The sequence below is a fragment of the Pogona vitticeps genome, chromosome 4, assembly GCF_051106095.1.
Source record: "Pogona vitticeps strain Pit_001003342236 chromosome 4, PviZW2.1, whole genome shotgun sequence".
Classification (NCBI taxonomy): Eukaryota; Metazoa; Chordata; class Lepidosauria; order Squamata; family Agamidae; genus Pogona; species Pogona vitticeps.
In genome coordinates, this window is record NC_135786.1 from 4,603,955 (window position 1) to 4,747,215 (window position 143,261).

Sequence of the window (143,261 nt, forward strand, 5' to 3'; positions counted from 1 at the left end):
TAAAGTAGCTTGATGGTTCATTAGTCAGACTCCTATTGGACAGTGCCCAAGCCATCCCTAACTACACACCCCACAGTGCCATGGCTCAACGCATCCCCTTGGCACTTCCTTCTAAAAAGGTCTCATCGTGTTTTTCTAAGGGAAGACAGCTATTGATGTATATTTTGAAAAATCTTAAGAAGAAAGCTGCTTGGAAGACTTCTCTGTGTACGAGACAGCAAGCCAGGAAATACTATACTGTGAAATAAGGCACACTGAGTTCCTGAAGAACAGGGATAAGATCCCTGGAAGCCGTGTGTCTTGCTTGGAAGAGATTGGCAAAAGGACCGCAGGCTGCCCATGGATAGGCGTTCATCAGGAATAAAGGCAGCGTCAGAAAGGAAGGAAGAAAGTCCGTCCGTCCATCACTCTCTGAGCGCTAGAGGTACCTGTAGGGTCTGAAGGGAAGGGAAGTGGCCAGTGCTGGTGAAGGACAAAAGCTCAGGGCTGGGACAGAAGAGAGGTCTGGAGGCACCCTCGGAAAGGGCGGCCCCATCCAACCTGCCTGGGGCCAGGCTCCTCCGATCCTCTGATTCGCGGCTGCCTTCTCCTTGGAGGGGAGAAGGGACCACCTGGGAGCCTTTCCGCTGAGCGCAGGTCCCTCTTCCTTCCCAGATGTTGGTCCAGTGCTCGAAAAAGTTAGGTTCTTTTTGGGAACTCCAGTTCCCAGAATTCCACAGTCCACAGGGCCCCGGGGAGCAATGCCGAGTTTGGTCTCGGGAGGGGAAGGTCTCTGTCCTTCCACCAAGGACCTCGTTTTCTCTGAAGCAGAAGAACCTGGCTGGTCCTTTAGCCCCTGAAGCCCAAGCCGCTGACCGTTCGGAAGCTCACCGGCGCGTTGTCGCTTTTCGTTGAGAATGACCAAAACGCCTCTGTCCAGACATGTTCTGAACTTCTGGACTCCAGTGGACTCTGAGGTTTGCACTCTGTACATGCTCCAGAAAAGAGAGACACCCCCCCCCCCGAAAGCCACACAGATCTGCATCTTCATGAATATAGATCACAACAAAGGTTTTTATTGAAATACATCAGTGGTTAACATGTGATTACTGTTGGAAAGCAATCTCTTATCCAGTAATAATAATAATAATAATAATAATAATAATAATAATAATAATAATAATAATAATAATAATAATAATAATAATAATAATAATAATAATAATAATAATAATAATAATAATAATAATAATAATAATACGATATGGATTTGGCTCAATCTTCGGAGTCATGTTTGTCCCCCCCTGCAAGGGAACCTCAGGGTGCAGAGGTGAGAGGCGATGGAGAGATTTCCTGATTCCTCTCTCAGTCTCTGAATGCCGACCCCACAGCAGCATCTCTGTCGTATTGTGTGCTTGGATTACAGGGGATTGACTGTCCGAATCCTGGATGTCTCGGACAACCCAGATAATGTGGTTGCTGACCTTGAGCCAGACATCCTGGAGAGTGAAGTCAAGTGGGCCTTAGAAAGCATGGCTAACAACAAGGCCAGCGGAGGTGATGGCATTCCAGTTGTGCTATTTAAAATCTTAAAAGATGCTGCTGCGAAGGTGGTACACTTAATATGCCAGGAAGTTTGGAAAAATCAGCAGTGGCCAGAGGATTGGAAAAGATCAGTCTACATCCCAGTCTCAAAGAAGGGTAGGGCCAAAGAATGCTCCAACTACTGTACAATTGCACTCATTTCACACGCTAGCAAGGTTATGCTCAAAATCTTACAAGATAGGCTTCAGCAGTATGTAAACCGAGAACTCCCACACGTACAAGCTGGATTTCGAAGGGGCAGAGGAACTAGAGACCAAATTGCTAACATGCATTGGATTATGGAGAAAGCCAGAGAGTACCAGAAAAAATCCACTTCTGCTTCATGGAGTATGCAAAAGCTTTTGACTGTGTGGATCACAGCAAACTATGGCTTGTCATTAAAGAAATGGGAGTGTCTGATCACCTTATCCATCTCCTGAGAAACCTATACGTTGGACATGAAGCAACAGTTAGAACTGGATATGGAACAACTGATTGGTTAAAAATTGGGAAAGGAGTATGACAAGGCTGTATATTGTCTCCCTGGTTATTTAACTTATATGCACAATACATCATGCGAAAGGCTGGACTGGATGAATCCCAAGACGGAGTTAAGATTGCCGGAAGAAATATCAACAATTTCAGATATGCAGATGATTCCACTCTGATGGCAGAAAGTGAGGAGAAGTGCCAAAAATGGTCTGAAACTCAACATAAAAAACAAAAACAAAAACAAAACAAAAAACAAAACAAAACTAAGATCATGGCCACTGGTCCCATCACCTCCTGGCAAACAGAAGGGGAAGAAATGGAGGCAGTGACAGATTTTACAGTGGTACACCGACTTAGAAAATTAATCCATATTGGAACAGTGGCCATAAGTCAAAATTTTCGTAAGTCGAAGCACCAGTTCCCTTACGAATGCATTGAAAAGCAATTAATCTGTTCCTGCCTCCCCCCAAATACCCCTCAAAAAGTAGAAATAAAACACTGCAGGCCCCTGGGCCTCCAAAAACAAGAAAATAATAATCCAAAAATAAACATTGGAACAACTCCCACGCTGGAACTGCAAAAAACAAAAAACAAAAAATTAAGCACCACACAAACACACACCCCCAGCGAAAACCTCCCAGCCAAAACCCACCCAGAACAACTTTTTTAAAAGAAAAAAAGCAGCAACTAACTGGTCCGAAGCCTCCCGGGGGGTCCCCCACCGCCACGATCAGCGCCTTCGGAGACCTCCCGGGGCTTCCCCACCGCCATCGGAGGCCTGGCGGGGGTCCCCCGCTGTGGACAATGGTCCCTTTGGAGGCCTCAGGAGGCTTCCGAAGGCGCCTATCGCAGTGGCGGGTGACTCCTGCCAGGCCTCCGATGGCGGTGGGGAAGCCCTGGGAGGCCTCCCTACCACCATCGGAATCCTACCCGTGGTCCCCGCCGCCGCGATCGGCGCCTTCAGAGGCCTCAGGAGGCCTCCAAAGGCGGCAATCAAGGCGGTGGGGGACCCCCGGGAGGCTGAGCTCTTTGCCACCAATGGTTTGAATTTCACGCCCTCGACCTACGAACGCCCCTACTTACGGACATTTCGACCTACGGACAGCTCCGGCCACAGAATTTGCATCGACTTACAGCCGGAGCTGTCCGTAGGTCGAAATGTCTGTAAGTAAGGACGTTTGTAGGTCGAGGTATCACTGTACTTTCTTGGGCTCCATGATCACTGCACATGGTGACAGGAGCCATGAAAATTAAAGACTCCTGCTTCTTGGGAGGAAAGTGGTGACAAACATTGACAGCATCTTAAAAACCAGAGACATCACCTTGCCGACAAAAGTCAGCACCACAATTCAAAAGCATCAATTCTTTGACGGCCAGCCTTCTTTATGGTCCAGCTCTCACTTCCACACATCGCTACTGGAAAACCATAGCTTTGACTATGCAGACTTTTGTTGGCAAGGTGGTGTCTCTGCTTTTTAAGGTACCGTCTTGGTTTGTCACCGCTTTCCTCCCAAGAAGCAGGAGTCTTTTAATTTCATGACTCCTGCCACCATGTGCAGTGATCACGGAGCCCAAGACAGTAAAATCTGTCACTGCCTCCATATCTTCCCCTTCAATTTCCCAGGAGGTGATGGGACCAGTGGCCATGATCTTAGTTTTTTTGATGTTGAGCTTCAGACCGTTTTTGCACTCTCCTCTTTCGCCCTCATTAAGACGTTCTTTAATTCTTCCTCACTTTCTTCCATCAGAGTGGTATCATCTGCATATCCAAAGTTTTTGATATTTCTTCTGGCAAACTTCATTCCGGCTTGGAATTCCTCCAGTCCTGCCTTTTGCATGATGTATTATGGAAATAAGTTAAATAACCAGGGGGACAATATACAGCCTTGTCGTACTCCTTTCCCAATTTTGAACCAATCAATTGTTCCATATCCAGTTCTAACTGTTGCTTCCTGTCCAACGTATAGGTTTCTCAGGAGATAGATAAGGTGGTCAGACACTCCCATTTCTTTAAGGACAAGCCATAGTTTGCTGTGGTCCACACAGTCAAAGGCTTTTGCATAGTCAATGAAGCAGAAGTAGATGTTTTTCTGGAACTCTCTGGCCTTCTCGGTCATCCAGCGCATGTTAGCAATTTGGTCTCTAGTTCCTCTGCCCCTTCGAAATCCAGCTTGTATGTGTGGGAGTTCTCGGTTTACATACTGCTGAAGCCTATCTTGTAAGATTTTGAGCATAATCTTGCTAGCGTGTGAAATGAGTGCAATTGTAGGGTAGTTGGAGCATTCTTTGGCACTCTCCTTCTTTGGGATTGGGACGTAGACCGATCTGTTCCAATCCCCTGGCCACCACTGAATTTTCCAAACTTGCTGGTGTATTGAGTGTAGCACCTTAACAGCATCATCTTTTAAGATTTTAAATACAGTAGTTCAACTGAAATGACATCACCTCCACTGGTCTTGTGATTAGCCATGCTTTCTAAAGCCCAGTTGACTTCACTCTCCAGGATGTCTGGCTCAAGGTAAGCAACCACACTATCTGGGTTGTCCGAGACATCCAGACAATTCTGATATAATTCCTCTGTGTATTCTTGCCGCCTCTTCTGGATGTCTTCTGTTTCTGTGAGGTCCCATTTTTGTCCTTTACTCTCTCCATCTTTGCACAAAATGTTCTATCTCCAATTTTCTTCAACAGATCTCTGCTTTTTCCCTTTCTCTTATTTTCCTCCATATCTTTGCACTGTTCGTTTAAGAAGGCCCTCTTGTCTGATAATCCTAATGATAATGATGATACTACTACTAATAATAATAAGATGATATGGGTTTGGCCCAATCTTTTGGGTCATTTCTGTCCCCAGGGCAAGGGAACCTCATCCTGTGTGTACGCAGGGAAACTCGCCCCGTGTGCCTCTCCAACAGGAACTGAATGGGCACCAGGAGATGTGCCGGCCTGATGGAGAGGCTTGCTCTTCCAGGGACTAGCAGCAGATGACAGAGGGAGTTTGCTCTTCTGTTACATACACAGTCCCTGTTGGGGTCTGCCTTGTGGTTCTGTCTGACCTTCTCCTCCTCCAGGGCATCTGAAAGATCCCCTTCCTTCTGGGACTTCTCCTCTCCTGATGTGAAAGTTGAGGTTCCTCGTTCGCCTGCTGCACGGAGGCAGAACTGCAGCAGGGAAAGCGGGCGATGAATCCCCTTTTCTTTTCTTTTCCAGCCGCCCTCCCTGCGTCCGGGGCTTCATGGCATCCCGCTGGAGTCTCCCGTCTGCGTCTCCAACAGGATCTGAATGGGCACCAGGAGTGCGCCCTGATGTGCCGGCCTGCTGGAGATGTTTGCGCTTCCAGGGACTTGCAGCAGAGACAGCAGGTGATGGATGGGGTTTCCTCTCCTGTTCCATCCGCAGTTCCTCTTGGAGTCTCCCTTGTGGAGGGCTCCCCATCCATGGGTCTCCCAGACCCTTTCTTCCTCCAGGGCAGCTGAAACCCCCGTTTCCTTCTGCCACTTCCCATCTTCCTCTCCTGATGTGAAGGGTGAGCTTCCTCGTTCGCCTGCTGCTCAGGCGCAGAACTGCAGCACAGAAAGCGGGCGATGAATCCCCTTTTCTTTTCTTTTCCGCTCACCCTCCCTGCGTCCGGGGGTTGATGGCATCCCGCTGGAGTCTCCTGTGTGGAGGGCTCTCCGACCACGGTTTCCTCCAACCCTTTCTTCCTCCAGGGCAGCTGAAACCCCCGTTTCCCTCTGCCACTTCCCATCTTCCTCTCCTCAAGCGAATGCTGAGATTCCTGCTTTACCCCTCCACTCTTGAATAGGCCTTTGACCCGCTTGCCTCTCTCGTTTTTCCTCACGGGCTCCATGAGTTGGCGTCCCTCAGAGGTAGTGATGTCTCCCCCTCTAGCTTCCCCAAATGATGGGCAGCGATCCTTTTTGATCCAGGGACCTTGGCAGGTAGCATTTCCTTCCGGGGATTCCTGTGTTTCCCCCAGAGGAGATTTCTGATGCTTCGGAGGAACACTCTCCCGATGGACTTCCTCCTCTTCACTTCGCCTCTTCTGTTTTTCAATCTCAGCAGTCAGGGCCTGTGGGGACCTCGGAAGCCACATTCTGTGTCCCAAATCCGCTTCGGAAGGAGCTGCGGGAGGCAGAAAGGGTCTCAAGGACTGAAGAACCCGGCTTGTCTCAATCCTTGTTCCCTCAGGCACTTGCCCCTTTGCTGGTCTTTGCTGATTGACCTGCCAGAAAGAGAAAACAAAAAGAAAATGAGAGTTTAAAAAAACCCAGTTTTCCCATTTTCTTTTTCTGGAGAACGGACACCAGATCCGTTTCCTGTCTCTATGCATGAGTAATGCAACAACCTACCTCAATGGGGGTGGAGAGGCTTGCCCTCTGTTCTTTTCTCCCCATCCTTGTTCCCTCAGGCATTTGCCCCTTTGCTGGTCTTCGCTGATAGACCTACCAGAAAGAGCAAGATGTAGAGAAAGACCCAGCATGAATGAGAGGAAAGAAAAAATAGCTTTCCCATTTTCTTCTTCTGCAGAACAGACACCCGATCCGCTTCCTGTCTCTATGCATTTTGCTTACTTATGGAAAGCAAGCCCATAGCAGCAATGCCACAACCTACCTTCGCCTGGGCGCTGGAAAGCTGGGGTGGCCTTTCACGGGCAGCAAAGAGGCGCCTGAAACATCTCTTGATGGAGTCACAGAGGTTTTGAAGGAATTCAGAGAGGATGAAAAACTGGTAGCAAAATGTTATGAACAAAATGATAAGAATGAAGAGGAGGTATCGGAGGAGGGTTGCAAGGGCTTCCTTGAGAGTAACCGGATGCCTGCGCTGGGTCTGCTCCATCCTTGGATCAACACCCCTGCCGGAGCGCGGGTGACCCACCAAATAGATAGCAAAGAACCTCCTCATGGATCGAAAGGTGTTCTCAAACAAAGGAAAACTCTCCAGGAATTTCCAAAGGAGAACAAAGTGAGAACATAATCTCATGAAAGCAATGACAAGAAGAACGATGACATATCTGATCAGGGCTGTCAACGTTTTCCTGAGAGCTACCAGGAACTTGCGCCAGGTCTTGGCCATCACTGGATCAAGACAGCTGACTGAGCGCCTGTCACTCACCAGATGGAGGGTGGCTGTCCTGGACCAGAGGTTTAATTAAGGTGATGAACTGCATCACAACGTGACATCACAAAGAGTGGTCAGGATCCTATTGCCCCTGTACCCCAAATATGGCAGGGCCTGTTGCCTCTGCGCCCCAAAAATGGCATAAAGAAAGAAAGAAAGACCAGAAGTTTATTAAGGTGATGAACTGCATCACAACGTGACATCACAAAGAGTTGCCCCTTCACCCAAAAAATGGCAGGGCCTATTGCCTCTGTACCCCAAAAATGCCAAGACAGGGCCTGCCTTGTTTTCCTGACTGGTCCCAAGTTGGAAACAAGGACACAAGTAGAGAGAAAGCCCTTGTCTCTGCTTTGGAACCATCGTTTCTCAAAATTCTTTGGACTCTTGCAATGGAAGCCTGCCTGGGTCAGGCCAGGTTGTGAGAGACCCCGGTCAGGTGGTCTCCGAAAGAGGAGTCCAGGAAATGTTTGTAACCAAAATCACAGTAGAGACATATCTTTGTTTTTGTTTGTTTAAGTTATTTTAAATATTGCTACTTTGCCTTCGTTCTGAAAAGGCCTGTTGGTGGCTTACAAAATCAAACAACTGCATATTTTTGCTTGTGTTGTGTTTGTGTGCATGTGGACCCACTGAGGTTCACATAGATTTTTAGGAAGTTCTTTTGCTATCAATAAAAATGAATACTAAAAACCACCATCCATACTATGGGATCCCTACAAAGCTTTTTGACTTTGCAGGGATCTCAAACGGTCTCCTCCTCTTCCGAATCTAATATTCAAACAATTATACTCTACCCTAGCTCAGTCAGAATTTACATATGATTCTATACCCGGAACACCTTGGCGCGTATCCTGTTGCAAAGCTATCTGGAGAACGCCGGAAGCACATTGACAGCGCTGGTAGACGGCCACTGAAAAAAAGTCCCTGCTTCCGTTTCGAGGTACCTCATTGCACACCCCCTGTGCCCATCGTAAAACCCGAGGAGCGACTCTTTCATAAATAGCCAATGAGTCAGAAGTTGGGAGCCTGGCTCTCCACTGGGCAGGGACTGGGAGGCTACCACAAGGAGGCTTTGATGGGGTGGAAGACCAGAGAGTTGTGCCATGAAAGGTTTGATGCAAGGACAGCAGCTGCTCACGAGCATTGAAGCGGCACCTCTCCCGCATCGTTCCTGTTGCCCAACACGGGCTACGCAAGGGGAACAAAACAAAATCCCCAATCCACAAGGGCTCCCCACGGTTCTCGTTACGGCAAAATTATCATTCTATGAAACAGCGCACTAATGTTTTGTGTTCCTTAGATCTACACTGATGGAGAAATCTGAAAAATTTGAAAGCTGAGACATTGCTGTGGAATGGTTGTTGCGATGTGTTGTCAAGTGACACCTCCAACTCATGGCCATCCCTCCGAATGAGCGATCTCTAGCATGTCCTCTCTTCAACAGCCCTGCTCTGCGCTTCTAGACGCAAGCCTGTGGCTTCCTTTGGGGCGTCGGTCCATCTCGTATGGGGTCTTCCTCTTTTCCTGCTGCCTTCAACTTTTTCCAGCATGAGGGTCTTTTTCTGGCTTCTCATGATGTGCCCAAAGTAGGACTGCATCTTCAGTTTTGTCCTGTTTGCTTCCAGACCAACTTTTTAATCTTTCTGGCACTCCAGGGCAGCAACAAAGCTCTCTTCTGGGAGGACATTTCAAACAAATCTGTTTTTTTTTTTCCTGTCAGCTTTTTTTCCTTTCCAACTTTCACAGAAATACAACAGTTTGGCCTTGGTCTCCAGTGACACCTCCTTGCACTTGAGGATCATATCTCATGTCTTCATGGCTGCCCTTCCGAGTCTCATCCTTCTTCTGCTCTCTTGGCTGCCCTCTCCCTTTGGGTGGATGATTAAACCATAGATTGCCGGAAGGAATATCAACAACCTCAGGTATGCAGATGGTACTACTCTGATGACAGAAAGTGAGGAGGAATTAAAGAACCTCTTAATGAGGGTGAAAGAGGAGAGCACCAAAAATGGTCTGAAGCTCAACATCAAAACAACTAAGATCATGGCCACTGGTCCCATCACCTCCTGGGAAATTGAAGGGGAAGATATGGAGGCAGTGACAGATTTTATTTTCCTGGGCTCCATGATCACTGCAGATGGGGACAGCAGCCACAAAATTAAAAGTCGCCTGCTTCTTGGGAGGAAAGCAATGACAAACCTCGACAGCATCTTAAAAAGAAGAGACATCACCTTGCCAACAACAGTCCGCATAGTCAAAGCTATGGTTTTTCCAGTAGCGATGCATGGAAGTGAGAGCTGGACCATAAAGAAAGCTGACTGCCAAAGAATTGATGCTTTCGAATTGTGGTGCTGGAGGAGACTCTTGGAGTCCCCTGGACTGCAAGGAAATCAAACCTATCAATTCTGAAGGAAATCAACCCTGAGTGCTCACTGGAAGGACAGATCCTGAAGCTGAGGCTCCAATCCTTTGACCCTCTCATGAGAAGAGAAGACTCCCTGGAAAAGATCCTGATGCTGGGAAAGTGTGAAGGCAAGAGGAGAAGGGGGACGACAGAGGACGAGATGGTTGGACAGTGTTATCAAAGCGACCAACATGAATTTGACCCAACTCCGGAAGGCAGTGGAAGACAGGAGGGCCTGGTGTGCTCTTGTCCATGGGGTCACGAAGAGTCGGACATGACTTAACGACTAAACAAGAACAAAATCAAAGATTCAAACTTGGGACTCTGGCCCAAACAAAGACTTGCCAATATCCCTGATTATAACTTGTCTTTGCTCTGCTGTTTCAGCACCTCCTCGGAGTCCCCGGCTGTGCTTTTATCTGGAAAGTAGGTCTGCAGGGTTGCTGGGTGTCTCATAGGGCTCATGAAAGCTCAGGGAGATACCTTTGGGGGAGAACCCATCATTAGGGACGGAGAGAGTTTGATGATGGCGTCTGAGGTAGCTTGAAGCTCTGGGCCATCCTCTCTGGTCATCCCCAGTTAGGGCCAACGGCACAGCCCAAGGGTGGATTTAGGTACGCTGGGCAAGGCTGAACCTTGTACTCTTAACGGTATTTAATGTGGGTGACCCAGCACCCTCCATTGATCCATTTTGTTCAGTTTATTGATATTAGTACATTCCCGATCTTCTTACAACCATAAGCTTCTACAGACAGAGAGCAACCACATTCTTCTTTCATTTGTTTGATTAAGTACTGTTTATGCAAATCGGCACATGCCAATGTTTCATCTTTTGTGGTAGGGATAATTCATGCATGCCAAATGTGCATCGAAATTGTGAAATCTGTGACGGATGCTTTTTTTTTTTAAATAAAGGATGGAACGCTTAGTGGAAGGAAGGAAGAACTGAAGAGGCCTCTTCCGTGGGTTGCCATTTCATCTAGTGCTGGCGCTAAATCCTGGCTACGCAGACAGAGTCTATCCAGAATCACAGTGTGGATTTCGAGCTAATAGATCCACCACTGACATGGTATTCTCCCTCCGGCAGTTGCAGGAGAAATGCAGGGAACAACAACAGCCACTCTTAGTGGCCTTCATAGACCTTACAAAAGCATTTGACTTGGTTAGCAGGGATGGCCTTTTTAAAATACTTCCCAAGATTGGATGTCCACCTCGTCTCCTTAACATCATCAGGTCCTTCCATGATGGAATGAAAGGCACTGTAGTTTTTGATGGCTCAACATCAGATCCCTTTGACATCCGAAGCAGAGTGAAACAGGGCTGTGTCCTCGCACCAACCCTTTTTGGGATCTTCTTTGCTGTTATGCTGAAGCACGCCTTTGGAACTGCGACAGAACGTGTCTATCTCCGGACTAGATCAGACGGAAAGCTCTTTAATCTCTCCAGATTGAGAGCAAAGACCAAAGTCCAACTGAAATGCATGCGGGACTTCCTCTTCGCAGATGATGCAGCCATTGTTGCCCACTCTGCTGAAGACCTCCAACAACTCATGAATCATTTCAGCAAGGCCTGCCAAGACTTTGGACTAACTATCAGCCTGAAGAAAACACAAGTCATGGGCCAGGGCGTGGACTCACCTCCCTCTATTACCATCTCCACAAAAGAATCGGACGTTGTTCATGACTTTGTGTACCTAAGCTGAATGATCTCTGACACTCTCTCCCTAGATGTTGAGCTGGATAAACTGATTGGCAAAGCAGCTACCATGTTCTCTAGACTCACAAAGAGAGTATGGCTTAATAAGAAGCTGACGGCATACACCAAGATCCAGGTCTATAGAGCCTGTGTCCTGATCACACTCCTGTACTGCAGTGAGTCCTAGACCCTTTGTGCACAGCAGGAGAGGAAGCTGAATGCGTTCCATATGCTTTGTCTCTGACACATTTTTGGAATCACCTGGCAGGACAAAGTTCCAAATAGAGTAGTCCTAGAATGAGCTTGAATTTTTAGCATGTATACAATATTGAAATAGCACCGTCTACGTTGCTTTGGGCATGTCGTGAGAATGGCTGATGGTCGGATTCCGAAAGATCTCCTGTATGGAGAATTAGTGCAGGGAAATCGCCCCAGAGGGAGAACACAGCTGCGATACAAGAAGACCTGGAAGCGGGACCTGAAGGCCTTAGGAACGGACCTCAACAGATAGGAAACCTTGGCCTCTGAGCGTTCAGCCGGGAGGCAGGCGTTGCATCACGGCCTCTCCCAGTTTGAAGAGACCCTTGTCCAGCAGGCTGAGGCAAAGAGGCAGTCCCGAAACCAGCAAAATCAGGGAGCTGGACGGGGACAGACTGTATTTGTCTTCAGTGTGCAAGGGATGGTCCCTCTCGAATTGGCCTTCTCAGCCACAGTAGACGCTGTTTCAAGTCCTCCATACAGGGCACGATACCATAGTCTCTCGAGACTGAAGGATGCCTACAAAATAAATTAAGATAATAATTAGTATTTATTATGTTGGTCTGTTGCCGCAAAAACAGTAAAAGTTTTTGTAGCACATTTGAGATTAATGCCTGTAGCCTTCAAGGGCTGGTGTCCTGTAGCCTTTCCGAACCAGATGCTCTGGCTGGTGCAACAGCCAGATCATTTTCTTTCCCCTCCTTAGATTATGTTCTGCTGAGGCCTGTAGGATCAACATTTTGATTCAGTATTCCATGTTTACTCAGAAATACTTTTAAAGTTACTCTTCCCTTCTTCATAAGCCGGAATCTGACTCTGCAACATTTACAGAGCTAAGACGTACAGTATTTTAAAATTTAAATACCTCGTACAGAAGTGAACTGAGATTTGCAGGCCGGAAAGCTGCTTCATCCGACCTGTTCTTCGGTTGATGTGTATAGCACTGAGTTGCGCTTTGTATACATGGTGGGAAAAATGTCCAGATGGGTAAAAGTGATATCCATCTCTATGGGTTCAGATTTAGACCCAGCTTTCAAATTAAAACTTGGGTCCCGGGCTAAAAAAAAGTTTTAAAAATGGCAATAAAAATAATCCCCTGACCTGGTTGGAAAGAGAAGCAGCAGAGTGCAGCACCTGAGCGGTAAAACTCTGCATCTTAAAAAATGGGATATTTGCCCAAAGCGCCTCCATTTATGGCATCAACAGGAAAAGCTCTTCCAAGTGAAGCCTTAAATGGTGCCGTCACTCTGCTCCGCTGACAGCATTTGACTACAGGGGTCTAGACAAATAGGTGGAAGAAACATCCATAATTTAAGAGATGCAAATGATGCCCTCTTACCAGCAGAACACAGCAGGGACTTGAAATGATCATTCATGGAAGAGAAAGAAGAAAGTGCCAAAGCAAAGGTGCCATTGAACCTTGAGAAGATAAAAATCACGACTGCAGAAGAACTGCACAACTTTAATACTGGCCATGAAGAAATTGAAATAGTCAAGGATTTTGTATGCCTTGTCTCACTCCTCAGTCCAAAGTGAACAAAAAGATTGATTAGAAATGTGGTGCTGGAGGAGAGCTTTGCAGGTACCCTGGACAGCCAGAAGGACAAACAAGTGGGTTCTAGAACCATTCAAGCCTGAACTCTCTTTGGAGGCAAAAAGGTTGAAACTGAGGCTGTCCTACTTTGAACACATCATGAGAAGAAAAGATTTTCTGGGGGGAAAAACCCAATAATGCTGAGGAAGGTGGAAGGCAGCAAGAAAAGAGGAAGACCCAATACAAGATGGATTGAATCCCTAAAGGAAGCCACAGGCTTGAGTTCTGAGCAGGGCAGTGGAGGACAGGACGTTACGGAGATTGGTCATTCATAGGGTGGCCATGGGTCGGAGGAGACGTGACAACACATAACAACAACAATAACTCACAGAATCTCTCAGCCAGCATACAGTACTTGAAGTGAGACTGGTTGGGTATTATAGCAAGTATAGTATAAAACAGTGGTTCTTAACGTGGGCGATAATGCCCCCCAGGGGGCGATTTCATTTTTCAGGGGGGCAGTAAAATGAAAAGGGGCGGCGTGGGGGCGCTGGAGCTGAAGGGGGGCGCTGGAGCAAGCCAAACCTGGGAAGATGGCTGCAGCCTTTTTACAGTGTGCATGAATATATATTTTCCTGCAATCTTAATTTAGTTTCAGAGTTTTCGTCTTGAAATTTTTAGTTCCTGCATTGCAGTTTGTTTTTATGCCCTTTTTATATTTCTTTTTGTGTCTTAAAATTCACTTGCAACTAAATCATTAAATGTTACTTTTTTGGGGCATTTCATTTTCTTGGAATTGAATTTTGTTTTCAGGGGTCATTGGATTTAAGTGTCTTAAATAAATAAATAAATAAATAAATAAATAAATAAATAAATAAATAAATAAATAAATAAATAAATAAATAAATAAATAAATAAATAAATAAATGTGTTTAGTCGTTTAGTCGTGTCCGACTCTTCGTGACCCCATGGACCAGAGCACGCCAGGCCCTCCTGTCCTCCACCGCCTCCCGGAGTTGTGTCAGGTTCATGTTGGTTGCTTCGCAGACACTGTCCAGCCATCTCATCCTCGGTCGTCCCCTTCTCCTCTTGCCATCACACCTTCCTAACATCAAGGTTTTTTCCAAGGACTCTTTTCTTCTCATGAGATGGCCAAAGTACTGGAGCCTCAGCTTCAGGATCTGTCCTTCAAGTGAGCATTCAGGGTTGATTTCCTTTAGAACTGATAGGTTTGTTCTCCTTGCAGTCCAGGGGATTCTCAAGAGCCTCCTCCAGCACCACAATTCAAAGGCATCAATTCTTCGGCGGTCTGCTTTCTTTATGGTCCAGCTCTCACTTCCATACATCATGACAGGAAAAACCATAGCTTTGACTATTCGGACTTTTGTTGGCAAGGTGATGTCTCTGCTTTTCAAGATGCTGTCAAGATTTGTCATCGCTTTCCTCCCAAGAAGAAGGCGCCTTTTAATTTCAGGGCTGCTGTCTCCATCTGCAGTGATCATGGAGCCCAGGAAGATAAAATTTGACACTGCCTCCATATCTTCCCCTTCTATTTCCCAGGAGGTGATGGGACCAGTGGCCATGATCTTAGTTTTTTTGATGTTGAGTTTCAGACCGTTTTTTGCACTCTCCTCTTTCACTCTCATTACAAGGTTCTTTAATTCCTCCTCACTTTCTGCCATCAGAGTGGTATCATCTGCATATCGGAGGTTGTTGATATTTCTTCCGGCAATCTTAATTCCGGCTTGGGTTTCTTCCAGTCCAGCCTTCCGCATGATGTATTCTGCATATAAGTTAAATAAGCTGGGGGACAATATACAGCCTTGCCGTACTCCTTTCCCAATTTTGAACCACTCAGTTGTTCCATGACCAGTTCTAACTGTTGCTTCCTGTCCCACATATAGGTTTCTCAGGAGACAGATAAAGTGGTCAGGCACTCCCATTTCTTTAAGAACTTGCCATAGTTTGCTGTGGTCCACACAGTCAAAGGCTTTCGCATAGTCAATGAAGCAGAAGTAGATATTTTTCTGGAACTCTCTGGCTTTCTCCATAATCCAGCGCAAGTTAGCAATTTGGTCTCGAGTTCCTCTGCCTCTTCGGAATCCAGCTTGTACTTCTGGGAGTTCTCGGTCCACATACTGCTGAAGCCTACCTTGTAGGATTTTGAGCATAACCTTGCTAGCGTGTGAAATGAGTGCAATTGTACGGTAGTTGGAGCATTCTTTGGCACTGCCTTTCTTTGGGATTGGGATGTAGACTGATCTTTTCCAATCCTCTGGCCACTGTTGAGTTTTCCAAACTTGGTGGCATATTGAATGTAGCACCTTAACAGCATCATCTTTCAAGGTTTTAAATAGTTCAACTGGAATGCCATCACCTCCACTGGCCTTGTTGTTAGCCAGGCTTTCTAAGGCCCACTTGACTTCGCTCTCCAGGATGTCTGGCTCAAGGTCAGCAACTACATTGTCTAGGTTGTCCGGGATATCCAAATCTTTCTGATATAATTCCTCTGTGTATTCTTGCCACCTCTTCTTGACGTCTTCTGCTTCTGTTAGGTCCCTCCCATTTTTGTCTTTTATCATGTTCATCTTTGCGCAAAATGTTCCTCTAATATGTCCAATTTTCCTGAACAGATCTCTGGTCTTTCCTTTTCTGTTATTTTCCTCTATTTCTTTGCATTGTTCATTTAAGAAGGCCCTCTTGTCTCTCCTTGCTATTCTTTGGAAGTCTGCATTCAAGTTTCTGTAACTTTCCCTATCTCCCTTGCATTTTGCTTCCCTTCTCCTCTCTGCTATTTCTAAGGCCTCGTTGGACAGCCACTTTGCTTTCTTGCATTTCCTTTTCTTTGGGATGGTTTTCGTTGCTGCCTCCTGGACAATGTTACGAGCCTCTATCCAAAGTTCTTCAGGCACTCTGTCCACCAAATCTAGTTCCTTAAATCTGTTCTTTACTTCCACTGTGTATTCATAAGGGATTTGGTTTAGATTATACCTGAGTGGCCCAGTGGTTTTTCCTAATCTCTTCAGTCTAAGCTTGAATTTTGCTATGAGAAGCTGATAATCAGAACCGCAGTCAGCTCCAGGTCTTGTTTTTGCTGACTGTATAGAGCTTCTCCATCTTTGGCTGCAGAGAATATAATCAATCTGATTTCGATATTGCCCATCTGGTGATTTCCATGTATAGAGTCGCCTCTTGTGTTGTTGGAAAAGAGTGTTTGTGATGACCAGCTTATTCTCTTGACAAAACTCTATTAGCCTTTGTCCTGCTTCGTTCTGAACTCCAAGGCCAAACTTCCCTGTTGTTCCTTTTATCTCTTGGCTCCCTACTTTAGCATTCTAGTCCCCTAGAATGAGAAGAACATCTTTCTTTGGTGTCAGTTCTAGAAGGTGTTGTAAATCTTCATAGAATTGTTCAATTTCAGTCTCCTCAGCAATGCTGGTTGGTGCATAAACTTGGATTATTGTGATGTTGAATGGTCTGCCTTGGATTCGTATTGACATCATTCTATCATTTTTGAGATTGTATCCCATTACAGCTTTTCCCACTCTTTTGTTGACTATGAGGGCTACTCCATTCCTTCTACGGGATTCTTGCCCACAATAGTAGATATGATAATCATCTGAGCTGAATTCGCCCATTCCTGTCCATTTTAGTTCACTGATGCCCAGGATGTCGATGTTTATTCTTGCCATCTCCTGTTTGACCACCTCCAGCTTCCCAACGTTCATAGATCTTACATTCCAGGTTCCTATGCAGTATTTTTCTTTGCAGCATTGGACTTTCCTTTCACTTCCAGGCACGTCCACAGCTGAGCGTCCTTTCGGCTTTGGCCCAACCACTTCATTAGCTCTGGAGCTACTTGTACTTGTCCTCCACTCTTCCTCAGTAGCATGTTGGACGCCTTCCGACCTGAGGGGCCCATCTTCCAGCGTCATATCTTTTAGCCTTTTGTTTCTGATCATGGGGCGTTCTTGGCAAAGATACTGGAGTGGCTTGCCATTTCCTACTCCAGGTGGATTGCGTTTAGTCGGAACTCTCCACTATGTCCTGTCTGTCTTGGGTGTCCCTGCACGGCATAGCCCATAGCTTCTCTGAGTTACTCAAGCCCCTTCGCCACGACAAGGCAGCAATCCATGAAGGAGAATAAATAAATAAATAAATAAATAAATAAATAAATAAATAAATAAATAAAGAAGATATCAGTGCGAGGAGGGGGGCGATGACAACTTCCTTAGTGGCTCAAGGGGGCGTTTCTTTCAAAAAGGTTAAGAACCACTGGTATAAAAAAGACCCCCCACACCCACACCCTAAAAATCACACCGTTTAAAGTTTTTCCTCTAGAATAACTGATGGAGGAGGATTTGAACCCATATCTCAAATCAAGCCTGAACTATCAGCAGGAAAAGAGGAAGGCCAAATGCGAGATGGACCGACTCCCTAAAGGAAGCCACAGGCTCGAGTCTGCAGGAACTGAGCAGGGCTGTTGAGAGCAAAGCATTCTTTCTGGACATGGCTCATTCATAGGGTCGCCCCAACTCAGAAGCAACGTCATCAGTTTTGAACGCTCCCCCCCCCCGAATATAGAAAACTAGCTCCTAAAGACCACCGTGCTTAGCCTCAGAGAGAGAGAAGCCTCCGCCTGCCCTCAGAACCCCCGCCACGGAAAGAACTACAACTCCCAGAAGGCCACGACGCGGCGCATGCGCTCACGCCGCCGGAGCCCGCGACCCGAGGCTCCGTAAGGCTCCTCCCAGCGCCGGCGAGCGCAGTCGAGAGGCGACGTGTGGCGGGGATAGAGCGGCCCGAGAAGGTGTCGCGCGGCGAGGGAGGCGCTTCCGTTTCCGGGCAGCCTCGCTCTCTAGGCCCTGCGGCTGGCGGCCGAGCCTTGTGCCTCCGCCATATTGTCTGTGTGAGGCCGGTGCGGGAGGCGAGCGGGCGCGGAGGAAGGGAGGCGGGCGCGGTTGGGGCGGTTTCTGCCTCCTCCTCCTTCTCCACCCTCCCCTCAGGTAATTGTGGAAATGGGTCTTGTGTGTGTGTGTGTGGGGGGGGACGGTATGGGTCGGGGGGGGAAGGGGGCGAGCAATAGGAGCTTCCTCCCTTTTGCCAAATGAATTGTGGGGGGGGGGGAGAAGAAGAGAGGATGTGGGGGAGGGGCTTCCTCGCCACCCCCCCTTCCAAATGTCGCCTCAGGAAAGAGCAGAGCAGTTGAATGGGGGTGGGTGGGAGAGAGAGAGAGATGTGGAGGGGGGGTTCTCCACAATGTATCTGCCCCCTCCCCCCGTATTGGAATAGACCCTTGTGTGGGGGAGGGGTGCCCCCTCTTCGGATGCCTGAGAATGGTTTAGGTCCGGTTTTTTTTCCAGATACAGGGACCCCTCCCCCCCCCCCATGCAAGAAGAAAGCCTCTTTCCTTCTTCTCCCCCCCCCCCCACACATTGCCTCTCTTCTTGGAAGGTGCTGCAGTGAGTTGCCCCTACCCGCCTGCCCCCCCCCCCCCCAGTTAAAATGGCAGTGGGGCATTAATGGCTCCGGGTACAGAAAGGCCGGTTCTTAAACCCCATCCCACTTTCAATCCCTTTTCCTGTCCTTAGGAAGGGTCTCTGTGTTTTTCTCCAAGCTGGGTCTATCTAGCATCTTCTTCTATGGGCAGCGGAGAGGCGAGGGATGGCGATTCTGACTCCTGATGTTGGCAGGCAAGGTGGAGAAGCTGTTCTCGTCCTGGGGTCTGCATTGCATTTGGGAAGGGGGCGCATGGGCTAATCTCCTTTCCAGACGGAGTTTCCTCAGGCGGGTCAGGTGTTGAGGTGGGAAGAAGGAATGCTTCTCTACCTGCATCGACCCCTCAGGTTACATGTTGCGATTTCTCTTTCTTGACTGTCAAGGGAAAGACCTCTTACTCTTGAGGTTTACTGAGACTTGGTGTAAATGTCTTCCATTGGGCCATAGGACATATTTCACAGCTACAAAACCAGATCCACAGTTACAAGGTAGGGGATCCTGGGCTCAGTACAGTGGACACTTGACTTATAGACGGCTTGTCTTACAGACTTTTTGAGTTACAGACTTCTCTGGCCGCAAAATTTAGGTTTGACTTGCAGACTGAGATTTGACTTACAGACCAGAAAAAAACCAAAATGGAACAAAAACGGCCTGTTACGGGATTAATCGGTTTTCAATGCACTGTAGGTCAATGGAGACTTGACTTACAGACTTTTTGACTTGAGAACCGCCTTCCAGTATGGATTAAGTTCTCAAGTCAAGACCCCACTGTAATACTACAAGTGAAAAGGACCTTGCTGAGCCCACAGTGCGATGTGGCTGCAAAAAAAGGTAAATGTGATTTTAGGGTGCATTAGCAGAAGTCTCGTCTGCAAATCTCATGAGGCACTGTTCCTCTCTCAATTCAGCACTGGTTAGGCCTCATCTGGTGAGTACTGTGTCCAGTTCTGGATACCATACTTGAAGAAGGATGCCAAAAACCTGGAGCAAGTTCAGAGAAGGGCAACAGGGATGATCAGAGGACTAGAAATGAAGCCCTGTGAGGAAAGACTGAAAAAACTGGGCATGTTTAGCCTTGAGAGAAGAAGGCTGAGGGGAAATACAATAGCACTTTTCAAATATTTGAAAGTTTGTCATGCAGAGGAGGGACAGAAGCTGTTCTTGATCATCCCAGAGAGCAGGACATGCAACAATGGCCTCAAGTTACAGGTAGCCAGATTTCAGGGGAATATCAGGAAAAATGTCTTAATTGTTAGAAAAGTACAACAATGGAACCGATGACCTCAGGTGGTGGGTGGTGAGTGTTCCAACACAGGAGGCCTTCAAGAGAAAATAGGACAACCGTCTGCCAGATCTGCTTTGATTTGAATTCCTGCCTTGAGCAGGGGATTGGAGTCAATGGCCTTATAGACTCAATTATTCTTTGATTTTTACTCAGTCCTTTGTGCAGTTTACTCAAGGTGCTGTATGTGGATGTGTTCCCACAACAGCACCATAGACAGATTGTCAGTCTGGGCAGTAGGAACTTTCTCTTTATGTGCTTCAGCTGTTTACTGAATACTAGAGTCACCTTTAGTGACTCACCTTTTTCACCTCTCTTTTTCATGTCACTCCAGTGCTGTGCTGGTTCATCCCAAAGGCCTGTAGTTCACCATTCTGTTTCCACAGGGGGCAAGTAGATGCCTTTATGGACAAGTATAGGAGAGATGGGATATTCGTATTCGTATCCCTGGGGATACAAATACCGTGGACACAGGTGGCAGGAAGTCAAGTCCCTCCCATCGAACCGGCCCGTCTACTTATGGGTCGCTGTGTGGTCCATGCAGCCAGCAGCATTCCCATCATGCTAATTGCAGAACTAGCCTCTCTGGCGCTTCCCCACCTCTCTGTGCTGCTGACTACTCAGCAGCTGATTGGTGAAACTCAATCCTGCCTCCTCACTAGATTGGTCAGCAGCGCAGGGAGGTGGGGAAGCCATCTGGGCTACTTCCACATTTGACACAATGTGGATGCTGCTGGCCATGCGCACTGCGCAGTGACCCATAAATGGACAGGCTGGTTCAGTGAGGGGACGGGACTGGACCTCCCTGCCACCTGTGTCCACAGTATTTTTATTTGTATCCCCGGGGATACTTTCCCCCCAAATTTTCCAGGTTTTTCCCAGGCGGTCCCATCTCTAGGAGAGGCATTCAGTCTCTGAGACAGGAAGTACTAATCTATAGCCGTGTGGGTTTGTCTAATCAACTTCTAGAGCCATCCAAATGATCATCAATATATCATGTGATAGAGCAAATTCCATAGTTTGTACTGTAGTTGAAAGCAGTTTTTCTTTGTTCTGTCTCAACTCTCCCATCTTTCAGTGTCATTGGTTATGCCTGGCCTCCACTGTTTATGAGAGAGCCAGAAAAACTTTACCCTGTCCACTTCCTTCCGAGCAGGCATAATTGTTTATCTCTTTTAGCATGTTTCTAAGCTAGAGACCATGAAACAGAATCTGATGGCACAAGGGAGTTAATTGCTGGAACCTTTTGATTATTTTGCACACTATTTCTCATCAAAAAACTTTCTACTATATCCTTTTTGAAGTGTGGTGCTTCAGACTACACTGTATATATCCTTGGTGTGGTTGCACATGAATTCATGTGAAAGAATTAAGGCATTGGAGATCTTCTGTTTGGATTCCTCAAGTACAACTTTGTAGACTGATCATGAAAGTGTTGATTGTTACAAGTTTTATATAATAGCTAAGCTGGTATGGGAAATGCCTCCCCATGGTGTGTTTTGTTTAGTTTTGTTTTGTTTGTTTGTCTGTGTTACTGATTTGTAGGTATTTCTGGTTTGTCTTTTGTTTCCTGCTTTGTATTTTGTCTTTGTAGGTATATATGTTATAAAAAATAATAAAATATATATTTTTTAAAAAGTGTTGATTGTTGGTGAGGGCAGCTCTGAATCTGAAGTTGAGAATTCAGGGGATGTTTGATGAGGTCGGTTTGTAAGCTGCTTGGTTCTTTTATGTCATTGTAATAAAAGATGTGGAGGAAACTGCTTTCTTTTTGCTCACAGTATATAAATGTGTGCATCTTTTTATTTTAGTGTCTTAAAAGGGGAAGTATAGTTAGGATGTGTTTTGTACAAATAGGACCCCCATATCTGCGGAGGATCGGTTACATGATCTGCTGTGGATAGCTGAAACCATGGATATATGAAATCTATGTAGGGCAGTAGTAAAATTGCAAGAAAGCGAAGCTGCAGATGCCAGTCCCGCAGATAATGGGGGTCCCCACTGTATGTATTGATATTTGTACATATAAAATTCATTAAAAAAACACATGGATCCATTTTTTATCCGGTGATTTTGTTATAGTTGATAAGACCCCATTGTGAGCCACTGTGCAAGAGGGAGTTTCTTCTTCCTTCCTTCCACTATAATTCAACAGAACAGAGAGAAACTACACACTGATTGTGAGCCTTGACTAGATATAGGTAGAAATGTAGAAGAGGGAGTTGTCTTTCAGCCTGAATGCCTTCTCTGGGATGTAGAGAGGGCACGGGAGCAAAAGGGGGGGGGGGGGGAAATCTTGTCACAAATCTTTGTTTATCTGCTGTGAATCCAATAGTCTAAACCTACCATTCTTTTTCTGTGTTCCAACTGACTCATCCTTGAACATCTTTCAGCAAAGGCATTTTTAGGTTTCTGGGCCACCTTAGAAACCTTCCTGTTAAACTTGCAGGGTTTTTAGTAGAAAATTGGGAAGCTTTGTGGGGTTTAGAAAACAAAAAATAACCCCTGATTAAATGTTTCTCTTGGAATGAGTCAAATGCTTCTCAGAAACAAGGCTGCCCCTACTTGAAGGGCCATGACAGTTTTTTCTGCAAAACAGTCTGCAGAACTAGAGAATAACTGCTGTTTGTACTCAGATCCAGGGTGCATTTCTGTACCTAGTGAGTGCCACTATCTTTGTCAGAGCAGCGAAAGGGTGGGGGCTGAGTTGCTCTTCCTAGATAGCACAGAACGCAACAGATTGTTTTCTCTTTTTACAGATAGCTATGCAGTTTTGCTTGTTTGAAACAAAAACTTCCATTTTTTCACACTTCATAAACACGCCAAATAGTACAGTTTTCTGTGCAAACAAAATTGTGAATGAAATGTTATATTGGTGAAGCAGTAAAGTAAGTTTAGTTTTGCTATCAAATAACTTTTTGTTTCTTACTGGGAACTGGGTAACCCTGGCTTATTCTAAGTTTGGGTGCAGCAACTCTAAATAGTGGGGTTGTGTGCCATCCAAAACTGTCTCTCAAGATTTTTCCAGCCAACACTTTTTTTTCTGCTTTCTAGCTTGCACTCAGGACCTGAATTTGATCCTGACGGATTCAGGTCGCTGGCTCAAGGTTGACTCTGCCTCCATCCTTCTGAGGTTGGTAAAGTGAATACCCAGCTTGCTGAGATGGGGAAATGTGTTGTTTGCATAACTATGTTGTAGACAACTCAGAGTGCTTTAAGCACAATGGGGCAGTATATAACCCGAAAACAACAACTTGAAAATAAAAATAAGTATTCTATAAATTTCAACGCCCTGCAAATTTTATGGTTTTTGTCTCTCTCTCTCTGTATGTGTGTGTGTGTGTGTGTGTGTGTGTGTGTGTTTGTGTTCCCCCCCCCCACCCCTTTAAATACACTCTCTTGCCTAGGAGGATGGAATTTTTTTCGCTTCCCATGTCTGCAGTTTTACATATCCACATCTTGCCAGTCAAGGTTTCTGTTTGGACTGGAACCTTGGCCTTCTTTGTTTCATTAAAAGATGTGGTGTCAAGGCTGCCAATGCCATGGTTAAGTGCGAAAAACAACATAGGAAGGTATGTGAAAATGCACTTGTGATCTGCCCATTTCCTACTAAGAAACTGTGAGAATGAAAGATTTTTCATTCTTGCAATCCAGTTGGGGTCCTTGTGATGGGTACTGGTGACGTTTATAAAGCACTAGTTCTGTTCCTTCCTTCAAACTAGGAAACTGTGGTCTCGCTGAATGCATTTCAAAGTAAGAGGGCACCTTTGGCCGGTGCAGCCAAGCAAGGGAAAGCTGATTGCCCTGGGAATATTAGGAGTTCAGCGTCTTAAGTTATTTGTGCATGAGAGGTTTATGCCCTGAGGAGTACTTTCTTCCTTGCTGCTGATGGAAGTTAGCTTTAAAATTCTTGATTAGAATCATTTGTTGCCGCCAGAATGGAGTTTCACAAAACAATTCCAGCTTTTAAAGCCCTTCCGAACAGTCTGGGCTGCTCATGGAGTGTGTTGTGTGCTGTGCCTGGCATGCAACAGAGATTGTCCACTAATAAGCATGGGAAACTGTGTTCTGAACAAGTGTTAACGAAGAGATTGAATAACACGTTTGTGGCAGAGAATCCAGAATGTGGGCCACCAGGATCTGAGATGATGGACCACCAGGATTTAGAGATAAGAACTGTGACAAACCCAGACCTACTGGGATCTATCACACAGTTACTAAGCTGCCACCAACCATTCCCTATAATAAGTCACACAGACCAGGGATGGATTTTTAAACAACAAAAGAATAAGGTTTATTTTAAATACAAACAGGGTAAATAAAACAATCAGGTGAATAAAATAAAGTAACGTGGCTTATTCTCACACACACAAGCATACAGTTTGGTTCACCTAGAACCTTTAACTTAAAGCACAGACCCTGAACCCATCAGTTCTGGCTAACCCACAGACACCTGAACTTATCAGGTTGGTACTCTGACACACAGTAGTACCCTGTCAGACACCCAGACTCCCACAACAGCTTCTTCTTCCCCAGCTGCTGCTTCGTCCCAACCCAGTGTCTCACAGTCTGTCTCAGCATCTCCCTTCACCACACAGGCATCACATATTTATACAGTACAGCCCCTCCTCCTGATGTCCCGCCTTCCACTCCCCATAGGATGGAACTTTCCCTCCAAACCCATGACAGACAGGTAACATCAGTGCTGTTATGTAACACCTCCCCTCTTTATAAGTTGTTTTGTAGGGGGAAAGCTAAGGTGCTTTTTCCCAAAAAACAACCTGTATAAAACACACAACACCAATTATACCTACCATATTATACTTACTTACATTCTAAGTTAAACATTTCAAATAGGCATTTAAACATTTACCATATACATTACATCAATTTACCTTTATTAATACAAACCAATTTAAAACCAGGTACATTTTAACTTTTTGTTTTCATTATATACATATAGTCCATGTTCTTTCGCCGTCTTCAGTCTTCAGGTCTTCTTGATAAGGCGTCAGCAACACAGTTCACTGACCCTCTGACCACCTTCACTTCAAAGTCATAGTCCTGTAAGTTCAAAGCCCACCTCATAAGTTTGCTATTGTGGGTTTTCATTGTCTTTAACCATTGCAATGGTGAATGGTCAGTACACAGAACAAAATGTCTTCCCCAGATGTAAGCCTTGGCCTTCTGGATCGCGTAGACTATGGCCAAACACTCCTTCTCCACGGTTGCCAAATGTCTCTCACCTTTTTGAAGTTTCCTACTCAGGTAGGACACTGGATGCTGGTCACCATTCTCATCCTCCTGGCACAGAACTGCTCCTACCCCGCTGTTAGACGCATCGGTGTAGATGATGAACTCCCGGTCGAAGTCTGGAGCACGCAGGACAGGATAGTTGATTAACGCCTCCTTCAACCTCTGGAACGCCGCCTCACAGTCGCTGGTCCACGGGATGCGGTCATCAGCCTTCTTCCTCGTCAGATCGGTCAGCGGAGCCGCAATCTCGCTAAACCTCGGGATGAACTTTCTGTAGTAGCCCACCAACCCAAGAAATGATTTGACTTTTTTCTTGGTGGTGGGTCTAGGCCAATCTCGAACAGCTTCTATTTTGGCCTCCAGGGGTTTTATCATTCCTCCCCCTACCATGTGACCTAAGTATTTTATTTCTGGGCTACCCAGCTGACACTTGCTGGCCTTTACTGTTAGCCCTGCTGCACTTAACCTCTGCAGCACTAACTCCAGGTGTATCAGGTGATCTTCCCAGGTATTACTGAAGATCCCTATGTCGTCAATGTAGGCCACTGTAAAGTCACTGAGCCCTGCCAAGGTCTGGTCCATCAGCCTTTGGAATGTGGCTGGTGCATTTCTGAGACCAAAGCTCAGGACTCGAAACTCATAGAGACCAAAAGGGCTGCAAAAGGCAGTCTTTTCTTGATCCCTGGGATCAATTCTTAATTGCCAATATCCCTTTACCAGGTCCAATGATGAGATGAACCGACAACCCCCTATGGTTTCAATCAGGTTGTCTAGCCTGGGCATTGGGTAGGCATCAGGAGTGGTTACACGGTTTAATTTCCTGTAATCGACACAAAACCTAATGCTCCCATCAGGCTTGTCCACAAGGACTATCGGAGAGGACCAAGGACTAGAAGAGGGGACGATTATGTTCTCCCTAAGCATCTCGTCCAGCTCCTTCCGCACCTTGTCCCTATAGGGTCCCGTTACTCGGTATGGGGATACTGCCTGCGGGGGTGCATCCCCGGTGTGGATCCGATGCATCACTCCCTTCACTATCCCCGGCTTGTTGGAAAACACCTGTTGATATTTACTAAGCAGCATTCTTAGTTCTTGCTGCTGGTCTTGGGTGAGTGCAGGACTGATCTTTACCTCCTCTGGGTTGTATTTTACTTCCCCTCTACCCTCCCAGAAGGGTAATTCCGCTTCCTCACTCTCAGCTGCTTTTATCGCGAATAAAACCCTCTGTTCCCCTCTGTAGTAGGGTTTTAGGGCATTCACATGAACCACCCTCCTTGCTTGGTTCTCCTCCTGCTCTATTAGGTAGTTCAGGTCTGACATCTTGGAAATGACCCTATATGGTCCTGCCCATTTGAGCTGCAGTTTATTCTCTCTGCAGGGCCTAAGCCAAAGCACTTCCTCCCCTGGGTCAAAGTGCCTCTCTCTAGCTTTGTGGTCATACCCTGTTTTCTGTCTGACCTTCTGAGCTTGCAGGTTTTCTGCTGCCAGCTCTAGATTTCTTTTTAGGTCATTCATCAAGGTGTCTAGGTATGTCACAACGTCTTGTGGGTCATCCTGGGTGAACTGCTCCCAAATTTGTTTGATCAAATCAAGGGGCCCTTTCACCCCTAAGTGTGCAGCAAACATGTCAGAGTGACCCCTTTGTAAGATCATGGGGCGATACTTTTCAGGTACCACCAGCTGACTTGTGATCCCATCTCCCCCTTTTGAGATATCCCTCAGGGTTTCTCTATATAAAACCCCCTTTTGCTCCAGAAATCTCACTGGGGTTTCAGGTGTTAGCTGGGCGCCAGTCACCTGTTCAACACACTTTTGGAGAGTGGCGTCTGCCTTTTGCTCCTGTCCAAATCTGCTGTCTGTGGTTAAGGTTTCCACCACAGCTTCTGAACTCCCCTCTGCTTCCGCCTCTGGCTCATCATTACCCCCCTGAACTGTCCCTGTGGTGGCTTGTGAGCGTGTAATCACTAGCACCCGTTTCACATGTTCAGCCAGGTCATTTCCCACGAGCACAGCTGCTGGCAGAGTCGATGAAATCGCTATCCGCCAATCTCCCCTCCAGCCTTGAAAGTTGACAGGTACCTCTGCTACTGGCAGAGAGATTATCTGCCCCTCAATCCCTGCCACCTTCATGCTCTCATTTGGGATTATAAACTCCCTAGGAATAATATCTGGATGGCACAGGGTTACCTGGGAACAAGTGTCCCGCAGCCCCCTATACTGCCGGTCAAGTATTCCTACGTCCACCCCTGCTGTCTCAAACAACTGAGAATCTGTTTTTATCAGCAAGCAGCGCTTTACCTCCACAAGAGGACCATTTTCCTCAGCCTGATCAGCATAGGTAGCTGTTCCAGACTGGGTAGCCATGGCAACAGGCTCCCTCTGTGACACTGAGCCTTGCTCTTTCTGGACACAGAACACAGCTTTTGGCTTGGTCCCACTAGAATTCTGAGGCACCATCCCTTTTAGCTGCTTCAATTTCTCACACTCTGAGATCAGATGACCCTTTCCCTGACAGAAATAGCATTTTCTGGTGTATTTGGATTCTCTCTCCTCTTGTTTCGGTTTTCCCTCCAAATTCTGAGGGCTTGGTTTCATGCCTGAGGGCTTCCCTTCACCATGGGCCCCTCCCCCTTGCTGGCTTTTCCCTGGTCCCTGAGAGTACTTGCTGTAGGTTTCTTTGGGTTTACCTACAGATTTCCCCTCACCCAAGGGCTTTCTTATTTGGGAGATAAAATCCGCGATTTCTGCGGCTGCTGCCACAGATTTCGGTTTCCTTTCCCTCACCTGGAATTTCAATTCCCCATGCAGAACTGAATAGAACTGTTCCAGGGCTATCAAGTCTTTAAGCTGTTCATAGGTCTCTGTCCCCTCCTGCGACAGCCATTTCTCAAGCAGCCTCACCAATTGGGCCCCCACTTGGGTAAAAGTCTGTTCTGGCTTCTTGGTGAGGGACCTGAACCTTTGTCTCAGCTGCTCTGCATTTATCCCATGTCTTGCGAACACCAGTTTTTTAAACTCTGCAAAATCTTTCATCCGTTCCTCAGGCATCTCGGCATAAACCTCAGCCAGGCTACCACTAATTAAAGAACGCATGATGGTCATCTTCTCAGTTTCCCTCACTGAGAAGTCCACAAACGCTCTTTCCACTAAGGAAAAGAACACCTCAGGACAATCTCCCTTGTGGTACACAGGGAATTTCTTCAGGTCAGCCTTAGACAGTTGGCCTCCCTCAGAATCCCTATTATTATTATTGTTCTGGTTCATCATTTCCAGTTTTCTTAATTCAAACGCCATTCTTTCTTTTTCCAGAGCAATTCTCTCTCTCTCCCTCTCCATTTCCATTCTTTCTCTCTCTCTCTCTAATTCAAATTGCCGCTGTTTCTCTCTTTCCCTTTCCTCCATTTCCCTCACCCTCAGTTCATGCTGTTGGGCTATGAGTATTTTTCTGAGTTCTGGGTCTTGCTCTCCTGTGCTGTCACCTTGCACTGAGCCAAATTCATCCTCAGAACCTTGGTCAATCTGGGGGTCTTTCACTTCACTCATGTCTGCTATCTTGACTTCGAGTCAAGGGCATAATCCCCCCTCAGAACAGGCTGCTTTAAAAAGTCAAGCCTCAAAATAAAACGACCACTTTTTTCCTTCTTGCCTCAGAACCAGCTCTCCTAGAGATTGCTGCTGTTCTTCAGCACTAAATTTGCAACAGTATCGAGTCAGAGCCTACCCCCCTCTGCTGGGCCTCTCAGCTGGCAAGCTAGCTCACTGTTGCTACGCAGTTTTGCCTCAGCGTTTTCCCGCCAAAATCAGGCTGCCTCAGAGCACCTTAATCTAAGTCTCCCCAGTTGGCACGTTCTTCTACTAGTGCACCTCCCCGTGAGGTACACCTAGAAGATTACCTACGCGCCTCAGACTGTCCCTGACTAGACCCCCCTTGCTCTGGGCACACTTGCCAAGGCTTTGCTGGACCGCTGGACAACTGGACCAGTCGTATCCCACACGCTGGACACCAATCAATGTGACAAACCCAGACCTACTGGGATCTATCACACAGTTACTAAGCTGCCACCAACCATTCCCTATAATAAGTCACACAGACCAGGGATGGATTTTTAAACAACAAAAGAATAAGGTTTATTTTAAATACAAACAGGGTAAATAAAACAATCAGGTGAATAAAATAAAGTAACGTGGCTTATTCTCACACACACAAGCATACAGTTTGGTTCACCTAGAACCTTTAACTTAAAGCACAGACCCTGAACCCATCAGTTCTGGCTAACCCACAGACACCTGAACTTATCAGGTTGGTACTCTGACACACAGTAGTACCCTGTCAGACACCCAGACTCCCACAACAGCTTCTTCTTCCCCAGCTGCTGCTTCGTCCCAACCCAGTGTCTCACAGTCTGTCTCAGCATCTCCTCTTCACCACACAGGCATCACATATTTATACAGTACAGCCCCTCCTCCTGATGTCCCGCCTTCCACTCCCCATAGGATGGAACTTTCCCTCCAAACCCATGACAGACAGGTAACATCAGTGCTGTTATGTAACAAGAACTATCTTATCTTTCTTTTAACTTCACCCACTTTTCAAAAAAGATCTGCCCACTAGAACACCAACCCAATTAAGACTTTTTTTTTGCTGTACTGAGCAGTGTGTGCAGTTCCTTTTAATCTTTACATGGGTATGGTTTTATTTTTTTTAAAAATGCCAGGAAGCATTACTCTGTTTGAGGCATTGCATAGAGATGGGGCTAACCTTGTAACTGTTACCGTATTTTTCTGTGTATAAGACTATACTTTTGTCTAAAATCTTTAGACTAAAAATTGAGGGTTGTCTTATACACGGAAGTAAGCTGAGGAGAGAACAAAAAGACATGGAGGGAAAAGCAGGGATCAAAGTGATCCTGCAGGGCTTTGATCCCTGCTTTCCCTTCCACTTGCTAAACCCCACTTAGATTTCTTAATTCTGGGTTAGAAAAGTAGGGGGGGGGCATCTTATCCACGGAAAAATGCGGTAATTGGGTGCCTAAATATTGCATGTGACTTCTAGGAGTCCCAGCCAATAAGGTCAGTGATTCAGTGACTTGTAGTCAAACAACATATAGGGATCCATGCTTAAAAACCACTGGCATAGCTTAGTTCATTGTACTTGCTTACCCTTTTGATGAGCCAAGGTGTCTCTTTTTCTTTATTTTTTAAATTTTCGATATAAACATTTTCAGAGCAGCTTGTCAGATTGAAAGAAGGAAATTAAAATTTTGGAATTCACTGGATAAAACATCTACAAAAGTCACAGCAGGAGTTGAAAGGTTCGATACAGAAGTTAGCTTAGTTGACTGGAAGGAATTAGCACTCAGCTCTGTAGATAACTGCACATTTGGTCTAGGCTCTTTTATCACCTTTGCTGTCAGATCCAAAGTTTAGTACCTTGGAACACCACATTCTGTCAATAAATGCAGGTTAATCAGTAGGCAGTATGGATTAATTTTGCATGGGTTCACTTAGTTTTGGTGTCTTAAGATCTAGTGTTTGGGGTGGATTAAGGCAGGCCGTTACTGGGCTTGCTAGATAGGCAGACACAGAGATAAATGAGATTAGTAGAAAAGCCATTGGAAATCCACAGCGAAGCCGTTCATCTCACTTCAAGTCCAGGCAATCCCAAATGAAAGCATTGCTATCATATTTCTGAGCTCTCTTCTGGAGCCACGTAGTCCCTTCAAATACGGAGAACCCCAGAAATGGAGTCTCAGAAGAGGAGAGATGAGATAACTTGAGGCACATGCTTGCTTAGGTTTAGAAACTGCCCCCTGTTTGTGTCTCTTCTACTTTGTTCTATTTAAGTGGTGTTCTTTGCTGTTCTGTTTAATTATAACAGTGTCATGCTGGGCTCTCAGCAAGGATGCCTAAATTATTTGCCACAGTGGATTATAAATTGTGAGAAATAGGATGAGTGAGAAATGTCCCATCGAGATGAGTCAAGACATTTTTTTCTTCCTGCCTAAGCTGTGTTCGCACTATCTGGGGAGGTGAAACAGCATCATTTTTGCATCTTCTTATTATAGTGCATATTCAGAAAGAAGCTGTTGGAGCTATAATGGTTCGAAGTGTACATTCTAATTTTTTTTATAAAAAAAAATAAATCACAGTTTAAGGGCTTTAATACTTAGCTAGGCTTCTCGCTGCTTCTGTTCCAACTATGGGTAGTTGTACGTTAAATCATAAAAAATTCAAATTGGACATTTCAGTAGTTATTTACAGTTCCTGGAACCGTTTATGGAAGCCGATAAGGAAACTCATGTTTCTCTAGTTCTGTCGTCTTAAGGGAGAATTATTTTCAGTCAGTCTAATTATTGACTTTTGGAGGTGAGTCAGGGCCTACAAGTGGGTGACTCTCTGACCTATGCAGTGTGAATAACACATGAGTAGCACCGTGAACAGGGCCACCACTATTCCAAAGCCAGCTTTTGTCAGAAGGAAGAGAAATGAACCAAAAGGCAGATCAGCTGTCTCAAAATCAAGAGTTATGAGGAAGAGGATAAAAGGATGCCTAACCCTTCTGATGAGATGCCCCACGTAAAATGCTATCACTTGCAGAACAGTTGAAAGTATTGTTCACTTGTTCTTTCTGTTTGGTCACCTAGGCTCGTAAGGATGGAGTCATGGAAAATTAAAAGAGAGGTTAATATTGAAGATGGATGTTGTATCTCTTTCTGAAGGAACTGAAGACTAGAAATCTAGATGGTATCTTACTCTGGTAGTCAAGAAAGACTGTGTATATCTCAGAGTAGCTGCTGGAAAGGTTTTGGACTGAGTTATGTTTAGCTTAGACAGTCAGCCTTGCAGATCAAAACTTACTGTCATATATTTGTAATATCATATATGTGTAATATCAAGAAAGGTTGAAGATACTGTAGAGAGCAGAAATGCTGTTGACATTGAGAATCCCTTCAGAAAAGGACTCTTGTCACTGCTCTTGTGTTGTTGGGCAGTGTGGAAATTGGCAGCTGCCCCAGATGCTGTTCTTTGCCAGGGGAAATGGGGCATGGTACTTTGTAGTAATGGAGAAAATAAACTATTGTTTATTGGATAAGAGAGAGAAGATTATGTTGTTTGGAATGCGTACTGTAGGAGGTGCCTATTTATTATCTCTGTGAAACATTCAAGACATAAATGTGGGCTTCCAAATATAGCCTATGTGAGGAAAAAGCTATTACTGGTACTGTACGTATTTGATTTTCTGAATTTGGAGGTGGGTTGAGATCTGCTGATAGTTCATTATTCACTTCGGTGTATTTGCACTGCCATTATTATTGGTTCTACCAAATTTTGGGATACATTTATCAATTGAAGTCTCAAAAGAGATTAACTTATCAGTCCGTCTTAGCTTTGGGGTGAACAAGTGTTCATTAGTAAAATAAGATTTAGTTGTTGGGGGGGGAAATAAGGTAAAGAATGTGGTTTCTTTTCTGTTCAGTTCTAACTGTTAAAAAGCAGCCCAAGTAAGTATGCCAGGCAGATGTCTCTGGAAAATAGCTGAGCCTCCATCCTGACATTCTGGGTACTTGGGACTCAATGTCTGTGGCTACTGTTGTTTGACATAAACAGTTCCTCCTTTTCTTACAGCTTTTCTTCTCACTTTGGTTTGAAGTCAGGGCAGGATGGAGATGTTCAGCTTCTAAGAAAGAGTTCTATATATTCTTTGATTCTCACCCTCACATGATATATCTCATATTCTGCCTTCTATGCTCATAGCAGCAAGATGGGAGATAGGCACTAAAGAGCAGAATAAGCTCAGACTGGGAGCTACAAGTAAAGCAGAAGCAAAGTGTGCTGCTTATAGAGCGCACCATAGCGCTTAAAGCATTTTCTAGGTGGTTTACAATTTAATTCTGCAAGCTACACATTGCTCCCCCACCCCACCCCAGCAAGCTGACTTTTACTGACCTTGGGAAGGGTGGAAGGCTGAGTGAGAATCTCCAGCTGACTGCCTGGGATTGAACTGGGTTGTGAGCAGAGTTTTGGCTTGCAGTTCTGCAGTGTAACCATCGCTCCATGAGGCTTCTAGCAGTGGACAGGCTGGTACTTTGGAGTTGTGAGCTGGAGAAATGAGGGACAGTTGTGTGGGCTCCACAAGGTGTGTACTGAACTTGTCACTGCCCTTGGGAGCAGGCTGGTACTCTCCAGTTCTACCTCCTTAAGCTCAAAGTTCAAAGAGGCAGGCTGTGGCTCAGCTCTGAGCCCAGCTGGTGGTCTGAGCTCCTGGATGCAGAAGCAGAACAAGCCCACCTGCCATACTTCTCAGCTCTGAGTTCTTCCCTTCCTTTCTTCCTTCCTGTTCCCTTTCTTTTTAGGGTAAGAAACAGCAGATTTTCCCCTGGCCTCGAGTTGCAGTTGGCCATGAAGTAAGGGGACAAGTTCTGGTCCGGGGAGAGGATCACCTGGTGAAAACAAGCTCTGAGCTGGGCAATAAATCCCGTCCAAGCTTGGTCTCAAATGTCAGCATAAAGCTCCCCTGTGGAACAACTCTACGAAGCCTTGAGACCCAGGTGGCAGCTCCCACATACAAGTGGTGCCTCGCATAACGATGTTAATTGGTTCCATTAAAAACATCGTTATGTGAAAACATCGTTAAGCAAAACACCATTTCCCATAGAAATGCATTGAAAACCGGTTAATCAGTTCCAATAGGAGCCTATTCAATACATTTCAATGGTGAAAAAAAAAATCACCAAAAATTCAAAAAGACTCCGAACGAAACCAAATTACTTTAACAAAGGTTTTATTAGGTGCACTAACGATTCCAAGCATTTTAAACATTTTTAAAACATTTTAGAATATTTTTAAAATAGCGAAAACAGGGCTGTCAAAATGTTAAGCGAAACAGGGGACCTAAAACTGTCATCGTTAAGTGAAGCAAGGTCCCAAACATCGTTATGCGAAAATCCCCCATAGGAAACATCGTTAGGTGAGGCGGCAAAATTTCCAGCAAAGGCTATTGTTATGCGAATTCATCGTTGAGCGAGGCACTCGTTAAGCGAGGCACCATTGTACTTCAGAGGTTCCTGAGAACTCTACCTGACTGAGATGACAACAGGGGACAGCCTCTGTGGGAAAACCTTGACCTGGAAATATTCTTTAGGTCTGCCCACTAACTTGTGTTATCCTTTATTAGTTGGTATGTTACAGGCTTTCCCTTGCATTTCCTCTCTGGTTTTTAGTACTTCATAGATTTCCTTCTGCTGCTCTAGGACTTACTGCTTTGGGCTCTTGAGGCCTAAATCAGTGGTCCCCAATCTTTTTGGGACCGCGGAGCAGTTAAGCTTCTGAGGACGGCGGGCACCCTCTTGGGCGCATGCGTGAAACAGTGGGGGAGCATACACGTGCACCAGCACTGGCATGAGTGCTCCCCCACTCATTTGTGCATGCGCAGGAGCACCTGCACGCCTGTCAGCCCTTCACTCGGGCGCTCAGGCGCATGCGTGAAGGGGTGGGGGAGCGCTCACACTGGTGCTGGCATGCATGCGCAAAGCAGCTGTGGGGAGGGGAGTGCGTGCAGGGCGGAGGAGGTCTGTCTCCACGGCCCGGTCCAGCTCGGGCCACGGACTGGCACCGGGTCGCCGACCAGAGGTTGACAATCTCTGGTCTAAATAGTATTGGGAACTAAAGATTTTCATCAGATGATGTGTTTCTATGTTCTTTGTTGTTAGCTTAAATTTTGTTTGCAAGCTGTCCTGAAAATGTTCCATAAGGTTGGCAGTATGTAATTTTGAAAATGAATTTGAGGCTGTCTTGGGATATGGGAGATTTTGTGAGTCACAGTGGTTGTTGTAGGTTATTCGGGTTGTTTGGCCATGTTCTGAAATTTGTTCTTCCTAACATTTTGCCAGTCTCTGTGGCCAGCCTCTTCAGAGGACAGGAGTCAGAACTCTGTCTGTGCTCTGGTGAACGTAGGAAGAACAACCTTCAGAACACGGCCAAACAGCCCGAAAAACCTTAAGAATACATTTTGTGAGTCACTTCTACTATTAGCCATTCACCATAGTCCTAGAAGTGAGCAGCTGGGTTCTTCCTAAACCAGTTTATCCAGCCACCCGTTATGATGTAGGTGGGGTAATAAAGGCCATTCTGCTTCTCTATAAGCAGCTAAAAACTAATCGTCGCTATCTGGAAACATCGCAATGCGGGTGGGAAAACCCTGTTTAATGCGTTCCTGTGGGGCCCAAACTCACCGTTATGCGAAGATCATCCATAGCGCTGCCATTTTCGCGCCCTCGGTAAGCGAGGAAATTGTGCGAAAATGGTTGCGGCGGCCATTTTGGAACCGCCGATCAGCTGGCCGAAAATGGGGCTGGCGCTGGGGCAGGAGGGCGGGGGAAGGCTCCCCCGCCGTCCTCCTGAGCGCACCCCGGCTTTTTCAGCCGGATGACCGGCCGACGCTTGGCCAGGAGGGAACATCACAATGCAATCGCAAAATCTTCTTCGCTATGTGGATTTGTCGTTAAACGGGGCGCCCGTTAAGGGAGGCACCACTGTATTTCCTGAAAACGTTATGTCTGCACCCACATGTATGGATGTGCTTTTCTTTATAAAGAATCGAAGCAGTGGAAGGATTTAGAGTTGTGGGAAGAGCATAAAGGTCAAGATACTGTGTGATGGTAACAGGAACTTACTGCATTTGTGATTTGTTAAGGAGCTATGTTCCAAGTTACTGATGATAGCTGATTTTCAGCCTGATTTCTATTTGTGTTTATGTAGAAGTAATGCTGTGTGTGGCTTTTGCTGTGTACAGTATAAAGTTCTCTTTTGCAGGGGCATAAAGGTTGACCCTCTGCAGTCCTAGATGTTTAGAGGAAGTTTTCTTCATATATGTTATGTCCTGTTAAGTTACTTTTGATTTATGACAACAACTAATAGGATTTCTGAGATGATGGAGTAGTTCAATGTTGCACCCCTTCAGTGAGTTTCTGTGGCTGAATGGAGATTTGAACCTTGGATTCCGGAATCCTAGTCCGACACTCCGCTCACTCCAGGATACTGTCTCTCGTACGACTTTCTTTGTGCCTGGTAACCAAATATAGCTTTATTTTGCCAGTGGGAATCTGCTGCACTGATTCTCACCTTTTCGGTTCATGCACGGTGCCATTTAGGTTGGTCTTGGGTAGTATTTCCAATCTTTTCTATCTCGGAAGGGTACAGGTATTTCGTGAGGGCAAATAGACAATAAACCCAAGGTCACAAAAGTTTTCAAAGAGGTACTGTATCCATGTTTTTCTTTCTCTGTACATATGGCAAGAAAGCAAAATGAAAGTACAGAGAGGCTGAAACTATTATGCAGATCTGCCTGCACAATAGGAATGATGTCATGGGCAACAGAGATAGCTTCTGATCAAAGACAATTTTGGGATGTGTATACACCCCTCAGAAAGAATCATTTACTTGGCGGCATCCTTTTTATTGCACAAACAGATCCAAAAGGATTTCAGCTAGAGATTTATTTCAGTGGAGTTTTCTGGAGATTACAGTCCCCTTCATACACATGTGAAGAACACAGAGGTTCAGAAAAGTTGCAATATAAAAATGTACAGAACGGATAGGAAAAAGAGCATGCCATCTATCTTAGAGATGGAGACTGAAATTTCTTTTTACATTTGGAAATGATTAGCCTTTGTAGTTTGCCTCCTGTTTCTGGTGAGGAACATTTCCTTCCAGGTTCTGGTAACCTAAAACACATTATATACAGTGGTGCCTCGCATAGCGAACGCTTCGCTATGCGATGAAACCGCACAACGATGGGTCCCGGGCCATCGCTGGAGCGTTCGCTCAGCGATGGCCCCTATGGGCTTTTTTCACTATGCGATGATCGCGCGGACGCGATCAAAGCATAGCGAACAGCTGATCGGCGGTTCCAAAATGGCCGCCGCTAAAACAAAATGGCGACCGCTGTTTTGCCTCGCTAACGAGGCATCCAAAATGGCCGCCGCAATGGAGAAAACTCACAGAACGGTGAGTTTTAAGTCCATAGGAACGTATTAAATCAGTTTTAATATGTTCCTATGGACTTATTTGTTTCACTTAACAATGGATTCGCTGAGCGAGGGTTAATCCGGAACGGATTAACCTCGCTAAGCGAGGCACCACTGTAGTTGTAATCTTTAGGGGCGCTCATTACTATATCCATTGCTGCACATAGAGAAGGGTGTGTGTGAGAGAGGCTCAGAGATTAGGAGTGGAAGTTTTGGATTTTCTGAACTACAAAACACCATAATTTACCTAAAGCAGGGGTTCCGCCTGCTTTTAATGCACCTTACAAACATCTGAATATGACGTACCTAGATTAGAAGGCTTTGAGGCTTAGCTAGGCCAAGCTCCTCCCAAGTGTCCTGCTCCCATCCTAGCTGGAAGCATTCTTTCTGAGGAGGATGTATGGGCAGATCTTGGCCTACCTAAGCCTCAAAACCTTCCAGTTCAGGACTTTCTGCCAGGTACTGTAGGTAGAACTCTCAGAACAAAGAATTATGGTATTTGTAGTTAAGAAAATCCAGAAATCCGTAGGAGAGATTTCCTTGGAGGATGTACTGATTTGGCTGCTTAGGGTCACGGGTAGTGATGGGCACAAACCCCGGTTCGGCAGTTTGTGCCGATTTGTTTACCGGCTGAACAGGTGTTTAGCACTTCCCAGCTCCGTCTCCTCCAGTGGACATCGATAGTACTTGGAGGCAGTGCCCCGGATTCCCTGCTCCACCTCCTTGAGTGGGTGGAGCCTTTGATTGGGTGCTCGTTGGAGGAGGCGGGTCTAAGAAGTGCTAAACACCCGTTTGGATGGTAAATGAACTGGCAGTTCCTGCCCATCTCTTGTCGCAGACTTGAGGCCACAGGGAACATACTGCGGTAAGTCCCTTTGTAGCTAAAGACAAAAGTTCCTCTAGACTTAGGTCTCTTCCAAGGAGCTGTGTGAAGCTGTGTCTCAAATGTGTCGTGAACGGAGTAGCCTCTTTTACTTTCATAATGTGTAAACAGCTATGATGGATCTCCTGTAGTCCTTGATAGCTTCCGTCAGTGTTGCCTTGATGCTTTTCTCTGCTTACCTGCCTGAATTCCAGAAAGCTTTCGTCAAGGCGGGGCAACGTGGTTCTTTGAAGGATGCTGAGGCAAGGATTCTGAGTAGAGGTTTCCTGCCAAGAACGCTCTGGGGTCTTTCTTGGCTTAGAAGCAAAGACTTTCCAGGGCTTCTTGCTGGGAAGCTCAAAGAACCCACGAGTATCCCATCCTCGTGCGTCTTAGGCAGTGTCTGAACCACCCAGGCCCAAGTCCTCCTTCGTTTGGGGATTCCGGCCTGTTTCCAGCCTCTCAGGGTGCTCCCTTGCTCACATGTGAGCACACTGGCTTTGTTTCTGGATAGAGATGGGCACGAACCAGTTTGTTGTGGTTCGTAAAGGTGGCAGCACTTCCCTCTCCCGCCTGCTCTGGCTCAGTCAGCCCCTCACAAAGCCAAGCATGCTAACTTCCTGCACCTCCTCAACTGATCTCCCAGTCCCAGCAGCATCTCGGACTTCTCCGCCCCGCCCTATTGTCGGATCTGCCACTCAGACCAAAGGGCGGGGCAGAGAACTCTGAGCTTTTGCTTGTGACTGGAAGATTAGCCAAGGAGGTGGGAAAAGCAAGCCAGTTGGGCCTGGTGAGTGGTTGGATCTGCTATGGAGGTGGTGGAAGGGGAGGAGCCGTACCTTTACGACAATCCAGTTCCTGCCCTTCTCTACTCCTGGATGTGTTTTCACAGACAAAGCAAAGTAGAGGGAAGAGGATTCTTAAGTCATACACTTTGTTCTGTTTCAAATGAGAGTCTACACATAGGGTGGTGCTTAACTTTGTCAATTACAGTGGTGCCTCGAATAGCGAGCGCCTCTATTAATGAAGAAACCGAATAGCAATGTGGTTTTCGGGGCATTTTTTTGCTTTGATTAGCGATTTTTCCTATGGGCGATTTTCGACTAGCGATCGTTGGGACCGCTCTTCGAATAGCGAGTCCGTTTTAGGCCCCCTGTTTTCGATTAGCGATTTTTAAACAGCCGCGCGATCGCTATTTTTAAAATGGTATAAAGTTAAGGTTTAGGGTTTGAAATGTTTGGAATCGTAAAGTGCACTTAATAAAACCTTTGTTAACCTAATTTGACTGTGTTCTGACTCTTAATTTGTTGTGGAATTTTTTCCCCCCATTGAGATGCGTTGAATAGGTTTCAATGCATTTCAGTGGGGGAACCGCGTTTTGAATAGCGAGGTTTCCTATGGAGATTTTTGAATAGCAACTTGTTCCAATTGGAACGGATTAGCCTGCTTTCAATGCATTTCAATGGGAAATCGCATTTTGAATAGTGATGAATATGAATTGCGAGGTTTTTTTCAGAACGCAGTAACCTCGCTATTCGAGGCACCACTGTAAGTGGGAACTGGTTTAAGGCCAGGAAAAATTCCAGTTGCTTCATCGTCTGTGCGACTAGAACTTTGATGGTACTGCCGACTGGGAATTCTAAGTATTTTTTCTACTCCTAGTTTACCCCTCAAGATATTGGCTTGTTAGAGTAATGCCTCAATAACTAAAAATTAAAATTTCAAGGAAGACATTAATTCAGTGCTGAGAAATATTTGTTTCATTTCTAAAGTACAAGGAGTTCCTTGGTCTGTTTTAATTTTCTGGCTCAGTAAAGTTTTCAGGCCTGTAAATCTGGGTTATGTAGTAGAGTTGTTGAGTCAAGTCATATGATGTCTCATTCCAAAGACCATTTGTGGTTGGTTGGGTTTGTTTTTGTTTTATAAAAGGCAATTTTGACAGTTGTTTTTTGTTTTTGTTAAATAATCCATCTGTGTCTATTTTATATTCTTTCACAATCAGTTTTGAGATAATGCATTAGTTCCAAATCAGGGCAAATTACAGAGGCATTTTGGAATATAAATGGAATAAAGAGGGTTAGATGGTGGTGGCTTACCCATGTATAGGGATAATTGAGTCACCTTGAATTCTGTGGGAGAAAGGTGAGATATAAATATTTTAAATAAATAATAAAATAAATAATTGGGGTTTTTAAATCAGTCTGTATGATGGTGGTATGAATGATTCGTTTTGATTCTTCTAGATTAAAGCAGTATTTACCATACCTCTGTTTAAAGGAAGCAGAAAACAGGGAGAACTTTTGTTTGGCTGTTGTGACCCCATATCCTCATGAGTGGCATTTTTGAGGTGCCCAGTTTCAGTCTTGACAGTGGAATCATCAGAGCCCAGCGCTTTTTCTTCAAGGTGGATGAAGAAGCCCTCGGAAAGCAACTTGGTCTTGAACCTACTTAACTGAGGCTCCAAAATCAGAGTTTGCTGATTTAGGTAGAGATGCTCATCCCTACTCCACCCCAGAATTGGATCATTAAAATAAACTCTTAACATGCCCCCCCCCCAGGTTTAGTTCACCCAAGTTTCTCTCAAAACACAAACTCTTAAAAGTGAAATAATAATAATAATGATAAAAAGAAAGGCAAAAACAAAATGGAAATTATCCCATGGCGACAAACCAGAAACAGAATTATTGCAAGGTTATGAAAAATAGTTACAGAATCAAAGAAGAAGCCTCTGGAAACAATAAGCAAGATGATGCAAAACAAAGAAAACAAACTTGGATAGTTAGCTACTTCTAAATAAAATACAGAGACAGAACTTCAATTAAATTTAGTGGGTTTTAGGACTGATCGTGAGGTTCAGTTTTTACATCTAACTAGAGATGTTGGGCATTCTTGTGGAATGACTGGCACTCAACTTTGGCGCTCAAATGTTTTCTACTTAATTGGCATTAATTGGGTGTACAGGTCATGATGTGACAGTAACTGGCATGCCTTTAAAAGAACATATATTTTTTCTGTACCTGCTTCTCTCCTCCCCCCCCCCCCCAAATAAACAGCATGTTCTTCCCCTGAAATCCCATTGGGAATGTATTGCCCACAGCAGAGTTTAAGCTCCCCTGGGTTCTGTAGTCAGGAGTTCTTTCTGTGCGTCTGTGTTCCCTATCCCACATCTTGAAAACTGTGAAGATGGGGGTCAGATATCCAAGGCCAGCTGACATGTTTCTGGAAGATGAGATTTGGAGCATAGTCTGTGCTCAAGCTGTGTATTAAATGTGTGTTTGTACGTCAGTTTTAAATAAAAGAGACCAACCCAGGATGCCAGTGGCAGTTCCGTCGCCCTCTAGGAAAAGCCCTTGTCTGCCTTGCAACCAACTCCGACATTGCAGTCTGGCTGTAGCGTGTAGTTTTGGTCTTATTCTTTTGTGTACCATAGTTGGTAGTCACAAGGGTGGTACAAGTGAGGAGAAACACACATACACACACAATTTAAGAGGGACGTGTTTCGGGATGTCACGCGGGGCTCAAGCTTTACCGAGTTACAAGCTGCCTCTTGAGGTCTGCTTTAGTAGTAAATGGTGTTTTTATCCCCGGACAAGGAAGGGAGTGTTGTACTTGAGTGGCTGCCTTTGCTGGAAGGTACAAGGGAAAAGAATGCACTGCATTCTGTACCATCTGTCCAATTTAAGCCACATGACCTGAGGAGGATTCCACAGGAGGCCTTTTCATTCCTTTCCATAGGATGAATCACCCATTTTTCTTCTGCTGAACAAAATTGTCCTTTTAGCTGATAAGAGGGATCAAGAGCTTTAGAAGTTTCATGAACACATCTTTTTCATATTAACTTCAGCAGGCAAACCAAGATGCTCTTCTTTCCTTTTTCCCACCACAGTCGGTTTGGTTGTGGACGGGCTTTGGCATGAGTGGAAAGATCAGTCTCAATCCCGTCCGGCAGATTCCCCCTGCGTTGATTTCAGTCTTGGGGAGCATTGGTGGGCAGACTGCTTGTAATTAGCTGCAGCTATTCCAACGTGCCATGCTTTTAAATGCTAAGGTTTCTCAGATATTTCAAGGATGCATCTTTCTCATGGGTAACTATGGGCTTCCAGTTGTAGCTTCTTAGTGTCTGTCAAGTGCTGGATCCAGAACTTGCTAGAATAGTTACCTGCCCACTCAAAGCATGATAAGCGAGATGCCTCCCCCAGTCCTGATGCTCTTTCTTTATAGGAGACATCTTAAAGAGGGAGCTTTCTTCCAGTCTGGTCCTTAGGCAGCCTTTCCTTCCCCTTTATTCCAGACATCTTGGGCACATCTTGGAGTCTCGTTCTGTCTCTGTATTTGGATTTGGAAACATGAGTGGAAGCAGCAAAAACTCCTCCTTCCTGCTTTTGGGTGTTTCCAGAGTCATGGCGTAAGCCATGAGTTGTGGCATAATCAGAATTGCAGGGGCAGCTGCTATACAGTTCTGGGCATGAGGGAATTCCCGGCCTATTTTGGACAGTCCATCTTTCTGTCCAGGGGACGGGAACAATCAGTTCACCATGCAGTGAATGCAGAGGTCAGTGCAGGTACAAGATGCTGCCACACTGAAAGCAGGAAAAAAAATCTTGTAGAAAGGAGATTAGAAACATTCGACATCATGTTCATTACAAAGCCTTGCTTCTGAGCACAATAAGAATGATAAACGTTGCCTCTTTAGACCATACTTGTGTTTTAGTTATAGCGAGCAAACCCAGCCCCCCCCCCATTATCTGTTTGAGTAGGATGTGTGAAGCAGTGAGAATAAATATATCCAGTGGTTGCAAATGTTGACTGTTGTAAAATTATCCGTTCATTTTGTTTTTACAGTTGGAAAATTGAGAGCTCTTTCTGAGACCCACCCCTGTGACTTGAACTGAAATTGGGCCAGATCCTTAGCCTAGCCCAGCCTGCCAATCTGTCCGATATGTCGGGACCTGTGCCAAGCAGGGCCAGAGTTTACACAGATGTAAATACACACAGACCACGGGAATACTGGGATTATGAATCTCACGTTGTTGAATGGGGGTAAGTGTCCACTGCGGTAGCTTCTGTGATTACAGGATGTTTATTTGTTGCAGTTGTTGGAGCAGAGTTGGGGGAGAACTCTTGTCCAAGATCCTGGACTGCTGTCGTCTGTCACATTAGCCAGTATGAGTTGAGATTGGCTTCCACGTTGCCTTGTACCGTTTTTCCCCAAAAATAAGACAGGGTCTTATATTAATTTATGCACCAAAATGCATTAGGGCTTATTTTCAGGGAATGTTTTATTTTTTTCATGGGCAACCATCTACATTTATTCAAATACAGTCATGTCATCTGGTTGCTGCACAAGGGTGGAGGGCAGGGTTTCACTTAACTGGGGCTTATTTTGGGGATAGGGCTTATATGATGAGCATCCTGAAAAATCCTACTAGGGCTTATTTTCAGGTTGGGTCCTATTTTGGGGGAAACAGGGTATATCAGATCACAAGATGCATTTCATAGAATCATAGAGTTGGCAGGGACCTTGAAGGACATCTAGCCAGTCCCCAATGCTAAAGCCTTGATACCATGGCCAACATCTGTTTAAAACTTCCAGCAAAGGAGAGGCCATGCTCCTCAGAAGCACACTATACTCTCGGTGTATGTGGCCCTCTTTAGATGGCCTTAAGTAAAAAATGAAAATAAAAACACAGGTCCTCAGGGAACTTCCACTCTTAGGTTTTAGCCTCCAAGTGAGTGCCGGGGGGGGGGGGAGGAGATACGTTTTCATTCAAACATTGTGAGATGAGATAAGCGAGTCTATCAAGTCATTTTGAAAAGAATTTCTGGTCCTGGGGTGGGGGTGGGGAAGAGAGAGAAACCAATGTTCCTGCAATTTTCCAGGAATCTCTCCATCTTTTTATATTAGGGGTAGGCGGCCCCCATTGGTTAAAGTTGCCCTTTAGTCATCCCGATTTTTTCTTTCATGAACTCTCTCTCTCTCTCTCTCACTGAAAAGGGTCCTTCACACATACTACTAGTTAAAATGTTTTAGCATATTCACCAGAATAGGGAGGTCTGGGATGAGGTGGGGCAGGGTTAGGGTGGCTCCACCGCATGGCAAAAGTGCCTCTCGGTGCCATGGAAGGCCCGAAGTGACTTTATGGGCAAAACGGTTTAAATCGTCAGTGAGAGGGGAGCGGTCAATTTTGGTAGGGGTGAGTTGGTGTGGAATGACCCTGGGAGCGACATCTGGACCCCTCTGTGTGGCTTACAGATACCCCTTCACACACACCCCCAATAGAAGTTCTGACGGCTCATTTTGGAACCACTGCCTGTCTTGATGCATAGTTTGCTCCTTTCACACACTATGATCTCTCTTGGTTCCCTTTCTTCTTTCCAGCAATCAAGATGACTACCAACTTGTCCGGAAACTGGGCCGAGGCAAATACAGTGAAGTCTTTGAGGCCATCAACATCACAAATAATGAGAAAGTAGTTGTTAAGATCTTGAAGGTGATTCTCCTGGCATTGATTTTTTTTTTACATAACCTGTCTTTGAGTCTCTTTGCTCATGTTGAAGAAGTTCATTCCCATGTGATTATGGCAGTCATGGCAGACTATGAACCTGAGTAGCTTGCACCCCCACTCCACTCCCATTCACTGGTTGCATCCGTGTAGCTTCTTCCTGCAATCCTCTCCTTCAGTCTTCTCTCCTCATGGGACTAAAAATGCTTATGGGTTGAAGACCCTGCAGAAAGACGCCTCAACTCCCTACCGTGTTTCCCCGAAAATAAGACAGGATCTTACATTAATTTTTGCTTCAAAATGCATTATTTTCAGGGGTTGTCTAATTTTTTTCATGTACAACAATCTACATTTTATTCAGATACAGTCGTGTCATCTTCTTCTGTTTTCTGCACAAGGGTGGAGGACGGGGTTTCACTTAACTAGGGCTTATTTTTGGGGTAGGGTTTATATAACGAGCATCCTGAAAAATCCTACTAGGGCTTATTTTAATGTGCCTCGTGGCGCAGTGGTTAAACCACTGTACTGCAGCCAAAACTGCTCACGACCTGGGGTTCAATCCCAGGTAGCCAGCTCAAGGTTGACTCAGCCTTCTATCCTTCCAAGGTTGGTAAAAGGAGGACCCAGCTTGCTGAGGGTGGGGGGGCAATGTGTAGCCTGCATAATTAACTTGTAAACCGCCCAAAGAGTGCTTGAAGTGCTATGGGGCGGTATATAAGCAGCACGCTTTGCTTTGCTTTGCTTTTTTTATTTTCAGGATAGGTCTTATTTTCGGGGAAACAGGGTACTACTGAAGTACCCCGTTCATGGTATCGAGGAATGGTTCCCAACCTTGGGCAGCCCAGGTTTCTTGAACTGCCAACTCCCAGAAACTGGCCAGCACAGCTAGTGGTGAAGGCTTCTGGGAGTTGCAGTCCAAGACCACCGGGGTTAATCAAGGTTGGGAACCACTGCTCTAGGGAGCTGTCGGAGCAGGCAGCCAGGCAGTACAGTGCAAAGCCCTCACTATGTTAGAATCTTGAAGGTGGGTTTTCATATGACAAGAAGCCATCTGAGTGGGGCGGGGGGTGGGCATTTCAGAGAAAGTCACCCCTGACTTTGACACATTAGCAGAAGTCACCTTTGGGAACCTGCTAACTAGCCTTGATTTCTCTTGCTACATTCCAAGGAGCTTTCACTGGGTGTGGGGTGAGGTAGTTGCATCCGTTCCCTTTTGTGCAATTTGTTGTGCGTCTTTAATTGGAAAAACCTGAGGTACGTAGCATCTCAAATCACTGTTTTATTAGATTTTCTTGCAGGAATGATGTTATGGCAACATGCAAGCCCCCCCCCCCCCCCGAACTGTAGGCAACCAGCTACAGCGAGTGAATGGCTCGGTAGGGAGGGCCTGTCTAGTGTGCCCTTTTCCACCCCTCTTTCTTTTTTTAAGGCTCAGCTTTTGAGTCAAGCCCAGGCAGATGGCGGAGCAGGTGGCCTGGCTTAATTTCCCCCAGACAGCACAACAGCTGCACAGTAAGAGGTGTGACATCCGCCACTTGGTTCGCTGAGCCTTTCCAGCCGAGCCTTTCCATTAGCTTTCTCCAACTTAGTAGCTGCTAGATGCTGGCTTGCAGATCCCATCGCTCCCAGGCAGCCTGGCCATGCTGGCTGATAACAATGGGTATTGTAGTCTAACCCATTTCACATGCGTCTCGTTGGGGAAGGCTGTTCCTGGAGGAACCCTTGCCGTGAGTCCAAAGGCAGACTCTAGAAACGGGTGGCGATGGTCTGTTTTAGTGGCAGGAATACAGAAGCATCAGTAACTGGGCAAACAGGACAGGCAGTGAGCCATGATAAGCAGAAAGATAAAAATTATTCTGCCTCCCAGATTATAAAATGCAATTGGGTTTTATCATTAGTATAATCAGTTAATAATGAGTTTTAGGATAATGACGTCTCCGTAGCCTGCATGTAGAAGGCTTCTTTAGATGCTCCTGACAATATGGGCATATCCCATGCAGTTTTACCTTGTTTTCGGTCTCAAAAGAGCAAATCTCTTTGCTGTATTGTAGATGACGTAGCATCAAAGGGGTATTACTGTGTAGATCACAAGCAGCAAACCTCAAAATTTAGTAGGTCATTAGAAGTCGGTGGTTGGGTCTTCGTAGCCCAGTCAGCGAAAGAAGTGGTCAGAAGAAAGGTAGCATTTCTCCACCCAAGCAGTGGTTCCTAACCTTTTGAGGCCCCCAGAGGTTCTTGGACTAAAACTCACAGAAGCCTTTGCCACTAGCTCTGCTGACCCGGATTTCTATCCAGTAACATCTGGGGATCCAAAGTTGGGAAGCACTGACCTACAGTGTAAGGTTGACAACACGCTTTGGTGGCTGCTGGGCCATTTAGAAAAGATCTTAGATCGCACCTAAACGCCCTCTCCGCCGCAGAGACCGCCCGGCACCCTGGTTTGACCGGGACCTCCGGGCGAGGAAGCGGGTCAGGAGACGGCTAGAGCGCAAATGGAGAAAGATCCCGACGGATTTCAATAGGATAGCTGTCAGGGTCGCTACTAACCTTTATCTTGCTAAGGTAAAGGCTGCTAGTAGATCATACCTCGCTAACCGGATAAGCAAGGCGTCCAACCAGCAGGCGGAGTTATTCCGTATAGTACGCGACCTTTCCGGAATTGGTCCGGGCGATGGGCCTCCCCCTAGTTTTTCGCCGGACCAATTTGCAGCATTTTTTAAATCAAAAGTGGAGGCCATCCGCCGGGACCTGTCTCCTTTTTTGAGTACAGTGAGTCAAGCTGAGATGTCCAGCGCTCCGTCTTGCCCGGTGATCCTGGACACCTTTCAGCCTGTTATGCCTGATACTGTCTCCAGGGCGCTTGACCGCTGTCGTGCCACCACCTCCTCTTTGGACCCTTGCCCGGCCTGGCTAAACAAAGCAGCCAGGCCGCTAACAACGGAGTGGGTCACGGCTATAATAAATGGGTCTCTCCTTGAGGGCAGATTTCCATCTGCCCTGAAGGACACACTCATTAGGCCCATCAGGAAGAAACCTAGTTTGGCAGCGGACGAAATTGGCAACTATAGGCCCGTCGCCAGTGTTTCTTTCCTTAGCAAGGTAGTCGAGAGGGTGGTGGCCGACCAGCTTCAAGCGCTCCTGGATGAAACAGATGTCCATTCCAGTCGGACTTCAGGCCGCGCCACGGCACAGAAACGGCTTTGGTCGCCCTGTGTGATGACCTATTGAGGGAGGCCGATAGGGGCAAAGTGTCCCTGTTGGTCCTCCTCGACATCTCAGCGGCCTTTGATACCATTGACCATGGTATCCTCCTGGGGAGGCTCTCCGAGTTGGGAATAGGTGGCCTGGCATTGTCCTGGCTCCATTCCTTCTTGGAGGACCGTCCCCAGAGAGTACAGCTTGGGGAGAATGTCTTGGCCCCGTGGAGTCTCAATTGTGGGGTCCCACAGGGGTCGATTATCTCCCCAATGCTGTTTAACATCTATATGAGGCCGCTGGGGGGGGGTCATCAGGGGGTGTGGTGCTTCGTGTCACCAGTACGCGGACGACACGCAGCTCTACATCTCCTTTTTGCCAACTGCAGGAGAAGCCTGCCTGGGGACTGTACTGGAATGGATGCAGGAGAACGGGCTGAGGCTGAACCCGGACAAGACGGAAGTACTGAGGGTGGGCCCTCCCACAGTTGGGTATTTGGGAAACTCCCTCTTCTTTGGGGGGGTGACTCTCCCTGCAAAGGATGGTGTCCGCAGCTTGGGGATCCATCTGGACCCGGTGCTCTCCATGGAGTCACAGGTGGCGTCGGTGGTCCGCACCGCCTTTTTTCACCTTAGGTGGATAGCCCAGCTGCGGCCCTACCTGGATGTGGGGGCGCTCACCATCTTAGTACACGCGCTCGTAATCTCAAGATTAGACCACTGTAATGCGCTCTACGTGGGGCTTCCTTTGAGGTTGCTGCGGAAATTACAGGTGGTGCAGAATGCGGCGGCCAGATTACTCAGTGGAGTGAAAAAATTCCAACATATTTCGCCCACTCTGGCCGCACTGCATTGGCTGCCCATCAGGTTTCGCATCGACTTTAAAGTGCTAACGCTTACGTACAAAGCCCTAAACGGTTTAGGGCCTCGATACTTGGCGGAACGCCTACTCCCACCAAGTTCTACCCGGGTCACACGGGCGAGCCAGGAGGTGAGGCTGAGGAGCTTAACGCCGAGGGAGGCCCGAAAAGAGAAAACAAGAAATAGGGCCTTCTCGGCGGTGGCTCCTCGCCTTTGGAATAACTTACCTCCTGGCATTCGCGGAGCTCCCTCGCTGGGCACCTTTAAGAACCTATTAAAGACTTGGATGTTTCGGCAGGCCTTCTCTCCACATAGCTTTTGATTTTCTTCTCTCCTTTATTGTTTCCCTACTTTTAATTGTTGTTGTAATTATGTTGTTTTATGTTATTGTATTTTATCTCTGCTGTTGGCCGCCTAGAGTAGTCCACCGTGACTAGATAGGCGGGATATAAATTAAATAAATAATAATAATAATAATAAATCTTATAAATACAGGATGGGCAGTCTTACTGGTGTCTGCGATCTATGATAAGAAGTCAGTCTCCGGGGACAGTAATGTCAGAACTAAATACGTGTGCCACATGAGAAGGCTGTTCTGGTTTTAAATATTTTGGGTTGCCTTGTTCACTCCTGAATGAGATTTTTAACATAAGAACCTAAGAGGAGCCCCCTGCTGGATGAGGCCAAGGGCCCCTCTAGTCCAGCTCCCTGTATCTCACAAGTGGCCCCACCAGATGCCTCTGGGAGCACACGAAAGACCACGAGATCCCTGTCTCCTGATCCCCCTCCCCAGCATCTGGCCTTTGGAAGTCCCTTCCTTCGAAGCCTGGAGATTCTAGATCCCCATCATGGCTTGTCACCTTAGCCTTAAGGGGGCACTTTCATCTGACCCATTGTCTGACACAGCAGTCTTCTGGTGGGTTTGGTGCTTGTAGATTGACAAACATGCTTTTTTAACATGAGGCTTAACTTTTCAAGGTGGCACTCCACCCTTTTAAAATAATTCAGAACTTTAGAGGAAAAAAATCAAACTAGATAGTCTTTTTAATAGGACTTATTTTTGAAAATTTATAATGAGAACTGGTTGCAGCAGCACTTTTTACAGTAAAATGTTCTCCCCCCCCCCCCCAAATTTGCTTTTCTTGGACTTGCAATGTCACGTGTAGCAAATTTTGCATTCCCCCTTTTTTTACAGCCTGTGAAAAAGAAGAAAATCAAACGTGAAATCAAAATTTTGGAGAATTTGAGGGGTGGCCCCAACATCATCACCCTTGCTGATATCGTGAAAGATCCTGTGGTGAGTATCTCCGCCGCTGTGGGACGAGGACTGCCCGGAGAGAAATAATGTCTGTGTTGCCTTCTAAATTAGTGAAATAAATTCAAGGAATAGATTGTTGCTGGTGTGTGAATCTTGAGCTTGAAACAGCTTCTTTGCTCAGAGAGTGTCTACCATTGAGTGCCAGATTCTAGCAGGTCCGCAGACATGGGATGAAGGAAAGCACAAAGTTATGCACACATACCAGCTGTCTCAAATAAAGACTTAAGCAAGAGAATATTTAGTGCTTTAAATATGCAAGACTCATTGGCATTTGGGGCATCTGTTGATCATGGGATGCAGCGAGAATACCACACAATCTTGCTCCTGGTTTCCTTCCTTCCTTTTTTTTAAAACCCTGGTTTTGAATCCCTTAATCGGATCCAGATTTCAATCAGATTAGCTTCCCCTGAAGGAACCTTCTCACCCCCTCCCCCGCTGCCCCCACCTACTGCTCCTCGATGTGTGTGCCGACCCATTTGATTGAATTAAGATAGTGAAGCTGTGAAAACATCTGGGGGAAGAAAATGACTGAAGAGGTGAAAGGATATAAATTTGCAAAAGGTCTTTAAGCAGTGTATGAAGAATGTGGCAGAGGACCCAAAGCAAAGACTGATGTGTTTCTTTCCTCTTTCTAGTCACGGACCCCTGCCTTGGTTTTTGAACATGTCAACAACACAGACTTTAAGGTACAGTTTGCCACTCACTGGTGTTGGCCAAACTTTTAATTGCATGCTAAGCTCCGCATGTTGGTACACTTTGTAGAGAGAAAGAAATCACAACAGTGTGGTACCTGGGATAGTAAACTCAGTGGTGTCTGTCTGTGCCTGCGTAGCTGAAGGTTGGGAGTTTGATTCCCCACTGTGCCTCCTTGAGAGGAGCTGGACCCGATGATCGAGTGGGACCCCCCTCCCAGCCCTGCAGTTAAAAGGTGTTTTTATGATTCTGTGATAAATCCAGTAATTGCCTACAGTGCTGGAGAGAATACCCTCTCTTCACTTTTGCAAATGGACAGAATCAATAGGAAACGGAACATTTTAGTGCATTATTGGTGTAATCTCTGCCGGTTACTTTGATTGGATCAAAAGTCCGATTTGCAAAGGCCTGCATCCTGTCTTATATTGCAAGACCTGCCAGTTCAGTATTATCCTTCTTTCCCGGATGTGTCAGCCAGGATCCTGAAGCCCTCACTCCCCTTATCGTAACCCCTAACAACAAGCCTATAAAGTAGGTTACGACCTAGTGACTGGCCCCAAGTTACTCTGTAATCTGTAAAAGCCTGAGGGGGCTTTTGCTCAGGTCTTGCCAGCCTTTGGCGAGACCCTTCTGCCCCGTGCCTTTCGAACTGTATGCTCCCAAAATCATGCCTGGGCCCTTAAAACAAAAAGATGGTAGAAAAGTGAATATACCAAACCAGTGTTGAGTGAATAGCGAAGGGCCAGCTTGTTTGATCTCTTCTTAAAATCTCCTCAAACCCTGAAACTACATGCAACAGACCTCATATTCCACGGGAAGAAAGGGGAAGATCAGCCACCCCAATCTTGTTGATTTAGGAATTGGATGGCTTCAGTGAGATATTGGTATTAATAATGATGTTTTGAACTTCAACAGCAATTATACCAAACATTAACGGACTATGATATTCGGTTCTACATGTATGAAATCTTGAAGGTGAGTTTGCTTTCGCTTCTTACCTTGTTTGTTACTGAGCCAAGTGTAAAGGCAGCTGACAGATGATAGCCAGTAGGACTAGAAAGCAGGATATCCAAGTCTGTCTTTCTATGAAACATGGCAGGAATCTTATCGTGATACTTGGTCTGTTGCATTCTAGGGGAGACAGTGGTAGATAGGGTCAGAGCCTGCCTTTCCAGCCACCTAGTATAATTTCTTACCTATAGTGTTTTAAGTGGGAGTGAAATGGGAAACTAGACAGTGAAAAAGACTTACAAGGAAAAATTGATTCACTTAAAATGTGATATTCCAGAGGGAGAGCTTTATGGATACTGTGGATGAGCAGGAAGAGACGTAAGTGGCTTCTAGATCAAATCAGGCTTGGAGGTTTCACTAGAAGCTAAAATGACTAAATTGAAACTGCTGTACTTTGCACATATCTTGAGAAAGACAAGAGTTGCTGGCAAAGAAAGTCATGCTGGGAAAAGTGGAAGACAGTAGGTGAAGAGGAAAGAATGAACATGAGATGGATTGACTCAGTAATGGAAGACCCAGCCTGTAGTTTGCTGGATCTGAAGAGGGCCTATTGTAGTTTTACATGAGCAAGAAACAACTTTTTGGCACATAGCAACAAAAGTGTTAGCATTCATGTCCTGAAGTGTGATGGCTGCTAAGACTTGCTTCTAGTTACTAAGCATCCTGTATGTGTGTGAAGTGTTAAAGTAGGGATTTACCTGTGTGCCTCTCCAGCTGGTGGGCAGAATTGCCTTTAAAAAAATAAATAATCAACAAAGAAGTCTCAAGGCCAGTGGTTCCCAACCAAACCCCCCAGAATCCTTTGGCAGTAGCTTTGTTGCCAAGGGCTTCTGGGAGTTTGCAGCTCAAGAACATCTGGGAACCACTGCTGTTGAGGGAGGCAGTTGTCAATTTTAATTATTCTTCCACACTCTTGTCTACCCATAGTACTGTGTTTCCCCAAAAATAAGACAGGGTCTTATATTAAATTTTGCTCCAGAAAACACATCAGGGCTTATTTTCAGGGGATGTTTTATTTTACAGTCATGTCATCATCTTCTGGTTGCTGCACAATGGTGGAGGGCGGGGTTTCACTTAACTGGGGCTTATTTTTGGGGTAGGGCTTACATTACGAGCATCCTGAAAAATCCTACTAGGGTTTATTTTCAGGTTAGGTCTTATTTTCGGGGAGACGGGGTTGTATTTATAAACCAACCCAAGGTGACCTTGTCATCCACTTTAGTTTTTTCTTTTTTTAAAAAAAGAAAGTGATATATGGATGCAGCCTGCTGAGGTCTAGCTCCTGAATTCTCTGTCCTTAGTTGCCCGTTCCTGTACTAAAGCATGGCTCCTGAGCATGAGCTTACGGGCTTCCTTAGTCCCTTAGAGATTCCAGTACCGGGGTGGCTTGTGGCTGCCCCCTCCTTCCTGCCACGCACTGCCCACACAATTGAACCAACGTTATGGTGAGCAGGGTGACATTGAAAGCAGGAAGAGGAGTTGGAAGCAGACTATATTATAATTGCTCCAGATTCTGAAGCATTTAGCTTTTCCCACCCTTCGCTTCCAGTTCATGTCCCCCTTGCGTCAGAAGTCTGGAGTCTGCAGGAAAAGGGAGGTCAGTCAGTGGCAGCTGAGCAATATTTGGAGGTTGCAACTTGTCGGTAGTCTAGAAGAAGACTTTAGGAGTGAAAAGTGGAACAGAGCTTCGCAGGGCTGAGATAAAGCTAATGGAATATCCCGAGGGCTCCCCTTCTTTGTGGCTGATGTGTCTTTCTGTATTCCAGGCTCTGGATTACTGCCACAGTATGGGCATCATGCATAGAGATGTCAAGCCTCACAACGTCATGATTGACCATGAGCACAGAAAGGTAAGCAGGATGGCCTTGTCGGAAATCCTTGGGCGAGTCACTGGTTTTGTTCAGTTTTAGCTTTATAGGGCCCTCTTTGGGCAAAACAGTGATAGATAAATATTTTTAAGAAATAGATTAAATGCATCTCAGGCTTCCGTGGCAGTGTTACCTGTGCTGCAGGTGGGTTGGTAAGAACCTCCTGGTGAAACTGATAACAATCATTGGCTTCTCCAGAAGCCTCTTGGTTCAGAGTTTGGCTTTCACATTATTATTCAGAGCATTTTCTGTTTTCTTCGCCTGGTAAAGTATCTCAGGATATTTGCCACTGACTTTGCATGTTTCAAGGATTCTGGAGCATGTCCCAAGTGCACACTCTTTGTGATCACTTCGTATGAACTGAATGGAACCTCAAATGCATCTCATGGAGAGGAAGTGTTTGGGTTGGTTTTGTTTTCAAACGGGCTCATCACCGTCTGTTTTACTTGGTTTTTTAGGTTAGTTTAGCTGCCAAAGTTGTGAATAGCTATTAAATTTAGGAGTGGGTGGCCCGCATGCTCTTACCAGACATTGTTGGCTAAACTGTCTTTTGTGAGCATCAAGTTGAAAGAATAGTAATAGCGTACAATGATTGGTATTTGTCAGGAAAAAAACACTATTTTTTGATGGTTTCATCCTGTTGCCAGAATCTGACTGTTGGCTTGACCAGAACTGATTAGGTGTGTCTTTGTCTTCAGTAGTCTCGTTGCAGGCTTAGCAATGTTTCCTCATCTGTGCAGTCTCACGGAGCCTGTGGAGAGAGCTGCAGACTCTCAGAGCCGCAGACCCCAGAGAAGCATTTCCTCTCCCTCTTAACATTTCTTTCATCTGTTTTTAGCTGCGGTTGATAGATTGGGGTTTGGCTGAATTCTATCATCCAGGCCAAGAGTACAATGTCCGAGTGGCTTCAAGATACTTCAAAGGTCCAGAGCTCCTTGTAGATTACCAGGTAACTCTGGCCCCGCTGAAAATGGTTAAGCCCCGTCAGATCAGTAAGTGAAGTGACCCGAGAGCAAGCCATTCCATCCGTCGTGGTTTGAGTACCTGCGGTACACTGTGCTTTGTCTGATGTTGAGACAAAGGAGATGAACAAGGCTGGTTCCCCACTTCACCAGGCCCCAGTTTGGCATGTTAAATTCAGTGTGTTGCACTCATTTGAAATCTTTCAGAGAATTTCAGAGGTTTATGTAGAGCCACCCTCTGGGACTTCCAGTCCCTTTCAGGGCATCTGGGAGTCTCCTTTCCCAAAGCCAAGACCAGAAAGGAAATGGTTAAGCAAACTCCGATTAGGTGTGCCACATGCTGCTTTTTTGGACCTTGGCACATACAATTTTGATTGGCCCTTAAGTCTCTGAAGAGAATAGCTGGGTACAGGGTGGATAAAAATCAATGATTTTTCCCCCAAAATCAAATTGATATAAATTACAATTTAAATTTTTTAAAAATACCGGTTTTATTTAAATCCAATCCACCCAGGTTGGGTACCACCCTTTGGATCATGCGCCAGCCTGCGACAGGATCTTTGTGCCCATTAAAAGAGCTGGTTGGAGGGACAAGAGAAAGAAGATCATGTGACCAGTGACACTTGTTTAGCACTGCCAGTCCGATTCATTTTACTCCTGGAGATGGTGTAAAGTTAGGAAGTCTCTGATTACTTGGTGGTATTCTTCTCCTCTTCCATTTAAAGCTGTTTTTCAAATATCGTACATTTACTGCTTAAGACCCTGGTTGGTGCCACCCACCTCCGCCTCCTTGATTACCTGACTTTGAGAGTGAATGTGGAATCGAGGAATGAAGCAGGCACTAGAATTTTGTAAGCAGAAGTCTCAAGTTATGTGCAAAATGTTTATCTTTTGTGCTTAATTTCAACCTCTGGACGTGCAAGTGGCACCTGTAACAGACTTGTTTTTGCAGATGGAGGAGGCCGTTCATTTTCATGTAGTTTTCCTTTCTGAAAGAGCTGTTCAGGTCCAGAAATTAATGTTGTTATAGCTCTTGGAACATAAGATGTTTCCTTATCAACAGGTCCATCCTGTCTGATAGCGTCAACTCTGACAGGCAGCAATGGCTTTCCAATCCAGCATGACCCTTTCCTTGCTTTCCTGGGGATTACTGCTATTCTTGGGTTGACCTTCCATGTAAGCACTACCCATGCTTCGCCCTGCTTACCTTCCCAAATCAGACAAGATAGGCATGGGAGGAAATTTACCTGCAGCCCCTGAAAAATGAGAGGAGCTTTCCACATATTTATGGCCGATCCTGATGGGATTTTCCTTCGCCTTGCAAATTGGAAAAGAACCCACACTGATGGACCTGCTTTTGTCCCCTGTAGATGTATGACTATAGTCTGGATATGTGGAGCTTGGGGTGCATGCTGGCCAGCATGATCTTCCGGAAAGAGCCCTTTTTCCACGGTCATGATAATTACGATCAGGTAAGTGCCTTCTGTCCACTGAGGACCGTAACGTATAACGTGCATGTTTTTTAGTTCGTGAAAGGGATGGAAGGAGGAAAGTCAGGTGTTCATACCCAAGTCTGCTTTGCGCATTCATGTTTCTCACCTGACCAGTGCAGCATCAAGCGAGGACTTGCACATGCAGTCGGAACGACCACAGGTCAAATGTCAGAGGTGGAAATGTCAGTTCATCCTCCCGTGACAGATGCTTTGTAGCAGCCCGTTTCAGGAAGCACACTTTAGCTGTCAGCTGACGGGGTGGGGTGGGGTGGGTATTACGTGTGATTTTTTTTTTTAAGTAGGTAAGCACTCCTTTTGTTAAAAATCTTGCTGACTCGCTCTGCAAATAACTCCCAGGAAAAGTATGGACTTCCCCACGCGGTTTGCATCCGCGTTGACCCAAATGTCCCGTTTTCATAATTGCTCAAAGAAGGACCTGCCTGTTGGAGCGATGAAGCTGTTCTTAAAACGGCAGAAGCCTCTTCCAAACCTATACTGGGGTGGAGTCCAGTTTGACCTCAACCAAGGATGGGATCCATCCCAGTTGCCCCCATGAAATCATTCGGGACCACATGGTCTATTCTTGTTCACTGATTTTGCCAAATTTTGATGGGATGTTGATGGGGATTGCCCCCCTTTTTCCTTTGCTTTAAGGGAGACTTGCACTTCCAGGAGCATAATTGCACTATAAAACCAGACTTCTGTGTGTTTGTGTGTTGCCATTGGAAATGGTGGCAAATTTGGCTGTGATCTGAAGGGCGCAGGAGCCTTCAAAAATGGGCAGAGATTGCAAATGGCCCATCCTTTTGCAAAAGCAAGCCTCCTTCCTACTCAAGGCAAGATCTTAGAACACCAGGTGATTTCACAAACCTCCTTGATGGACCTCTATTAACGACCTTCCGTGCCCTGCTCTATGGTGGCACATGTCTCCTCTGAGACATTTTTTTATGTGAAGGAAGAGTGGTGGTAGTGCAGCATTTCTGAAGCCCTTGAAGCAGTTCATATCCCTTTGTGTAGCTGTAACCTGCAGAGTACCCTTCCGGAAGGATCGACTAGGTTCAGTTGATGTGTGGGGATCATCAGCAAAACCACGCTCTTAAAAATTAGAATCAAGTGCATTGTTCTTAAGGCCACAGGAAGGAAGAACTCCTTTTCTTCTTTCACAGGCTGATAGTGAAAAAAAAGAACCTGGAGGCCCCTGTGTTGCAGGTGGTCCAAGATAAAACCGATATGGCCATCTCTGGAAGCTTCTCTCTTGGCATCACAAGGCACATTGTTGTTGTTTTTTTTGTCCTCAGTTGCCGTGGGCACATGAGAACCCGCTTGGTGCACACAGTGGGCCCTGATTAGGATGGCATCTTCCTCCTGGCTTGGGTTTTAGTTTTACCAAAAAAAAGTGTGCTGTTGCAGATAGTTGCATTCAGCGTTGTGCATCGTTAATCTCAAAGAAGATCGGCATTTTTCCCCTATGGCAGGTGGCAAGTCTTTGCTCTGCTCAGGCTTCCCTAGTGAGTTTGTGGCATAAGCAAGAGTTGAACCCACCTGGGAGGGCGGGTGGGCACAGTGTCCCCATTCACAGCCCGCTCTCTTCACCAGTATCCATTCACTTGCTGTCTCACGCTTGTCTCTTCACAGCTGGTGAGAATAGCCAAGGTTTTGGGGACAGAAGACCTGTATGATTACATTGACAAATACAACATCGAGCTTGACCCTCGTTTCAATGACATCTTGGGCAGGTAGGCTGATAACGGTTCAACATGTGCCGCTGGAATAAATGGGTCCTCGGTGGGGTTCCACTGATGGAAGGGGGGGTGCGCATGTGTAGTGGAAGACTGGGGGACCGGACGGGATGGAGGGCCAGCAAAGTGTCCTTGTTTTGATGGGATGGCGGTCTCTATGTTGCGTCTTGCAGGTCTGGACTGCCTGTTGCGTTCCAAAATGGCTGTCTCTTTCAGAGGAACAGGGGACGGGGTGGGTGTTCCAAGGACAGTCCTTGAGAAGAATTTGTATGGCAGCATTTTGAGAGGTGACCGCTGCTTGTCGTTTCCTCACAGGCACTCCCGCAAACGATGGGAACGTTTTGTTCACAGTGAAAACCAGCATCTGGTCAGCCCCGAGGCCTTGGATTTCTTAGACAAGTTGCTGCGATACGACCACCAGTCCCGCCTCACGGCGAGAGAAGCCATGGAGCATCCTTATTTCTGTAAGCCTGGCCCTCTGTGAGCCCAGGGGTGATAAGCAAAGGGGGGCCTTGGAGCCGCGAGTTGGTGTTCATGACGTGTTCTCAGAATTCCCCCCCCCACCTCAGCGTGATATTCCCAAAAGGGCCTCACTCTGTTCTGTCCTCTTACAAAAAAAAACTGTATTTCTATCTTCTTTTTTCAATGGTGGCATAAAAATGTATGGGCCACACATGGTAAAATCTCAAAAGAGTTGGATCAAAGAGCTGGATGGGACCTGGTTTCGGCATCCTGCCCCCGGCTTCTCATCCAAATCCTTGTAACTCCCCGTCTCGCCAAACATCGTCCACCACCCCCCTTCCTGAAGTTTGTGTCAAATCAGTGGTTTCCCACTTTGGGTCTCTCCAGGGGTTCTTGGACTAAAACTCCCAGAAGCCTTCATGACTAGCTGTGATGGCCGGGATTTCTGGGAGTGGCAGTCCAAGACCATCCTAGGGACTCAAGGTTGGAAACCTGTGGTTTAAATGTTGAATTGCAACCAAGTAGAGTAAGAATACTTTAGTTAAAAACTGCCCTGTGTTCTGATACAAATTAGTAAGGGGTGCTGCTGACAACTGGCTGGAGTACAGTGATGGGAAACTTGCACCTGTGTAAATGCTGCTAGATAGACTGCCGCCCACCTCCTTCACTCTTGGCCTTGATAGCTATGGCTGACGGGAACGGATTCCAGTAACATGCCTTTCTCTGGTGCAGTGGATCATGCTTGGATAACCTACAGGTTGGAAACTGTTAGGATAGTTGCCTGAGGATGAATTGCTACCCTGGCGGCCAAGGGTGTTCCCAGATGGGCACACCGTTTGCCTCTCCTTCGGGCCACCTAAGCCACGTGTGTCATTCTGGGATCTGCCTGCTCAAGGTCCCTTCTGTAGCTTAAGGCCTAGAAGCTTGCTTTTTTTAGATCAGCAAAAGGCAAGGTTTTTGACTGAACTAGAAAGTCAGTGCAACATTGCCGTCCTGGTTCATACAGAAGACGTCTCGCTTGGTCTCTTCTCTCAATATGTTCTCCTTGTGTTTTGCATATGTAGACCCCATTGTGAAGGACCAGGCTCGGATGAGCTCCGCCAACATGCCAGGTGGTAGCACTCCTGTCAGCAGTGCCAATATGTTGTCAGGTGAGTGGGTGATTGGAGGCCCGAGAACACGGTTGTTACCTTTTGAGCCTGTCTGCAGTCCAGAAAGCAGTTTTATCCAGAGCCTGGAAAAGCCACTTCTTTCGACCACAGCATCCAGAACCCTTCAGTCTTAATGAACAGGCTGGAGGATCGTGAGAGGTGTAGCTTTCCCAGCTCTGGTTTATCTGCTGTTCTGTGTGAGCTGAGCTAAAGGCATGAAGTAATTGTGGTCTTCCTGCACAATTACACATGAGTAACACCAATGCAGTTCGAAAGCATGTAAAAATGCAAGTAGATAAACAGGTACCACCTCGGTGGGAAGGTAATAGCGTTCCGTGTCTAGTCACACTGTCCACGTGACCAAGGAAACTTCTTAGGACAAAACACTGGCTCTATGGCTTGGAGATGGGGATGAGCACCACACCCTAGAGTCGGACATGACTGGACAAAATGTCAAGGGGAATCTTTACCTTAACACCAATGCCATAGGCTTGGTAATGGCACAGAGAGAGAGGAGTGGGGCCCAGAGGGCTTGCTTGGATGGGGAGGGTGACTTAAAGACAACTGTCTGTAAGTCACGCTCCCTGTCTGTGGGAACAATCTTTGTCTGTTCCCACCGTGGTCTAGATCACTGGTTCTTAACCTTGGGTTACTCAGGAGTTTTGGACTGCAACTCCCAGAAGCCTTCACCACCAGCTGTCCTGACTGGGGTTTCTGGGAGTTGCAGTTCAAAAGCATCCGAGTAACAAAGGTTAAGAACCACTGGTCTAGATGCTTTTGCAAGGGAAGACCCCATGGATCTATTCACATTTGCATGCTTTCGGACTGCTAGGTTGGCATGCATAGTTTGCTAGAATCCACATTTTGCAGCATCCATGGAGCAGCTTGGAACCGATCCCCCCCGAAAGATATGGAGGTCCTACTGTATAATGCTTTTGCCTCCATGCTTAGAAAACTGCCAGGATTGCCAGAGTGTTGTGCTGTTACTAGTTTGGTAGCTGCTCTCGTTGTGTGATAGAGGAAGGTATGTATATGTGAGAGACTGAATACCATCCCAGGTCTTCAATCACTAAACGAGCCCCTTCTCCCTGCAGTTGATCCACATGGTCAGCTGCAGGTCAGATGAGAAGAGGCAGAGTTCACGGGATGGTGGTGGTGCTGATGATGATGTGCTCTTGGGGGCTTCCCTCTTTTTAACTCTTCCCCTCCCTCCTCTCCAGGGATTTCTTCAGTGCCAACATCTTTGCCCCTTGGACCTCTGGCGGGCTCTCCTGTCATCGCTGCGGCCAACACCCTTGGGCTGCCGGTTCCAGCTGCTGCCGGGGCTCAGCAGTGAAGGAGGGCTGCCTGTCTCCCAGGCGCCCGGCTGGAAATGAGTGGGGAGGCCTGGGCCGGCACCTTCCCCAGGAACACCGCCGCCTCCTGCCGCCCCCGGGCGGTGGAATGCTCTGGAGGAAGTGGGTCTGAACAGTTGCTTGTGGATTTATAGTAGATCAGTCATAAAAAAATGAAAAAGATAGGCCGAATCCTCAAAAAACCAACCCCCCTTTTTTTACTTGAACTTTTCGTAACTCAGAGGAATCCCTGACAAAACCCACAGATGGATCCTTCTTCCCCACCGTCCTCTCTCCGTGAACGTTTTGGCACTCGTGGTGCGAGAAAGCCGCCTTTCTCCCATCCCTTCTGCCCACTGACGTCTGGGCAGGAGGAAATGACGGGCCCCTTCTGTTTTCCTCCGCCTTGCCTTTTTGAGGCCGACAGAGTTAGTCTTCCCAAGGCAGCAGGCTGGCCCAGGAGTCTTTAACCACCCTAGCTCATTCTGCATCTTTAACGGATGGATGGAGCAGGAAAAGCGCAGGTTCCCCGAACAATTTTCAGTGGCAGCCGAAGCCGCCTGCCAGGGGGTAGCGTTCTTGTGGGCATGGGGGTCTTCCCTTGCAAAAGCATCTGGATCACAGACATGTTGCCTCTCATGTGGTCTGTGCTTGATCAGAAAATCTCCAGGGTTCTGATCCATCATAACTAAATTGTTAATTTGGATGAAAGTTGTTCTGGCAGTGAGGTAGCGATATTCTCCTCTGGGTTGCCGATCCCAATCCAGTCAAGATCCACTGACATCTCCTTGCTTCGAGATTCTGGAAATGAATTTGCCACGAGACATCCATATTCTCTCCTTCATTCATTCTGTCCGGTTGCTCCCTTCCGAGTTGGTCCATGTAAACTTGATGCGGGAGAAGGTGACTTGCCTTTACTCCGTCATCCGTTCATCTGCTCGCCCTTTTCCGTGTGCCATCCGGTGAGGGTTGCTGTCCTGTGTTGAACTTGGGGATATTTTTTTCTCCCACTCTGTTCATGGCCAGGCAAATGGAGAGCGGTGAGGGAAGGAGAGAACGGTGCGTAACAAGATCAGAATCATTGACTTGTAAGAAATCTGAACTGTGGAGATCATCGGCTTACTCCTCTGTTTGTGCGAGTGTGTGTGTGTGTGTGTGCATATAAGTGTGCGGATGTATGTGTACATATATATAAATATATATATATATATAAATCTTGTCCTTCCTATGCTGAAATGTCCAGTGTTGGAATTCCTTGCTGTAAATAAACTATTGTGGGTTCCCCTCCCTTTTTAATTTATCAAAGATTAGGGTTGCGTTACCTGTGCAGAGAGGCTGTCCCTGGGGTTGTTCCTTTTCACATGATTGCAGCCTCAAAACCCTGAACCAGGTCGTCACGGGGGGGCTCAGGCTGTTTTCCTTTCACAGTTTTGCACCTTGCACAGCTAGGAGGTTGCCGTAGGGAACCACGCTCAGAAGCCTTACAAGAAGCATCTCACAAGCCAAAGCATCCCCTGGAACAAACAGGCCAACACAAGGGTCCGTGGCGCGCCAGTTCCTTCCCTGCTATGGCAGCACCAGGATTTTTAGGGCGGAGCAGAGGGGGGATCCGAAGACTCTCGCTGGCCCTCTGCAGCCCGCTTCTAGTTTCAAGCCACTGATTGGGGTGGGGTGGGGAGACTGGAAGGACATCAGGAGATGTCCACCTGCCCGCTTCTCCAGGACAATCTCCTTCAGCAACCAATACAGGAGGCGCACAGCCCAAAGGAGGCCTCCCCAGCTTGTCTTGAAAGCATTGGATCACTTCATTTCTACTAATATATGCAACTTTAAGAGTTTGGGTTAAGGTAGCTGTGTATCCGTTCCCGTTTGGTTCCTGCTTCCTTTGTTTCCCTTGGTTTGGTAGGGCATGGAGGGTCTGCTTTGAGCAGGAGCCAAGGAAGAAGGGCCGAAGGAGCAGGTAACCCCCGAGGTCTTCTCCAGCCGACCCCCAACCCCTAGGCAAGTGGCTTTGCCGTTGGGAAATGACTTTGTGAATCCATGCAATACTAACTTTATTCTTTATTCCTTGGTGGAAACTTCCTGGTGGTGGATCGTCCCTAGCATGTTAACGGCCCCAACGCCGCCGGACCGCGGAGAGATGGGTCTGTTCCTCAATGACACGGTCGGTAGCTGTGAAAAGTGCAGCGCAGTTGTGCCTATGTTTTGCACTAGTGTGGAACCGACACAGGACTTTTTTAAAAAAGCCATCTTCTTGCTTTTGAAGTGAGGAAAAGTCGTGCGGCAGATTCCTCTGCTGCCAGAGAAGAGCAGAGGGTGTCGGGTTGAAGCTGGCGAGTGCAACCGAGGAGGAGGGTGGAATCCTAGTAACCGCCGAACCTTAAAATGTGAGAGGGGAGAAAGGTTAAGGTTTGTGATTTAGGGGAGTGATCGCAAGACTTCATTTTCTTCTCTGTGCTTTCAACCGGTGTCGCTGCCAAAACGGGCAGCGGGAAGGGGCGCAAAGGAGATGGCAGATTGTAACAACAACATCTGTGTTGTAAATTACCTCATCTGTATACCTTGTATCAGAACACTTTCTTTTTAAATTTCTCAGCACTTCCTGTTTTTTTTTTCTGCATTGTGTTAGATGGGCAGGAAAAACAAAAAGCCAATACAAATAGTCCTGTTGGCAACTTAACTTTAAATATTTTTTTTTGAAAAAAAAAAGTTTTTTAAAATCTTGTTTGAAGTGATCCTTTTTATTCGTTAAAATTTAGAATTTTGGTTCTTCTCTTCCCCCACCCCCTTTGGAATTTATTGGTTGTAATTGTATTGTCATTGTTAAAACTAACCCTTCGACTGTGCTGAGAACAAGTTGTGCCATGGAGGTCTTTAATTTTTTTAAAATAAAATCATTGAAACAAAAGTACATTTCAGGCGTTAAGTCTCTTGAATACACAGGAAAGTAGCTGGAGGAAGAGAAACTTCTTACTTCAGATCCAGGAGTGGCGTGGCTCAAGCAGCCATCTCTGCCACCTCGAGCCGCTTTAGTTTTTCGACGTTAAATCTGTTCTCTTTATTCACCTGCCTGTCGCGGCGGTCTCGCTTAGAAAGCGTGCTTCCAATCAAGACAGCCAACTTGTCGTCCTGAACATGTTGCGCTGCAATCCCTGTCATTCTTCAGCATGGAGTCTCTGGGCTGGGGCAGATGGGAACGCCAGTCCCACATATGGAGGTCTTCACACACCCCACTCATTCTGCCTAACAACCCCGTATGACCCACCTCATGTGGAGATGGTAGAAAGGCAGAACAGAGCTGCCTCTGGTGCATTTCAACACAAATTGCCTCAAAGGGATAGGACTGGAATTAGTGAGAGGGGCAAAAATGCCAAGGCAAAAAGGGAAGGAAGCATAGAATCCAAATTGTGAAGTTGGAAGGGGCTTACAAGGCCATCAAGTCCTCAGTGCAAGAATCCAAATCAAAGCGGGTCTGACAGATGCATTGTCCAATTTTCTCTTGAATGCCTCCAGCATTGGAGCGCTTACCACCTCCAGAGGTCACAGGCTGCATGGTGGTACTGCTCTGACAGGATGGTTTTTTTTTTTTATGATATTCAACTGAAATCTGGCTTCCTGTCACTTGAGCCCATTATTCCATGTCCTGAACTCTGGGATGATCGAGAACAGATCCTGCTCTCAGTGGGGTATATCAGGGTTCAAACCAGGTCCTGCAGAGTCCCCGTTCAACACTATTCCCTACCCAATGGCTCCCAACTTTTGAGTTCTCAGACGTTCTTGGACAACAATTCCCAGAAACTCTGAGCAACGCAGCTAGTGGTGAAGGCTTCTGGGAGTTTTTGTCCAAACACATCTGGAGATTCAGGGTTGGGAACCCCTGGGCAACATCATGCTGGGTCTCGAGTCTACCCAGCAACATAATACACAGAATTAGATAGAAATAACAATAGGCTACTCGGATCTTTTAATCTGTTTTTTAATAATCTCAAAACCACACAGTATTTGAACATCCCTTTCAACTGAAGTGTGTGTGTGTGTATGCACACCATTTTACATGTTCAGGTGGCTACATGACAGCCTTTGCTGAGGACGGTCATCCCTTTGGAGGTCATAGAATCATCATAGGGTTGGAAGGGACCTTGGGAGTTAAGTCCAACCCCTTACCCAAGGCAGGAGACCTTATACCATCCCGGACAGATGGCTGTCCAATCTTTTCTTGAAAACCTCCAGCATTGGGGCACCCACCACATCTGGAGGCAAACTGTTCCACTCTTAATAGTTCTCACCATCAGAAAATTCCTCCTCATTTCCAGGTTGGATCTCCCTCTGACTCATTCCACTCGAGGTATCCTGTATTTGTAAGATGTTTCTCCAGATTGTTTTTTACACATCTCATGGTCTCTCACAGCTGGCCACACAGGCAGCTACGTCTGATGGGAATGAGTAATTCAAGACTATCTCGAAGTCGACCTCCGCCGCCTCATGTCTGAAAAGGTCCATACGCCAAGTTCAATTGAAAGGATGAAGGACCATGAGATTAGGGATGTTAAAGTTTCCCATCCACACTGAGCAACTGGACAACAAGCATGAGCAGACACACCAAAAAGTTGCCCCAGTGCATGGGAAATGGCTCTTTTGAACCCCAGTTCCCAGAATCATCAAAGGCCAACGTTTTTCCCACTTGGACTCTTGGTTCACAAGTCTTCTGGTATGACTCTTACATCTTTTATTCCTGTTTCATTCATTCATAGGATTATAATTTATTCTTCCTTTCCACCTTAAAAAAAGTCCTGCTCAAGGAGAAACACACAGCAAATGTGCATCTCTTTATTTGTTGAGTGTGTACGTTTTCTTTTAAAAGACTTGTTTTAATTGCTAGTGAATTCTATATCTATCTCAGTATCAAATCACTAAAACTTAAAACTAGTCACCCTTTTCTACTAAGTGTTCCATCTCTGAAAATTGCCATGTAAATGGCGTCTGGAGACTTGCAGGTTGGAATTCTCTTACCAGCGAGATCTACAGCTCACACCCAACCCAAACTACAGCAGAGAATTGTAAGCGCTTTGTCAAATCCCAGCATTCCAAAGGGATGGAGCCACAGCAGTTAAAGTGGAATCAGACTGCTATAACTGCACAGTATAGACTGAGTTGCTTGAGTCAAAATCAACTCAGCTGCTTGTCAAAATAAACTTTCAATTGAAATTTGCTTTTAATTGAAAGTTGCTTTTTCAATTTAATTGAAAGTTGCTTTTAACTGTTAATTGACTCAGTTGCTTGAGTCAATATAAACTTTTAACTGAAATAATATCAACTGCGGGTCCTGATGGCAATTTTTAGAGTATCTATTTTAATTGTTTTATACTTTTATTATATTTTTATTGTTGTAAGCCACCTAGAGACCTTTGGGTAGAGTGGGCGGCATATAAATAAAAAAAATCTCTCCTCTTGAAAGGCACCGATCATTGAAGTAGCTCACATGGAAGGAAACCTCTGCCTCATGATTACTCGTCTCCTATTGAAGCTTGAAGCGTGCTCGTCGTCCCAGTATCCGTCTCGGAGGGTGTTTTGAGATCAACGTCAGTGGTGGATCCTGCTAGGTCTCTGTCTCGCATCCCATCCTAGAGATGATGATGATGCACGGGGGCTCCGTACCGATACCGGGGCTCATGTTTCAGCCCTGTCTCATTCGGGCTATTCGCCTTCCCTGGATTTGGCTCCTGTGGACTCAGACTTGACGAAGACTCTCCATCTAATGTTCCTACACCAGGATCGGAGGTAGTGGAAAATCCTCCTCCTTCTCCATCGGAAATCAGCTCCAGGTCTGCTGCAATCTGAAATTTTGGACCTGTCAATCAGGACCCAACTGAATTTTTAATTCCTCCCTGGCCAAAAAGGCATTCATGCTAGGAATTCTGTGTCTGGTTGTAAAAATATTAAAATGAAGGATAAAGAACAAATATTTGGAAGCTCTCTCATTTAAGCAGTGAATTTACATTGTTTTGCTTTGTGGCTGGGAATGTCTTACTTGATGATAGCAGAGCTTTGGTGCCTATATCCTAGAAGAATCTCAACCATTTCATCTGTCTTGTCACTATGTAAGTGTTTGGTGGTTTTTAAAAAAACAACCTCCAGCATTGTTATGTGTCATCAAGCCATCTCTGATATGTGGTGACTATACGAGTTAATGATCTCCAAAATGTCCTATAATTAAGAATTCTGTTCAGACTTTGAAAACCAACAGCAACTTACGTTAGGTTGTTCCCTCTTCCTACTGCTCCCCCTTGCTTGCAAGATTGTCTTTTCCAGTATGTTCTGCTCAGGTCTTGGAAACTCACAACTGTACCTTCTTTTATTAAGACAATCTGTCTCATTTTAGCTCTTCTTCTCTTCTTCAAGTTGCCTACCCAAAGGAAAGTTTTTGGAAATTGGAAAATAACTTTCTAGTCTGCATTTTACGGAGTGGACATGGCAACTTTAGTTTAGTTGAGAGGTTAAAGAGTGTGTATGTTTCTCCTTTATATCTGTTGTACTTATTCACACCTTTCTTTCACAATTTCATTCAGTCCAAAAACAATGCTTCAAAATATTTTGGCACAGAGAGATTCACTATCATTCATAATAGGAAAATCCCAGAAGCTGACTTATTTTTTTCATCACCCAAACACAAAGCAATTGTCAGGGCTGTTTTTCAACATGTTTGAATGGTAGTGAGCAAAAGAGACCATTTTGTAGACCATCCAATTTATACAGTAAAATATCGTTCCAAAAGAAAGAGACTGATTGTTTCCTGGGCCCCTATAATTGATGATGTGGCATTTCACACCTGGCAATTACCAATGAGACCCCTGTAGATATCCAGTTCCCCTTCCAGGAAGTATTGTTCAGTAAATGACAATGCATGGTGGCTAAATGTTAAAGCATGCAACTCAGAAGTTCAACTCAGAAAGTATTCTAGAATTCATGCAGATGAAAATGTGATTAGAGCAGAACACCAGCCACAGCCTCCCTGATCCATAACTGTCCTGCATTGCCTAAGAAATTTTGTAATGTGGAGTGAGAAAAATATTTCCAAATCCAATACTGAATCCTTAAACTATTCCTGAAGAGAATTTGCTTGCATCTGGGAAGAATGACTCACTATCCAAATCTGCATAAAATATTTATTTTTAAGTATGATTTCCCCATATTTCAAAGATAAAGTGAAGAATTCAATGAGACAATCACTCAAAAACTCAGTTAAAGCAACTTGTCCTTTCTTATCTATCTAAATACTGAATTTTAAAGATCCAGTAAGTATTTTAAGTAGAAAATTCAAAGACATTTTAAAACAGATGTCTAGTAACCCAAATTTATGGAAAATGAACATTATGAATCATCAAAAGAACCGCTGTAACAAGTAGTAGATAATGTGTTTAAAGAAGGATCCCAAATATTGAAGTAACTTTAAAAAATCTCTCCAATCAGAACTGTGAATTATCTGTCGAAGAAAAAAAAATCACCAAATAGGCAGCAGAAAACTATGAAATTTTAATGAAATAATTCAGCTAATTCAGCTATTAAAAAACCACAAACCCTCCAATTTATGAATATAGGACAATGTTCTTCTATAGTGATGCAAAATGCCAGGATATGGCCTAATATTACTGTCTAATATTGTATCCATGCTGCCAGCAAGGAAAAGGATGCCAAGCTTGAGATAGGAAATGACCGCATGAACATTGGAAATACCAATGGCAGCAGTCAAGATGGTCTACAACAGAGGTCCCCAAGTCCCAGTCCGCAGCCTGGTGGCAATCAATGACCTGAGCCTGACCGGGCCACCGAGCCAGACCTCCTGCCCCACCCCCCCACACTCACCCCTGCACAGCCCATTTGCGCCTGTGCGCACGCTCCAGCATGCCCATGCGAGCGTTGTGCCGCCCAGACAAGCACTATGCCATTTGCACATGCGCACAAGCTGTGCGCTCATGCACAATTGGCGGTGTGGCACTCACACGGGTGGGCACAGGCTCGTGCGAGAGCATTTGTTCGTGCATGCACACAAGCACGGGGAGTGCCCCCGCCTTCCCCAGCCAGTCCACAGACTGAAAAAGGTTGGGGACCGCTGGTCTACAAGACACTCTTGTGCTCAATACTAGACATGGGATACTTGTACAGTGGTGCCTCGTAAGACGAATGCCTCACAGGACAAAAAACGCGCAAGACGAAAGGATCTTAGACCCAACGCTGATCAGCTGAGAGGTGGGAAGGAGGGGCAGCTGATCAGTGCTGAGCCTAAGAGTCTTCCCGAGGGTTGCCTAGCAGGGAAAAAGCCTCTTAGACCCAGTGCCGATCACCTGAGAGGTGGGGAGGGAGGGGCAGAAGCAGAGACGACCACAAAATGGCTGACAGCTCCCCGCTGGTTGCCGAGTCTCCGCTGTTTGGCACTCTTTTTCAGGCTGTTCCAGGGCTACAAAGGCACAGTGAGGAGCTGGGCTCAGTCTACTGTACCTGGTTAGTGACGTTTTCCCCCATAGGAACGCATTAAATTCCAATGCATGCCTATGGGAAAACACACTTCGCAAGATGAACTTTTAGCTAGACGGCCTTAACCGTGGAACGGATTAATTTTGTCTTGCAAGGCACCACTATATTTGAATCCCTGGGAATACGAATAGAGGCACCTCGGGTGCCACTGAGATCCAGTCCCTTTCCCCTGAACTGACCAGTCCACTCACGGGTTGCCATGTGCTGCTTATATACTGCTCCATAGTGCTTAAGGGCTCTCTGGGTTGTTTACAAGTTAATTATACAGGCTACACCCCCTCCCCCATGAGCTGGGTACTCACTTTACAAACCCTGGAAGGCTGAGTGAACCATGAGCCAGCTACCTGGGATTGAACCCCAGGTCATGAGCAGAGTTTTGGCTTCAGTACAGTTTAACCACTGCACACAAATCTCTTTAAACCTCATATCAAATATTAGGGGTTATATTTATTTATTTACAATATTTTTTAGCCGCACCATTACCAGTGGCTTCTGGGCGGCGTACAACATTAAAACTTTGAATTGGGCCCAAGCAGCAACCGGCACCCAGTGTACATTTTTCAGAATCGGCGTGATATGAGTCCGTGCGGCGGCACCACTTACCAGCCGCGCAGCCCGGTTCTGTGCCAGTTGCAGTCATCGGACCATCTTCAAAGGCTGCCCCACATATAGTGCATTGCAGTAGTCCAGTCTGGTTGTTACCAGTGCATGAGTGACTGCTGCCAGGCTCCGCTCATCCAGGTAAGGGCGAAGTTGATAAATTCTCCACAGCTGTAAGAAGGCACCCCTGGACACCGAGTCCACCTGGGCTTCCAAGGTCAGACCGGGGTCAAGGAGCACCCCCATGTTGCAGACCCTGTCCTTTTAGGGGGAGTGTAATCCCGTCTAAGGCAGGGAAATGGCCCTTTAACCTATCTGGCAGGGCACCTACCAGCAGCACTTCAGACTTGTCTGGATTGAGCCTGTTTATTGACCCTCATCCAGACCATTATCGAGTCCAGGCACGAGTTCAGAACGGTGACTGCCACACCTGGATTGGTAGAGAATGAGAGGTAGAGCTGGGTGTCATCAGCATATTGCTGACTCCTCAGCCCAAACCTCCTAATGACCTCCCCCAGCGGATTCATGTAGATATTGAACAGCATAGGGGACAGTATAGAGCCCTGAGGAACCCCATGACGCAATCACCATGGATCAGAGCTACTGTCCCCCAGCACCACCTTCTGGACTCGATCAGCCAGGTAGGAGCGGAACCACTGTAAAACATGCCTCCGATTCCCATCCCAGCCAGTCTGTCCAGAAGGACACCATGGTCGATGGTGTCGAAAGCCACTGAGAGGTCCAGGAGAATCAACAGGGATGCATTGCCTGTGTCTTTCTCCTGGCAAAGGTTGTCAAACAGGGCGACCAAGGCAGTTTCCGTTCCATAACCCGACCTGAAACCCAATTGAATTGAATCTAGATAATCTGTTTCATCCAGGAGAGTTTGGAGCTGCTCAGCCACACGTTCCAACACCTTGCCCAGAAAAGGGAGGTTTGCTATTGAACGATAGTTGATCACTAGACCTGGATCCAGATTTTTTTTAGGAGTGGGTGAATCACAGCCTCCTTTAATGGGGCAGGGACCACTCCCTCTCTTAACAAGTTGATGACCTCCAGGATCCAGGTGCGAACTCCCCTGGCAGATTTCTTTATTAGCCATGATGGGCAAGGGTCGAGTTCTGTAGTGGTGGCACGAACCAACCCAAGCACCCTGTCCACATCCTCAAGTCGCAACAACTGGAACTCATCCAATAAATTATGACATAAGTCCGGAGCATTGGACACAACCATAGGCTCTGCATCAACAGTGGAGTCCAAATCTTTGCGAATCTGAGCAATTTTCCCCTCAAAGTGTGTACAGTGGGGTCTTGACTTGAGAACTTAATCCGTATTGGAAGGCGGTTCTCAAGTCAAAAAGTTCTCAAGTCAAATCTGCATTTCCCATAGGAATGCATTGAAAACCATTTGATCTGTATCGGCTCTTTTCCGTCCATAGAAACTAATGGGAAGCTGCTATTCCACCTTCGATCACTAGAGGGGGATATTTTGTTTCTTTTTTTTTTAGGTCAAGAAAGGTTCAGGGAAGGCAGGGAAAAGACAGTCCAGGCAGTACAGTACCAGGCAGTCTGAAGACTGTCTCCCGATCCACTCTCTAAACGCTGGGAGGAGTGAGGAAGCAGACAGGCACCCTTTTCACTGGCCAACAGTTAACTAAAAGTTCAAAATTTGCACTTTCCCTGCCTCCCACGTGGCTTTTTTTTTTCAGTTCTTAACTCAAATCTAAGTACTTAAGTCAAGTCAATATTTTCCTATGAGAGCGGTTCTTAAATCAAAATGTTCTTAACTCAAGCCGTTCTTAAGTCAAGACCCCACTGTAACAAATTCGTTACAGCGAGCCACTGAGGAGCCCAGGATCTCCACTGAACCATTAGGTTGAAGAAGGTCCCAGACCACTCGAAATAGCTCTGCTGGACGACAAACCGAGGAAGTGTATACAAGAGGACTGATTTTAGCACACCGTGTAGAGAAAGGGGGGGGGGACAAGCATGAACAATAGGTAATGATTTGGATGCAGGGAAAGAGAAAAACAGAACAGTGACTTATATAATTTTAGAATTACTGGCACAAATGAATGAGTTATCTTACATCATCAGTCTGTTCATTATATTAAAACAGGGAATTGTATGGCTTAGTGCAGGCAAAATAAAACCTGCAAGGTTATATCAAGTGTTAAAATGCTGAAATCATACTGACTGAAATCCCTTTGTCTTAAACATTTATTTTTAGATCTTTACAATAGAACAATCACACTCAACATGTCTTCTTTCAGGGATATTTCTTATTCAGATAGAAAAGTTTTCTCCAGCAGATTCTTCACTAGCTAATTCAAGGATGAAAGATATTTTGCAGAATTATGTCCAAACTTGATTTGATATGCTGAATCATTCTCTAACATGGCAGGTATCTTTGGTATAACTTGGAAAAATAACACAGCAACTTTGCGATTTCATTGCTCAACGGAGCAATCGCTAAGCGAGGCACCACTGTACTTTACTCATCACGTTTGGTTTATGTCCAATAATGTTCTTTCACCACTACTAAAGACATCACTGACATCTTGAACTTCTCCCTCCTGTAGCACCAGGGGTAAGTTATGTATGCAACTAATTTGTGTAAAAATAAATTCCGGCAATTTAATTTAGGTTGTGATCCTACAGCCACTTACTCGGGATCACGGTCCACTGAACTTAATGGGGCTTCCTTTTGAGTATGCACGTATGAGATTGCACTGTGGGTCTCCACCCACCCCATCGCTTGTTAAGTTTAGATGTTGTTGAGAAAGGAAGAAGTTAAATGCAGTCTACTATTTCCTCAGATGGTTGCCTCAAACTGGGATTACAAGCCATAAAATGAAACTGTGTGAATCCTGGAAGTTTATTGCAAGCAGCACCTATGGCAGGAAAGAGAGAAATAAAAAAAAATTAAAAGAATGATGAGAGTCACATTAATCAATCTCTTTGTGCTTTTCACATCTAAGAAGAGGACTACTACTACAGTAATTCTACTACACTTGTGTAATTGTCCTTTTATAGCCTCAATTAACCTGCCATCAACATATCTTTAAAAGTCTTTTTGAAAAAACTTCTGAAGCGGAAAGTGCCTTCAACCAGTACTGCAGACTTCATACCTGTAATTCAAAGTTCTATATACTTTGTTTCAATTTGCATTTTAACATTGGTGAATGTAATGAGGTTTTGCATTGCTTGCCTTTCAAATACAGAACTGTAGGAAACCAAGAGGAAAGAACTGCAATAAACAGCCTAACCAAATAAGGCATATCGATTAGCAAAATGATACTTCTTGGTGATCCAAAGGTTTGCTAATGAGATACCCAGTGTGACTTATCTTTAACTGCTTTGAAGCTGGAGTCTCAAGTCTGATATAGTTTTTGAAAAATAATACACAAACTTAATTTAAACACTTTTACAGGAATCATATTCATACCAATGCTAGAGTGACATATGGGTAGCATAAATAGAATCAAAGCTCCAATACAGAATCTGCAAGAAATATATAAATACATACCATAGCTTCCACTTGTGTTGGCACAAATAATAGCACCAAAAAAGTATGGGACATATTTCTGAATCCTAGAAATAACTTTTTTGCACGCCATTGTTGGATCCATTCCTGTCCGCATATATTCTACAGCTTGATAGCTGATTTAAGGGGGGAAAGTAGACAGGTTAGTAACTGGATCTCATTACATCTAATCAATCACCTGGAAGTTTTAAAAAAGGACTATAAAACCTTTTTTACAATTACTAAATGTTTAAAAGGGGAGGAACTCCTATGAATGTGCAGCTTGCCAAATGTGGTAGTCGTTCTAATCTCCCTTTCTGAGGTAAGTGGCTTAATAACTGAACATGAGGTCATTTTGGGGATGGCAGCTGGTTCCCCTTTTTGGCATAAGTAAAAACATTTCCATCTGTAGATAAAACAGGCCTTTTAGAAACTGTTTTGGTAGAGGTTTCTTTTAAATCTCTTGGGTTGGATTTTACCATCATCTACTCAGCTTGCACTTAATGTAATCTGTTTTACTCATTATCTTTAACAGCAAGTAGACAGATTTACATATTCCTCAACTCTGAAAGCTGTTCTGAGAGAATTTAAGGGTTAAAGAGTATAATGTCAATCTTTTCTCTCTCTCTCTCTCTCTCCATATACAAACTCAGCGTAGTTGCCAGAACTCGAGTGGAGAGATAATTTTTAAAAGTCTATTTGGGTTTGTGACACACAAAACTAGGAGTAAATTTATCACTTTTAAAAGGGTCATGTTACCTTTTGTTTTCATTCCTACAAGAATTACCAGAACTGATTTCTTAATATTTGAATTGCTACAATTTAAAGATTTTTAATCAAAATGTTCTGAATGTGTAAGCCAAGATTACTTAATAAATCATCATCAAGATTTCCCAGACATAAAATATTCAGAAATGGTTTTCTACTCTATTCCTCTGATGCCGTTCTATGACTATGTAGCTTGCCCAAGGATACACAAGCTGGCTGTTCTCCAGGCGTCACAGGAGATGACCCTCGGGGTTTGAAGGCAGACAGTCAAATTGTTAAGCTATTCAGCCACCCTCTATTTTATCTCATGGAACCTCACAAGTAATTCCAGCGTTGAAAATCACACCACATACAGTGTATCTATTCAAAGTTAGTAAAAGAAAAATACCTGGGCAAGAAACGCATCATGACATCTCCATCTCCCGTAGCAGCTGCAGCACCAGCTGTACTATCAGCATAGGCTCCGGCTCCAGCTATTGGTGAGTCTCCTACACGTCTAATTAGGCAAGCAATATAGAACAAATTTAAAAAGTTGGTCAGTGACGGGCAGGTCCCAGTCTTTCTAATGTAACCAGAAACTAAAGACTAATGAAGGAACAGCTGAGTTTACTACCTCAGGAAAAAAGCCACAAGCATTTAGGGAGTTACAAGATTAAATGCCCACCTATACTACAAAGCAAAACAACTATAAACTCCTTTCCATATGGAGAGAAACCTCTTTCATGCAAGTTAATCTAACCCCGTCGTCGTTTAGTCGTGTCCAACTCTTTGTGACCCCATGGACCAGAGCACGCCAGGCCCTCCTATCTTCCACTGCCTCCCGGAGTTCTGTCAATTTCATGTTGGTTGCTTCGATGACAGGGTCCAACCATCTCGTCCTCTGTCGTCCCCTTCTCCTCTTGCCTTCACGCTTTCCCAACATCAGGGTCTTTTCCAGGGAGTCTTCTCTTCTCATGAGATGGCCAAAGTACTGGAGCCTCAGCTTCAGGATCTGTCCTTCCAGTGAGCACTCAGGGTTGATTTCCTTCAGAAAATTGATAGGTTTGTTCTCCTTGCAGTCCAGGGGACTCTCAAGAGCCTCCTTCCACACCACAACTCAAAGGCACCAATTCTTCGGCGGTCTGCTTTCTTTATGGTCCAGCTCTCACTTCCATACATCACGACAGGAAAAACCATAGCTTTGACTATTCGGACTTTTGTTGGCAAGGTGATGTCTCTGCTTTTTAAGATGCTGTCAAGGTTTGTCATCGCTTTCCTCCCAAGAAGAAGGCGTCTTTTAATTTCGGGGCTGCTGTCTCCATCTGCAGTGATCATGGAGCCCAAGAAAGTAAAATCTGTCACTGCCTCCATATCTAACCCCAGAGAGTGGTAATATGAGCCAACCACAAATGTCCTATCACAGGGAGAGGTAGTCTAGGAGTCGTTTTAAACTAGTCATACTGAAGATGTAGCTTCCTTTTTGTTTTCACAGCTGGAGTTCTGACTGTTCCTCTATGAGGAAAGTTCGTTAGTCCTCAGCTGCAATTTTATTAACAATTCTCATGGACTAAAGGCAAAAGATAAAGCTTAAATTGTTGTTGAGGATGGAAGGAATAATGTTGCAGACTAAAGTGGTGATATACAGTACAAAAATAAAAAAAACTATGCAAAACTCACACCTCCACCTAATTTTCCACAATTTCTTTGAAAGTACATAAAAAGTAGCTCTTATATACAGTGCTGGCATCACAGGCAAAAAATAAAATGATTTGTTGTTGTTGTTGTTTTGACTTACGCATTGCCCTATAGTGCTAGGACACTTTGTGGCTTACATATAATTAGGCAAGGAACACTTTTCCTCCCCAGCAAGCTGGGTACTCATTTTATCAACCTCAGAAGCTGAAAGCTGAGTCACCCTTGGGCTGGCTACCTGAACCTTTCAGGATTGAAACTCAGGTCACAAACAGAGGCTTGACTGCAGGAGTGCAGTTTAACTACTGTGCTGCGGGGCTGTCTGTTTTGCCAAGATTTGCTCCGCCACAATACAAACCCTTGGATTTTGTGGTTTGCACCATTTGTAGAAGTCCCTGCGGCAATGCTTCCAGCCTGGCCAATCACAATCATGCCTACAAATTAAAAAGAGTGAAACTTACAGTTGTGTTCAAAATTATTCAACCCCCACTGAAATTGAATGTTTTGGCCATTTTGACATTGATTTTGATCATTCAGTCATCTTGCTTACATTTACATGAAAGAGGCACTTGTAGGTCAGAGAAATATAACCTTAAGTTTATAATGAAATAACCACAAATGTCTTTTCTGTGCTCACATCATTATTAGTTTTTATTCAACCCCCAAGTGACATTCAATCTTAGTACTTAGTACAACATCCTTTTACAGTTATAACAGCTTTTAAACGTGAAGCATAGCTTGACACAAGTGTCTTGCAGCGATCTACGGGTATCTTCGCCCATTCTTCATGGGCAAAAGCCTCCAGTTCAGTCAAATTCTTAGGCTTGCGCACTGCAACTGCTTTCTTTAAGTCCCACCAGAGGTTCTCAATCGGATTTAAGTCTGGTGACTGCGATGGCCACTCCAAAATGTTCCAGCCTTTCCTCTGCAACCATGCTCTAGTGGACTTGGAGGTATGCTTGGGATCATTGTCCTGTTGAAAGGTCCAACGTCTCCCAAGCCTCAGGTGTGTGACGGACTGCATCACATTTTCATCCAATATCTCCTGGTACTGAAGAGAATTCATGGTACCTTGTACACGCTGAAGCTTCCCTGTACCTGCAGAAGCAAAACAGCCCCAAAGCATTATTGACCCTCCGCCATGCTTCACAGTAGGCAAGGTGTTCTTTTCGTCATATGCCTTGTTCTTCCTCCTCCAAACATAGCATTGATCCATGGGCCCAATTTTGTTTCATCAGTCCACAGAACACTATCCCACAACTTTTGTGGTTTGCCCACATGACTTTTGGCATACTGCAGTCGACTCTTCTTATTCTTGGGAGACAGCAAGGGGGTGCGCCTGGGGGTTCTGGCATGGAGACCTTCATTACGCAGTGTGCGCCTTATTGTCTGAGCTGAAACTTCTATACCCACATCTGACAAATCTTTTTTCAGTTCCTCAGCAGTCACATGGGGACTTTTCACCACTCTACGCTTTAGGTAGCGCACAGCAGTCGAAGTCAGCATCTTCTTTCTTCCACGACCAGGTAGCATTTCAACAGTGCCCTTTGCCTTGAATTTGTGAATGATGCTTCCTATGGTGTCTCTTGGTATGTTTAACTTCTTTGCAATCTTCTTATAGCCATTGCCCTTCCTGTGAAGACAAATCACCTCTTCTCTTGTCTTCCTGGACCATTCTCTTGACTTCACCATGTTTGTAACCACACCAGTAAATGTCTAGAAGGAGCTGAGTATCACAGTCCTTTTAAAGCTGCCTAATTGGTGCTTATTATGCTTGATTGGTGCTCGGTGACATCCACAGGTGTTTTCAATACCTGATCGAAAACACCTGAATGAACCTCTCTTCTTCAGAGTGGTAGTCTTTAAGGGGTTGAATAATTGTGGCAATGAAGAAACCACAAAAGAAACATTTACTACTGTATTACATAAACAATTGATGTTATTTTAGTTGCATTTGGTTCTTTGAAACGTCCTTGTAGGATTTCATTCTGAATACAATTCCAAATGTACACTATAGTCCCTAAACCCCTTTACAGCATTGGGGGTTGAATAATTTTGAACACAACTGTAAAAGCACTGTAAGATATTTCTGTTAACAGAGATAACATGAAGATTACTATCGTTCAAAACACAAGCATCTGTCTCCCAGAAGAATGCTATGCAGCAACTGCATTTGTCACATCATATTGATATGCTGATGGAAAGCTCTTTACTTGGGTTTATGGCTCCCCAAATGCCATTCTAACAAAAGCTGTCACAAACTGTCGCCACACTGGCAGGGTGGCGGCGGTTAAAATGTGGCTGGAGAGGGAAAGAGATCAACATGCTGGAGACAGCTTCAGTTGAGAACTGCCTTTCTGCCCCAGGCCTCTGAGAAAGGCAGATAATCTTTCAATTTTTGGAACGGTTCCATTATGGGAACAGTCTATCATAAGAAAGAAAGGTCATAACTCATCCAATGAGTGGAGATAGATAACCAGAAAGACCACTAGTGCTTTACCACTTAAGACTATAAATATGACACTGAATTCAGATTGTTGGCAAAGTTCTATTTTCATGACTCTCCTGCTGGAAAAAGTCCCCCCCCTTATTCTTTCTTTAGCATCCCCTGGCCATTTCCCACCCAAGCTGGACCAAAAGGTAGGACGTCCTTCAGATGTGGTGCAAGGGGGAAAGGAAACTAGTGAAGGCTACTCTTTCTTTGAGCTACAGCCACTCCTGAAATGGCAACTATCAGAAGTCTTTTTGTGGAGGGGCAATTGGACCACAAACCTTAAACCACAAACACTACAAAAATGACATTAAAAGTTTATTTTAAAGTCATGCAAAAATACAGATTTTAACACTCTCATTGTACCAAGGCACATCTGGATTATTCGTGCAAATGGCTACCAGGTGGCGGGGAGTTCTGTGAACATTGCACCAAACTGACAACAGTGATAAGCAAGTGTAGAATGTCTGTATTTATGTAGCTGCCAAGTGGACAGTTCACATATATCAATCAAAATGTCTCACTGTTATACTCTGGATTTACTAATTCACCTGCGAACCAATATAGTTTGTGAAAACTGCTGCAGCAGATTAAATCACTAGCTCAGGCAAACTGCCAGAAAGCATATGTTCATAAAGACACACCTTAAGAAGTTTCACCATTTGACTTTTAAAAAATGTTAATTGTTCAATGATGACGAGTTTAATCACCACACTCGAAGTTTCTCCTTAAGTGTCTGGCAATAAGACTCATGCTCCCAAGTCACTTAGGAGCTTCTGTAAATTTCATATGCCGATGGTAAAAACTGACTTCAAACATATAGACATGATTTTCACCCCCCACCCTACATCATTCTAAAACTTTGTCAAATGTGAAGTTGAAACTTAGCTATTTGGAGAGATTTGCCTGGTAGATGTAGTTTTGGAACATCTGTTTAGAAAAATAAATTCATTGAAATGAATGAGCTAATCCTAAAATGATTTGTTCATCTACAAGGGGGTACTCTTGATGTAATTTTAGCAAACAAGCAAGAGAAAAAAAGTTGCTACTTGAAATCTAAATGGTGCTTTACAATTCAGAATTCGTACTATGTTCAAATCCAACCTTTTCCTTATTAGCCTATTTGTATGTGTGCACGTGTGAATATATCTGGAGGTTGAAAAGAGAAAAAAAAATCACAGTCCTGATTCTAAAACTCATTAAAATAGCATATGACAAATGTGTACCGTTTCCCCGAAAATAAGACCTAACCTGAAAATAAGCCCTAGTATGATTTTTCAGGATGCCCTACCCCCAAAATAAGCCCTAGTTAAGTGAAACCCTGCCCTCCACTATTGTGCAGCATTGTGCAACAATCAGAAGATAAAATGACTGTATTTGAATAAATGTAGATTGATGTACATGGAAAAAATAAAACATCCCCTGAAAATAAGCCCTACTGCGTTTTTTGGAGCAAAAATTAATATAAGACCCTGTCTTATTTTCAGGGAAACACGGTACATTGGATAACAAGCTGAACTTGGAAAAGTCACTTTCTGGATTACAGCTCCCAGAATCCCTCAGCTAGCATGGTCAGTGGCCAAGCTGGCCAGGGAATTCTGGGATCTGTAGTCTCGAAAAGAACCTTTTCAAAGCTCTGGTTCCAAGCAGTTTGGGTTCACATGGCATGGAATCGCTAGAGTTTCTGTCCATTAGGAAAAACATCTATTTCATACATTTGTATTTTACCTTATTTAAAATTGATGCTCTAGTTGTGAGGTATGGTCATAAGTATAATAGCAGACAAGAAGGCATACCAATAGTATCATGATTGTGAACTTCGATTCTTCTCTCCGAGATGTTCTGTTCTTCCTTCATGAAAACTGCACTTTGTTTGTATGGCCCACAAGATTTTGAAGCATCTGGAATAACATTCTGTAATCAAAGTTCCATTCACATTAAAATCACTGAGAAAAACAAAAAGCATTTCAAAGAAATCTGTTTTTCCCCTAACACAGTTAAAAAAAAATAGAACTAAATTACCATAATAAAAGAATAACGTTAAGTGCCTTGTAAATGCTGAGAATGAAAAGGCAAATTGCTATAGTTCATATAGTTTAAACAAAGAACAGACAAATGCATGTATCAGTCCAGAGTAACCCAATAGTAAACTACTTCAATTAGAAACAGTCCTTCAGAGCTCACATTTCTCTGTTCCAAATGTATCCTTAGTTGGACAGCCTGCACTCCCACAAAGTACAGTGGTGCCTCGCTTAACGATGTTAATTGGTTCAAAAAAAACACATCGCTATGGGAAAACATTGCTAAGCGAAACACCATTTCCCATAGGAATGCATTGAAAACCGGATAATCCGTTCCAATGGGAATGGATTACCGTCCTTAAGCGAAAATCGCCATAGGAAACATCGCTAAGCGAAACAATGTTTCCCCCACTGGAATGCATTGAAGCCTATTCAATGCATTTCAATGGTTTTGCAATGTCTGTTTTCGCTATTTTTAAAGTATCTTAAAATTTTCAAAAATTGTTTTAAATGCTTGGAATCATTAGTGCACCTTGTAAAACCTTTGTAAACTTAATTTGGCTTTGTTCTGACTCTTCGTTAATTTTTGGTGAATTTCCCCCCCCCATTGGAATGCATTGACTAGGTTTGACAGCTGTCAAACCGACAGTTCAATGCAGGTCGTTTTATACTCAGAAGGCAGCTCTTCACCACTGCCTTTTGAGAAGGCAAGAAGCTTAGCAAAAAGGAAGGGAGGAATGCCTCCCCTTCCTTTTTGCTAAAGCCCCATGCCTTCGCAAAAGGCAGTGGTGAAGAGCTGCCTTCTGTGTACAAAACGACCCTCATTTTTTTCTCAAATTAGTTAAGGAAAAAAAAGTGTCATTTTTATACACGGAAAAATACGGTAATACTTTTTACCACATACAGTGGCAATGCAGATCAGCTCTTCATAAGACTGCCTACCTACAGACTTTATACCAAGGTGGATAAAAATAATGATTTTTAAAATCAAATTGATTTAAATCATTTAATTTTTTTTAAAAAAACAATTGTTTGATTTAAAATGTCAAAAAATCAAATTTTTAAAAAATTTGAATCATAATTTGAAGACTTAAATCAAATCCATCCTACTTTATACACAATGCTATTACTTCTGAAGAACTGTATTCTCATAATCCACTTTACCATATTTTCAATTTACACAACCATCAAACAGTCAATGCACATTATGGTACCTCATTTTAGTTTCTTTCTCTGGTGGCTTAACCAAAGCATCTTAGAAGGAAATTCATTTTAATAACAAACTTGCAAGACTCATCTGCTTACTTTCCTTCTCTAAATCTGGATTCTTTTTCAGACACACTTCCCTAGAGAACACTACACAGTCTCTGCAGGGAAAATATGTGGATGCAGTTGTGACGTTACATTTTGCACAAATGGGCAAGGAAAATATTGTACACGGATCACCATCTGCTTCTGATCCGAGAATGAAGGAACAGCAGTGGATCTTTTTGTTCTGTAGTTTATGAATACATGTCAGACTGGATTTAAAAAACAAAAACAAAGGATATATCAAGTAGTTTATGGCCAGCAATCTGGAGCCTCTTTTCAAAAGATGCCAATCCCTGTAGAGAGCTTCAGAAGGCACATAGTAAGCTACCCAGCTCTGTGGTCATTGCAAAGTATCTCTCAATTTCCACCAAGGCACTGGAACAGCTTGTACAGACTCTTCCAATTTTCATGAGGACCACAGCGACCAGCTAATTGGAGTCACAGCTTTTTATTGGTACCGTACTCAGAAATATTCCCAATTGCTTCTATGCATTTCACTACTAAAACGAAAGAGCAGTTTCATTTTTTGCCCATGCTCAGCCAGTCTGACTTGTGGCAAGGATACCATGCATCCCACTTCCCCACATCAGCTACACGATTTAGAACAGCCAGTCAGAGCAGAGTTACAGCAGGTGATACCGTTATTGGAAGTGAAATGGCTTCTGCTGGCCTAGCGCTGTTCCCTTCTCTTTCCCTTAATGAGTAGGGGGAGATCAGCAGGATGTAGCAGCACAAGAGCAGCAAACACCATTGATGTTCCAGAACAATTTGCTACTGCTGTGTTCACTCCTGTCAGCAATCCTAATTAACGAGAACTGACAGACGAAAGGGATGCACTTTCATCTTGCAAAAGTCTACAGCATCCTTTACTAATAGTAACTAATTTTTTCAGCTCTTGGCTTTACATCACATGGAAACTAGTCATGGTAATTGTCCATTACTTTCAAGATTGGAAGTAGAATCCTTCCAAATACAAGTTCCTGAATATGAGCTACTGAAGAGGGCTACTGCACCCAACCCCACTCATGGAACATACCACAAACATCCGGTTGGCTACTGTGGTAAATGAGTTCCTGGACTCATATTTGGTATGATCTAGCAGAGCTTCTACTATCATACTGACTGAAATCCTGTTGTGCAGTTCTGTGGATGCAACATGAATGAAACCACCAGCAGATTACTGCTGATTAAGGCTTCCTCTGATGATTTTAGGGTGTGTGAAAGAGGACCAGAAGAGAGTGTTCCTCTTCCTCCTCCAGAAAGGGAGATTGTGTCTATAGAATCAAAGGATAACTTAACAGAGGTGAACACAGAGACAAGAGAGAAGAAAGGGTTAAAACAGAACTATGTTTGATAGAGGAGGGGAAGGGAAAAGGGGAGGAACTACAACTCCCAGTTTGGGAGGAGGATATAAGAAGAGAGGGGGGAGCAACAGTTTAGAATCCCGGGGGAGTTCTTAAGAGGAGATATGCGAAAGGAGCATGAGCGTATGAGTGTTAAAAGTAGGGGGGTTGTTGCCGGACCCCGAACAGAACAAAGAGGGAGTAACTGTCACTGAGACTTCTGAATGGACCGTGGTGGTCTTACTGTGGGGTCGTGGATGCTGGAAGAAGGTGGTACGCCCAGATCCCACCTACAACCGACCACCACCAGAAAGGGATTGGGCTCGACATCCCTGTTGCGGCACGGTGTTCGCTGTGAGGAGTGCCCCTCTGAGAAAGATAATGGCCAGAGAGCGTTTTGGACTGGCACCCCGTTATTAAAGGACAATGTGCGTACAAACATGTCTGTTGAGATAAGTGGAGATTTGCCTGAGTTAAGGTTACATGGATCCCACTGAAGTTATTGTTGATTATCCCAAAGTTGTTTCTAATAAATCTGTTAATGAGTGGAAGGAGTCTGCAAGTCATTTTCCCCTCGCAAAATCTGTAACTGTCAAAAAGGTTTGAAGAACCCCAATCACAGGGTGCAAACACATTATACACAATGTGATAGAGCCATATGTATCCCTAAATTGCCAAAGGAAGCCTTTGATCGGCAGCAATATGCTAGCATCTCCATTCCTGTTGTAAAAAGATGAACAACAGGATTTCAGTCACTGATGGAATACAAAATCTTTGCAGCTTTTCAATATGTTATGAAAGCCATCCAATGATCAGCATTAAAACTGAATCTATCTTTTGTGATATGAAGCAGAATGCTATTGGTCTATATCATTTATGTATTTATTTATTTATTTATTTAACTTATATGCCGCCCACACTACCCAAAGGTCTCTGCACAATATCCTCCCACTGAGTTGCATTAGAGATATTACCCAACTTATGAATGTGTAGTTTTGTTCCCCTTCCTCATCCCATCTCCGTGATCATCTTCTACTGAAAAGTGGTATAGTATTATGTAGTCTTTCTCATACTGGCATCATTCAGATGGGCCACTAGCTTTGCTATCAGGCTGGCAGGCATGGAATATTCTCACTTACATCTTGAGGGCATCAGATTTGGAAAGACTGGACTATAATCCAGTGTAGGAACTGGTTTTGCAAACCAGACTGCAGACAATCATCTTGTCTCCAAGTATTTCAAAAATATAATAATGTTTCTAAGTTTATAAAAAACAGCAATTAAAATTGGATTCTACCTTCCAGAAGTTTGGCTGACAACTCTGATTAAGCCACTTTAAATATATTGAAAGAGACTTTTGTGTAGTCAAATCTTCACTTGGGAAACCCATGCTTTCTGCAAAAAAGGAAGCTTCAGGGAAGAAAAGTAAGGAAAAATGTTTGCATAAGTATGTTTGCCATTTAGTCTACTTGCACAATCATGACATCTTTTTAATATATCTTCTATATGAAACCCCAATATAGAACTTTTATATCATTCTCATATTGTAATACAATAACTCTTTCCAAAATCGCCATCAGATTTCAGAAGAGTGTTCATAAAGACTTGCTTCACTGTTTATGATGTGATCACTGAAGCAAAAGCCAAATAGGCAGTTTTTGTTGTTTGGCACAAGAACAAAAAGGTCACTGGTTTGCATTTCTAATGGCTAAAAGCAACTACTGTAAGAGAAAATTCATCAATTTGCAACAAGGAGGCCATTAATTTTTAAAAAGTGATAAGGAGCAAATTGCTATAATATGAAAAGACTGAAAAGTAGGAAACTTCAAAAACAAGTAAAATATTTTACATATTAGCAATTAATCCATAGGTTTTCTGTTGATCTGTTTATCAATATCTGTACATTTCCATTTTGTTATTCTTTATGTTGTTGGGGATGTTTAAGAGAGGAAACTTAATAGCAACATTATGAATTAGAGAGTTTGATTTTGGAAGTAATCTTTTTAAAATTGTTATCTGTAATAGACACTAATGCATTTACAGCTCAAATTCTAAACATAAAATAGTTTAAAAGTAGTTGTTAGTGCAGAATTAAATACAAGGCTACAATCCTATGTGCAGCTAATTTGGAGTAAAGTCCGCTGTGAGACTTCTTTCCACATTAATATGCTCTAGAGATCAATTTAAAAATAGCTAATCAAACTGATCTAGAGTACAGTAGACTGAGCTCAGCTAAAATACTGTGACTTTGGTCATAATGGAAGCAATTGTCACTCCCACTGGTCTTAAGGCCCCAATGTCTTTCACCATTTCAAAGTGTACTTAATATGTCTTAACAGCAGAATGGGAAAAAGTTACCTGATTCTCCAACCAGTAAAGTATGCCTAGTATGTTCTATCACTTTCCGTGCCACACCAATGGCATTTTTTATACGTCTGAGATCTGCTACTGCCCCAACCTTCATGGTGTTACTGGACGAAAAACAAAGCTAAATCAGTTAAACAAAGTAATGATGAATAATATTTGGAGTAGTATTATTTGTAGCAAAACGTATACAAAATATGGGCAAATATGAAATTTATAGAGAAATTTAGAAAACAACTGAAGCCCCATATAAATAGCCCCAATCTGAGTGATAGGCACAGTCTGTAAGCATCTGTTCTTAACTTAAGATCTTTTGGGGCGATTTAGCACGGGGTGATCTTGTAGCCCTGCAAACAGGCCTACAAACAAACCCTAGAACATACTGTTTATTTCCATTACAAAGCAACTGGGAATTGACTTTAAGTCTTAGAAATTGAACCTAAGAAAAACATTTTTTTTCTCACAGACGTTTAATAAGTAGAATGTTCTACTGATTTCTCCCCAATGTTTGACTACTGCAGCACTTTTACTAGTTTTAGTGTACAGAAGCTTTCTGAGACTTGGTCACGCTGGGCAAGAACAATGAGAGCTGTGGTCCATCACATCTGAAGGGCACTGAAAGGAAAGCTTGGTCTCTCTGCTGCATTTCCCCAATTAAAACATTTATCTTCCTACATAAGAGGGGAAGGACGAAGGCATCCTTCCACAAATATTTCCCAGCCAGAAAGCAGTATCACTTTCAAAATATTCTAAAACGGATTCTCTCCCTTTTTGGGAAAGATTTCTTACCCGTCCATAATCATGGCATCCAACGTTGTTTCCCCATGTTCATCCGGACTTCCTCCATACCCCACGCTTCCATCACATTGCTCAACCTCACACTGACCACAACCTTTCTCTACTGCATCCAGTTCAGAGCCTCCTGAGTGTAAGGTATTCCAAGCTACAATCAAGAAAAAGTACGGCACATTTGACAGAATGAAATGCAGTTCTTACAGAGGCATACACGCTCTACATGTCCTAAAATATACCCAATGCAAGCAAATACATGGAAGTAGCCATGTTTTAAGTCTGTCCCAGCATGTGGGGGTGGTGGTGCGAGACAAAACTGATTAACAGCTTCCTTTCTGTGTGAGGAGGTCTCATGGCTCAGAATCCACTTCCTCGGGCACAGGAGTGTAAATGCACATTCCTATAAATTTATGCAAACCGCGATGACCAGGTCACAAAGAGAGGCCGAGTCAACCTCAGCCCAGGACCAGTTCACGCCAATATAAGCTTCTGGACTGTTGTTTGAAATGGGGAGAAAAAAATTATTTAGAGCGAGCAACTTCTACACATGCTTTGAGCCCCCCCCCCCAAAATAAACCCTGAAGGAAGCCAACCAGCACCTGTTTCTGTAGCTTTCGGGAATGCCCAGGTATTGAGGACCAGAGGCAAGGAAGAAGCCCCGCCGCTTGAGAAGCCACGAGTGGCCTGCAGCAGCAAATACAAGAGAAGCGATCTCCTTGGGAGGAGGTTACGCTGCCCCATCAGTGCTGTTGCTGCCGCTGAGGCCGTCCCCCCCTCACGGAACGCGCAGCTTCCAACCCAACCAAGGCTGGGGGGACGAGACGGACTTCTTCCCCGTGGGTTCGCGTCTTGTGACTACCGAAGCGCATGCGCTGAGTAGTGAAAGGGTGCGTGCGGGGGTGGGTGGGTCGGTGGGGGTGGTTTGGGTGGGGGGGCGACGCCTTTTTCCTGGAGGACGCCTTTTTCGTTCCTCTCTGGTGGCGCGCCCGCCTGCCTGTTTACCTTTCCATTTGGACTTTCCTCCTTGAGAGGAGCTCGCGGGAGGGGCAGCGGCTGAAGAGGAGGAGGTCTTCGGAGGGGGGGGGCGGCCTGCTAGGCGCTTGAAGGGCAGGAGGTTTCAAAGATTGGCTGCTGGCCGGGTTTTGTTTTTACCCGGGCGACGGAGGCGGTTGCTGCAGTTGGTGGAGTCCGGAGGGCTGCTGAGGGCCTGATCCAGGACCTGGCTTTGGTTTTGGGGAAGCAGATTCGTCGCCTGGTCAAGGACTTGGTTTTGGTTTTGGGGAAGCAGATTCGTCGCCTGATCCAGGACCTGGCTTTGGTTTTGGGGAAGCAGATTCGTCGCCTGATCCATGACCTGGCTTTGGTTTTGAGGAAGCAGATTCGTGGCCTTCTGCCTGGAAAAAATGGCTGCCCCTGAGCTCCTGATAGTAGGGAGGCGAGAGATGTCTTTAGAGCAGAGGTCACCAACATTTTTTCCAACCGTGGACTGGCTGGGGGGCAGGGACACCCCTGCACTCACAGGTGGGCATGTCACGCTTGTGGAGGGGTGCGTCCAGCTTGTGCACATGCGCGCGTGACCCCCCCCTCACGCTCGTGCATGACACGCCCACCTCTTGGGCGATCCTTAATTTGAAGGGCGCACCCCGGAAGAGCCGCACTGCTCACCCCCCACATGGAGGGATCGGAGGCACCGGCTGACTCGGTCAGGCTTCATCCCCCCCCCCCCGCCAGCAGGGCAGCGGTTCTTGGGAGGAAGTGAGGTGGTTGTCACACACACACCTGTTCTGGCTCCAGCCTGTGCCTACCTTGGACCCCCGAGATGCAGCCCTCATGGTTGCAAGAGCAGGAGCGGCCCCACCTTGACCAGAGGGGTGTGTGTGCATTTTTGGGTAGCTGGCGTGAAGGAAGCGGCGGCTCTTTCCAACACCACCCGCCCGGCTAACAGCAGCAGATGCTGCTCCCGCCTCATGGCCCCCCCCCAGGGTGCTGGCCAGATCCAAAGTCGCTCTGCTTCCTTCACACCAGTGCCTGAATGGGCCCCCCAGGTCAAGGCAGGGCCACTCCTGCTCCAGCAACTGCAAGGGCTGTGTCTCAGGGCCGGGGGGGGGGGGCAGGACGAGGAAGACCAGGACCCGCAGTCACAAGCAGCCAGAGGCAGAGGCAGCCCGTGGCGCGTCTTCCCCAAAAATGTCCAGAGAGCCTTCAGTCGGAGGAAGCCCATGCCAGGACCAGGGGTGGTGGTGGTAGAGGCAGACTCGCAAGGGAGAGCAGGCGGGCTGTCGGGGCTGCACAGAGCCCTCCTCGCCTTGCCCCATCGCCCTACGCTCCCAGCCGGTGGCAACGGGGAGGTCACACTATTGGCCAACCTGCCCGCCATTGCCCAGGGCTACTGCTGTCGCTGGTGCGGCAGTGGCTGCTGGCCTTCTCTTCCTCCCCCCTCCCCCTCCAATGGGAAGGCATTTTTCTTTGCTGCAGAGGGATTGAAAAGTGGCCACCAAAGTGCAGGGATTGAAAAGTGGCCCCAAAAGCAGGGAGGGGGTGGGGGCCGAGGGCTGGGAGACCCCAAACAAGCCCCGATTTTAAAAGAGACCTCAGCTTTCTTCCGTGGCGTGATTGCAGGTTGAGTGCCTTTAAATCTGCTCCCTGCCTGCCAGCTCCCTGAGCTGGACGCTCAGCTCCCCCCTTCTCTACATGTGAGTTGCTGAACCAGAGGAGGAATGCAGAAAGCAGAAGAAAGCTGCTGTCTCTATAAAACCGGGCTTGTTGGGGCCTCCCAGCCCTCGGCCCCCACCCTCCACCCCGCTTTGGTGGCTGCTTTTCAATCTCTGCGTGAGTAAAAGGGCTTCCTCTGCAGCGAAGACGGTCAGCTAAACCAGCTCCTGGAATCAGGCAGGCTTTGCAAAACAAGCAGACAGCCTGAAAACTGCAGAAAAATTCCTTTCCTGGAGATGAAACAGAAACTTCCCCCCCCCCACACACACTTCCCCCCCCCTTCTGCTCTGTGTATTTTTCTCGTCCTGATCAATAAATGCTAGTCAGACGAGTTAACCAGCAGGAACCTCAGATATAGATGTGCGGGGAAAGTAGTCAACAGAAGGCAGCAAATGAAAATTAGCAAATGCAAAAGTGTCCAGTGCCACCAAGACAACACAGACTGACACTTAATTAGCCCCCCCCCAACAATCCCAGCAACTCTGGAGGGGATGGGGTATACTCCCGGCAGCTCGGAATTAAACCACCACCCCCCAAATCCCCCCTCCAGGACGAATAATTTTAGTGCATCATAAACTACAGAAACTTTGAAGGAGTTTTCTTCCTTCAAAGTTTCTGTAGTTTATTCCACTACAACTCTGGAGGGGATAGGGAATGATTAGTGCTGGTTAACTAAACCAACTTGATGAATTCTGTTTGGTTGGTGTAGATTGGGAACGTAGGTCAATTCTAGTACAGTACTGCATTATTTATTTAATATACTTTTTCATAGGCGCAGGATCCATGGTGTCTAACTGTTACAGAGTTTTGAATTTATGGTAAAATTACCCTTTTACTACATGGAAGGACAGAGTTGCATAATAAAATAACTAAAAACTTCCCCAGAATGCATCCCTTTCTCGTTAATTGGCACTTAAAATCTCAACTCACTCTTGAGACATTTTTATTTATTTATTTATTTATTTGTTTTTTATCCCGCCCTTCTAGACAAGAGTCTACTCAGGGCGGCTCACAATATATTGTGCACAAACAACTTAAAACAACAATTAAAATCTACAATAATACTATAATCAAGATGAGAGAAGATAAACAGCAAAACCAAGAAAAGTAAAAGTCAAGTATTGGCAGGAGAGAAGGCTTGCCTAAAGAGCCGAGTTTTTAATTGGCTTCTGAAAACACCCAGCGAGGGTGCCAGAGATCTCTGGCGGCAAGTTGTTCCAAAGTCAAGGGGCCACCGCCGAGAAGGCACGGTTTCTTATTCTTCCCTTTTGTAGAAGAAAGAATAAAAATGTTTTTGCAGTTGTTTGAAATTGCAGACTCCATACTGTTTTCTTTAGTGCACACATACTAGCAAGCAACTGAACAGATGAACAACAACAAATAACTACATCAGCCAAGGAAAGGAAAGGGATAGAACACTCAGCAGTGAGGCTGGTCTTTGAATTTCAAAAGCTGGGAGGAATGCTTGGTTAGTGCTTGATAGGCAGACAGCCATCTCAGTCACTCAAACTATGGACAGCATAGGTAAAGGTTCCCCTTGACAATTTGTCGACATGTCTGACTCTAGGGGGCGGTGCTTATCCCCGTCTCCAAGCCGTAGAGCCAGCGTTTGTCCAAAGACAGTTTCTGTGGCCACGTGGCCAATGCGACTAGACACGGAATGCTGTTACTTTCCCACTGTGGTGGTACCTATTTATCTACTCACATTTTTACATGCTTTTTAACTGCTAGGTTGGCAGGAACTGGGACAAGCAAAGGGAGCTCACTCCGTCACGTGGATATGATCTTACAACGGCTGGACCTCTGACCTTTCTGGACAGAGGCTTCCGCGGTTTAACCCGCAGTGCCACCACGTCCCTATGGATAGTGTGCAAAGCTGTAAATAAAATTCCAACACAGTGTCATTAAATACACAGTTAAATTATGAATGTTAAAATGCACTTAGATTAGTTATAGTATTAAAACACAATGATGATGAAAACGCTTTTTAAACATTCAGTTAAAATATGAATAAGAACAACAGCACATTCCTATCCTTAGCAGGTGGCCAGTTGTTAAAGGCTTAAATAAAATTAAAAAGTCTGATTTTTTTAAAAAATCATTTGTCAGTGAAAGGACAACATGGAAGGGGCCTGTTCTCTTGTCAGGGGGTTCCAAAGCCTTGGAGTGGTAAAAAATAAAGCTCTCATGTCCTTACCAAATAATCCTTTGAGGGTGATTACTTGTTTATTTAAAATATGTTTATTTTGTTTTTCTCCTTAAAAAGGACACAAGGTGGCTTACATCATTAAAAAGGCAAGAGAGATAAGCCTTGCGTATCTCAAAGCCCACACAGACTTGTTTAGGAAAGAATTCCCTTTGAGATAGCCTGCACAGTGATTCCATTGATTTGGAATTTATGTAGAATTACTTAGGTTTTGTATGCAGGAAGGTTAGGATGCCTGTACTGTGGTTGGGCATGGGTGAAAGCGAGGGTGAAAGAGGAGAGCGCAAAAAAAAAAAAAAAAAAAAAAAAAAAAAAAGGCCTGAAGCTCAACATCAAAAAAAGAGAGGTTACTTACCTGAAACTATGGTTCTCCGAGTGGATCTCTGTGAATTCACACATTTGGGTTAGACAGCGCCTGCGCTGGAACTTCGGAACCTTCTTCTTTTTTTTAATTTTTAAATTTTATTTTCAAAACTATTGGGTAATGGGGAAGGAATACAAAAGGCAAAGGGCAGTGGGGGGGATGGAAAAAGGGTTTTGAGAATAAGAAAACATCAAATGCATAATCATTCAATCTTTCATATCAAGTATATAAACATCTAATCTATTCATGTTCCAATAAAGGTTCATCTTTCTTCTTCTTTTTCTTCTTCTTCTTTTGACTATTTTGTCTATGTATTAACCTCTTTAGCTTTCAACTTATACGTGTAATGCAGCTTGAACTTCGGAACCTTCTCAAGCTTTTTATCTGAAAAGATACATAGCTTAGAATGCCCCTTGTGCGCATGCTACACCCCCTTCCAGCTCAGTTCCACATATCCGCCATTGCTCGAGCTAGAGCTCGCCATTACATAAGCAGTGACGGATAGTGGGAAAGGTTGGGTGGGTATGTGTGAATTCAGAGATCCACTCGGAGAACCACGGTTACAGGTAAGTAACCTCTCTTTCTCCGTCGTGGTCTCTGTGAATCACACATTTGGGTGACTAGCAAGCTAACTTACCGGAAGGAGGGCAGTCACTGCAGGACAGATGTCAAGACAGCCCTTCCAAAACTCGTCTCTCTCTTTGCCCGGAGGTCCAATCTGTAATGGGACACAAGGGTGGACACTCTGGACAATGTTGCAACCTTGCAAATGTCTGGAATGTCCACGCCTCTCAGCAAGGCCGTAGATGTTGCCATGGACCTTGTAGAATGTCCCTTAAGACCTTCAGGCACATCTCTACAGTGGTGCCCCGCACAGCGAGGTTAATCCGTTCCGGATTAACCTTCGCTGTGGGAAACATCGCACTACGGAACACAAAAAGGCATTGGAACGCATTAAACAGCGTTTAATGCGTTCCAATGCCATAGAATACTCACCGTAGTACGATGTTTCCCAGGGGCCGGCAGCCATTTTCGCGCCCTCCCCTCGCACACCGAGGGCGCCAAAATGGCTGCCATCCGCTGTCCGGCAGGTCCAAAATGGCCGCCGGAACAGCCGAAAGGGGCCGGGGCACAGCGTTTTCGTGCCCTTGGTAAGCAAGGGGAGCACGCGAAAACGCTGCCGGAAGCCCCGAAATGGTTGCGCGCAGCCATTTCGGGGCTTCCGCAGCGTTTTCGCGCGCTCCCCTTGCTTACCAAGGGCGCGAAAACGCTGCGTCCCGGCCCCTTTCGGCTGTTCCAGCGGCCATTTTGGACCCGCCGGACAGCTGATCGGCGGGTCGCAAAGCGAAGGTCGGTAAGCGAGCAGCTTACCGCCCTTCACTCTGTGAATCACAGCCTATATGGGCATCATTTTGCGATCGCATCTGCGATCGCAAAAATGGCCTCATAGAGCGAATTCATCGCTCTACGAAGCGCCCGTTGTGCGAGGCACCACTGTATTTAGAAGTTGGTATGCAAGAGTGATAGTGGAGACGAGCCAACGTGATAAGGTAGACGAAGAGGCTGGACAACCCTTGTGTGGGCCAAAGAAACACAGGAAGAGCCTTTCAGACTTCCTAAAATCCTTAGTCCTAGAAACAGTATGCTAAAGCCCTTCGAACATCCAGGCAATGAAGCATCTTTTCGACCTCGGAGGAAGGATCCGGAAACAAGGTAGGTAATGAAATAGGTTGGTTTAGGTGAAAATCAGTGACAACTTTTGGCAAAAAGGAAACATCTGGAAACATCATAACCTTGCCTTTGTAGAACTGCAGGTAAGGAGCATCAGACCTTAAAGCTGCTAACTCACTTGCTCTTCTAGCAGACGTAACCGCAACCAGAAACAGAGTCTTCAGAGAAAAGAATTTAACATCACATGAAGCCATAGGCTCGAAAGGATGCTTCATGAGGGACTGTAGAACCAGGGTGAGAGACCATTGAGGCATTGGTGGTTTTGTAGGAGGACAAATATTCACCAGTCCTTTGAGAATGGCCTTCAATGTGGGATGTGAAAAGAGCTGTGAAGAGTCAGAATCCCAGGGCTCAAATGAAACTATTGCAGAAATGTACACTTTAATAGTAGACAAGGTGAGACCAAGATCAAAAAGGTATCTAATATACAGAAGCAAAGTTTGTAAAGAAACTGGAGAAGTTTGGAAATTCTGTTCAGTAGCAAAACGAAGAAAATTATTCCACTTGTATTTATATAGTGAAATAGTGGACGGTTTCCTAGACCTGTCTAATATCTCTTTTATTTCAGGCAGATTCTCCACGCAGCTCAATGCAGGGAGTCGACATCCGGATGAAGAATCTGCCCTGCATCCTGAGTCAACAGATGCGGCATCGTTTGAAGCTTGATGACATCAGTGGAGAGCTCCTCCAACGTCGGGAACCACGGCTGGCGTGGCCAAAATGGAGCTATCAGTATTGCTGACACTCTCTCCTGTCTGATCCGGATGAGAGACCTCTGAATGAGAGGAATCGGAGGAAAAAGGTAAATCAAGTGGCTGTGCCAAGGAGTCATGAAGGCGTCTCCTAGACAGCCTAGGCCTATGCCTGCTCGAAACGCATACTTCTTGCACTTCTTGTTCTGGTACAAAGCGAGCATGTCTATGCACAACATCTGGAACACCTCCATGTCCAACTCCCACTCGTGGGTTTGACCCATCCGACAACTGAGATCGTCTGCTAGAATATTTTCCGATGTCGAAATACGAATTGCTACTGGGTAGATGTGGTGGTGGCAGCACCACTCCCACAGGTGCACTGCAAGGTAAAGGAGAGATAACAACTTTGTTCCGCCCTGCTTGTTGATATAGAAGAGGGTCGTTGTGTTGTCTGTTACCACCTGCACAGCCCTGACCCCGGATCATTGGTAAAAACGCTCTGAATGCTTTGATGACAGCTAGCATCTCTAACAAGTTGATGTGAAGACCCTTCTGGTGAGACGGCCACAGGGCGTGAATGGTGTGTCCGTTGCAATGCGCCCCCCAGCCTGTGGGGCTTGCGTCCGTTGTCACCTGTGTTGTAAGTTGTAGGGGTCGAAATGGACGACCCATTAACAGATGAGGGAGGAACCTCCACCAGTCCAATTGTTCTGCCAGTTCTGGGGTGACTAAGATCTTTTTCCTGGGATCCTCCACGAGAGGATCGAAATGATGGAGAAGCCAAGCTTGTAGTGAGCGCAGCTTCAACCTTGTGTGTGGTAGGCATGCTGTGGTTGAGGCCATCAGGCCTAACAGATGTTGCAGCACATGATGCGCTGACACTAGTGAATGAGGACAAAAGTGTTTGAGAGCCTCTTGAAGCTTATCTATGCATTCTTGGGGAAGGTACAGCCTGGCTCTGTTGGAATCCAGAGTTGCTCCTATGTAATTTATCACACGGGAGGGTGTCAACGTGGATTTGCCAAAGTTTATAGTCAGGCCCAAGCTCTGTAGAGTGTGAAGAGTGGAGTCGGCGTCCTGTACCGCTCTCTTTCTGGATGGTGACACCACTAGCCAATCATCGATGTAGGGAAATACCTTTACACCCTGTAGACGTAGAAAGGCCGCCACTGGTGCCATGCACTTTGTAAAAATGTGTGGAGCCGTCGCTAAGCCGAATGGTAAGGCCGCATACTGGTAGGCTCTGTTGTTGATCAGAAAGTGTAGGTACTTCCTGTGGTGATGATGATGATGTATAGTAACATGAAAATAAGCGTCCTTAAGGTCTATAACAACGAACCAATCCCTTTTTCTTAACAGGTGAACGATGGACTCTAGAATCACCATCCGGAAACGCCGAGGTTGCAGGTACGTGTTGAGGCTTCTGAGGTCCAAAATGGGCCTGAGGCCTCCGTCCTTTTTTGGCACCGCAAAATACCGGGAGTAGAACCCTCTGTGGATGTCCCAAAGAGGCATTGGCTGTATTGCATTTTTTTGGAGTAGAGTTTGAACCTCCTCCTCCAGGGTAGGATTGGATGTTGTGACTTTTAGAAACCCTAGAGGAAGAAGCTCCACTAACTCCAGGCGGTAGCCGAACTTGATGATGTTTAAGACCCATTTGTCCTTTGTTAACTTTTGCCAATTGTGATGGAATGGAGCCAGATGCGTGAGGTGGGTCTGTGACAGCGGGGTATAAAAGTCAAAGATATTGCTTAGACTTTTTGGTCGAGGGCCTGTAAGACTGACGTTTGTTTGATGCTTGTTTGTAGGTTGGAGCAGAAGAAGCCAGCTGAGAAGATCTGCCCTGAGATGTCCTATAAGGCTTATATCCTTGGGAAGACTGTTGTTGGTACTGGTGTTGATATTGCTGCTGGGGAAATTGTTTCTGCCATTGTTGTTTGTGGACACAAGGCTGCTGGTGAATGGTGTACGACCTGGTAGCCTTTTTACTCTCATGTAAGGACTTAAGAGATTCATCAGTCTTTTCATTAAAGAGACCTTTTGTATCAAAAGACTGGTCCTCAATCTGTTTCTTTACATCTTCAATAATTCCAGAGGCCCTAAGCCAAGCATGGCGACGTAAGGCTATAGCAGAGTTAAGAGTCTTAGCCGCAACAACCGTAGCATGCCTAGCTAACCGTTGATGCTTAGAAAGGGTCATGGCCTCAGCATGGGCATTTAAACACTCTTGTCTGATGTCCTCAGGGGCTACTTGAAGAGCTGGCAGTATTTTGTTCCAGAGATATTTTTTGTAAGCTCCCATCGCTGCCTGATAATTGCAGATCTTCAGGAGGAAGGACTGAAAGCTGTAAATTTTTCTCCCCAGCATGTCCATTTTTAGGCCTTCTTTATTAGTAGGGGTAACATGAGGTCTCCCTGAAGCCTTGGAAGCCATTGGCATGCACAATCACAGAATTTGGGGCAGGATGCTTAGATAAGAAGGCAACCTCTTCTCCATGAATTCTATACATATTTTCAGTTCGTTTAGAAACAGCCACTGGTGTAACAGGCTGAGAGCAAGCGTCCATAATCAGAGTATATAGCTGGACAATATAATTGAGGCTAAGAGGGTGGGAGGATTCCTGGTTGATATTGCCAAAGATGGGGTCATCAGTAGGGGGAGGAGGCAACTGAGTCTGCATTTTAAAGACAGCAGCTATTCTAGTCACCATCTGTGTTCTTCTTAGGCATCCTTCAGTCTCGAAAGACTATGGTAACGTGCTCTGTATGGAGGACTTGGAACAGCGTCTAGTGTGGCTGAGAAGGCCAATTCGAGAGTGACAATCCCTTCCACACTGAAGACAAATAAAATCTGTCCCCTGTCCAGCTCCCTGATTTTGCTGCTTTTGTGACTTCCTCTTTGCCTCAGCCTGCTGGGCAAGGGTCTCTTCAAAGTGGGAGAGGCCATGATGCACCGCCTGCCTCCAGGCTGAACGCTCAGATGTCAGGATTTCCCATCTGTTGAGTTCCATTCCCAAGACCTTCAGATCCCGCTTGCAGATATCCTTGTATCGCAGCTGTGGTCTCCCTCTGGGGTAATTTCCCTGCACTAATTCTCCTTACAGGAGACCTTTTGAAATCCACCTATCAGCCATTCTCACGACGTGCCCAAGCCAGCGTATACGTCGCTGTTTCAGTAATGTATTCATGCTGAAAATTCCAGCTCGTTCTAGGACTACTCTGTTTGGGACTTTGTCCTGACAGGTGATACCAAAAATCTGTCGGAGGCAACACATATGGAAGGTGTTCAGCTTCCTCTCCTGCCGTGCACAAAGGGTCCAGGACTCACTGCAGTACAGGAGTGTGCTTAGGACACAGGCTCTATAGACCTGGATCTTCGTATGTCTCATCAGCTTCTTATTGAGCCATACTCTCTTTGTGAGTCTAGAGCAGGGGTGTCAAACACAAGGCCCGTGGGCCAAATCCGGCCCGCCAGACCTCGTCTGATGGCCCGCGGAGCCGCCACCAGCCTTGCAGCCTCCCCTTTTTTTTTCCAATGAATTTACTCCGTGCCTGCACGGAGGAAGCCAGGGACCATCGGCCGGCCACAGCCACTGGGTGAGAGGCAGTGGACTGTGGTTGGGCCCCTGCTGGATGCCAGCCCTCTTTTCCCAGGAGAGCTGCTTGGCCCCTCTATGTCTGCAGGACCAGGCCCTGCTGCTCCAGGCTGCCTCATTCCCCTTTCAACATCAGCCACCTGGCCTAGGGAGAGAGCTTTTATCCAGAGCTGCCTTTGGGACCTGACCAGACCAGCGTGCAGAGGAAGCCAGGGACCATCGGCCGGCCACAGTCACTGGGTGAGAGGCAGTGGACTGTGGTTGGGCCCCTGCTGGATGCCAGCCCTCTTTTCCCAGGAGAGCTGCTCGGCCCCCTCTGTGTCTGCAGGACCAGGCCCTGCTGCACCAGGCTGCCTCATTCATCTCAACATGAGCCACATGACTTGGGGGGGGGGGAGAGAAGGGGCTTTACAAATGTTTTATTTTATATATGTTTTAAATGTTTTTAAATCGTTATTAATTGCCATTAATTAAGAAGAGACCCACAGCGGATCTAATGGAACAGGAAGGGGGGAGGGCGTTGGAGGGGGCAGCCATTGAGGTGGTGCTGGGTAGGGGAAGGAATGGCGGTGGGGGTAGAACATGCCCACGTAGGAGAAGAGAGGTTAGATATCTTACATCTATCCCCTCTTCTAGTTCTACCCCCAACCAGATGGTATCAGGTGACCATATCAGCAAACCCTCGGGCCACACGGTGCTGCTGATGAACGCCAGGTCAGTACAAAATAAAACTGCCCTCATCCATGATGTAATTCTGGATGAGGGGTCTGACCTGGCGTGCATTACTGAGACCTGGGTGGGAGAGGAGGGTGGTGTTCCCCTCTCCGAGCTGTGTCCGCCTGGGTACTCAGTCCAGCACCAAGGTCGCTCGGAAGGTCGGGAAGGGGGAGTTGCTATAGTCTATAGGAGTTCTATCTCCTTGACCAGGCTTCCTGTCCCTTTGAGAGAAGGTCTCGAGGGCCTGTACTGAGTGTTGGGCTTGTGAGACAGATTAGGGATTCTGTTGGTGTACTGCCCACCCTGCTGCGTACCAACAGTCTCCCTGCCTGAGCTGACGGAGGTAGTCTCAGACCTGGTGTTGAGGACTCCCAGGCTGTTGGTGCTGGGGGACCTCAACATTCATGCCGAGGCTCCCTTGACTGGGGCAGCTCAGGACCTCATGGCCACCATGACAACCATGGGGCTGTCTCAATGTGTCATCGGCCCAACGCATGAGAAGGGCCATACCTTGGACCTGGTTTTCTCAACGGGACTGGAAGATGGTGGTTTGGATGTGGAGGGGCTGGTCGTGACCCCATTGTCATGGTCAGACCACTTCCTGGTCAAGTTTAGTCTATTAGCTTCTTCTTCCCTCTGCAAGGGTGGGGGATCTATTAAGATGATCCGCCCTCGAAGACTAATGGATCCAGATGGATTCCTGAATGCTCTGGGGGATTACCCGTCTGATATGGTCAGCGCTCCTGTCGAAGCTCAGGTCACCCTATGAAATAAGGAGATGACCCGGGCTGTTGACACGATTGTGCCTAAGCGCCCTCTCCCTGCTTGCCGAGCCCAGACAGCCCCTTGGTATACTTCTGAACTGCGGGCGATGAAGCGAGAGGGGAGACGGCTGAAGCGCAGGTGGAGGAAATCCCGCTGGGAGTCCGACCGAACACGACTTAGAGCCCATTATCGGGCCTATTTCGTGGCAATACGGCTGGCGAAACAGCAATATTTCTCCAGCCGCATTGCTTCCTCAGAATGTCGTCCAGCAGAGCTGTTTCGGGTGGTCCAGGATCTTCTTCAACCGGGAAATCCGGTGGAGGTCCTGGACTGCTCATCAGCTCGCTGTGATGAGTTTGCCATCCATTTTGAGGAAAAAATTGCTCAGATTCGCAGTGGGTTGGACTCCACAGTTACTGCAGAATCAGAGGATGTATCCAGCGCACCGTGCTTTGGTCAGGTATTAATGGATGAGTTTCAATTGTTGAGACCTGAGGATGTGGACAGGGTGCTTGGATCTGTCCGTTCTACCACAACTCCGCTCGACCCTTGCCCATCCTGGCTAATTAGAAGATCAGCCAGGGGGGTTCGCACCTGGGTCCAGGAAGCTGTGAACGCCTCTTTGAGAGAGAGAGTGGTCCCTACCACCTTGAAAGAGGCGGTAATTCGACCACTCCTTAAAAAGCCAAACCTGGACCCAAGGCTGGTGGCTAACTACTGACCAGTAGCGAACCTCCCTTATTTGGGCAAAGTGTTGGAGCGGGTTGTGGCTGGGCAACTCCAGGCGCTGCTGGATGAAACTGATTTTCTAGATCCATTTCAATCGGGTTTCAGGCCGGGTTTTGGTACAGAGACTGTCTTGGTCGCCCTGTATGATGACCTTTGCCGGGAGAGAGACAGGGGGAGTGTGACCCTGTTGGTACTCCTGGACCTCTCAGCGGCTTTTGACACCATCGACCATGGTGTCCTTCTGGATAGGCTGGCTGGGTTGGGAGTTGGGGGCACTGTTTTACGGTGGTTCCGCTCCTTCCTGGCTGACCGTGTCCAGAGGGTGGTGCTGGGGGACAGTTGCTCTGCCCCATGGCATTCATGTCATGGGGTTCCTCAGGGCTCGATACTGAAACCGCTGGGAGAGGTCATCAGGAGGTTTGGGCTGAGGAGTCAGCAATATGCTGACGACACTCAGCTCTACCTCTCGTTTTCCACCAATCCAGGTTAGGCGATTTCGGTGCTGAACTCGTGTCTGGACCTGATAATGGACTGGATGAGGGTCAATAAATTGAAACTCAATCCAGACAAGACGGAAGTGCTGTTAGTGGGTGATTCGCCAGACAGGCTGGAGGGCTATCTCCCTGCCCTAAGGGACAGGGGTCCGCAGCTTGGGGGTGCTCCTGGACCCCAGTGTAACACTGGAAGCCCAGGTGGACTCGGTGGCCAGGGGCGCCTTCCTCCAGCTGCGGAAACTATACCAGCTACGGCCCTACCTGGACGAGCAGAGTCTCATGACAGTTACACAGTGGTCCTTTTGGACCAGATAGGCGGGGTATAAATCAAATAAATAAATAAATACATGCACTGGTAACATCCCGTATAGATTACTGCAGTGCGCTTTACGTGGGGCTGCCTTTGAAGACGGTCCGGCGACTGCAACTGGTCCAGAATCGAGCTGCGCGGCTGGTGAGTGGTGGAGCCACTAGAGATCACATCAAGCCGATTCTGTTTTAAGTTACATTGGCTACCAGTTGCTGCCCGAGCCCAATTCAAGGTGCTTGTTTTGACATATAAAGCCCTAAACGGCTTGGGCCCTGGATACCTGAAGGACCGCCTCCTTCCATATGAGCCTACCCGGCAGTTAAGATCTAGCCAGGGGGCCCTTTTGAAAGAGCTGTCCCTCAAGGAGGTAAGAGGGACGGCTTGTAGACAAAGGGCCTTTTCGGTAGCTGCCCCCAGACTATGGAATGCCCTCCCTACTGAGATTCGTCTGGCGCCGACACTGATGACATTTCGGCGCCAGGTCAAAACCTTCCTGTTCCAGAAGGCTTTTTAACTGAAATAATATTAGCTGTGGGTCCGATGGCAATTATATATATATATATTAATTGTATTTTAATTGCTACATATCTTTATTGTATTTTAAATGCTGTAAGCCGCCCAGAGACCTTTGGGTAGTGTGGGCGGCATATTAATTAATTAATTAATTAATTAATTAATTAAATAACAGAGCATCTCGCCCAACTGAATCTGAGGCTGCAAGGCCGCAAACAAGTCATAACCTCAATGTATGACGCAATAACAGCTTTCCAGGAGAAACTGCGCCTATGGAAGTCACAGCTTGAAAAAGACAGTCTTGCCCACTTTCCTATCTGCCAGAGCATTTCAACCTCATTCCCAGGTACTTTTTCATGTGCTCGTTTGGGTACCAAAGTGAATCGGCTGACTGATGAATTCAATCAACGCTTTTCTGATTTTAAAGAACAAAACTTAACCTTTACCAGCTTTGCCAATCCCTTCAACATCGATGTTGACAGTGCACCACATCACCTTCAAATGGAATTAATAGAACTTCAGTCCAACAGCAGCCTGAAAGCGAAGTTCCAGGATGCAACAGTCAACGACTTTTACCGTCTCCTCCCCCCTGCTTTGATGCCACAGCTCCGACTTCAAGCTGCACGTGTTCTGTCCATGTTTGGGAGCACTTATCTATGTGAACAGATGTTTTCAGTCATGAATCTGAACAAGGCGAAGCTCAGATCACGCATCACTGATGATAACCTCCATGCTGTTTTGCGGATTGCTACAGCACAAGACCTAACGCCAGACATCGATGGACTGACCTTAGGAAAACGATGTCAGCCATCTAGTCAGAAAAGTTTAAAAAAAGGGTAATGCTTTGTGTTTTCCATATGTTTAATAAACAGTGTTTGTCAATATTTGTATACTTACATTATTACAAAAAACGGTAATAATTGAATGCAGTGACATTAATGTATATGATAATAAAGAGTGGACACATAGACCTACAGATACAACCGGCCCTTTGATGGGGACCAAACTGCTGATGCAGCCCCCGATGAATTTGAGTTTGACACCCCTGGTCTAGAGAACATGGTGGCTGCTTTGCCAATGCGTCTATCCAGCTCGACATCCAGAGAGAGGGTGTCAGAGATGGTTGAGCCAAGGTACACAAAATCATGAACAACCTCCAATTCTTGTGTGGAGATGGTAATAGAGGGAGGTGAGTCCACGCCCTGGCCCATGACTTGTGTTTTCTTCAGGCTGATTGTTAGTCCAAAGTCTTGGCAGGCCTTGCTGAAATGATTCATGAGCTGTTGGAGGTCTTCAGCAGAGTGGGCAACGATGGCTGCATCATCTGCGAAGAGGAAGTCCCGCATGCATTTCAGTTGGACTTTGGTATTTGTTCTCAATCTAGAGAGATTAAAGAGCTTTCCGTCTGATCTAGTCCAGAGATAAGACACCCTCGGTTGAGATTGGTTGAGGACTTTTGTACAGCAGAAGAAGGATATCGCAAGAACAACTGGACAAGTTTTGAGAAGACCCAAGCGAAGGAGAAAATGGCGTCCGAGGGGAATGCAGGAGCTGCCACACATGTGAACGTTGCAGGAAAGGAGGCGAAACTTGAGTCCCACAAACCAGCAGGGGCCAGACACAGAATAATGGAGGCATTTCCAAACTGGAAGGAGCCGAGAGAATTTAAAGGGACCTACTTCTGTTGCAGTTCCGAGGGACATCAAAAGAAAAATTGCCCCGGAATAGACTGCTCGTGAGTCAATCAATGGAACCAGGTGAAAAAAATTAATAAGGGATATAACAAAGAGTGGGAAGTTACCGCTTGGGTTAATGGGAAGCCGAAGATCGCTCTAATTGACTCTGGGAGTGGGAAAACTTTAGTTAAAAGTTTAGAAGGACATAGGAAAGGGAAAGAGTTAATGATAAGATGTATACATGGGGATGTAAAGTCATATAAAACTGCACATGCCACGGTTGAAATTGGAAATGAGAAATGGAAAATGCAATAGTACCCAGTTTGACTAAAGAAATGCTAATATGGAGGGATTGGGAAGGTATAAATGAGTTGATAAATGCACAAGAGGTGCTGCAAAATGAATGTGAAGAGACTTTATAATGGGCGTTTCAAGAGAAACGACTCAATTCTGGCAACAAGATGATGATACTTTGTCAAAGTTTCTTGAAAATGCTAAACCTGAAGGGAGTCTGAAAAGCGGGGAAGTGGGATTCGAGTTACAAGGAGGTTTGTTGTATAGGGCAGGGGTCATCAACCCCCAGTCTGCGGCCCACTGCCGGTCCGCGGGCTGGTCGGAACTGGGCCGCGGACACGGATCTCTGCCCCCCCACTCGGGGGGGCGTGTCACCCTTGTAGGTGGGTGTGTCTCGCTTGTGGTGACTGTTTCCCCAATGCTCCTTGTGGGGCAGCCCGCACGGGAAATGCTGACAGCTGGCCATGGGGCTCAGCACCACCCCACACACATCAAGCGGATGGATAGGAGCAGGCGCCAGCAATCCTACTGCTTCCTGCCTGGCCAACCCTTCCTGGGAAGAAGTGGGCCAGGCTGGATCACATGGGACGCTGCTGCTCGTCCGCAGAACTTCTGCCTTCTGGGGCCTCCTGTCGGAGCCTCGCTCCCACCCTTGTGGTGGCGGCACGGCCACCCACCCACGCTGAAGTGAGGCTGGGCCGCCACTGCCCCAAAGAAGGAAGGATGGACCGATGGGCGGACGGACGGGCAAGTGAGCGACCCAGGTGCGGAAGGCAGAGATAAGCCCCATCCTTGGGTTCCCCCCATGTCACCGTCCCTGGGAAGAGGAGCCCGGTGCATCACCCCCCTGTTGCCCTGGGACCCCTGGCAGAGCAGGAAGAGGAGGCGAGGGGGAATCCCTGCATGCCAGCCCGATCCTGCACCCGCGTCCCATTCAGTGCCGCCGCCTTTCCCCTCCGCTCTCCCCGGGCAGCCCTTCCACCCGCAGGCTGCGCCATGCCGGCCCTGCTGGGAGAAAGCCCGGCTACGGCGGGGAGGGGCAGCTACGGCAGGGAGGGCCCCCCTTTCAGAGCATGGAGGTGGCCGGAGGCCACCCAGGCAGACAGGGCAGATGGCCAAGGGCACAGCTTGGCAGGGCATCCCCGCTGCTGCGGGAGGGGGTGGTGGTGGCAACGGTGGCATCTGAGCCCCCAACAGCTCCTCCATCCCTACTGCTACTACGACTACTACTATTCCTGAGGTGGTGCAAGGCAGGATCTGTGTTTTGGATTTAAAGGCTCCCTGGGCCTGGCCTGGAAAGGTGAGCTGGGCACCCCGGTTGCCTCTGGCACAAGCCACCAGGTCTTAATTAGCCTCCCTCCTCCTCCTCTTCTCCCCATTAAGAGGGTGATGGGATAGGCTGAGGGGGGCAGGAGGAGGAGGAGACCCAGCCATCCCTGGAAAAGCACCCCCACCCTGTCCCTACCCCAGAATTGCGCAGGGATTTGTTTGGACATGGAGGAAGGTGCACCTTGATGGCTGCAGGCTGGCGGGGAAGGGGGAATGGAGGACACCTGCACACTGGCACACATTGGAGGGTCAGTTCCTTCTCCCCCCTTCAAAAAGCAAGGGAGAAAAAATGGTCCCCGGGAGACTGAGGAGGCTTGGGACCGGTAAGGTGTTGCTTTTTTAAAAAAAAGTTGGGGTGGCTTTTGTTTTGTTTGGGGGAGGATTGAGTGTGTGTGTGTGTGTGTGTGTTTTGCAGTTCCAGCATGGGACTTCCTGTTTACGTATTTTTATTTAGGTATTTTTTTTTACCATAGGCCCTCCTGCTTGGGACAACAAGAATTAAAGTTAATAAAGTGTGGCCCTAATTAATCCAACACCTTTGTCTTGCCTCTTTATTCTGGTGTAGGGACAAAGGGCACAATACATGTAATGTGTTTGATTCATAGCTATCCTCCAACAACCTACTGCATAACAAGTACCCCCACGCACAGACGCCACCGCAACCCCATTCACAGATGCCGGCGGCGGTGACCCACCCCCACCCCGGTCCTTGGAAGAATGGTCTTCAAGAAAACCGGTCCCTGGCATTAAAAGAGTTGGGGACCACTGGATAGGCTATCAGTGAATGGGGCGAAACAACTGGTTGTACCACGAAAATGCAGGGAAAATGTTTTACATTTGGCACATGACATACCTATGGCTGGGCATTTAGCTGTACATAAGATGAGCACAAGAATTTTACAGAGATTTTGGTGGCCATATGGAAAGATATAGAGACCTATTGTAAAACGTGCAAGCAATGTCAACTAATACAGTCTAAAACTGATCCTGGAGCAGAGTTAATACCAATGCCATTAGTAGATGCTCCTTTTGAAAGCATTGGGCTACATATAGTGGGACCTTTAACAAAATCTGCAGGGGGACATAATTATATATTGGTAATCGTTGATTATGCTACTAGGTACCCTGAGGCTATACCTCTAAGATCCACAACTGCTGAAGTATTAGTCAAGGAGTTGGTACATGTTTTTTCTAGATTAGGGTTTCCCAAAGAAGTAATTACCAACCAAGGTTCAAATTTTATGAGTTTGACTTTAAAAGAGATGTGGAAATTATTAGGAGTGAAACCAATATATACCACAGTCTATCATCCTCAAACAAATGGGTTAGTGGAAAGATTTAATAAAACATTTAAAAGCATGCTTAGAAAATTGGTAATAGATAAACCAAGACAATGGCATTTATTGGTTGCTCCACTAATGTTTGCAATAAGAGAAATCCCCCAAGCTTCCACAGGATTCACTCCTGTTGAGATGTTATATGGAAGGAATCCTAGAGGAATTTTAGATTTGGTAAAAGAAAACTGGGAATCAGGAAAAGACACATCTCAAGTACAAATTAAACAAATTCTAGAGATGAGAGAACATTTGAGATATATTTCCAAGGAAGCTAGGGAACAATTAAAAAAGATGCAATGTGAAGAAAAATGAAGATATGATAGAAAGGTAAAAAGGAGGGTATTTGAAGTTGGGGAGAAAGTTTTATTAGTATTGCCTGCAGAACAATCCAAGTTATTTGCTAAATGGCAAGGTCCTTACGTAGTAGCTAGAAAGATTAATGAAGTAAATTATGAAATATCCACTCCTGACAAGAAAAAAAAGACAGGAATATACCATGTCAATTTATTAAAGGAATGGAAAGAAAGAGAAGTTTGAGCCTGGACCGGAGCAGGAAAGTCTCTCAAGTCAGCAGCTCTTCCTTCAGGCTTCCCATGTCCGTGTGGCTTTCCTTCGGCTTTTCCTTCCATGGGAAGCGGCAAAGTCTCCAAGTCCCAGCTCAAGGCAAGCCAAAAGGGGCACGCGCGTGTGGGAAAGCAAAAGAGCAAGCGCAGTGGGGTAGCGTCTCTTCCCCCTCTGGCGGCGGGCACTTTCTGCCTTTGCCTTCAGGCTTCCCATGGCTATGTGGCTTTCTTTCCATGGGAGCATTGTCATGGCGGCTTGAGGTGCCTCTGGGAAGCATGGCGGGGGGCTGGAGCTTCTTCAGCGTGGCCTCTGTGAATGCATACAAAAGGGTTAAATCAGCACCTGCGCTGGACCTCTCGGAATGTTCTCGAGCTTTGAACAAAAAAGTAACAAATTAGGTTGCCCCTAATGCGCATGCTCCGCCCGCCCAAGCCTCAGTTCCATTTTTCTGCTGAGCAAATTGAAACCTCTCGCATCGAGCTTGGTCTTTATTGCTTTTTCCTGAGAATTTACGGCTTTTTTCCTTGACCATGGACAGGTTTTTTTGGCTATTCTAAACTCTGTTGCCCCCACGCGGACCGTTTTCAGACTTTCCCTTCTCGTTTGCCCATTTAACTTGGTTGCTTGGACTCTTGCGGTTTTCCCCCGCACTTTTCGTTGCATCGCACGAACATTAAAGTAAGAATATTTCCTTCTGTACTGGCACGAAAATATCTCCAGTTTATATTTTGGGGAAAAATTTACCAGTTGCTGGCCCCCCCATTTGGGCTTTCAAGAGCGCCAAGGACATTTACCAAATGCATGGTGCCTATAGCCGCTTACCTACGTCAACAAAGAATTCAAGTCTATCCTTACATAGACGACTGGTTGGTAGTGTCCCCTTCAAAACATCAAGCTCTGAAAGACATGAAGTTCATTCTTCATGTCCTCAGAAATCTAGGGTTGTTGGTCAACTTAAAGAAGTCACATCTCGCCCCAGCGCAGGTAGCAGATTACATAGGGGCTCAACTGGACGCCACCAAAGGTCGGATCTTCCTGCCTCCAGAAATAAGAAAAATAAGGCCATAAAAAAGTTCCGACCAAGGCCGTCCATTTCTGCGAAACATGCTCAGCACCTGTTGGGTCTCATGGCATCTACGACCCTGGCACTGGCGCATGCCTGCCTGAAGATGAGATCTCTTCAATGCTGGTTCCTCACCCTATTTGACCCCATGAAGGATCATCAAAAGAAGCGTCTTTGTGTAACGCCAGAGTTGGCACAGCAGCTTCAGCGGTGGAGCTTCTCCCCTCATCTTCTAATGGGGCGTCCCTTCCAGCCTTTGCAACTCACAGTGCAAGTAACAACAGATGCAAGTCCAGCAGGATGGGGAGCACATTGTGCACACTACCAAGTACATGCCCTATGGTCACCTCAAGAGAGAAATCTCCACATCAACCATCTAGAAATCTTAGCAGTCCTGAAAGCATTCAAGGCCTTTCTTCCATTGCTACAGGGTCGTGGTGTGCAGGTGGTCACCAACAACACCACAGCCAACAAACAGGGAGGAACACGCTCAGGATCTCTTCTCTATCTGACCATCCATCTGTGGGAATGGTGCTACCAGCACCACATCTTTCCGGTGGTAATACACATCTCCACATCAGAAAATGTACTAGCAGACAAATTGAGCAGGACGACAAACCAGACTCACGAGTAGCAGCTGAACAACTGAGTCTTTACATCCTTATGTCATTGGTGGGGGATGCCCACGATCGACATGTTTGCCACACAGCACAACAAGAAATGTGACCTGTATGCCTCGAGAGCAGGCTGCGGACAGATCTCCCTCAGAGATGACTTCATGATACCGTGGACCTTCGACTTGGTGTACACATTTCCACCGATTCCTCTGCTGCAAAGGACTCTGCTAAGAGCACACCAGATGTGGATCGAGGCAATACTCATCGCCCCTTACTGGCCCTGTCAGGCTTGGTTCACAACTCTTCTGATGATGTCTCACGACTTCATCAGGCTTCCTCTTCTGCCAGACCTTCTGACCAGGGACTCGGGCAAGATTTATCACCCGGATGTGAAGAACTTGCATCTGACGGAGTGGAGGATCTCCCCGAAATCAAGATTCTAGATAAAGCCCGGAAGCCTTCCACCTTACTATTATACAGCTACAAGTGGAAGAGTTTTCTAAAATTCACCAAGGCGAGGGATCTTACTCCTATACCCGTCTCTTCGTCTACCTTGCTTCAATACCTTGACATCAATCTTATCGTTTCTACCACAAAGGTATACATTGCTGCAGTTGTGTCCTTTCAGCCACGAGGATCAAGCTCTTCTAGACTCTTCTCTCATCCTACTCTGAAGTCCTTTCTGAAAGGGCTTACTAGTATGCGACCTCCAATCAAACCACCGCTTCCTCAGTGGTCTCTTCAGCTTGTTTTGCATGCTCTCATGCGTCCACCGTTCGAACCTATGGCCACATGTGATGCAGGCCTGTTGTCTTTTAACATTTTGTTTTTAGTGGCCATCACATCAGCCAGAAGGGCAAGTGAGCTTGCTGCTCTGAGATCGGATCAACCGTTTTTACAGTTTTTTAAAGACAAAGTAATTCTTCATCCTGATATGTCATTCCTACCCAAGGTGGTTACAGACCTCCATCTTAATCAACCTTTAGCTTTACCTACTCTATTCTCTGACCCTGTCACCAAAACTGAGCGCATGCTCCACACCCTAAATTGTGAGAAGGGCATTAGACTTTTATGTTTCCCGAACTAAGGACTTCATCAGGTTATCTAACAGGCTTTTCCTCTGCTTTTATGGCCCAAAGAAGGGACTGCCTGCATCTTCATCAACGCTCTCCAGATTGGCTTGTCTCCACTATCACCCTAGCTTATGAGTTACAACATAAAGCTGCTCCTGAAGGCCTTCGAGCTCAATCCACCAGAGCCATAGCTTCTTCTACAGCCCTCCTGTGTGGTATTGATGTGCCTGACATCTGCAGAACTGCTACCTGGTCTAACCACCTTCATCACTCACTACAGACTAGACCTGAGAGCTAAAAGAGAGACAAGTTTCGGGAGAGCTGTGTTGACATCTGGACTGCAGTGACGGCCCTCCGTCCGGTACGTGAGCGTGCTACTCAACCCTTTTGTGTGCATTCACAGAGGCCAAGCTGAAGAAAGACAGGTTACTTACCTGTAACCATGGTTCTTCAAGTGGACCTCTGTGAATTCACACAATCTCGCCTGGCCTCCCCACTATCCGTCACTGACTCAGTCTAGCATATGCTCGGCTCTTGTGGCGGATAAATGGAACCGAGGCTTGGGCAGGCGGAGAATGTGCATTAGGGGGCAACCTAACTTGTTACTTTTTTGTTCAAAGCTCGAGAACATTCCGAGAGGTCCAGTGCAGGCGCTGATTTAACCCTTTTGTGTGAATTCACAGAGGTCCACTTGAAGAACCATGGTAACAGGTAAGTAACCTGTCTTTCTCAAGGGCCCGATCCCCAAGAGGAGCCGCTGCCTCTGGCTCCAGGCTGTGCTGGTGGCCGACAGCTTCAACCGCCGTTTTTTCCCGATCTCCAAGGACCGGCCCCGGGTGAGTGAAGGGGAAGGCCGTGGACGAAGGGAGAGCCAGGCAGCCGCTGGTGCTCCTCTGGCGGCGGGAGGCCCTCTTGAGGGGACTCAGGCGCCCACTGGCCAAGACGGGAGATGAGCACATCTGAAAGCGGGTGGGAATGCATTCTGCCCAGACATCCCAGTTGGGGGAGCTTGGACAAGGTGTGGGTCCCCAGAGGGAAGGGAAAGCTCCACACCATTTCGGAGAGGGACCAGGCAGAGCCCCACCAGAGAGGAACCGGTAGGAGAAGATGGCTAAGGAGAGCCCTTCCCAGGCTGGGGTGGAGGCGAATTCTCACAGTTGCAGCCCCCACTCAAACTGACAATTGGGGGGGGAGAGATCATATTTTCAGTAAGTGTCCCTGTGACCCCCTCCTGAGCTCCAGCAAGGGTCCCTCCAACAGTTGGTCTGAGAGAGACGTGTGTGTGTGTGTTGGGGGTGTATGAGTAGGAGGGAGTTCTCTGGTGTTTGCCCTGAACGCTTCTTGGGACTTCCTGACTTTCCCTTTGAGAAGTGACCGGCCTGCGTTTGGCCCTGCATGAGGTGCTGGTGGGCTCAGGTGCCCTTTCTGCCTGCCTGCCTGCCAGGTGGGGGGCGTCCAGCAGCCCACTTTGCTCTTGGCAGGTGTGCGGTCAAGGTAGCTGACGCCCGCTGTGCGGGGCAGGGGGTATCGGTGTCTGACGCCGAGAGAGGCCCGGAAGGAAAAAAACAAGAAACCGGGCCTTCTCGGCGGTGGCTCCTCGGCTGTGGAATGCCCTCCCAACAGAAATTCGGCTGGCACCCTCGCTGGGTGTTTTTAAAAACCAGTTAAAAACTTGGTTATTCAAGAAGGCCTCCCTCCAGTCAATTAAGTCTTTCTCTCTCTTTTTTTTTCTTTGTTATTCCATCTTGGTAATCCTCTCTTTAAATTAATTGTTTTAAATTGAAATTTGTAATTTTATGATTTTATATATTTTTATACTGTTTTGTTTTATTTTGTAAGCCGCCCCGAGTAGACATGGTCTAGAGGGATGGGGTAAAAATCAAATCAAATCAAATCAAATCAAATCAAAAATAAAGGCAGCCAAAGGGGCTTCCCCCTCCCTCTTGGAGACTCCCCTCCACACCGCGAGCAAAGCCGGTTGGTGCGATTCACGAGAGCACCTTTCCCAGAAGTGGAGGAGGAGAACCAGTGAGCAGAATGAAGCGCCGCCATGAGCAGGTGTGGGATGGGGTGGCTCCAGAGGGGGTCCCTGTCCCAGACCCATGGCGAAAAGGCCACCACCCTCCCATACCACACGTCCGGGGAAAAGGGTCTGAGGGAGAAGGTGGGGTGGCAGAGGGCAGGAAGCGGCTCCTTTCACACCGGGGAGGCACTTTCAGAAGAAGCGCCCATGCAGGGGAAGCCGCACCCACCCGCTCTCAGCCGCCGACCTCCAGAGCACGTGAACTTTGCCTGTCCTTCCACTTTCACTCACTGCAGGGACAAAATGAAGTGCACACCTTCTGTGGCAGGTCTTCCATTGGGGTTGCCGTCGGAGGTTCCCCCAGGAAAGGACAAGTGGGAAAGAGGAGCTGAAGAAAGCCGAGGAAGTCCCCCCCCATTCCTACCCTTGCGTGCGTGAGTGGCCATGTTGGCGGGTGGGGTGGCTGGTGGAGGTGCAGTCAGATCCGTGGAACCCTTCCGCAGCCCCTCCTGTCCAGGGGGGGCATCAGGCGGGGGGCCCTTAGGAAAGCAGCTTGGCCAGCTGCGCACAGAACCCATCGGGCACATAGGCGTACTTGCCCACATTAGATCAAGGGCCAAAGGGCCTTTCTCCTGGCACCTGGCCAGCGTGTGCTGCTCTTTCTCCTCTGACCCCACTAGTTTGGGATTACGACACAGCCACCATTTACTGCCACATCTGCCCTAGTCCAGCCACCAGATTATCTCGGGAAGAACCGAAAGTACAGCAGCACATGGAAGACCAGCCGGCTGTGCTCAGGAAGCCCTCTTGGAGGCCAGAGCCCCCACCCTCCAGGCGCCTGGGGGGACCCTTCAGTTGTCCTCAGGCTCCATTGGGTTGCTGCTTCCGAATGACAACAACCTCAGGAGTTAATAATTTCTAGAAGGTCCTGTCCTTAAGAGCCCTGCTCAGGTCTCACTTGTTTCTAAGTATAAGTCTTGACATTATGTGTACTGTCCATGGCTGGTGGTTATGGTAGTCCAAAACAAACTCACAATTAGATGTGGAGCAAACTTTCTCCATTTTAAAGGATTAGGTACCTCCATCAAAGATATTCCCCTTGATGGAGCTTAGATGAGACGAGTGATGACATGAGCCAAGGATTCTCCTCCCAAGACAAGTCTTTTGTAAAACTAATAGGTCCAGATTGTACCTCAGACAGCATGGCTAGTATTTGGGAATGATGGAGATTGTAGTCTGAAATGTCTGGAGGGGCATCAGGTTGCCTGCTTCTGTTCTTAATGAGTCTTAATGTGGACTTATTTATTTACTTAAAATATTTTTACCACATCTTTCTCTTGAAAGGAACTAAGGCAGCTTACAACATTAAAAGACAAAATTAAGGCTAACCCATATGAGCATATAAATACTAAAAAAGATCAAACAAATACAGTGGCTATAAAAAGTTTATACACCCCTGTTCACGGACACTGGTGGCGGCAGCCCGCCCTCAGTCTTTGGAAGAATGGTCTTCAACAAAAGCGGTCCCTGGCACTAAAAAGGTTGGGAACCACTTGTCTATACTCCTTCCTCTGCCACCCTCAAAACAGAAATACCATACAAACTTTATTCAAAAAAAATCAGCCATATCTCCTGTCACCCCAAATCTGTCCAACCCTGAATTTTTCACCAGGTATTTCCTGGTTCCCAAAAAGGACAGTTCTTTACGTCCCTCCCATCTTAGACCTGCGGGACTTAAATTTCTTCATCACACAGCGCTGTTTTCGTATTGTGACCTTGGAACGCATCCTTGATTCAGCACGGAGACTGGTTTTCTGTAATTGACCTAAGTGATGCATGTTTTCATATATCCATCAGATACAACCACTGTAAATTCCTCCATTTCTCTCTTGGAAATGCTACATTCGAGTTCAACGCCTTGCCTTTCGGATTATCAACAGCACCAAGGATGTTCACAAAATGCACGGCACCCACAGCGGCTTTTCTTCGAACATGCAGAATTTTTGTTTTCCCGAAGACAATTGGCTTCTAGTACTGTAGCTCACTCCAGGGATCAAGCAACAAGACACACCAACATCACGCTGTCTCTTTTAGAGGATCTAGGTCCCAAGGTCAACCACAAGAAATCGGTGCTGATCCCTTCTCAAGCAGTAAATTACATAGGAGCCGTGCTAGATTCTCATACTGCAAGAGCTTTCCTTCCTTGAGAATGTGCACTCAAAATACACTCTCTGTTCCTGCATTTTCACCCTCTTGTGCATGTGACAGCTAATCAAACACAAAAATTACTAGGGCTCATGACTTCCGCCACCTTGGTAATAGCACCTGCAAGGCTGAAGATGCGGTCTCTCCAAGCGTGGTACCTGTCAGTGTTCAATCCTCTGATCGACGCTCCCAGCATGCGCCTTCAGGTTACCCAAGAGCTGGCTGACTGACTTCAGTAGTGGATAAACCCTGCCAACTTATTCATGGGTCATCCCTTTCCACCGCTTTTGCTGACTTCACAAGTAACAACCGATGCCAGCCCTGTAGGATGGGGAGCGCACTGCGGAAGTCTCCATGTACACGCAACATGGTCACCAAGGGAGAAGCCTCTCCACATAAACAATTTAGAGTTGCTGGCCATTTTCAAAGTGTTTTGAGCCTTCCTTCCTATCATCGCTGGCACTGCAGTCCAGGTCACCACGGACAATACAACAGCGATGTATTATATCAACAAACAGGGAGGTGCACATTCTCTTCCCCTTCTATACCTAGCAGTTCAGTTTTGGGAATGGTACCTGGAAATCACATTCTCTCAATAGCGATTCACATTTCCACTCAGGACACTGCTTGGGCAGACCACTTGAGCAGAAGAACGTTTCAGATGCACGAGTGGTCTCTCGATCAGGACGTTTTTCTCAACAACTGCAGGAAATGGGGCTTCCCTGTGATAGATGCATTTGCGACACAGATGAGCAGCAAGTGTACCAGCTACTTTTCAAGAGCAGGATTAGGAACAGGATCACTGGGAGACACCCTCATGGTATTGTGGGGCAAACACCCCCTATACATGTTCCCACCCATACCGCTCATCCTGAGGACCATTGTAAAAATAAGACAGGACAACGGCAATGCAATCTTGGCGCCGGTGACTGGCGGATAGCATTTTCGCCACCACACCGGTCTGCTACTTCCTATCTGTAAATTTCATAAGGTCCAAGGAATTGAATCATCGCCAGTTCCAGGAATTCCTTAAATTTATGGATGCTGAGTATGGGGACATCATTTACTTTTCTAAAGTAAGATGGTGTGAAGTGAAGAAGACAAGTGTGCCGTCCTCAGAGTCACCAGACACCGTGACAGAGAGTGGGTGTGCTGAGGGCATCCTGACAGACATAGAACCAGAGGAAGTAATATTTAGGCGACCCGCGGAAGTATGTTTAGTGGAGGAAGGAGGGGAGGAGCTTGATCTAATTCTTTGGGAAGATATAAAGGGGGGAGTAGAAGCGCGCGAGTTCACTTGGATGGGGGATGGAGCTTTAGGAGGAACCGTCAGCCGAGGGGCACAGACTGATCCCATGCTCGATCACGAAATTGCTGCTGGACTGCCACAAGCCTTCCCTAACTTGCAATGTGGAGGTGGTTTGTTGCCTGAACCACCTTTCGTCGTTACCAAAGGAAGAGGTTTGGATCCCCTAGAATGGACCGTAGTTGTTTATCCCCGCAACCACCCTGGGGGGAGGAGAATGATCAAGGCCTGATCCCTCTTTCCAGCAGAAGCCTCCGGAGGGGGATTGGGCCCACCACCCGTGCTGCGGCACGGTGTGTGCAGTACGGAGCACTCCTCTGAGGTCGTTGACAGATCGGGAGCACTTCAGCCCGGCTCCCTTTTGAAGAATGATGTTTTGTTACCCAATGTTAAAGTAAGAAAATACAAGCTATTGTCAGAAGTGAATTTATTAGACCCTTTTGACTCAGTTGAATTGAATGCTGTTAAGAATAAAGAAGTTATGGTTGAAGGTTCAGACCAGCCTCCGACTCTTTTTCCCGCCTTTACAACCAGCACGCCCCCGGCTAAAGACAAATCCCGTTACAGATGGTTAAGTCGAGGGAAAATGCTGGCAAGATTTTATGATCTGAGGAATGAAATCAAGTCATTTATGGAACCGAAAACAAAATGTGTGCCAGAATCTGACGATGAAAACTGGCTCACGGATTAGGCATTTTTAGTCGACTTGACCACTCATTTAAATGAGTTAAACATGCGTCTTCAAGGTGAAAACCAATTGGTCAGCACAATGTTTCAAACTATAACAGCCTTCGAAACGAAACTAAAACTATGCCATTCTCAAAGGAAGGCAAAAAAATGTGATGCATTTTAGCACATTGGCTAAACACACCTTTGTGAACACGGAAAAATAAGCTGCCTTGCTTTTCAATGTGGTACAGGAGTTTCAGAACAGGTTTCAAGATTTTAGAAAAAATCAGCCATCTTTTCTGATATTTGCAACTCCATTTTCAGTGGACATTAATATATTACCTGCCAATTTGAAAATGGAATGCACAGAGCTCCAATGTGACATTTAACTGAAAGAGAAATTTGACCATGTCTCTTTGATGGACTTCTATAAGATATATGTTCCCAGAGAAAAATATCCTTCACTTCACAATCACGTCTTATTCATGTCATTGCTATTTGGAGGCACCTACATTTGTGAGCAGCTATTTTAAAAGATGAAGCACACAAAGAATAAAACTAGAACCAAAATATCTGATGCACACCTTAAGCACTCACTGAGAATTGCAACAAGTTCCGTCAAAGCAAATATGGATGCATTGGTGGCTAAGAAACAATGTCAAGCATCTCACTAATTTCATTTCCAAGTAAGTTTAATATGTTAACTATGTTTTCTATGGGTTTGGTAGAAGAGGGTAAGAGTAGAGAAGAGGTGGAGCAAGAATTGACAGTATGGGAGGAGGATATAAATGAAGAGTGCACCGTTGAACGCTGAATCCGCATTGCGATGCGGATTTCCCCATCGCTAATGCGAGGGCATGCTCGCATTACGATGGGGGAACAACTGTTCAGCAGTTGCAAAATGGCCGCCGGAACACAAAAAATGGGTGCCGGTACACCTAAGATGGCCACCAGAACACAAAAAATGGCCGCCGGTATACCCAAGATGGCCGCCGGAACACAAAAAAATGGGCGCTGGTACACCCAAAATGGCCGCCGGGACGCTCAAAATGGCCACCAGTACACCCAAGATGGCTGCCAGAACAAGGGAAAACATTGGAGAACGGTGAGTTTGGGGCCCATTTGGAACACATTCAACTTTGTTTAATGAGTTCCAATGGGTTTTTTGGATCCGTTTTACGATGTTTTCCCATTTATCCTCGCTATGCGGGGCACCACTGTACACTGGTTTAGTTCAGTGGTGGCGGAATACGAGGCGAAGAGAATAGAAGCACGAAAGAAGGCTTTTGAGAATATAAGAACCCAGGGACTCCTAAGGGATTTCCCCAATCTAAAAGTAGGGGGATTATTACCAGAACCCGGAGCTAAGGAGACAAAACCGACCCACAATGTGACAAAAGAATGGACAATAATCGTGGCACCTCGGGAGCTTGAACTCCAAAGAGAAGCTGAGATTGTCCACAACCAGTTGCTGTGGGACTATCTGCGCCCTGAGAAGCACTCCTTCCCGGACCCTAGATTACAGAGAATGGCGTGGGAGAACCCACCGTTGAGCCCTTGGGACTATGGGAAAAGTTTTGGTTCTGTGAGTTGCGGCTTGTTGCCTGAGTTAAGATTGTTTGATCCTATAAGCAATGTGCTGAAGGAAGAAGGTGGTAATAAAAGCGACAGTTTGAAACTTAAAACGTCTCCTTATTTCCCACGGAAACTGAGGAGTTGCCCAGAGAGAGTAAAGAACCCAATCACAGAGGCTCTTTGCTACAACTCTTTGGTGGGTCACCCGCGCTCCGGCAGCGGTGTTGATCTAAGGATGGAGCAGACCCAGCGCAGGCATCCAGTTACTCTCAAGGAAGCCCTTGCAACCGGCATCAGATACCTCCTCTTCACTTCTATCCTCTTGTTCATAACATTCTGTTACCAGATTGTTATCCTCTTGAAACTCCTCCAGAGTTTCACTTTTATTCAAAACCTCTGTGACTCCATCAAGAGATGTTTCAGGCGCCTCTTTGCTGCCCGTGAAAGGCCACCCCAGCTTTCCAGCGCCCAGGCGAAGGTAGGTTGTGGCATTGCTGCTATGGGCTTGCTTTCCATAAGTAAGCAAAATGCATAGAGACAGGAAGCGGATCTGGTGTCCGTTCTCCAGAAACAGAAAATAGGAAAGCTAGTTTTTTTTTACTCTCATTCATGCTGGACCTTTCTCTTCATTTTCTCTTTCTGGCAGGTCTATCAGCGAAGACCAGCAGAGGGGCAAGTGCCTGAGAGAACAAGGATTGGGAGAAGTCTCTCCACCCCCATTGAGGTCTGGCATCTCCCATTCCTGAGCCTCCCCAAAAAAGAAGACCTGGAGGCTCACTTGAGGAGAAGAACTGCCCAGCATAGGTGGGGACTTCCCAGACGGGCTCTTCAGTCCTTGGGGGCCCTTCTGCCTCCCGAAGCTCCTTCCCAAGTGGATTTGGGACACAGAATGTGGCTTCCGAGGTCCCCACAGGCCCTGACTGCTGAGGATGATAAAGAGAAGAGGCGAAGCGAAGAGGAGGAAGTCCATCAGGATGGTGTTCTTCTGAAACATCAAAAATATCCTCGGGGGGAAACACAGGAATCCCTGGAAGAAAATGCTGCCGGCCAAGGCCCCTGGATCAAAAAGGATCACTACCCATCATTTGGGGTCACCGGAGGGGGAGAGATCACTACATCTGAACAAGAGAGGACAAGTCTCTCCACCCCCATTGAGGTCTGGCATCTCCCATTCCTGAGCCTCCCCAAAAAAGAAGACCTGGAGGCTCACTTGAGGAGAAGAACAGCCCAGCATAGGTGGGGACTTCCCAGACGGGTTCTTCAGTCCTTGGGGGCCCTTCTGCCTCCCGAAGCTCCTTCCCAAGTGGATTTGGGACACAGAATGTGGCTTCATAGGTCCCCGCAGGCCCTGACTGCTGAGATTGAAAAAGAGAAGGGGCAAAATCAAGAGGAGAAAGTCCATCGGGAGGGTGTTTCTCTGAAGCATCAAAAATCTCCTCTGGGGGAAACACAGGAATCCCCGGAAGGAAATGCTGCCATCCAAGGTCCCTGGATCAAAAAGGATCGCTGCCCATCATTTGGGGTCACCGGAGGGGGAGACATCGCTACCTCTGAGGAACGCCAACTCATGGAGCCCGTGAAGAAAAGTGAGAGAGCCCAGCAGGTCAAGGGCCTGTTCAAGAGTGGAGGAGTAAAGCAGGAAGGAAAAGGAAGATGGGAAGTGCATGTGCAAAAATCTCCATCAGGGCGGCACACCAGGAGGCGCTCTCGGTGCCCATTCAGTTCCTATTTAAGATGACCCCTTCCCCTGCGTGCATACCGGGGTGAGGTTCCCTTGCTGTGTGGACAAAAATGACACAGAACATTGGGCCATATCCAATTATTCCTATTCTTATTTGCATTATCATTGCTATTATTATTACAGTGGTGTCTCGCATAACGATTGCTTCGTTTAGCGATTTTTTCGCTTAACGTTTATTTTTTGAGTCGGATTGTGCTTCGTATAACGATTTTCCCTATGGGCGATTTTCACATAGCGATTTTGGGACCATGCTTCGCATAACGATTAGGTTTTGGTCCCCTTGTTTCGCTTAACGATTTTTTTGACAGCCCGGGGAATGTGCATTGTTTGAAAGTTTTTTTTAGTTCGTTTTGCAATCTGCATTGCTTGAATGGGATTTCTAAAGGTCGTTTTGCGATGTGCATTGCTTGATTGGGATTTCTAAAGGTTGTTTTGTAATGCATCTTCACAGTTTGAGTACCCTCTCCTGCTCCAGGGTGTTTTTTTCCCTGTTGCTATTATCTTTCTAATTTAAACTGTCAATACCCGGGATGCATTGCCTGTTTTTCCCTGTTGCTGCTTTCTTTCAAATTTCAACAGTAAATACCCAGGATGCATTGCCTGTTTTTCCCTGTTGCTGCTTTCTTTCAAATTTCAACAGTCAATACCCATGATGCATTGTGCCTTGTGCAGAGAAGGTTTAAAAATGGTCCCCATGCTGCCTGGCTTTACTCTTGCACTTGGACTTCCAGGGGCAAGTTTGCTTGCAGCAGCAGAAATTGCCTGGCTGAAGGTAAGCTTGCATTTGTTCTATTGTGTGGGTGGTGGGTTATAGTGTGTGTACTGTACAGTATTGCCTAATTCCTTTTAAAATTGCAGGGGTTTTTGGTGCATGCCTTGTAAAAGTTTAAAAATATTTCTCTAGTGTGTACTGTACAGTACTGTACTGGGCTGTAATTTCTCTGTACAGTACTGTAGGTACAGTACTGTACTGTTGCAGGGGTTTTACTGTAGTGTACTGTACATTAGTGCATGCCTTTTAAAAATGGGGATTCAAAGTTTAAAACTGCCTTTTTGAATTTTTTCCCCCTTGGACTGCTTTCCTTGTGAGTTGAGATTTCTGCAGAGGTCCCCTGGGTGTGAGGGGCTTGTGCAGAGGTCTCGTTCTTTTTGGGGGTGTGTGGGGGGGGCAGGCTGGATCCTATTGCATTGGTTCTGTGTAGGAGGAAAGTCCAGAAATTTCATATAAATTTTGGGGTAGAGTACACTGCAGGGGAAGTTTAGGGGATACAGTAGATTCTGTTGTGAGTGTTTTAATGCATAAGTCTGATGCCATTTTTGCATTTTTTTTATTACTGTAGGCATCCTTTCTGTCGTGTGCAGTGGTCTTCGGTGTGTGGACTTTTCCAGAGTATCCTACGTAAGGTAGTTCTGCATTTCCTTTCTTGTGCTGAAGTGGGTGGGGGTGGAGGTTATGCCCCTTTTTCAGGCATCATCATATTGGTGCGGTCGATGTACAGTAGTGTAGTCTTCATTGATTTTGGCGTTGATCTTCTTCTTTCCTTGTGCTGGGTTGGGGGTTTGCTGTCCTAACTGAGTTCTCTCTCTACATTTCTTTGTTCAGACATCCTCCTGGGACGTGGTGCGGCCTGCAGTGGAGTTCTCCACAGCTTCTGGGACCGGAATCGGTAGGTCTGAATTTGTTCTCCTATGGGTTTTTTTCCTTAGCTTGTGGTGTGGTATGCCACTTGTTTGTCCAAGACAGTTTTGCCCAGGTGTGTGAAGGTAAAGCACTGACTGGTTTTTTTCCCCCTTTGCCGTAGCAACAGCTGAAATGGGTCCCAAGAAGCCTGCTTCTGCCCAGGTTGGCAAGCCAACCAGGGAGAAGATTACCCTGGAGACTAAGAAGGAGATCCTCCAAAAGTATGATGGAGGAATGCGGATTGTGGACATCGCCAGGGAGTATGGCAGGAAGGCCTCCACCATTGGAACCATTGTCGCAATAAAGGAGAAGATCCTTGCCACAGATACAGCACAGGGGATCACCAGGATTGCAAAGAACCGGCCAGCTGTCCTGGAGGAAGTGGGGAAGCTCCTACTCATTTGGATGGGGGAGAAGCAGCGTGCGGGGGACACTGTCACTGAAGCTGTAATCTGTGAGAAGGCCAGGGCATTGTATGCGGACCTCGTTGAGCACCTGCCCGGAACCTCTACTGAGCCTGAAGAGTTCAAGGCCAGCAGAGGCTGGTTTGAACGTTTCAAAACCAGATCTGGCATCCACAGCGTGGTGAGACACGGAGAGGCTGCCAGCTCCGATGTTGCTGCAGCTGAGGACTTTGCTGTGGAGTTCTTCGAAGTTGTGACTACACAGGGCTACCTTCCAAAACAGGTTTACAACTGCGACGAGACCGAGCTGTTTTGGAAGAGGATGCCCAAAAGGACCTTCCTGACCCAAGAGGAGAGCAAGCTGCCTGGCCACAAGCCCATGAAGGACCGTCTCACCCTTCTCTTCTGCACCAACACCAGCCCTTGAAGATTAAGCCCTTGCTAGTGTACCACTCTGGGAATCCACAGGCTTTCAAGAAGCACAAGGTGGACAAAGCCCGGCTGAGGGTGATGTGGTGATCCAATGCCAAGGCTTGGGTCACACGCGTCCTCTTTGTGGACTGGGTCAATCACGCTTTTGGCCCAGCTGTAAAGCTTTACCTGGTGGAGAAGGCCCTGCCACTGAAGGCCCTTGCTCCTGATGCACAATGCTCCTGCCCATCCTCCAGGCCTTGAGGACGACTTGTTGCAGGAGTTTAGTTTCATCAAAATCATGTTCCTGCCGCCTAACACCACCCCGGTACTCCAGCCGATGGACCAGCAGGTGATAGCCAACTTTAAAAAGAGCTACACAAAGGAGCTTTTCCGTGAGTGCTTCAAGGTGACCGAGGCCACCACCTCACCCTCCGTGATTTTTGGAAAGAACACTTCGACATCGTCAGCTGCCTGAAGATGATCGTCAGGGCCTGGGACGGCATCAGCCAGAGGAACCTAAACTCTGTGTGGCGCCCGCTCTGGCCAGACTGTGTGGCTACTTGTGCTTCTGCACCGGAGTCCAGAGTGATGCAGAACATTGTGACCTTGGGGAGGAACATGGGCCTCGAGGTCACGGAGGAGGACATTGCTGAACTGGTGGAGGGCCACGACCAGGAACTGTCCACCCAGGAGCTGGTCGAGATGCAGCCACAGGCTATGGAGGAGTAGGAAGAAGAGTCAGAGGAGGAACATCTGTCCACCAGTGGCCTAAAGAAGTTCTTGCACTGCTGGCAGTTTGTGCAGACTGTAGCGCAGCGGCACCACCCGGACATGGCTCTGGCACATAACTTTTCAAACTCCTATGATGAAAGGATCGTGTCCCTTTTCAGAGGAATGCTGAAAAGGCGGCAGAGGCTGCTGACTATGGAGGGGTTCCTCACAAAGAGACCAAGACAGGAAGAGGAACCTGCTCCTTCCACCAGTGGCGCCCAGTTGCCTTCTACCATCTCCTTCTTCTTCCTCCCTCTCATCATCCTCCTAGAAGACTGCTGCTGTGATGTGGGAACAGTTCTGTGTGCCTCCAGGTCCCTGCATTAAACACTGGTCCGGGTGGTTTAGAGGCTTCAGCCTCACTTGTTCACTTTAAAAATATTTCTGTACCTGAATGTTTACTGTACTGTACAATGTTTAAATGTTAAAGGTTTCTGTCATTAAAAATGTTTCTTTATGTACAATCCAATGTTCCTGCCTCATGTTTGCTGTTTTTGAAATGTTCTTCTATGCTATTTATAAAGTTAAAGTGTATAAACTTAAAGTTCCTGCCTCATGTTTGCTGTTTTTTAAATGTTTTTCTGTTATTTATAAAGCTAAAGTTTACTGTTTAAAATGTTTGAAATCATAAAGTGCACTTAATAAACCCTTTGTTAAAATAATTTGGCTTCGTTCTGACTCTTTTTGAATTTTTTGTAATTTTTCCCCCATGGGGGGGGGGGGGGTACAATTTTTGGGGTTCCAAGTGGAACGAGGGAGGATGCAGCCTATGTCTGATAAAGTAGAGAAAGTCATATGGACGGTCCCAACAACGAAGAAAGAGGTACAATAATTTCTAGCACTGGCCAGCTATTATCACCAATTTGTTCCAAATTTCAAAGAGGTGGCTGCACCCCTTACTGACCTGAACGCAAGAGAAAAGTTAATAAGATATCCTGGGGTACTAAGGAGCAAACAAGCCTTTGACATGTTAAAGGAAATTTTAGCTCAGCTACCTAGCCGCTAGGCCTCTGACTTTAGGCTTCCCTTCTTAGTTCAAACTGATGCCTCGGATTGAGGATAGGAGCTGTCTTGTCCCAGAAACGAGGGGAAGTAGAGTACCCAGTAATATATTTGAGCAAAAAGCTTAGCCCACGAGAACAGAAGTACGCTACTATAGAAAAGGAGGCTTTGGAAGCCAAGTGGGCTATTCAGACCTTATAATATTATCTATTAGGGGCCTCTTTCACGTTGATTACAGATCACGCCCCGTTGCAGTGGTTGAATAGAATGAAGGACACCAATCCCAGGCAAACTAGATGGTACTTGAGCTTGCAACCATTTACTTTCAGGGTACAATATCGGAAGGGTAGTGCCCACGCTAATGCAGACTATTTTTCCCGACAGGAAGACAGAGGAGAACAAGGAAAGAGGACGGCCCACTTGGAAGGGGGGGCATGTGAAGGAGAGAGAGAGTGTGCTGTCCTCCCCGCAACAGGGAGCAGAAGAAGGGCAGGGATGTGTAGAAGGGATACTGGTGGATATAGAGCAGGAGCAGGTAGAGAGAGAGGGTTTGGAGGTGTGCCTGGCTGATGAGAGAGGGGAGGAGCTAGACTTAAATATATGGGAGGGAGATATAAAGGAGACAGAAGGCACATGGAGTTTCGACATCCTAATGGGCACGCACCCTGACAAGAAAGACCAGGCTGTACAGACAGAGTGGAGTGCTGGACAGGAGGGTATCTACGCTGCTTAAGGAGTTCCCTAATCTACAAGCTGACGATGGACTCGTGTCTGACCCAATGGATCTGCACATGAGGGGAGAAGAATTTGAACCACTGGAATGGACGGTAGTGGTGTATCCTCGCAACCAGCGTGGGGGGGAGGAGGGTGATCTGTCCCAGTCCCTCTTTACTCCAGCCGCAATGAGAGGGAGACTGGGCGAGACACCCTTGCTGTGGGACGGTGTGTGCGGTGAGAAGCACCCCCCTGAGGCCCACAACCGACAAGGAGCAATTTGGTCCAGCCCCTCTATAAGAACAGACATTCCAACACCTGATGTTAAGGTGCGGCATTATCATCCGTTGCCAGAACTTAGTTTAATGGACCTATTGGAGCCAATGGAGTTAAGTTTGTTTACAAATAAATCAAGTTGTGTTAAAAATAAGGAACAGCCTCCGACTCTTATTCCGGCGCCAAGACAGGGGTCGCACATGGTAACTGACAAACCTAATCACAGTGGATTAGTGGAGAAGGAGGTCCACCCTTGACCCTTCCTGTCCTCCCGGTTATGCTGCCCAGCACCAAGGTAGACTGGAGGGATGGGGGGGGGGAGTAGCCATTGTATATAAAAACACCCTAGAGGTTACTAGGCATTCTGCAGTGGTGAAGCCAGGTTTGGAGGCCCTCCACGTGTCGATAGGGGCCAGGGATGGTATTGGGATTTTGCTGGGTTACCGTGCTCCTCGCGACCCAGCCATCTCCTTACCAGAGCTGAAGTTTGTCTCCGCGGCATTGTTGAAATCTCCGAGGCTTTTGGTCTTGGGTGATATTTCAACATGCATGCGGAGGCCGAGACATCTGGTCCAGCTTTAGAGTGCTTGGAAACCATGGCTTCCTTGACCATGTCCCAATATGTTAATGGCCCCACACACGTGGGAGGCCATATGCTAGACCTGGTGTTCTCCACCCATTGGAGTGTAGTCTGATGGTGACCGACCTTGTGTCGGTCCCCTTGTCATGGTCCACCTAATAAAATGTAACCTCGATACATGCTTGGGCCCAGGGTCAGACTTGAAGATAGGGCAAAATGATTGATGAGCTTTGTTTTTTTAGTTTTGTTTTGCTTTTTTCAATGCACTCTGGAATTTGGGGAAGCTGGAATATAATGAGGTCTGAATCCCTGTCCTCAAAGGGGGGGAGGGTTTGGGGGAGGGTTTGGGGGAGTCTGTATTGTATTTTAGATTATGTGTTTGTAGTTGAAATAAAATTTTAAAAAATGTAACCTCTTAGTGGCCCTCCAACTTCGGAGGGAGCAAGGGCCTGTTTTAATGGTTCGCCCTCGAAGGCTACTGGATCCTATTGGATTCCAGGATACAATGAGAGGAATTCTGGCAGATCTGACTGGTGCTCCTGTCGACTCTGGTTGAAGGCTGGTTTACAGCCACCAGGGCCGGACTGGCCATCTGGCAGTTCTGGCAAATGCCAGAACGGCCGATGGTCAGAACGTCCGGTTCCTGCCTCAGCGCAGAGGCGCTGCATACATCCCTCTATGATGCGGCCGCGGTCAGCAGTCAGACTCCTCTTGCCGGGCCACGGCCGCAGGTTGAATATCAGGGGCCAGGCTGAGTCAGCCACGCTCACAGCGCCGCTCTGTGAGCGCATATCACAGCCCACAGCCCGCACACAGGAAGACGCCGCAGCCCAGGAGTCAGCAGGGCACGCACCTCACGGGCGGCCACATGATGACGCGGCTTCCTGTCACTGTGAGAGCGCGCAGCTACTGAAAACGGTGGCGGCGAGCCGGCGGCCTGTGTATGCGCTGTCCATCAGTTCAGTGCAGGTAAATACAGTCTGGCCCTGCTGTGAATGACTGCGCTTAGGGGATCATCTTGTGTTTCTAGATGCAGACTCTGTATCCCAGGGCTAGCCAAGGCTTCTCTCTGCCACCTGCTTCACGCCCCCCCCCCGGCTGGACCACGCATCTCTTCTCCACCTCCCCTGCACCTCTCTTCTCCTCCTCTACACCTCTGTTCTCCCCCCTCCTCTCTTCTCCACCTCTGCTGCCCCTCTCTTCTCCCCCCGCTCCTTTCCTCTCTGCCTCCCCCGCTCCTCTATGTCACTCGCCCGCTCCTCTCCTCTCTGCCTCCCCCACTCCTCTCTGCCTCCCCCCTCCAAACCTTTGTTTGAAAAAAAAAACATGGACACCAAACCAAAACAAAAAGGTGGTGCAGAAAAAATCAGGGAGAAGAAAAGGAAGAATCTTGAAGCTGATGCCAAAAATGTGTTAAAATAACTCATATGTTTAGTCGCCATCAACAAGGTCACAATATTCCTGAGAATCCATCCTGGGAAGATGATGTTTTAGAAATTAATCAAGCAAGTGGAACACAGTTATGTATTCCGGATTCTGCCAGCACCAGTCAGCAGAAGGAACAGACCACTGTATCTGTGTGTGGGCATGACATTGCAGAACTAACAGATAAAATACCCAGAGAAGAAGTCAGTGTTATGACAGAATTCTTGCCAGAACAGGAGTGTGAAGAAATGCCAAATTTAAATGAAACAAGTAGCTCTATGTGTATCCACAGTTTAGAAGACCACTCTGGATTCAATTGCTTTGTTCGGCCAAAAACAAGTCAACTAGCCTTATTTTTTAATTGTCACCCAAAACAAAACATCAGTGACCCTGTCATAAAGAAAGCAGTCCTCCGCAAAGATGGATCAAATCGCAAGTGGCTGACCTACTGTGAAGACCAACATGCTGTATTTTGCTCTGTTTGTCTGGCTTTTTCAAAGAGTTCATTAACAAATCCATTCATTGAAGGAACGACAGACAGGAGACATATTCATCAAAGAATTGAAGAACATGAAAAAAGTGCAATGCACAGAGCAAGTGCTGAAGCTTATTTTTTGAATGCCAGCAGTGCAGATATCAATCACTTACTTCATAGTAATCAAATGTCTGTACACAGAGAACAAGTCAGAAAAAGACGTCAGATATTGGAGCGTGTCACAGACATTGTGAAAGTGATTGGGAAACGTGGATTTAGCTATCGAGGCAACAAATTTGAGGCTGCATACACATTGGAGGACCATTCACTTGATTATGGAAATTTTTTAGAGCTGGTCTTACTTCTTAGCAAGTATGATGTCTGCCTTAAAGAACATGTCAACAATTGCATAGCAAAAAGCAAGAAGTCACATTCAAGTGGAAAGGGCAGAGGATCATTAGTAACTTTGCTCTCCAAAACAACAATAAATAAAGTTGTCGAAACAATACGACAGTTAATTCAAGAGGCAGTGGCAAGCGGTGTTAGAGAAGCTGGGATGTTCTCAGTGCAAATTGACACAACTCAGGATATTACTTCAAGAGACCAATGCTCAGTAATTGTTTGTTATGTGACAGACTGTATTCATGAGAAGCTCCTGGCAGTGGTCGATTGTTTGTCTTCATCAGGTGAATACTTTCTTACCTTACTAAGGCAAGTTCTGTAAAATTGTAAAATAAAAAAACTGTCATGTAAAATTGACATAAAAAATTGCACTGGTAGTTCTACCGATGGAGCCGCTAACATGCAAGGACAGTATAGAGGCTTCTCTACGTGGTTGTCCAGAGAATCTCCAGGCCAAATTCATGTTTGGTGTTATGCACATGTACTCAATTTAGTACTGGCTGACACCACAAAGGTTGTAATTCCAAGTGCATCGTTATTTAATCTAATAAATGATGTTGGAGTTTTTATTCGTGAGTCTTATCAACGAATGAATGTATGGCTAAATGTCAGTCAGGACCCACACCATCGAAGGCTCTCTGTGATTGGGGAAACACGCTGTGGTCCAAAGATGCAGCACTTAGAAAAATATTTGGATCATTTTCCCAACCTGATTCGGCTTTATATGTTGACCTTATTGTAACATTGGCAAAGATTGAAGAAAACTCAAGATCTAAGCCAGAAGTACGAATAAAGGCAAAAACTTACGTAGAATCACTGCTTAAATATGAGACAATTCTCACAGCACATATATTTCTTCGGATTTTTGAGCTGACATCCCCATTGTCAAAATATCTACAAACAAGTGGCTTAGATGTATTACAAGCTCATCACATGGTCACAGGGACACAGGAAAATCTCAAAAAGCTTGCCAGAGATTTTGAAGGGGTCAAGAACAGTGCAGATGATTTTATAAGATGGGCAAATGACAAACTACAAGAACTTGAAGTACAGGCCACCTTGCCTCATAAAAGGTTAAGAAAGAAGAAAAGCATGGCTGGTGAATGTTCTCAAGATGAAGTAATATCTGAAGCCATCATGGCATATAAGATACAAGTACACAATGTGATCCTTGATGTAATCACGGAGAGCATAACTCAACGTTTTCTTGCTAGTGAAACACTGTATGCCAACTATGCATGCCTAGACCCTAGGAACTTTTCAAACATAAGAGAACAAGGGCTTCATATATCTGCAATGGAAGATTTAAGTAAAGTCTTGATCGAATTTAATGAGAATGCCACAGCTGAAAATTTGCGGTGTGAATTAACTAGTCTAGCTTTGCATTGGGACAAATTGAAGACATCAGCGCTAGAGGTGTAAGGGTGTCAAGTGAAACGCCCATGGAAGATCTAAGTCAACAATTTGATGAAATGGAGCTGTTAAATAAGCCATGTGCAACATGTAAGAAATGTGCCATTTGTTGCTATCAAATTTGTTGCTATCAAATTCTACGGTGCTACAATTTATTAACAGATGCCTATAATGTGATAGGTCTAGCCTACAAATTCCTACTGACTCTATCATTTACTCAAGTTGCTTGTGAGAGAAGCTTCTCCACCTTGAGGTTCATCAAGAATCGACTGAGGAATACTGTATCCCAGGACCATTTGGATTCATTCATGTTAATGGCTACAGAAAAAGAAATCCTCATGAGTCTTGATGTGGATGCCATCATCAACAGAGTTGCAGACAGTAGTGAAGCCCTGCAAAGTCTTCTTATTCCTTGATAACGTATCATTCCTAAGTCTTTCCAGTATTAGTAGGGTTCAAATTTAAAATGTTCAAATCATAAACGAGGTAGAAAGTTCTTGAGCCGAGCCTTTTGTTCCTGGTGGAAGTGTTGATGTAGGAGGATCTGCTACTTATGGCTTGTTCACATTGAACATTTTGTTGCAGTTATGTTTAATGATCTAATGTTTCAATACATTAAAATAGCTATAAGATCTCACATTGTACTGTTGGTGTTTTTTGTTTAGAGAGCACTAGCATTGACAAATTTAAACATTAAATTTTAATTACACTTTTTGTTAAACGTGATGATTTTATAGGTTTAGATTTCCTGATGCTCCTTGTTATTTATACAACCAGGGCAATGATTGGGATAGGGAGAACTCGTAAGAATGTACCAATACCACTATACCAGCAACGCCCTTTCAGCGCGCCACAATATCGTGAATGGAGCCCACAATAGGTGGGCCTGTGTCCCCACAGCCGGTGGGCCTGTGTGCTCTAAATGCCAGGGCCGATTTTTGGTCCCAGTCCGGCCCTGACAGCCACCACTAGGCCTGTTGACATGATCACTCCTAAACGCCCTCTCCAATGCAGAGCTCGGCCTGCATCTTGGGATAATCAGGAACTACGAGTGATGAAGCAAACTAGGAGAAGGCTAGAGTGCAAGTGGAGAAGGAAACCAACAGAATATAATAAGGAAGCTGTCAGGGTCGTGACTAACCTTTACCTTGCCAAGATAAGGACTGCTAGTTGAGCTCACCTCGCTGACCGGATAAGCGAGGCTTCAAATCAGCAGGCAGAACTTTTCCATATACTGTAGCTTGCGACCTATCCGGAATTGGCCTAAGTGATGGGCCTCTGTGAGACATGGGGCGAGAGAGTAGAAGCTCTCGCCGGAGTGTCGTCCTCCCTCAGAAAGGAGCAAGAGGTACAAACTGACCTGCCTACATCACCCGTCAAGACAATACAGTAGGGAGTTGATACCTGTGAGTTAGAGCAAGAACTGTCAAAGATGATGGTGGCCACTCAGACTGGGAGAGAATTGGTGCGAAGACAAAATTCCTCTACTTCCTTAGCCATCAGCAGCCAGAAGAACTTTTGTCAAACCCTTGCCAAAGTCTTTTGAGAAGCTAGGTGTTCCGCCAATGGAATGGCATGGGCGAAGTGCATCACCCATCCCTGAAGTCTTTTAGGAACCACCAGTTGAGTTTCTTCCTGTTGGCCATTCTTACGAAATCGATACAGTCTAACTTCAAAATTTGTTTCTCCTTCTTTAGTGGTTCCCTCCGGAACCACCTGCAACTGGCTTTCTTCTAGCCCCTGGAATGCCAGCTGACCCAACCAAAGCCTGGACCGGGGGAGAACTGGTGCCTATGCCCCTGGTGGACCGACCTTTTGACCAGATTGCCATGGACATAGTAGGGCCCCTGGTCAAACTGACAGGAGGTCACCAATACATCTTGGTGGTCATAGATTACACCAACAGGTATCTGGAGGCGATACCCTTGAGGACAACGTCGGCTAAAGTGCTAGCTAAGAACTGCAGGGGATCTTGGCCAGAGTAGGATTCCCTTGAGAGGTCCTGACTGATCAAGGGTCTAACTTTATAGGTTTAACATTCAAGCAGATGTGGGAGATGTTAGGGGTGAAACCCCTTAAGATGTCTATTTACCATCCCCAAGCAAACGGACTGGTGGATTCAATAGGACTTTAAATGGGATGCTGAGGAAACTGGTTATAGAAAAGCTAAAGTCATGGAATACATATCTGGCACCCTTGATGTTCACTGTGAGGGAAGCACCCCAATCCTCTACTGGCTTCTCCCCCTTTGAATTGCTTTATGGGAGAAATCCCAGGGGGATACTAGACCTGATAAGACAAAAGTGGGAGGAGGGGAAAGATTATTCACAAAATGCCTTACAATAGATCATAGACATGAGAAATAGTTAGAATGCAGCATGGGAACTGGCTAAGGAAAATCTAGGGCAGCGACCCACGCCGGGCATACAACTTTGACTATTCTTCATATTCCTCTTATTCTTCCATTTCTTTTGATATGGACTCCGATTTCGACACTTCGCCCCTTCCCGATACCATAGTGATTCTCCGGTACCGAAACGCCGCAAAACCAATGCACCCTTGGTACCGAAGAAACCTAAAGTAGGGGTTTCCATGGTACCGAGGCAAAATAAAGTGGAGGTTTCCCTGCTACCGAGACGTGGTGGCGCTGTGGGCTAAACCGCAGAAGCCTGTGCTGCAGGGTCAGAAGACCAGCAGTCATAAGTTCGAATCCACGCGACGGAGTGAGCGCCCGTCGCTTGTCCCAGCTCCCACCAACCTAGCGGTTCGAAAGCATGCAAATGCGAGTAGATAAATAGGTACCACCTCGGTGGGAAGGTAAACAGCGTTCCATGTCTAAATCACACTGGCCATGTGACCACGGAAAGATTGTCTTCGGACAAAACGCTGGCTCTATGGCTTGAAGAGCGGGATGAGCGCCGCCCCCTAGAGTCGGACACGACTGGACAAAAATCGTCAAGGGGAACCTTTACCTTTACCCTTTCCCTGGTACCGACAACCAAAAGATCTGGAGACAAACATACTGTACCTGAGCCATACCTCTCCTCCAGTTGATCTCGGTACCGACCTGGCTGATACCGCACACGGTACCAAACGTAAAGCTAAAGGTACAGATACACACTCTGACACCAAAACAAAGCCTGCCAAATGCCAGAAGGCTCAATGTCCATCTGGATCACAATCCTCAACAGCCCAGGATTCTGAGTAGGATTCTTCTGACTCTATGGTACCTCAAGGTTCTCCACCTAACATGAATACACCAGACTCTGATATCTGTGATGGAAATCCTCCATCTCCAGTAGCAGACTTCAGTTCATATTCCACCATGATACAAAGAATCGCAAAAGCCTTAGATGTGACTGTTCAACAACCTCCACAGAATGAAACTGACAAAGTCTACAAGGACATTGATGAAGATTCAACACCTCCGTTACATTTGTCCTTTATCCCATCTTTGATCCGTTTACTCAAGCAAACCTGGGACAAATCCTCCTCGATACCACAGATGTCTCAGCGGGTCGAGAACCTCTACAAGATTCATGGTACTGACACAGATTTTTTTTAGCCAAGCACCCACCTCCCTACTCAATAGCTGTTGATGTTACACAAGTAAAATCCCGCACGAGGTCTAACACGACACCCAATAATAAGGAGTGCAGGAAGCTGGATATCTTGGGAAGAAAGGTCTACTCTTTGACATCATTCACTCTTAGAGCTGCTAACTACATTGCAGCGATGGGGACTTACCACAAACACCTATGGAACCGCGCCCTCTGATCGCTGCAGGCTGCCCCTGCACAGCTTAAACCACATGGCCTCTCGTTCCACTAGGAGGCTATGGCTCTTGCAAGGCAGGAGAGGGTAACGGCTAGACATATTATAGAGTGTGCCTCTAAGCACTTGATGACAGGAGTAGCCATAGGAAGACATGCTTGGCTGCACTCAGCTAATATTACTGATGATTCCAAACTCAGAATAGAAGACCTACCCTTCGATGGCACTGGACTCTTTGACCCCAAAATGGATGACATCCTAGAGAATCTACACAAAATGAAAAAGACAGCTCGTGCCTATAATTCTTATCCTTACTACAAACCTCAAAGATGCAATTAGAAAAGGCAATATTCTTATCAATTCTACCAGTCTTACAGACCTTATTCTGGAAAACAAAGGTATCTGCCCCAGCAATTGTCTTCTTACCAGCCTCGCCAGCAAGATCAGTGTCAGTGTGCTCACCAGTCATACAGGAAGACGGGTAAGAAATCTAAGCAGAGGCTTTGACTTTCAAACTCAATGACTCCTTTCCCATCTGCCGTTCTTCCCACGTCTAGCACTATTCTTAAACACCTGGTCTCAGATTACTACCTATTCCTGGGTGCTTTCCATCATCACCCATGGTTACGCCATAGAGATCATCGCCACCCCTCCATCATGTATCGTTTATACTTGACCTTCTCTCCCCCTCAAAAGAGAAATAGAACTTCTAACAAAATCAGCCATTTCATCAGTCACCATTGATCCCATCAGCCCCAGATTTTTTTTCAAAGTACTTCCTGGTTCCAAGGAACAACGAATCGTTCCACCCTATTCTAGATCTTTGAGTTAAATTCCTCCATTATTTGCCACTGTTTCCGTATGGTAACCCTGGAGTGTATCCTTCGTCTTATCCAACACGGGGATTGGTTTTCATTCATCAATCTAAGCGATGCATACTTCAATATCTCGATCAGGCTGGACCACCGAAAATACGTCTGCTTCTCTCTTGGAAACGTTTCCTACGAATACAACGCCTTGCCTTTCGACTTGTCAACAGCCCCTCGGGTATTTACAAAGTATATGGCTCCCGTCACCGCCTTCCTTTGGAAGCAAGGTGTATCAGTCTACACATACATAAAATGCAGTCCCTTCAAGCTCGGCATCTTTATTCAACCCCATGTGGGACTTGCCCAAGAAACGAATTTGAGTCACTCAAGTTGGCGAGACAACTTCTTTGGTGGACTGACTCAAACAATCTGCTTCTGGGTCGTCCCTTCACCCCTCTTCTCCTCACATTCAGAGTAACTACTGATGCCAGACCAGTAGGTTGGGGAGCACATTGTCAACACCTTCAAGTGTACGCAACATGGTCCTGAAGGGAAGGGTCTCTTCATATCAACAATCTTGAGCTTCTGGCAATTTTCAAAGCTTTCCAAGCGTTCCTACCATTCATTATAGGCACTGCAGTACAAGTAACTACGGACAATACAACAGCCATGCATTGTGTGAACAAACAGGGAGGCAGTCACTCCCTAACCCTTCTGTACCTGACAGTCCAATTCTGTGAATGGTGCCTGGAACACCTCACCTTTCCCTCAGCAATTCACATATCCACACAGGACAATCCTTGGGCGGACAGGTTCAGCAGGGCAACATCTCAAATGCACGAATGGTCTCTCAATCAGGTCTTCCTCAAAATCTGCAAGAGATGGGACTACCGGATATAGATGCATTTGCCACACACAACAACACCAAGTGTATCGCCTATTACTCCAGGGTGGGCAGAGGTGCAGGATCGCTGGGAGATGCCCTCATGGTTCCATGGAGCAAGCATCTACTTTACTTGTTCCCTCATATACCACTCATACAGCGAACAATAGTCAAAATCAAACAGGACAACGCGGATGCAATACTAATTGGTCCTTATTGGCCAAGACAGCCATGGTTTACAATGCTGCTGACCATGGCCTCCGAGTCACTTCGACTGCTGTGTCTCCCTCACCTACTAACTCAAAACGAGGGGAAGACTTACCATCCAGACCTAAAATCTCTGCACCTCAGTTTGTAGAATATTACCTCAGTAGACACCATTGTGTCTCATTGTTGGAAACCATCCAACCTTTATGAGCATAAATGGCGGGCCTTTGAGAAATTTTCCCTCATAAACTTCCAATGTCACCAACATCTATGGATGCGGTGTTGTTCTTCCTCTCCTACCTTTTTGACAACCATCTCACACTATCAACTCTTAAAGTATATCTGTCAGCAACTGTGGTGCATTAACCACAGGGCTTGGATGCTGCTTTGTTGTTCCGTCATCCAAAAGTTAAACGGTTTCTCCGTGGGCTTCCACCCAAAGAGAAAACTAAAGAACAATTACTAGATGCTTTTGTTATGGAACAGTTAGTGACAACTTTGTGGGGTAATCTGCGGAGCTGGGTACCGAAGAACCATCCTAAAACTTTAGAAGAAGCAGTACGCCTAGTGGAGGATTTTTGCAATGGAGAAGAGTATGGACGAGAAAGCTCCCCCCTTCTTCCAGAAACAGGCCGAAGGAGAGACAAAATGGTGACCAGCAGCTTTCTGGGAGCTATGCCACGTGGGCCATTCAACCCCAATACAACAACCAAAGGGAGAGGCCAGAGGGCCAAAATCAGTGTGACCCATCACAGTAGACCCACGGGTTTTTGAAAATACTGGAGAATGGAGGGGAAGAAGAGACAGCAGAGCCGTCTGCTTTGGATGCGGCCTGGAAGGACACCATCGCCAAGAATGCCCTGGGACTGACTGTTCTTGGGTTGGACAGAAGCCCACCATGATGCAGGTCCAGGGCTCTGAGCAGAGCCAGTGGGAGGTGATGGCGTATGTGAACGGAAAAGAAAAAAGAGCTCTTGAGGACAGTGTATGTGGAAAAACTCTAGTACGGAGTTTACGAGGGGCAAGACTAGGGGGAAACTTAGTGGTAAAGCATATACATGGACGTATGAAGCCCTATAACATGGCTTGGGCAAATATATAGATGGAAAGTGCAGGCGATTGAAAACAGGAATAGTGCCAGGTCTTGCAGAAGAGATGCTGCTGGGTCGTGATTGGGTAGGGGCCCAAAGGTTATTACAATTGAAAGAGGGTTTGCAAGGGGAGCAAACCAGTCGATTTTAGTCATTCTAGCAATCTAACTCTATGGTCAAAATGTTAGTCATTTCCAGTAGCAAAGATGCAAATTAAATTTTCATGTTTATGAAAATGGCTTCTACAAAGAAAATGCAAATTCTCGAACACTATGAAAAGCAAGACTCCAAGCTTCGTTGAAGGATGCAATGAGAATGAGGCAAAGAGTACGATTTGCAATAGTTATTTGTCGGTTGCCAACAAAGGAGCTACTGACTTTGAGCCCCATGTTAACAGCGAGAGGGATAGAAACCTAATCAAACTGTCAGTGTCATCAAAAAAACTGATGCTGATAGTTTTTTTCAGCCTAAGCATGCGTGCGATGGAAGCAACTTTGACATTCCATACAGTTTGTCATCATCAGTCTTACAACTCAATGACCTGCACAACTAGTTTGATGCACACATTATTTGAAGATTCGGAAACCACTAAAGATATTGCATGTGCAAAAACAAAAACTGAGGCAATAATAAAACAGGTATAATTGGGCCCCACACTGTTGATCAACTGGTGAAATCGTTAGGTGGCATTTCATGTTTCGGTGTTTCAACAGATGCTAGCAATCCTGGTTCGCAAAAAATATTTATGATCGTTGTTCAATACTTTAACTTGGAAGCAAGTGGAATCCAAATTAAGAATCTCGCATTAGACAACACACTAAATGAAACCTCAGAAACTATATCTCAGTATATTTTGAGAACACTCATTTTAGCACATTGGCTAAGCACACCTCTGTGAACACGGAAAAATATGCAAACTTGCTTTTCCATCTGGTACAGGAATTTCAGAACAGGTTTCTTCTGATATTTGCAACTCCATTTTCAGTGGACATTAATATATTACCTGCCAATTTGCAAATGGAATGCATAGAGCTCCAATCTGACCTTCAACTGAAAAGAAAAATTTGACCATGTCTCTTTAATGGACTTCTATAACATATATGTTCCCAGAGAAAAATATCCTTCACTTTACAATCACCCCTTATTCATGTCATCACTATCTGGAAGCACCTACATTTGTGAGCAGCTATTTTAAAGGATGAAGCACACAAAGAATAAAACTAGAACCAAAATATCTGATGAGCACCTTGAGCACTCACTGAGAATTGCAACAAGTTCCATCAAAGCAAATAGGGATGCATTGGTGGCTGAGAAACAATGTCAAACATCTCACCAACTTCATTTCCAAGTAATTTTAATATGTTAACTATGTTTTCTATGGGGTTTTTTTGGATGATCAGGTATTGTTACTGTTATTTTATGTGCGGCCCAAACCAAATTTTCGTCTTCTAATGTGGCCCAGGGAAGGTGAAAGATTGGACCCCCCTGGTCTAATCTAACATCAGAATCGGAGAAGGTTATGAGGTTGGTTAGGGCTTTTACATTGCAGGCTCTGCAATTTAATATATTGGTGCATGCCCACCATGTTCCCGGATTAGATAACATGATAGCTGACGCTCTATCGCGTCAACAGATGGAGCAGCTCAGGAAACTAGCAACAGATGCCAGGGTGCTGCCAGAAGTTCTTCCCCCGGAGGTCTGGCAGATTGGCGAGGAGAAATCTCCAGAGCAAAAAACAGAGGCTCTGAAACGAGAGAAGGGTACTGAGAAAATATGGGAAGTGCCAGAAATGGATATCTTTCCAGACAGGCTGAATGAGTCACCATGGCAGAAGGAAAATGAAAGAGGGGATGTATTTTATAATTGGTCTCTATTTCTTGATAAGAGTTGGAATAACTTAGATTTAAATTAAAACATGAATATAAGCTGATATCTAGAGGATAATCAAATAGTATATATATATATATATATATATATATATATATATATATATATATATATATATATATATATATATATATATATATATATATATATATGTGTGTGTGTGTGTGTGTGTGTGTGTGTGTGTGTGTGTGTGTGTGTGTGTGTATATATATATATATTATATATAAAAGAATACAAAGTTGTTTTTTGCATTGAAAAATGAATAGATCAGAGGCATGTATACCTAATATGAATAGTGGATGATTGTATATTCTGTGTTCTCCTATCCTCAAAACCCTTTCCCCATCCCTTACACTTCCTTTTACTTTTTGTATCCCCTACCCTATTCCTAGTAGTTTAAAAATAAAAAATATTTTTAAAAAAGGGAATGCCCCACCCCCACGACCGGAGGGCAAGGGATGGCGTGGAGCACAACCCCGTTGAGTCCATGGGACTATGATAAAAGTTATGCTGATGATACCAGTGGCCTGTTGCCCAAGTTGGAACCATTAGTACCTACAAGTGAAGTCCTGGTGGATATTGGGGAGAATAAAGTTGATAGTCTGAAAGTTATAAAGACTAAGCCTGTTATTTCCCGCTGAAAACAAGGGACTGCTAGAGAGAGGTAGCGAACCCCCTTCACACAAATGGACTGACTTTAATTGCTATTGCATGTATGACCAAGGACTGACCAAAGGACTATATGCTGTATGTATTCATACTGCTACAAAATTGATACAATACAATTATTTTACTTTACTACTATCAACACTTGTTTACTGACCTGGACTAAACTCTGCCTAAGCGCCTATACTGGATGGGTTTATGGAGCAGGATTTATGACAAACTCTGATTTATGGTATGACAAATGGACTGACTTTAATTGCTATTGTGTGTATGACCAAGAACTGAACAAAGGACTATATAATAGTGGGGCATTTAAACTTTGCATGTAGGGTGGTAGCGCCAGGTAGGGCGTTCTTTAAGAGGCTATGTGCTGCTATGAAGGGTCTTAACCGACCTAACCATAGAACAAGGATAACTAGGGGTATAAAGGAGGATCTCTTGGTGTGGAGACAGTTCCTGGATAACTTTAATGGGGTCTCTTTTTGACGAGTGAATATGATTTTGAAGGCTGATTTCCAGGTGAATTCTGATGCGGCCGGATCCTTAGGATTTGGTATTTATTTTAGAGGCAGGCGGTGCTCAGGCACCTGGCCTGATGTGCTTGGCAGCAGGATGGTATTATCAGAGACCTAACTTTTTTGGATTTTTTTTCCAATTGTTGGTGCTCTCTGCCCAAAGCTCTCTGGCTTTGGGCAGACGAATGGTCTAGTGCAACAATTTGGCGGTTGTTCATATCATAAACAACCTAACGTCGCAATCGGAGGTTATGAGATTGGTTACGGCTTTTACATTGCAGGCTCTGCAATTTAATACTGTATATTGGTGCATACCCAACACATGTTCCTGAAATTAGATAACAGAATAGCTGATGGAGCGGTTCGGGGAACCAGCGCCAGACGCCAGGGAGCTGCCAGAAGTTCTTCCCCTGGAGGTCTGGCAGATTGGCGAGGATAAGCAACCAGAGCAATAGGTTTGGCCCTGGCACCCAGGACAAGAAAGGGTTACTTGGCAGTAAGTACAGAGTTCCAAGATTTCAGGAGGAACGTAGGGCTCGAGCCAGCCTGGCCGGCTCCAGTTGAGCATCTTCAACAATTTATGGTGCACCTGCACAGAAAAGGGCTGGCTCCGGGCACCATTCAAGGTAAGTTATCAACTCTGGCCTTTTACGCTAAAATAAACGGGCATGCAGATTTCTCAGGAGACTTTAGGATTAGGAAAATACTAGAGGGTTGGTCGAAGGAAAGGGGTAGAACAAGGGACTCTTGGGTCCCTATCTCCCCTTCCCTTTTGGCACATATATGTGAACAATGGCTTTTCTTATGAACTACTGTAATCAATTGTTAACCGACCAAAATCGGACTACTACAGAACTGGTAGCAAAATTTGGGGCGACATGCTATAGCAGACAGACTAGACAGCTAAACCCTTAGACTTTGGTCCTACATTGCTATATTTGCTGTTTTAGATATTTTACTTTTTGTATGTCTGGTACGGCTGGTTTGTAGTGCAAACCAGTCTTTGAAGTGTTGTATTCAATTTTGCATGGCTTGATGCCGTAACAATTATGTATGTTATGAATGGATGCATATGAAAGAAGCTTATTTAATGCAGCTGCCCTTATAGCCTTCTTCAGGGCGGTTAGGATTAGTGAGTGGGTGGCCGTTGGCAAAGCTGGCAGTTCTGGTTTAGCGCTTCAATGTCAGTAAGGATTGGGGATGATTACATAGAAAATTTTATTAGACGATCCAAGGCCGACCTGTGGAGGCCGAGAACAGGGACCTGAGGCGTTTATGGGAGTCCGGTCGCTCCCAAAGATTTCTAGGAAGAGACTGGGGATATAAAAGAAGCCCAGGACAAGATAGGTTGGGAAACCATCTGGGTACACGACCCATGGACAGGAAAGTGGGAGCAAGTCCGGGTGCCCCACGAGGCAGAGAAGCGGCGGAGGAAAGGTCTACCTGAGTGTCCATCTTACTGTGGTGACACGGAGACGAGAGAGTGGAGGTGTTGCTTGCGTGAGAAGGAGGCGATCGTCAGTAGAAGATAAGAGGGCATGGCATTTGGCAGAAGTCCAGAAGATGGGGTACTTCCCGGACTGTGGCTGGCCAGTCCGGTAAAGGGGTCCCCACTCTGGGGGTGGACAGGGGATGAGGAGACCCTACCGCTGTTAGCATCTGAAGGATTTTTCCGGAACGGATTATCGTTGCTATGCAGGGCACCACTGTATGCTTTTGAAGATGCAAATCTGTGTGGATTTGGGGGGGGGGGGTGTGCGCCTTGTGCAGGAGCATGTAAAGCGTGCAAACGCCAGAGTCCATTGGAGTCCAGAGGTTCAGGGAGCTAGCGCCAGAAGCCAGGGAGTTGCCAGAGGTTCTTCCTCCAGAGGTCTGGCAGATTGGCGTGAGGACACATCCAGAGTGATAGGGCTTGGCCCTGGCATCAAGGACCAGGAAGGACTACTCAGACGTGAGTACAGTTTTTGGAGTTGAGGAGAATGGTCGATCTGCAGCAGGCTTGGCCAGCTCCAGTCAGACACCTGCAGCAATTCATAGTGTATCTTTATAGGAAAGGCTTAGCGCTGGGCACTATATACAAGGCAAGCTGTCGGCTTTAGCATTCAATGCAAAAATTAATGGTTACCCGAATCGTTCAGGGGACTATCGAATTAGAAAAATGTTAGAGGGATGGTCTACTCTAAACAGAGGGGTAGAGCTTTCCCGGAGACAGCACTGGGGTGCCTGTGCGAAGGGGCGGGGGAGCACTCACGCCAGCGCTGGCAGCTGTGGAGAGGGGAGTGTGTGCAGGGGGGAGGTCTTTCTCGGTGGCCCGGTCGGGCTGAGGCCACGGACCGGCGCTGGACCGTGGACCAGGGGTTGATGACCTCTGGCTTAACAGACCCCCACTCCCAAAGCCCATGCTGCTGTCATACGTGGCTGGGCTCTGTACTCATTAGTAGCGCTTGGTACTACAGGGCATCCGTAGCAGCCCTGTAGGACCAGCGCCGCTTACTGGACAGCCGGATCACATGACCAGCTAGACGCTGGGGGAAGCAGAGAGAGAGGAGAGGGCCGCGGAGGAAGAACAAAAGCTTCTGAAACCAATTACCAGGAAGTTTATTAGGCCTGAGACTGGGGAGGGGAAGATAAAGTTATGACTGAGAGCCTGCTGGACAGTGGAGAGGCGGCTAGGATAGCTGTCTGTAGTTGTGGACACACAAATTTTAGTAGTCTTTTTGTGTTAACAAAAGCTACATGCTGCCGTCCCCCCTGTTTTTATTGGTTTTTCTTATCGTTGTTGTTCTTTCTGCCAGCCTTGGTGCAAGTCTTCTTGCCACCGGAGGTCAGAAAGAGAGAAGCCCCACTGCCATCCCTGCTGATTTGTCGCCACCCCACTTTTGCTGTGATGCCACATTCAGACCAAGGAAGAGAGCAGACTGTAGCAAGATCCAGCTGTGTCTCCCAGCCACTGCCGTCTCCATCGTGTAGCCACTTCTAAGCCAGCCGTGTGCACACAACTCCTGCTTCCAAAGCTCTTGGGGCCCAAGGGATTCTGGGGAGAGGCGGTAATAAAAAAAATCACCTGCCACAGGGATCATGAGTTGGATTGTCCCACCATTTCCATTACGAAGGGCAGGAATATTCCCTGACCTTCATGCATCCATGATCCCTTTGAGCTCACTGACAACTAGGCGAGAAATATATTTTTCACAAAACGTAGGAGGGTAAGGCTGATTGGTCTCAAATGGTTACTTAAATCCAGTAGGTTTACGAAGACCCGTTACGGCTAGTCATGGTCATCTTTGGCCGTCTAACATGCTGGGAGTAACCTCTGACCTTGAGGACTCCTCCCCTATTCTTTCTAGGTGGTCTTATTTTAATGGTCCACCCTCGAAGGCTACTGGATCCATTGAGATTCCAAGAAAACATGAGAGGGATTCCAGCTGCTCTGTCTGGCGCTCCTGTCGAAGCTCTGGTGGATGGCTGGTTTACCGCTGCCGCTAGGGCTGTAGACATGATTGCTCCCAAACGCCCTCTCAGAGGCCAGAGTCCTGGTATAACCGGGACCTACACTGGTCCCATCACCTCCTGGGAAATAGAAGGGGAAGATATGGAGGCAGTGTCAAATTTTATCTTCCTGGGCTCCATGATCACTGCAGATGGAGACAGCAGCCCTGAAATTAAAAGGCGCCTTCTTCTTGGGAGGAAAGCGATGACAAATCTTGACAGCATCTTGAAAAGCAGAGACATCACCTTGCCAACAAAAGTCCGAATAGTCAAAGCTATAGTTTTTCCTGTCATGATGTATGGAAGTGAGAGCTGGACCATAAAGAAAGCAGACCGCCGAAGAATTGATGCCTTTGAATTGTGGTGCTGGAGGAGGCTCTTGAGAATCCCCTGGATTGCAAGGAGAACAAACCTATCAGTTCTAAAGGAAATCAACCCTGAATGCTCACTTGAAGGACAGATCCTGAAGCTGAGGCTCCAGTACTTCGGCCATCTCATGAGAAGAAAAGAGTCCTTGGAAAAAACCTTGATGTTAGGAAGGTGTGATGGCAAGAGGAGAAGGGGACGACCGAGGATGAGATGGCTGGACAGTGTCTGCGAAGCAACCAACATGAACCTGACACAACTCCGGGAGGCAGTAGAAGACAGGAGGGCCTGGCGTGCTCTGGTCCATGGGGTCACGAAGAGTCGGACACGACTAAACGACTAAACACACACACACAAGCAATGAAGCAAATCAGGAGACAGCTAGAGTGCATTTGGAGGAAGGAACCGACGGATTATTACAAGATAGCTGTCAAGATCGCAACTGTTACCTAGCTAAGGTAACGGCTGCTAAACAATCACACCGCTGACCGGATAAGCGAAGCTTCTAATCAGCAGGCGGAGCTCCTCTGTATAATTCGTAATCTATCCGGAATTGGTCTGGGTGATAGGCCTCCCATTAATATCTCACCTGACCAATTTGCAGCATTTCTTAAATCAAAAGTGGAGAATACAGTGAGTCAAGCAGAGACGTCCAGCGCTCCACCTTGCCCGGTAATCCTCGACTTCTTTCAGCCTGTGATACCAGATGTGGTGGACAAGGCACTTGATTGCTGTCGGGCCACCTCCTCCTCCTCCCTTGACCCTTGCCCAGCCTGGCTAATTAAAGGGTCTCCTCAAGGAGACACTCATTAGGCCCATTAGGAAGAAACCAAATTTGGTGGCGGGTGACATTGGACTGGAATTATAGGCCCGTCGCCAATGTTTCCTTCCTTAGCAAAGTGGTGGAGAGGGTGGTGGCAGACCAGCTTCAGACGCTCTTGGACGAAACCAATGCTCTGGACCCATTCCAGTCCGGCTTCAGGCCACGCTATGGTACAGAGACGGCACTGGTCGCACTGCTGGGTTACCTATTGAGGGAGGCCGATAGAGACAATTATGTCCTTGTTGGTCCCTCCTTGATATCTCAGCAGCCTTTGATACCATTGACCACGGTATCCTCCTGGGGAGCCTCTCCGAGCTGGGAATCAGTGGCCTGGCACTTGCCTGGCTCCGTTCCTTCTTGGGGGACTGTCCCATGGAGTCTCAATTGTGGGGTTCCGCAGGAATTGATCATCTCTCCAATGCTGTTTAACATCTATATGAGGCCACAGGGGGTGTGGGGCATCGTGTCATCAGTATGCTGATGACATACAGCTCTACATCTCTTTTTCACCTTCTGCAATGGAGCCAGCAGGGACTGCTGAGGGGCCTTACGTCGAGAGGCCCAGAAGGAAACAAGAAGAAACCAGGCCTTCTTGGCGGTGGTCCCTCGGTTGTGGAATACTCTCCCAACAGAAATCTGCCTGGCACCCTCACTGGGTGCTTTAAAAAGCCATTTAAAAATTTGGCTCTTTAAGCAGGCCTTTCCTCCAGTCAATTAATTGCTTTGTTTCTTCAATTTCCCCATCTTGATAATGTATATATCCATTAGTTAGCTGGTTTTATTATTAGATATTATCAAGCATGTTATTCTATTGTATTTTATCATTTATGTAAGCCGCCCCAAGTAGACTTTGTTTAGAGGAGCAGGGAATAAGTCTAAATAAAGTCCTGCTGA

At 46.1% G+C, this 143,261-nt stretch overlaps 3 protein-coding genes and 1 long non-coding RNA gene across 5 annotated transcripts; 2 read left to right on the forward strand and 2 right to left on the reverse strand.

Moving 5' to 3' along the window:
* Nucleotides 1-4,986: 4,986 nt before the first annotated feature.
* Nucleotides 4,987-6,739, reverse strand: LOC140706468 (uncharacterized). The gene is made up of 2 exons (XM_078391956.1): nt 6,408-6,739; nt 4,987-6,280 (listed from the first exon to the last, which is right to left on the reverse strand). Exons 1-2 carry the CDS (start codon nt 6,468-6,470, stop codon nt 5,030-5,032), a joined length of 1,314 nt encoding a protein of 437 aa, XP_078248082.1. The 5' UTR covers nt 6,471-6,739; the 3' UTR covers nt 4,987-5,029.
* Nucleotides 6,740-17,932: 11,193 nt separating this feature from the next.
* Nucleotides 17,933-61,022, forward strand: CSNK2A1 (casein kinase 2 alpha 1). The gene is made up of 14 exons (XM_020806707.3): nt 17,933-18,073; nt 22,903-22,981; nt 42,835-43,032; nt 44,372-44,483; nt 49,746-49,847; nt 50,504-50,554; nt 51,477-51,536; nt 53,339-53,422; nt 54,279-54,389; nt 55,773-55,874; nt 57,531-57,631; nt 57,950-58,098; nt 59,161-59,247; nt 60,468-61,022. Exons 3-14 carry the CDS (start codon nt 42,932-42,934, stop codon nt 60,581-60,583), a joined length of 1,176 nt encoding a protein of 391 aa, XP_020662366.3. The 5' UTR covers nt 17,933-18,073; nt 22,903-22,981; nt 42,835-42,931; the 3' UTR covers nt 60,584-61,022.
* Nucleotides 61,023-72,153: 11,131 nt separating this feature from the next.
* On the reverse strand, nt 72,154-87,362 carry AGA (aspartylglucosaminidase). 2 transcript variants are annotated; one of them, XM_078391957.1, is made up of 9 exons: nt 87,149-87,362; nt 85,994-86,147; nt 85,199-85,311; nt 84,138-84,250; nt 79,962-80,079; nt 76,033-76,108; nt 74,392-74,499; nt 73,239-73,372; nt 72,154-72,603 (listed from the first exon to the last, which is right to left on the reverse strand). In XM_078391957.1, the coding sequence occupies exons 1-9, from the start codon at nt 87,345-87,347 to the stop codon at nt 72,503-72,505; spliced, it is 1,116 nt and encodes a 371-aa protein (XP_078248083.1). In that variant the 5' UTR covers nt 87,348-87,362; the 3' UTR covers nt 72,154-72,502. The 2 variants fall into 2 exon arrangements, with proteins under 2 accessions (XP_078248083.1, XP_072852756.2); XM_072996655.2 differs by lacking the exon at nt 87,149-87,362 and adding an exon at nt 86,596-86,841.
* Nucleotides 87,363-92,583: 5,221 nt separating this feature from the next.
* Nucleotides 92,584-95,755, forward strand: LOC144589190 (uncharacterized). Its single transcript, XR_013545145.1, has 3 exons — nt 92,584-93,811; nt 95,064-95,111; nt 95,513-95,755. It is a non-coding gene; the product is annotated as an uncharacterized LOC144589190 (long non-coding RNA).
* The last annotated feature ends 47,506 nt before the right edge of the window (nt 95,756-143,261 follow it).

What these genes read in the sequence shown, in the direction of transcription:
- AGA (XM_078391957.1), bottom strand. Translation starts at nt 87,347, where the DNA reads ATGGATCAGGCGACGAATCTGCTTCCCCAAAACCAAAGCCAGGTCCTG. An exon ending in GATGCCATGATTATGGACGG is followed by an intron (nt 85,312 to 85,993) that starts GTAAGAAATCTT and finishes TTTTTCGTCCAG; the next exon opens with TAACACCATGAAGGTTGGGG. An exon ending in CAACACAAGTGGAAGCTATG is followed by an intron (nt 72,604 to 73,238) that starts GTATGTATTTAT and finishes TTCCTGCCATAG; the next exon opens with GTGCTGCTTGCAATAAACTT.
- CSNK2A1 (XM_020806707.3), top strand. Translation starts at nt 42,932, where the DNA reads ATGTCGGGACCTGTGCCAAGCAGGGCCAGAGTTTACACAGATGTAAAT. An exon ending in TCAACAACACAGACTTTAAG is followed by an intron (nt 50,555 to 51,476) that starts GTACAGTTTGCC and finishes GAACTTCAACAG; the next exon opens with CAATTATACCAAACATTAAC. An exon ending in CAGTGCCAATATGTTGTCAG is followed by an intron (nt 59,248 to 60,467) that starts GTGAGTGGGTGA and finishes CCTCCTCTCCAG; the next exon opens with GGATTTCTTCAGTGCCAACA.
- LOC140706468 (XM_078391956.1), bottom strand. Translation starts at nt 6,470, where the DNA reads ATGCCTGAGGGAACAAGGATGGGGAGAAAAGAACAGAGGGCAAGCCTC. An exon ending in GCCTCTCCACCCCCATTGAG is followed by an intron (nt 6,281 to 6,407) that starts GTAGGTTGTTGC and finishes TCTTTCTGGCAG; the next exon opens with GTCAATCAGCAAAGACCAGC.